General features: G+C 39.9%; 4 protein-coding genes and 3 long non-coding RNA genes across 9 annotated transcripts in view; 2 read left to right on the top strand and 5 right to left on the bottom strand.

Moving 5' to 3' along the window:
• Nucleotides 1-3424: 3424 nt before the first annotated feature.
• LOC119786928 lies at nucleotides 3425-5880 on the bottom strand. The gene is made up of 2 exons (XR_005281255.1): nucleotides 5750-5880; nucleotides 3425-3517 (listed from the first exon to the last, which is right to left on the bottom strand). It is a non-coding gene; the product is annotated as an uncharacterized LOC119786928 (long non-coding RNA).
• A 165-nt stretch (nucleotides 5881-6045) lies between these two features.
• LOC119786915 (putative C-type lectin domain family 20 member A) lies at nucleotides 6046-9848 on the bottom strand. The gene is made up of 3 exons (XM_038290492.1): nucleotides 9782-9848; nucleotides 6876-7256; nucleotides 6046-6452 (listed from the first exon to the last, which is right to left on the bottom strand). The coding sequence occupies exons 1-3, from the start codon at nucleotides 9816-9818 to the stop codon at nucleotides 6046-6048; spliced, it is 825 nt and encodes a 274-aa protein (XP_038146420.1). The 5' UTR covers nucleotides 9819-9848.
• Nucleotides 9849-20416: 10568 nt separating this feature from the next.
• LOC119786926 (snaclec purpureotin subunit beta-like) lies at nucleotides 20417-23937 on the bottom strand. The gene is made up of 3 exons (XM_038290513.1): nucleotides 23586-23937; nucleotides 23196-23287; nucleotides 20417-20900 (listed from the first exon to the last, which is right to left on the bottom strand). The coding sequence occupies exons 1-3, from the start codon at nucleotides 23875-23877 to the stop codon at nucleotides 20796-20798; spliced, it is 489 nt and encodes a 162-aa protein (XP_038146441.1). The 5' UTR covers nucleotides 23878-23937; the 3' UTR covers nucleotides 20417-20795.
• A 1676-nt stretch (nucleotides 23938-25613) lies between these two features.
• On the bottom strand, nucleotides 25614-36937 carry LOC119786923. The gene is made up of 3 exons (XR_005281253.1): nucleotides 36845-36937; nucleotides 36429-36492; nucleotides 25614-25989 (listed from the first exon to the last, which is right to left on the bottom strand). It is a non-coding gene; the product is annotated as an uncharacterized LOC119786923 (long non-coding RNA).
• On the bottom strand, nucleotides 28922-29229 carry LOC119786924. The gene is made up of 2 exons (XR_005281254.1): nucleotides 29189-29229; nucleotides 28922-29031 (listed from the first exon to the last, which is right to left on the bottom strand). It is a non-coding gene; the product is annotated as an uncharacterized LOC119786924 (long non-coding RNA).
• An 874-nt stretch (nucleotides 36938-37811) lies between the features above and the next one.
• LOC119786912 (von Willebrand factor A domain-containing protein 5A-like) lies at nucleotides 37812-67329 on the top strand. Of its 3 annotated transcripts, none has more exons than XM_038290486.1 (19): nucleotides 37812-37889; nucleotides 38103-38305; nucleotides 38686-38908; nucleotides 42621-42787; nucleotides 42869-42983; nucleotides 46572-46744; nucleotides 46828-46916; nucleotides 48402-48546; nucleotides 50368-50447; nucleotides 50539-50653; nucleotides 61458-61616; nucleotides 61701-61849; nucleotides 62057-62268; nucleotides 62388-62450; nucleotides 62619-62672; nucleotides 62896-62925; nucleotides 66110-66279; nucleotides 66444-66567; nucleotides 66655-67329. In XM_038290486.1, the coding sequence occupies exons 1-19, from the start codon at nucleotides 37853-37855 to the stop codon at nucleotides 66732-66734; spliced, it is 2388 nt and encodes a 795-aa protein (XP_038146414.1). In that variant the 5' UTR covers nucleotides 37812-37852; the 3' UTR covers nucleotides 66735-67329. The 3 variants fall into 3 exon arrangements, with proteins under 3 accessions (XP_038146414.1, XP_038146415.1, XP_038146417.1); XM_038290487.1 differs by having other exon boundaries at nucleotides 66131-66279; XM_038290489.1 differs by having other exon boundaries at nucleotides 66134-66279.
• A 45022-nt stretch (nucleotides 67330-112351) lies between these two features.
• rap1gap2a (RAP1 GTPase activating protein 2a) overlaps nucleotides 112352-144179 on the top strand; it is a 176958-nt gene continuing 145130 nt past the window's right edge. The window contains exons 1-2 of the mRNA XM_038290503.1: nucleotides 112352-112562; nucleotides 123347-123382. Coding sequence (XP_038146431.1) covers nucleotides 112516-112562; nucleotides 123347-123382 — 83 coding nt within the window. The 5' untranslated portion in view covers nucleotides 112352-112515. The remainder of the gene's footprint in view (nucleotides 112563-123346; nucleotides 123383-144179) is intronic.

Below are 144179 nucleotides of genomic sequence, written 5' to 3' on the forward strand. Positions count from 1 at the left end.
CAGGTGCAGACGGGCAGGCTCAGTGGAAGAGGGTAGCCGATACAGGACGTGGAACCAGAACTTGATGCAGGACCTTTAAACTGGTCTCCTCCCTGGAGCCAGGCTTACTTTGATAAAAACTGAACCTCCACACATATAGAGCCAAAAACCCAGAGGACTCCGCGGGGGAGGAACAGTGGATGATCAGGAGACGAGACAGACACAAAAACCCTCTTTCCACTGGCCGCCAGGATCCATGATAAGAACCATGAAATAAAAATAACAGACAGGCTAACAGAAAGACAAATAATGATCTGGCCCTGAATGCTCAGGCTGAACTGAATATAACCAAGAGGAAACAGGTGGGAGGAATAAATCATAATTGAGGCAGGGAGGGAAAACGACAGGTGAAAGGAATGACTAATTAAGTGAGAGCAATCAGGCCAGATCATGACATTCGCAATGAATCATGGGATACCCAAAGCTACGAAGCATACACTAGACCTGTCCTTTGAAACTGGTAAAAAGAAGGCCGCACATGAAGGAGTCTTCCAATCTGAACGGCGCCATCATCAAGTAGCCCCCCCCCCCCCCATTTCTGTTTAGCAGCTTGATCCAGAGGCCAAATGTCCTTCCTGAGGAAAGACTTAATTGATCCGCATGACCTTGTTAACCTCATACGCCCTCCATCGGGCTAATTAGACTGTCACATAGATTTTGGTTCCTTGCCGTGGCCTCATGTTCCCTGTGAGCCCAGCATGACAATAAACATGCGACCTTCACCACTTCCAACAAAATGAATGCTACAGAGTTTTGAGATTATTAAAGATAGGCTCTCCGTGCGTCTACATCTTGGAGCTTTCTCTCTCCGGTTCTTTTTCCTGAAGAAAGAGATGACTCGGGACAAACGCTTTAAGTACAGAATGAAAATTATAATGATTAATCCGGACAGAGGAACTGCTTAATTAGATAAACTATTATGGAAAACATCAGTTCTGACACCCAACAGGCAGCTAATATTAGGGTGTAATAAACTCACACATCATCGGTGTTAATTATCCCAACAATATGAACTTTTTTTATCGACCAAATAGTTATTTTCTACTATAATGTACAAAAAAATCAATTTGGTCTCTCTTAGTTGAAAAGTAGCTATGATAAAAGTACAGGCCAAGTTAATGCTTTAGGCCATTGAGATGATCCACACAGCAGCAAAGTTGAAGAATAGTTCCGGCAGTGAGTAAGTGGTGGTGCCACAGGGTAAAAAAAATACTGAACCAACCACTGTTGGTACAAGTTCTCCCACTGATAAAGATGAGGAGAGTCTGTAATGTAGAAGCAGATCGTTAATGAAATTTTGGAGATGTTAGGGTTGTTCAGTTGTGCAATGGGTAGCACTACTGCCTTGCAGCAAGAACGCTCTGCGTTTGATCCCTGGCCTGGGGTCTTTCTACATGGAGATTGCATGTTCTCCCTGACCATGCGTGGGTTCTCTCTGGGTACTCTGGCTTCCTCCCACAGTCCAAAAACATGACTGTTAGGTTAATTGGCTCCTCTACATTCTCCTTAGATGTGAATGTGTGTGTGAATGCCTGTTTGTCCTGTTTGTGTCTGTGGACCCTGCACCTGCACGCCTCGTGACCCCAACAGGGATAAGCATGAGCAAGGGGTATTAGGTCACATGGGTAATCAGTGACAAAAATTGAAGTAACCTTTCTTTTCGAAGCAGGCGTTGAACCTGGAAGTGCTAAAAACTGTTTTTGACTGCTGAGGTAAGATGCTGTCAACAGGTGTAATGTACAGCTGTGCAAATATTATTTTCTTTGAGTGGAAACTGATGAGATTTGGACAAAATAAATGGATGACCTGCACATTAAGCATTGGTGGCTCCAACTTTAAGATAACAATCAATGCATCAATACTGTACACTGTGGGTATATTCTTGACTGGTCAAATTTCTGACCAGTGAGGTCAGAATTGGTGTCAAAGATCTGAATTTATTAGGTCAAAAACATTCAACATTGTAAATGTGCAATATTAAAATTTAAATGCTTGTTTGATGATTAGATTTAGCATTTAAGCAGCTAATGGAGCCTTTGTGCTTAATAAACCTGTTCAGAACACCCTTTTCCGTTCCAGACTAAAAAATATTTTGGACAGCCATTCATTTTGTCTCTGTTCCAGTAATCACTTCTCCCAGTATTGCATTTAACTTATTTTCAGCTCTTCATTGTCAGATTCTCCTGTTATGAATTGTGTCCTCAGTCTCAATGCCATTTCCTGTCTGTTTTTACCTCCCTCTCTCCAAGGGATTTTTGCTGTCTTAGTTGATAGCAGCTACAAGTTTTTTTTTTGTTTTTTTTTTTTTATTTTGAATCTTTTTTCTCTTTTCTTATATAGCATAATTCATACACATGTTGATTCAGCAAACTTTAATTTTAATTCAACTCAGTTTATTTCTATAGCACCAATTCACAACACACATTATCTCAAGGCACTTTACAGATACAATTAAACAAGATCATCCAGTTAAATTGATTCAAAGTTTTCTATCTAAGGAAAACCAGTTGATTGCATCGACTCATTAACTTAAAGGCAATCCCTCACGCTAAGCATGCTTGTAGCGACAGTGGAGAGGATAAACTTGCTTTTAACAGGAAGAAACCTCCAACAGAACCAGGCTCAGTGTGAGCGGCCATCTGCTGAGGGACGACTGGGGTTCAAGGAGACAGAAGCAGAGATACAAAAAGCAGCTGTAAAAGGCGGCCCCGTCCAGGAAACACACAGCCAGGCAGACGAGCTCCGAGCCAGCTCCCAGGCTTTACAGAACAGATTATCCCCATAAGTACTGTGAAATCTGTAGAAATTTATTGAACAGATCTTACAAAATAACAAATCTAAGAAGCAAAAAACTTCAGGTTTTCCTCTTTTTTTCACTAGAGGTGGGAAATGAATGAGCTTTCCTCTGATGAACAAAGGAGTCTGGCAACTAATTTATATCTGAAACCTCTCAGAGCAACAACAACTTGAATCCAATTATTTTACATAAAGTGGAACGTCAGGCTATGGCTTAATGTCTGGTTTAATATCCTGTTGCCATGCAACCAAATATTCCTGCTAGTTTCCGTCTTTCCTCAGTTAAAGGTAAATGCCAAATAAATCATACGACCATGAAGTGCCTCTTAAATCAAATTATACTTTAAATATGGTTGTTCTAATAATCAGAACATTATCAAAAGTTTATTTAAGTGAATTAGTTCATTAACTGAAACACATTGATTATAGCATTGTTACAGTGAAATTAGAGCACTACATCAGACCATTAAAAAGTAAAGGTCACTAGCATTATTTGTAATCAAATCAAATATCCTAAAACACTAACTGCCTTTCTATTTTTCTAATCTAAACTTTTTCCTGACAGAATCCCATATTTTTATTTTTTGTCTTTTTTCTTCAAGTGGAACGTCTTTCCGTCAGACTGCTTTATCCACCTCAGCTTTAAATCCCCGAGTCCGTTCTCCGGCAGTTTGCTGCGAAGCTGGTTGAAAAACAAGAACAAAAAAAAATAAGATATAAACTTCAGTCTGCAGAACAGACAACAACCTGACACACTTTGAAGTCATTTTATACATTTTAATTTCCCCCAGAATGATAAACCTGGTCATTAATGTATGGAAGACCGTTTCCGCCACTCTAAAAAAAAAAAAAAATGTATCTCATTATGAGATATTATCTCATTATATTGAGTTACTATCTCATTATAATGAGTTAGTATCTAATTATATTGAGATACTATCTCATTATATCCATCCATCCATCCATCCATCCATCCATCCATCCATCCATCCATCCATCCATCCATCCATCCATCCATCCATCCATCCATCCATCCATCCATCCATCCATCTTCCTCCGCTTATCCGGGGTCAGGTCGCGGGGGCAGCAGCTTAAGAAGGGAGGCCCAGACTTCCTAGCCTGGGTGCCATTCCGAACTTAGTCCCGCCCACAACGTTTGAGGTCGGGAAGTTCGGTCTGGCATTGCTTAATAGTAGCGCGAGTACGCTCGCACAATATCTGGCGGGCCAATCAAATTGTCAGGGCGGGCTTTATACGATGATGGACAGATGATCAACAGTAACGTAATCAACCACGTCACCAAAGCGCGCTTGGGTGACAACAACAATGGCTGCCGCTGGAGAGTTGAAGTGTGTAGATTCTGCTATTAGGTCTGTTCTAGAAGATATCGACAGCAAATTAATTTTAAAAGAGGAACAGAGAAACGCGATCAAGGCTCATCTTCTTATTCTAGACGTCCAACTGCACGCTTTGATTTTTGTTGACAACAACTATGCGTCGCTTAACATACGTCACGCACTCCGTTGCTCTTATTGGTTGTAGGTCTATCCAATTGAGTGCAGAGGCATTTTTTTTCCTGGTTCGTTCAAAACACGCCCCATAATCACAGCTCTATGGAGCAGCATCAGACTCATATTCTGATTAGAATTGAGTAGGACTACGTCAGGCTACAGACTTCCCTCTCCCCAGCCACTTGTTCCAGCTCTTCAGGAGGAACCCCAAGGCGTTCCCAGGCCAGCCGAAAAAACATAGTCTCTCCAGCGTGTCCTGGGTCTTCCCCAGGGCCTCCTCCCGGTGGGACGTGCCCGGAACACCTCACCAGGGAGGCATCCAGGAGGCATCCTAACCAGATGCCCGAGCCACCTCAACTGGCTCCTCTCGACGTGGAGGTGCAGCGGCTCTACTCCGAGTCCCTCCCGGATGACCGAGCTTCTCACCCTATCTCTAAGGGAGAGCCCAGCCACCCTATGGAGGAAACCCATTTCGGCCGCTTGTATCCGCGATCTCGTTCTTTCGGTCATGACCCAGAGTTCATGACCATAGATGAGGGTAGGAACGTAGATCGACCGGTAAATCGAGAGCTTCGCTTTTTGACTCAGCTCTCTCTTCACCACGATGGACCGGTACAGCGCCCGCTTCACAGCAGACGCTGCGCGAATCCACCTGTCGATCTCCCGCTCCCTTCTTCCCTCATTCGTGAACAATTATATTGAGTTACTGTCTCATTATATTGAGTTAGCATCTTTTTATATTGAGTTACTATCTCATTATAATGAGATACTATCTCATTATATTGAGTTACTTTGTCATTAAATTAAGATACTATCTCATTATATTGAGTTAGTATCTCATTATAATGAGACAATTTTTTTTCTTTTTTACAGAATGGCGGAAACCGGCTTCCATATTAATGGCAATACTGCAGAGAGCTGTAAATATAAGCCTAACATATAGTAGAAACTACCCATTGTTTATTACATGAAGAACAACATGGTGGAATCTGATTTTGCATTCCTTCTTTATCTCCTGATTCTGTAACACATACAGTCAGGGTAAGATTTTACTGCTGGACTATCTGGCTTTGCTTTCGTATCCCATAACACATCAATGTTGGCAAGGATTTAAGTTGGTTTGAAATTGCCCTAAATTATAAAACAGAAAAGAGCTTCTAAAATCTGATTAGTTCCTCGTTTGACCGGGAAAATCTTTTTAAATTACTCTATGGAAGTGGACCACAAGCAAAACCACACACTTTCAGCTGAAACAATTATCTAATGGAAACTGCATTGGTTTGTTCTTGAAATATTATATGGTACAAATTTGCTGCAATATAAAACATGAATATTTTCTACTGCCACGTAGTTATTAATTACTTTACAAACAACATAACAAATCTGCACTATTTCTTACATACCTGCTGCAAGATGGCATCCTGTGATTCTTCCAGGTTCAGTGAGGAAGCTGATGTGGACAAAGTGATTTTCACCAGCTTCCTCTCTATTGGCTGCACGTTAGATAAGCCTAAAGGGAAAAGAAATATGGAATTATTAGGAAATCACAGTTGAGATATAGAATTGATAGTCTGTAAATCAAATATATATCTCAGCACGTGATACAGTACAATATATTTTACATTCCTGTATTTATTTCTGCCAACCACCTGTAAGTTTACTTCTCTCTGTGTAGCACCTCATCATCAAAAAGTATTAATCATAGATGTAAAATACTAAAAATGAAGCATTTCCTGATTCTAAGACCTTCCATGTCGTTTTCCGACATGTTTAACTCACCACTACAGATAAAAGGATACGTGTTGGAGCAGGGTCTCATATTCCACACGCCGCTTCTTGTAGTCACACATGTGTTTTCCACATCTACTGTTTGACTTTGATTCCATTTGCTGAATGAAGTCATCTTCAGGCGCTGACCGTCTGACCACCTCCAGGACTCTCTGTACAAGCCGATCCATGCATATTTGTCCATCAGGAGCTGTTCGATGGCGTCATTCTCAGACTGATTTCTCACACTGGCCAGATCTGTGTGGTTAGCCCTGCAGTACTTTTGAGCATCGGTCCAATTCATGTATTTATTCACATAGACATATTTTGAACCCGAATCTTAAAAAAAATACAAAATGAAAGAAATGAACAAGCAAAGAGTTGATCTTTCCCTAAAATACCCCGAATATAAATTAGATTGAATGTTAAAATATGAGCTACAACTGTGTGTATGATAAATAACCTCAAGCAAGACTTATGTAAATATCTCAATAAAACTAATATTACAAGCTGTTTCTTTAAATTAATCACAGAATTAACCTTCTCAATTACTTGTAGAGCACTCTTTGCCCTTATAACCTGCTGTAATTGTGATCATAGCCATGTACCAGCTTCAGGTTGCTTTCCGGTCAAACAGTGCACTCCTAAAGAGCAACAGGCTTACTGAGTTTTTAAGCTGTACAATCTTTTCGATAAAAAGACTGTGATTTTCAGACAGAGTGGGAAAAACACATTGTAGTAGTGCTGTTTTTGCTCTCTTACCATTGTAACAGACAAAGGGTTGCTCTACATAGCAATCGTACATGTCCCATCCCCACGTTGAATATATCTCAGCGCAGTGAAAGTGATCATAAGGACTTCCTTGTTCACCATTCCACAATCTAAAGTCAGCCTGTCCGTCTCCATAAAATCCTTCCTTTTCCAGAGACCATAACCATTCACTGGAACTGCTGTGCAAACCTATCCAGAACTCCTCTGCTCTGTTGTTGAGGAGATTATTCACCAGGGCCATGTCTTCAGTGCTGTTGATGGTGACCAGGTCTGTGTACATTTCTCTGCAGTACATCTGGGCTTCAGCCCAGGTCTTGTTTGTATTCACAAGGTGATAAACGTGTGAAGAACATGAATAGAGAGCGCACAGCCCTGCAACAAATAAACAAAACAAATTTTTTCTCTCTAAATCGTCATGAGGCTGGTGCCTGTCGCAAGTGCTAAAAGTCAAGGACAATTTGGAGAGACCAGTCAACCAAACTGGAGTATTGGGAGAGGACCGCCACATGATGCATGAGAAGATCAAGCAGAACAACTCAGGGATGGAATTCTAAACAAGAACCTTCTTGGTGACGGTAACATTGCTAGTCTAAGTGATTTCATGTATTGATGAAACCGAATCAATGAAGGACACAGTGAGACAAAAATATGATTAATATTATAGTGTTAGAGTATAAGTTTTTCTTCGTCATGCAGAAATATATAAAAAAAAACATATTGGCGACTGATTTGATCTTTCTGTAAAGAGCTCAGCTCAGCTTTCTGCAGAGCTGCTTTTTTCACTACTGCTGTTGCTTTTAGTGTCAACATAGCATTTGCCAGTTCCAAAGTTGACGTTTTCCAAAGTCAGATATACTCTGGAACTTTGTTGGCTCCATGCCGGTCAAACTGGCCCTGGACCCGCACTACACTTCTTGTAGAAAAAAGAAAACTCATTAACCTGTGGCTCCTTTATTGTGCAGTTTGTTCTCCTTGAAAACTGCAGCTTACTCCAATTTGAAGCGACAATTACAAGCGACCGGGAAATGAGAACAAGATAAACCACTTTATTATACCTAACACCTCCACTATAACCTGACAGAGAGTCAAAAGAATATGAAAACTCAAAAACATATTTGGGCCCACGATCCAATGAATTGGCAGAACTACGCACTGAGGCAGAGACAGACTGGCAGCCCAGGACCGTCAGCCAACCTAATAACCAAAACAGATGAAAACAGGTGACATGGCTCATTTCAAAGCACCCAGGGAGCCATACTCTGAGAAAAGCTTTCGGGTGCATGTGTACACACAGGAAAATTTTTGGAAATCAGGCTGGAGATATCGGTAAAACATTCATGCAAAATCATCCCTCCCTGTCCTGGGAAAATGAGCGGTTGAAGAGTAACTACATAAGAATTCTCCATCCAGGCAGCATTTAACTCATTCATACTATCTTCTCCTTTCTAAATTATTTTTTTCTTTGGTTTGTTTCAGCTTAGTTTATTACTTCTTGTTTGATATTTGAATGATAATAGAAATAATGTAAATAATATGATGAATATTGTCGGGTTCATAAATGTAGATTTGCAAAAGAACTGAAATATAAGGTAATGGATACAATTTCTGCAGAAGGAGAGACAGTTGAACCCCACGCTGCAAAATATCTAAATCTAGATAAGCCATTTTTTTCTTAAAATAAGTGCATTTGTTCTTGAATTGAGGAGGTAAAAGAGACATTTTGCCAATGGAACAAGACAATTTACACTTAAAATAAGAAAACACAATTGCATTGTCTTATTTCAAGTGCATATTATCTAATTATCTTATTTTAAGAGTAAATGAATCATTCCATATGCAAACTATCTCATTTACCTGCTCAAATTAAGGGTGAATACACTTAATTTAAGAAATTTTTACTTATTTTTATATCGTTTTTGCAGTGCAGACTCAAACACACTGTCTCCCACTGGACCTCCTCCGCAGAGCGTTTTATTAACAGAACATGACGCATGGTTACAAACAGAGTATTGTTCTGACAGAAAAATTGATCAGTTCATAAAGACAGAATGCTCCATCAGAATGACAAGGCAGGATGGTCTCCTGACTGAATCATGAGACAGGAGTGGAGCATCCCCTCGCACAAATGTTTCATAAACACACATTAATTTTATAATCATCATTGAATAAACCTAACAAATATCTACCATAAGTATTTTGCAACATGCATTTCACAATATTACTGTTATTTGTTTTGTTAAATTGTATTGGACACCCTATCATAATTTCACAGTGACCTATTTATTGTACACAACCCTTTGCTATGTCTCCTTATGGTTATCTAAGGATTTCCAGCCTTACATCAAATAAGACCTCCCAATTATGTATTACTACTGTAATTCTTTATTATCAGGAATTCCATAAAGTGTAGTTAGAAGCATTCAGCTGATCATTATCCAACCACATCTGTTTTGATAATAGAAAACAAACAAACCAAAATATTTTAACAAACCAAATATTTTAACAAACCAAACATTTTACATTCTTGACCACATCTACACTGCAAAAAAAATAAAATCTAAATAAGTAATTTTTTCTTAAAATCAGTGCATTTTTTCTTGAATTAAGGATTGAAGTGAGACACTTTGCCAATGGAACAAGACAATTTACACTTTAAACAAAAAAAAACAATCGTATTATCTTATTTCAAGTGCATAATATCTAGATAGCTTATTTTAAGAGTAAAAATACTCATTCCATTGGCAAATCATCTTATTTACCTGCTCAAATTAAGGGTAAATACACTTAATTTAAGACATTTTTACTCATTTTGAGATCGTTTTTGCAGTGTAAATACGACACTATAAATGTAGATTTCATCTGTTTGATAAAATGCAAAATCTACAAATGTTACTTACCAATTAGGAGCATGCATTTTATAGACTTCCCATCCATTTTGAGTATAGAGGTTTATCTTAAGGATCTAAAAATAAAAGACATAGAGAGGTCACCAGATTAACAAAACTAATAGTTTTCTACCCTTTTTTAATCCCTCCAAAAATTGTTAATTAATAGTAAACTGCATTGGTAAGTAAATAATCATTGATAATTGACTTTATGGAAACGTTCTTCACCAAGAACACATTTATTTAAACATTACCAAAGGCAAATCAAATAATACAGACCAAATAAACAATATAAATTTGTTTTTTCCCCCAAGAAAAAGTATGTTTGAATAAGAGTTATTGGCATGTTTGCACTATTCTAACCTGACTCAGTAATGCAGATAATTGTGCTTCAAAGAAATAATGTCTTACCTGCGCTTAGCTGGAGTCCTTCTGTTCATATTTCAGCTCAGCTTCAGGGTTGGTGCATAAATATATTCTGTTCAGCAGAAACTCCTCTGCCATAGTTTGACTATCAAACCCTTGTACAATACCTGAAAACTATAGGGTTTGCGTGATAGAGAACTTTTGCACAGTCAGTTTGTCAGTCCTATGCAAACCACATAGTTTACACTGCAGCATCTAAAGTACACAAATGCATGACTTGTAAATCTGTTGATGGGAAAAACACCCAAATGAAAAAGGAATGGTACAGAGTAGCATGCATGGCTATGCAAAATTTCTCAGAAAAACCAGTGGAAGTGTCCTCAACCTGCGACCTCAAGCTTCAATGGATATTTTCAGAATTAATTCAATTCAATCCAGTTTATTTCTATAGCGCCAATTCACGACACGTCATCTCAAGGCACTTTACAGTTCACCAGATCATAAAGTCAAATTGATTCAAAGTTTTCTATCCAAGGTAAACCAGTTGATTGCATTTACTCATCAACTTGAATGCAATCCCTCTCACTAAGCATGTTTGTAGCGACAGTGGAGAGAAAAAACTCCCTTTTAATGGGAAGGAATTTCCAGCAGAGACAGGCTCAGAGTGAGCGGCCATCTGCCAAGGCCGACTGGGGTTCAAGGAGACAGAAGCAGAGATACCAAAAGCAACTGTAAAAGGCGGCCCCGTCCAGGAAACACGCAGCCAGTCAGACGAGCTCTGAGCCATCTCCCACGTCTCAGGATGAAGACAGCACATCAATTAAAGCAGGCTTAGGTTATTAAATAATGTCACAATATTTTAACTTCAAACAAAGCACTGTTTGATCAATCTTTTGAAAGTAAAAGGGTTAATGCAAGCTTGCCAATGTATGGCTGTCCGTCCAAACTGACAGGCTGGGAAAAGAGAGCATTAAAAGGGCATAGACTTATTTGCTATTAGGTCACTATAGTTACATACAAATTTTTTCTGAAAAACCAACATATTGTTTTTTTTTTTTTTTTTTTTTAATGCTTTGCTTATTCTCAGTTTTTTAGTAAATAATGCCATTCATGTATACATAAAATAGCAACACAAAGTTACTGGAGGTACAGTAATGTACGTGCACAGGGAGTAAACGAGGAAGCAATAGGCTAAGCAAGTTAGCAACTATTCTTGGATTCCCCCTCTGTACCTCGTCGGCTTTCTGATCTTCTGGTCTGTGAACTTGGTTCTGCTACGACTTCGGCTTTGGACATTCCCTTCAGGACTCTGTTGCCCCTCGGCTGGCTTCAGCTCCACTCAGAAACAGGTCAGTGACTGTTTTCTCTTAATTGTTATCAGCCCTTATGTCGGGTTCATAAAATTTAGGCTTTTTGAAAAAGGAAGAACTGAAATACACAATTTATGGATACAATTTCCGCAGAAAGGAGAGACAGTTGAACCCCAGACTCAAACGCACTGTCTCCCACTGGACCTCCTCCGCAGAGCGTTTATTAACAGAACATGACGCATGGTTACAAACAGACTATTGTTCTGACAGAACAATTGATCAGTTCATGAAGACAGAATGCTCCATCAGAATGACAAGGCAGGATGGTCTCCTCACTGAATCATGACACAGGAGTGGAGCATCCCCTTACAAAAATGTTTTATAAGCACACATTAATTTTATAATCATCACTGAATAAACCTTATTAGTCACTGACTTGAGTCTGTGTTCCCACACAGGATCCGGTTTATCCGCCCCAGCTGATGAGCAGCCAGTGTTCAATAAAGGCTAGTTTTGAACTATCCACATCTGTCTGTTTTTCAATATTGGGTCCAAGGTTTGGAACTCGTTACAGATTCGGAATAAAGTTAGAGGTTAAACTAACAAATACTACAGAATAGGAGAATATAGAATGAAGAATATTGATAAACAGGGGTCCCTATGTCCTCCAGCAGTCTAAGCCTATAGCAGCATAACTATAGAGATAAGCAAACGTCTGCTGCCGCTACATGTTCATCCAGGAGGAGGTTGTGCAAAACATACAACTGGATGCAGTCTGTTGGGTTTCCGTATGTAAAGCACCAGTCTGTCTTCAGACTTGATTTAACTAGGTGGCCAAAGTAAACCAGAATGCCTGTCAAATTTGTCTATATAAAAAAAAGCCATGTGTGGCAGTGAGATTGTTGGGAGCTGGAGAAGTTCCACCTTTCTCCAGCAGAGTCCACCGTGGATCCTTCTGAGTGAGCCTCCTGCACAGCTGCAGCCCATCAAGATCATCAGGGGATCCACTATATAAGCTGTCTTCAGACCTTGCCTCAACGCCGCAGTGTTGATCCAGTTGGTCAGCGCCTAAGCCTAGACTCTCAGTGTATCTTCATGACTTTGAATCCAGCCAGGATTCTAACCGTTGTCTCTATCTTCCAGGAAACCAGTGTCTCCTCTGTGAAGCTCTGGAAGAGCTAACCTGCCGAGCCGACCCTCAGAGCCAAACCCGAAGAACCATAGAGAACTTCCATGCAGCTCAGGACTAAGAGCTGGAAAACCCAAAGCCAAGGTCTGTTCATTTGTAGACGTGAGACGCTGAAGCAGCAAGCGGACTCTGCTGATCAACTCCTCTCCAGATCCAACAGTGACTCTCCCAAAGCTAACCTCAAGAACCCTCAAGGTACAATCAGTTGTTATCAAGAAATCAAGCTCCAACGTGCAACGCTAACTGAACTGTCTCTCACGCAGATTCCGGTGAACCAGTATCCAGGCCCGAGCCAGAACCAGTACATTCTGTGTGCTTGTGTCAAAATAAACTTGTTGAACTTTTATTCCTGTGTCAGTCAGTGGTGTTCTGCATAATTGGGTCACTTTTAGAGTACCCATCATGACAGAACACTGCGGCCAAACTCAAGGCCCAGCGGAACACTACATCCGTCGATTGGAGGAACAAGCGGCCCAGATCCATGGACACGGCCTGGCGCTACGTGAGTTAAACACCCACATTGAAAGGCAAAATCAAGCTATCCAGAGCTATGCTAACTACATGAATAGCGCTAATGCTGCACCGGTACCTCAACCATTTCCGGGTCCAGTTCCTCCTCCGAGGTCACCAGCAGTGACGTCATCCGAGTTCCGCCCAAGTCTCCCAGAGAGATTTTCTGGTAACATGAAAGATTGCAAAGGATTTTTATTTCAGTGCCGTTTGATTTTCCAGAACTCTCCAGGCAGCTTTTCCACGGATTACAAAAAGATAACCTTCATCCTTTCTCAGCTAACAGGAAGAGCCTTGGAGTGGGCTCAGGCAAGATTTGCCACCGACGATAGCCTTAATTGCTATTACTCTGATTTCATCTCCGAATTTACTCAAGTTTTCAACCAAGAAACTGATCAAACAATTGACTCTCGAGCTCTTTTCAATTTAAAGCAGGGAAATTCTTCTGTGGCAGAATTTTCCATCAACTTCCGGGTTAAAGCGGCAGCTTCCGGATGGAACCAAAGCGCTCTGAAGGGAGCCTATTTCATGGCTTTAAATGAGCATATTAAGGATGAGCTCGCAACTCTTGACGAACCAGCTACCCTCGAAGACTTAATTCGTCTTACGATCAGATTGGATAATAGAATCCGTGCCAGAAACAGTTCTAAAAAGCAGGGGACACTTTCTTCTGCCTCACATAACGTGACTGTTTGTTCTTCCCCCACAGAGCAGCTGCTCATACAGAGACCTAAGGCTCAGCCTCTCCCTCTGCCTATTCAGGCCTCTCATTCGGGTGAAAGAGATGTCGAACCCATGCAGGTGGGACATTCCAGGCTCACCCCTGAGGAGAGACAAAGACGTTTTCTAAGCAAATTATGCATTTACTGTGGTGAGAGTGGACATTTCATCGCTTCCTGCCTGGCTAAATCAAAAGCCTGGGCCCGCCAGAGGATCTGAGGAGTCTGGCGGGCCAAATTAACACTAAGAAATCTCCTCGATTGTTGCTTCCTGCCACGTTGTTTTGTTCAAACCAAAGCCTCTCCTTTTCTGCATTCATCGATTCAGGCTGTGAACGGAACTTAATCGATTCGAACCTCGTCCAACAACTCCAAATTGAAACCATTCCTCTGACTCAACCTCTTAGTGTCTCTGCTATTGACGGAAAAAGACTTCACCAAGTTACCCATCAAACTCAACCCCTCGAGCTACTTCTGTCAGGTTACCACCGAGAGACAATAACGTTTTTTGTTTTTCCTTCTGCATGTTCCCCCCTGGTGCTTGGTTTTGAATGGTTGGAGAAGCATAATCCTCACATAAATTGGACCGAACGTCACCTGGAATCGTGGTCCACTTCATGCCATGAAACATGCCTCCATTTGGCTGCTCCCTTGGTGGGGTCTCCTAGAGGTGGGGGGGAGATGGACTCTCCTGACCTTTCTTCCGTTCCTTCCGAGTACCATGACCTAGCTCCTGTCTTCAGTAAGGTCAGTGCGATGTCCCTACCTCCACACAGACCATATGACTGCGCCATTGAACTTTTACCTGGAGCACCACTACCTAGCAGCAGGTTGTATAACATTTCTAAGCCTGAAAGAGAGACCATGGAAAAATACATTAATGAATCATTAGCTGCAGGAATAATCCGCCCATCTTCCTCTCCTTTGGGCGCCGGGTTCTTCTTCGTTGGAAAGAAAGACGGCTCCCTGAGACCATGTATGGTTACCAAGGTTTGAACCAAATCACTATAAAGAACAAATACCGACTTCCTCTACTCGCCTCAGCATTCGAACCTGTACAAGGAGCTACAGTTTTCACTAAACTGGATTTAAGGAATGCATATCATCTTCTTAGGATCGGAGAAGGTGATGAATGGAAAACAGCCTTCAAGACTCCCTTGGGCCAGTTTGAGTATTTGGTGATGCCTTTTGGTCTAACTAACGCTCCAGCCTGCTTCCAAGCCCTCGTGAACGATGTTCTCAGAGACTTTTTAAATGTGTTCGTCTTCGTCTATATTGATGACATACTCATTTACTCTAGGAACCTCGCTGAACATAAGAAACATGTCCGCCTTGTTTTACAGAGACTGCTGGAGAACAAGCTGTTCGTTAAGGCCGAGAAGTGCGAATTTCATCAGTCTTCAGTCACCTTTTTGGGGTTTGTGCTCGAGGGCGGCCAGGTAAAACCATCTGAGGACAAAATCAAGGCCGTGTTAGATTGGCCAGTTCCAGAGAACCGCAAACAACTACAGAGATTCCTGGGCTTTGCAAACTTTTATCGTCGGTTCATCAGGAACTATAGCCAGACCGCCCTGCCATTAACTTCTCTGACTTCTGTCAAACGCATTTTTCAGTGGACTCCTGAGGCGCAAGCTGCGTTTGATAAATTGAAATCCTTATTTTCCAGAGCACCAGTGTTAATGCAGCCTGACCCTGCTAAACAGTTTATTCTCGAGGTGGACGCCTCTTATTCTGGAGTTGGAGCGGTCCTATCCCAGAGACTTGACACGGATCAAAAGATCCATCCTTGTGCATTCTTCTCCCGTAGACTTTCTTCCGCAGAGCAGAACTACGATGTGGGAGACCGTGAGCTGTTGGCCATCAAACTGGCGCTGGAGGAATGGAGACATTGGCTGGAGGGAGCTGAGCATCCGGTTCTAGTATGGACTGACCACAAGAACCTGGCTTACATCCAGTCAACCAAGCAAGCCAATCCTCGTCAATCCATCTTTTTCTCACGGTTTAATCTCATCATTTCCTACAGACCCGTATCCAAGAATGTCAAACCCGATTCTCTCTCTCGTCTTTACTCCATCGATCATCCAGAGACACCTGAACCAGTCCTTCCGCCTTCCTGCACTGTTGGAGTGGTTAACTGGGAAATCACTGACCTAATCAACTCCGCCCTGGCTACAGAACCTGACCCAGGTAACGGTCCCACTAACCGAACCTATGTGCCATCTTCTGTCAGGTCCCGTCTCATCCAATGGATGAATGCCGCCAAGTTTTCTGCTCATCCGGGAGTCAGTAGAACCATCGCTTTGATCTCTAGACGCTTCTGGTGGCCAACCCTCCATCGAGATGTTAAGGAGTATGTCTTGGCTTGCTCCACATGTGCCCGTAATAAAGCCTCACATCAACCTCCTTCAGGCCTGCTTCAGCCACTTCCGGTTCCCTCGCGCCCTTGGTCTCATATTGCCATTGACTTTGTCACCGGCCTCCCCGTTTCTCGAGGTATGTCCACCATTTTCACCATTGTTGACCGTTTTTCGAAGACCTGCCATCTCATTCCCCTTAGGAAACTCCCCTCGGCCTTCCAGACAGCCCAGCTCCTCGTTAAACACGTCTTCCGCTTACACGGCATCCCCCAGGAGATCCTCTCGGACCGGGGTCCTCAGTTCATATCCCAGGTCTGGAAGGCATTCTGTTCTGCACTCGGCTGTAAACCCTCTCTGACCTCTGGTTACCATCCACAATCCAACGGACAAACAGAGAGGATGAATCAACAGCTTGAATCAACCCTTCGTTGCCTCACCTCCAACAACCCCGTTGACTGGAGCCAATAACTTACATGGATCGAATACGCACACAACTCCCTCAAATCTGCTTCCACTGGACAATCTCCCTTTCAGGTTAGTCTCGGTTATCAACCTCCACTTTTTCCCGCAGACGAGAGAGAGATTTCGGTCCAGTCAGTGAACCAACACATCCGACGTTGTCAGAAGATCTGGAGAGAAACCATCACCACCCTCAACCGATCTTCTGAATCCAACAAACGCCTCGCTGACTCCAGGAGACGTCCCGCCCCCGAGTACACTGAAGGCCAAGAGGTATGGCTGTCCACTCGAGACATTCCCCTTAAGGGGATGTGTCGAAAACTCTCGCCCAGATTCATAGGTCCCTACAAGATCTCCCGAGTCATCAGTCCGTCAGCCGTCCGTCTCCAACTGCCTCAGTCTCTCCGGATCCACCCAACCTTCCACGTGTCCCAAGTTAAACCTGTCATCTCGAGTTCTCTGTGCCCACCTTCCGGCTCCCCACCACCCGCCCTGGAGGTCGATGGTCATCCTGCCTTCACCGTTCGACGCATCGTGGACTCCCGTCGACGAGGTCGCGGCTGGCAGTACCTCGTCGACTGGGAGGGCTACGGACCGGAGGATCGCCAGTGGGTTCCGGGCTCGTACATCCTCGACCATGCCCTGATCGAGGAGTACGAGCGTTCCTGCCCTTCGACCTCTTCCGGACCGCCAAGGGGCGGTCGTTGAGGGGGGGGGTACTGTTGGGAGCTGGAGAAGTTCCACCTTTCTCCAGCAGAGTCCGCCGTGGACTTTTAGAGTACCCTTTTAGAGGACACTTTTAGAGTACCCATCATGACAGAGATGATCACAAATCATGAATAGATACATACAAAATAACATTTAAATGTGGTAGTGATAGTGGAAGCCCTGTGCCATGGTTGTGCTTTTCTGCAACAAAGACTGGGAAGCAGGTTATAGTGGATAAATAAATGAATGTAACTAAACAGAGAAAAACCTGTTAAAGGCTGCTAAAGATTTGGAACTTGGAATATAATGTAATATTTTGAATTAATAGACCTTCATACGTCACCAAAGCAAATTTAATCAAAGACTCGACAGAGTTTTTGTATGTAAATCTGTTGATGGTTAAAACACCCAAATCAGGAAAGGAATAGAACTAAGTAGCATGTAGTGCCTTGCAAAATACTTCAAACCCAGGTTATACAGTAAACAGACAAAAAAGAAAACCGACTTTGGCTTCAGATATGAATCCCAACTTCATATACAATCGTCCTTTTAAAATAACAAAGAGACTCAAATATCTGGACCCTAAATTAATTTTTAATTAAACTTTCTGGTAAAATTAGAAATAACTGAGGGAGGACAGAGATAAACACTCTCCTTTTCTATATAAAGCTTTTATAAATACCATTACACATTTTTGAGGAATTTTCAGATTTTTTTTCAATAAGTTCCCTTTTCAGCATTTTAAATTCTATTGTTGTACCATTTATTTGGAGCTTCAAGTCCAGGAAATGTCTAAGATTAATTTGTATAAGGTTGGATTAGGCCCTCCCTGCTTTTTGCATTAATACTTTGCAGCAGAGTTGGGAGATTTGGTTTATTGGCAGGAGGTTTATGCAAAAGAGATACTGAAGAACACTCCAGCCTAGGTTGCTGTAGAAAAAAACTGTTAAAGACGGATCACTCCTCCTGTTTGCGTCATTTAGATCTACTACAAAAACACAAAAGATATATTTGTAAAGTCTATGAATTTGGCAGCAAATCTTAGATTTAGAATCTTTTACTTTATTGAAATCATATTGTGTTGTTTACATTTTACCTTTATTATTTTGACAGTGTATATTACAGAATCCATGTTTGTATACCCTCCACTCTCCAGCTGTGTTTCTGTTCTGTGCAGGTTGTTCTCTTTGTCCAGCCTCTCTAAGTGAAAGGCCGATGATTGATACCATGAGGATTTATGCTCATCTCTAACGTTCTGCTCTTTGTGCTTTTTCTATATATCTATATAAATAAACTGATTTGAATTGAATTAAAAATAATATTGCGATCGACTGTGTCAAATGCAGCACTGGCATCTAAAATTACAAGTACAGACACAAATCCATTATCTGAGACCATGAGAAAATCATTAGTGACTTTCGCCAAAGCTGTTTCAGTGCTATGATGAGCTCTATAACTGATGGTGACTCATTTAGGAACTATTTTGTTTAGCTACCTTAAAGGCCTTGAGGTACATATCCCTGTAACAGAGATAGATTAATCACATCTAAAATGGAGGAGGAGATAAGAGGGTAAACTTCCTTTAAAAAATTGGTTGGAACTGGATCTAGCATACAAGTTGAAGGCAAACACTAAAACCTAAACTGGATCAAAACAGGCTAAACCCAGTTCAGAATATCATTACCTCAGATGCTGCCTTACCTTCCAGAGATAACCCCATCCTATTTAGAGGGGTGCCAATGGTCTTATTTTTAATAGAATAAATTAATAAAGAATCCCATAAAATCAATTACTGCTAAGAATAGGTGGGAGGGATGGTTCCACAGAGCTATGGCTCTGGGTAAGTTTTGCAACTGTATTGAAAAGAAATCTAGGATAATTCTTATTGTCCTATTGTCTTTATGGAGTGTCATCTTATCCAGTAATAAACTGTTTTTCCAGACTAGGTTAGATTCCCATAGGCATGTAGAGCATCGTTTTCTCTCCAGTTCCCCTGTATTTTGCTCCGCAGGGCCAATGTTTATCGCATACAGATTAGCATAATACATCAGACCAATAAATCTATGTTTCTCCAAAAATGCAGGCTTAAACTAAGTGCTTCATACCTGCTTTAGGGTAATTTTTGAAAAGTGCCTTGAATCTGAAAAAGCAGCTCCTTGGAAATGATATTCTAGTTTTCTGAATACTGCTCCATATGAAGGGAGGCGTTAATGAGGTTTAAACAGATACTCAGTAGAAGGAAGAAAAGTAATTTAATCGACTGTGACATTTGTGAAGCAATGTGTATCGTGGGAAAATTTTAGGTTTATTCAATGTTAATTATTAAAGTAATGTGTGTTCATATGAAACATTGTAGAAATGAGATGCTCCACTCCTGTCTCATGATTCAGTCAGGAGACCATCCTTTCTTGTCAGTCTGATGGAGCATCCTGTCTTTATGAACTGATCAATTGTTCTGTCAGAACAATACTCTGTTTGTAACCATGTGTCATGTTCTGTTAATAAAATGCTCTGCGGAGGAGGTCCAGGGTGAGACAGTGTGTTTGAGTCTGGGGTTCAACTGTCTCTCCTTCTGCAGAAGCCGTATGAAAAATCCATTACTGTGTATTTCAGTTCTTCTTTTGCAAACCTACATTTATGAACCCAACAGAAACATGTATTCCACCATGCAGTCTAGTTAAATAAACAGAGATCGACTGATTTCACTTAGTCAGCATTTTATTTTATTTTGCAAAGTAAAAAGAGAAGAAGTCAATCATAACAGCCCTCACAATATGATGTTCGGATCTAGACAGCGTTTTTCTCTCACTAATTAAAACCCTGCAGAAACTCTATGAAGGTCTTAACATATTGTCACCCAAACAATATTTAATAACGCATAATGTTATGGAATAATCCCTAAGAAACAGTCTAGCGTATCCTACACACTCTCACCTAGACGCCAGACCAACTCTGAGGTCTGAATGAATGAATCTCAGCACTCATAAATCGATATATGTAAAAGATAAAAAGATAAATGTAAAAGATTTTTTCCCACCACACTGGTCATGCATAATTTTCCAATCAGGTTTACAGAGAATGTTATGAATAGATGAATATATGGTGAACACAGCTATATGGACAGAAACAACTTGTTTATCTCATAGATCAGAGAAAACAGGGGCAGAGGATACATTCCAGAAAAATTATTAAAAATCACACAAAGAGATCAGTTTGAACATAACACCCTTTTACCTCAAGTCAACCACAGCATTATCTAACAACAGCTGCAATAAATCAACAGCTGCAAATGTTAAATGTTACTAGTATTATTGGTAATCATCTTCAGAGATTATTTGTAAAGCTAAATATTATGAAGCAATAATTAAGTTAAACTAAAGTTTAAGGCAAAAGTTGAACTCATAAATTTTATTTTTTGTCTTTTTTCTTCAAGTGGAACGTCTTTCCATCAGACTGCTTTATCCACCTCAGTTTGACTTCTCCAAGTCCATAGCCCTGCAGTTTGTTGTGAAGCTGGTAGAGAAAAATAAAAGAACAAGATTTAAGCTTCAGAATACAGAATAGAAAACCACCCACACACTTTTACGTCATTTTATAGTTAAATTTTTTCCAAAGACCGTTAAACTTGGTCAGCAAAGACAACCGAGAGAACTGTAAACATAACATACAAAGCAATAAAAGCATAAAGCAATGAAAAATTCTGAGCATGAACATTTTTGGTGAAAAATCCGACAGAAAATCGTGTTGGATGAGGTTGTGGTGTTTAGAGCTCATTGAAAGTCAATGGGGATGATCACACCCAACACGATTTTACACAGGGGGCAGCATAGCTCCAACGAAGATAGAGCCCAGGTCTATTTTAGTCTGACTACACAACCGTTCAGCAGCAATTTAATGGGTCTGACAGGAAGAGGGACACGGTTACATAGTAAAACAAATCCACTTTGGGGGAAATACTAAATAAAATCTGTTTATTGCACGAGGAAAGAGTCAGTTTGGAGTCATACACCCTGTATACAGCAAGCGGGACTGACGATGTATGAAACATTATAAAAGAAAACTGTAAACATGATAGAAATTCAGGAGGAAAGATAAAGTAGTGATCCTCTTTGAGCCTCACAAAAACAAAGAGGGAAAGAAAGCACAGAATATCACCCTCCTTGAAAGAAGAAAATAACGTAAGGAGGAGAAAAAACTGAAAAAGTAAAATAATGGTCCTCTTTGAGGCTCACAAAAAACAAAATGGGGGGCAGACAGAGCAGGTAAGCGTAGTGTATCTCTCTCACCTCTGTGAAAAAAAGAGAGAAAAACTTGGATAAACTTCCCCGATCTCTCTCTGAAAATCACCTCTCTGCCTCAGTCTGTACAGAAACCATTCTACGGCGTTTATTGCTGTGTTTTGCTTTTCTTTAGATGTAGATGTCATTATGTTTTTTAATATAGGCTGTTAGGTTTATTCAATAATGATTATAAAATTAATGTGTGTGTGCTTATAAACATTGAAGAAAGGGTATGCTTCACTCTGCCTTGTGATTCAGTCAAGAGGAGAGCATCCTGTCCTATGACCTGATCAACTGTCCTGTCAGAACAATACTCTCTTTTGTAACCATGTGTTATGTTCTGTTAATAAAAGACGACTGCAGGAGGGGGGTCGGTGAAAGAGTTAAAAGTTGGGTTGGGCTCTTTCCACTCCTGCAGGAGCTATTGTTGAAAATCCCTCTCTGTGTATTCAGTCCTTCTTTTCCGAACCTACATTTTTGAACCCAACATAGGCATATGCACATTTTCTATGTGTTCTGGTTTTAGATGCTGCACACTCGTTAAAGTTATAATGGTGGATTTTCAGGAAGTTTTGAAGAGACCTGGTCTCTCCTCTTTAAAAAAAAATGCACATGCTCAACCCTGTACCCGCTCCCGAGAGGAAACCCCGATTAAACGCATGTAAGAGCATAAACAAGCCCTTTACTCCTCGTTCATTATTTCTCTCTTGGACAAAGATGTTGAAGGATTTAATGCTCAAGATTACTTTTTATGACTTAACTTAGTAGCTTGGAAACGGTTGCCTTTACCTTAGTGTAAAATTCTTCTGTTAACCTGAGCAGCTTATACTGAGCAGAGTCCTGCCAGAGATTTCTCACAGTTAAAAGGGAATCTTTTCCTCCCACTATGACCACAAACTTGCTCGAAGGGCGACTATCTGCCATCTACACTGAATAACCATGAGCTTCCAAGTGAAACAGTTATCTAGTGAAAACATTGCACTGGCTTGTGAACAAATATATAAGACTATTTAAGGGTGCATATTGGTTGTGGTTATTATGGAATTCATAAAACATGAAAAATGATTCCGTAAAAATTCAAAAAATATCCACTGGACTTGGTTTTCAAGATTTGAAGACGTTTCGCCACCTCTCCAGGAAGCTTTCTCAATTCAAATGTCTGGATCCGCAGTGAGTTTGAGTCTTATATAGACAACGCCTTGTATCGCTTGGAAACATGCAATAGATTGCTATTGCATGTTGCTATTGCATGTCTATTGCATGTTTCCAAGCGATACAAGGCGTTGTCTATATAAGACTCAAACTCACTGCGGATCCAGACATTTGAATTGAGAAAGCTTCCTGGAGAGGTGGCGAAACGTCTTCAAATCTTGAAAACCAAGTCCAGTGGATATTTTTTGAATTTTTACGGAATGACTATGACCTGGATGACTGAGAACCTTCATCAGCATGAAAAATGATCTTCCTGTGAGTTATTAATTATGTAACATGACAGATGTTACGGAAAACTTTATTATTCCTTAAATACCTGCTGTAAAATGGCATCCTGTGCTTTTTCCAGGTCCAACGAGGAGGATGATTTGGACAAGATGATTTTCACCACCTTCTTGTGCAGGGCTCCTAAAGGGATCGTAAATATATTTATATGACACTGTCCGTTTCAGGAGGTTACAGTTAAGATAAAAGACTTGAGAGTTTAGTTTTACAGACCAGAAATTCTGTTCCAGAGAAAATTCAAAAGTTATATTATTATAAAACTCTCTTGAACCATATTTTGCAGTGATTTCAAGATTTAAATACATATATCTATATGGTTGAAGTTAAATTCAGGACATGGAAGGTTATGGCTTACTTTATATTTAAAGGACAGAGCTGTCACTAAAATGACCTCTATCCCAGTCGAACTTGTTTAACTCACCCCTACAGATGAAGGGATATGTGCTGGAACAGGGTCTTATATTCCATACGCTGCTTGTTGTAGTCACACATGAGTTTTCCACTGTTACTGATTGACTGGGATTCCATTTGCTGAATGAAGTCATCTTTAGGCGCTGACCGTCTGACCACCTCCAAGACTCTTTGTACAAGCCGATCCATGCATAGTAATCTGTCACGAGCTGTGAAATGACCTCATTCTCAGATTCACTTCTCACACTGGCCAGATCTATGTAGTTTGCCCTGCAGTACTTTTGAGCATCGGTCCAGTTCATCTGTTTTTCTACATAAACATAGTGTGGAGATACATCTAAAAAAAAAAAGATTAATCAAGAAGCAATTAACAAGCTGTTCTTAACATACCCAAAATAAATAAAACACTCTGTGAAATACAAGCTAGAGGTGTGAAGGACAAATAAAATCAAGCAAGAACTATGTGAATACTTCAATACAACAAATGTTACAAATAGGTTCTTTAGATAAATTACAGAATGAAACATTTTTATCATTTAGTAGAGCACACTTTGCCCTTATAGCCCTGCAGTTATTGTGATTTGAGCCAGGCATCAGCTCTCATTAAAGAGAAACTATAGTCCACGCTTCAAAAATAAAGGTCTTACTGAGATTTTTTACAAGTCCAGGGTTTTTTAAATCTATCCATTAATTTATAAAATCAATGCATAGACTGTGATGGCCAGTTTAGTATTTGTCTGGATTATTTTTGCCATAAAGCATTCCTGGACTTTGTTTCAGCTTCTTTATAAACAGGATTTTGAAAACGGACCAAATCGAGACTTAAAATCTATGTGACATTTCTGTCAAAACAATCAAAATTTCCTATAGGATGTTATAGGAGCAAAGGTTTGAAGTATTTTGGTTTAGATTATTAATAATTCATAAAACAATGAAAATCTTCTTTGATCTCTTATACTTGTGAGTATTTCAGAGCAAACTTTTACTCTTCAGTTTACTTTTAGATCAGTAGTGTAATTGTTAAGTTTGACTCCTTCAGCATTATACCTGACCTGCATTTAAACCCAGTGGCTGCTGCCACCAAGTGTTGCTGTGAGGTTTTGCAGTCAGAAAGTTTATGACCTCCTGCCATCAGGAGTCTGATTGCAGCCACAGGCATCTAAGTTTCAGTTTATTTGTAAAGAACAGTTTTAGTAGTAAGACATTTTAACTGTACACGGACAGAATGTATGGCAATACATTTGTACATAGAAAATAATACTCCTATGTGATGTAAAAGGAAGGGAGGTATTAGAGTTGGAAAACAAATCTTAAACTACCGGTAATAACATTTCAGAATTTGATCCTCTCCTTGATGCACTCAGTGCTTTTAAGCCCATATTTTCCTAATGTCAAAAAACTGTAGAACCTAAACCTGGAAGAACAGTTTTTAAAATCTTAAGCTCATTTCGCAAGTTTTAGAGTTATCTAAAACTCTCCTAGAAAGAGACATCTATAGAGTTATTGTACGATTACTTTACTACTAATATATATGTAAAGTATTCACTCCTATATCAGTGGTTCTAAGTTCTTCTCTCCAACTTTTGCAAAGTTAACAACAGTGTGCAAGCAACTGCCCACTACATAAAGTGCCTTGAGGCTATGTGTTCTGAATTGCAGAATTTTAAATAAATTAATTGTACCAATCAGAGTCTCAGCTATCCTTTTACTAAAAGTTGTCTTGCTTTTGCATTAATCACTTTTTGAAGCGTTTTGAACGATGAAGCCCTTTACTGTGGGTTAGATCACACCAGTTATTTATTTATTATTCATTTGTTGAATATGTGCAGTTATACAGATTTCAATTCAAGGCATTAAATTATGATCCCAGCAGTTATCACATGTTAATTTGAAATTAAAATGAAAAAATCTTAGTTCAATTTAACATTTTTATTCTCAAATATTCCTTTGATTTAAAAAAAAATATAATTTGTTTGTCATAAAGTTAAATTCCATAAGTAGTGCATTAAAGCAGCACTGAATCCATCTCTTACCACTGTAGCAGACTGCCTGGCGTAGACCATGGCAATAATAGTCCGCCCATGTCTTCTGTATGTCACCACAGACAAAGTGATTGTTAGGAGCGTTTGGTTCCCCTTCGGTCCAGAGTCTGAGGTCTTTCTGCCCTTCTTCATAAAATCCCTCCTGTTCCAGAGACCACTTCCAGTTGTTTACATCGCCATACAAACCTATCCAGAACTCATCCTGATTTTCAGCATTGATGATGTTTTCTATCACAGCCATGTCTTCAGTGCTATTGATGGTAACCAGGTCTATGTACTTTTCCCTGCAGTACGCCTGGGCTTCAGCCCAGGTCTTTCTTTCATTTACAACATGATATACATCAGAAAAATACTGGGGCAGAGAGCATAGACCTGTAAGAAGGAAAAAAAGTTTCAACAATAGGTTACACTTGGTTACTCTTGGTCATAAAGTTGGTACTAAAACGCCATCCATCATACAATGGGAGAGAGTCTGGGTTCACCCTTAACCAGTCACCAGTCAATTACAGGGCAACCGCACTTGGACAAATAGATATTAACAGTCATGGTTGACTCTGGGAGGAAGCTAGAGTACCTGGAGAGAACCCAGGCGTTCACAGGGAGAACAAGCAGAGAGACTAAATGACTGAATAGTAACACAGGACTGCTAAAGATTCTCAGTCATCCAGGTCATAGTAATTCCAAGAAAAGTAAAAAACAAAACAAAACTACTGGGCTTTGTTTTGCCTGCATTTAGTATCGGGTTTTGCAGGGCAACGAGAACCTCGACGACTCCCCATTACTAAGGGGTGGACCTGTTTTTTTTTGTCCAATTTGCATGTTTTCTAAGCCATTACAAGTCTTTTCTTTGGGCCACTCTATAAGCCTGGAACTCAACGCTACTCCAGACATTTTGAATTGAGAAAGATTTCTGGATGGGAATGGATCTTGATTGGATTGGAGTGTAATCTGGGCCCTTTTGCAACAGAGCAGGTCATCAGGCCAGCTAACAGCTATGCTACGGCCCAGGACAACAGTCTTTTTGGCCCTGCCCTCTACACCTACGTACAACCCAACTTTTTACTTTTTATGATGTCTTTAAAGTTTAATTTCTTGGCAAGCTGATGCTGTATAGACAGATTATTGTATCTTTCCTGGGACATCCTAGATCCAAGGTAGTTTTTTAAATTTCTTTATTTTACTGAAGAAAAAAAATCCTTTTGTCTAACTCTTATGGCTTAATTTCCTCCAGCTCACAAGAGGCGATGCAAAACCTTTTTTAATTTCTATCAAAAGGAATCCCTGAATATATCTAAAGCATATAATTACTTGCATACTGTTTGTTTTGGATAAAGACCCAGACAAAAAGCTACATAGATCTTTGAATATTTCTCTCTCATAATTCTTGTTTCAAGCTATGTGAATATTTCAACATTTTAGCTAACATATTGTTGAAATTTAGAAGCGGTTAAATATGGCTTTATAAGGCAATTATGTAGGTTATCTGTGTAAATTATTTTTTTTTATATCAGGCCCAAATTAATTTATATTTACTTTGACCCCTGAGCAGCAGAAACCAAGGGGAAATAAAGCCAAAATAGCAAAAGATTTTATTCATCTGTGTGTAATTTATAATTCATAGTAGATCAGGAAGTATTTACTTTTGGATGGAAACCTTGTATGTCAAAAACCTTTCCTTTATTGTACACGTTGTTAACTTGTCTGTCTGCTATTCTAACCAATACATTGTGTTGAACTTAGGGTGACCAAACGTCCGTATTTCCCGGGACATATCCGTATTTCACGTCCTGTCCCGGGCGTCCCGGGTTTTTTTTAGAAAGTGAGGAAATGTCCTGATTTCACTGCGCACGACGCTCCGTGTGACGTAATCCCTGAGCCGCGTCAGTGCAGGCAGCCCCATAGATATCCATAATAAAGGCTAGATGTCTCGTCCGCGCTGCTGGCCAATGGGGGTCGACGTCCGCACGTGGCGGCTATCTTACCACAGGCAGCTCGCTCATTCGTAGCATTGTGTTTCAATGGCGCATGTACTGAAATAACCATAACTTCCTCAATTATCTAACTATTCTCAAACTGTTTGGTTTGTTAAACAAAAGTCAGACATGTAGTTGTGATACTGCGCACTTAGGAATAATTATAACCATGGAATTTCATATGAAAAGAACATTGAATAGAACATACAGGTGCAATAAATATACACATGCACAAGGTATTTATGTTAAATCAATATATGCTATTAAAACTCAGTGTACAGAATGGCAACCATATATATATGGTCCCAGAAATATATATTTATATATATATATATATATATATATATATATATATATATATATATATATATATATATATATATATATATAAATTGTATATATAATGTATATATATAATATATATATATAATATATATATACAATATATATATGTGTATATAATATATATATATATATATATTGTATATAAAATATATATATATAATATATATATATTATAATACATATATATATATATATATATATATATATATATATATATATAAACACTTTTATTTGAGTGTGATTAATTATTTCACAGTCCTAATTTATTTATATTTACATAAATACTTTTATAATATAAATATTACTGTTATAATAAATTTGAAATACTGACAAAAAAGGCTTATTGTGTGGCAACCTCTTGGTGTAGAATCATAATCCAGGTTTCAAATTAAAGGTTACACTGTGAAGTTTCATGTAGACTATTCGGATTATATATCAGGGGTAATTACACAAAAGTTCCTATTTTTAAACCATTATAAAAGTGACATTTATTTGCTATTAAAATTGGTACAATAGTCCCCTTCACAAGTATATATAGATGTAGCATGTTGAAATCCCCACCTACACTACTGTGATGGTATACACATGGAAGACAGAGATGAAAAAATGACCCAAAAAACATAGCTTGGTTAATGCCCTTTGAAAAGGACGGTTTTATTGTGTTTCTGTCGCATGTTGTTGCTCTGTAAGCCAAGGTTGGTTATTTTGGCAATGTGGTGCAGCCTTAACTTAAAAAACAAGGACACAACCAATGTTAACAGCGTATGGTGGTGGCTGTCTATGCCATACTGCGTTTCTCCGATGTGCTCTCCAAGCACAAACACATCCTCTGACCCTATCCTCTTCCGTACAATGTACACGACCTCTAGCACTTTGATGGGCTGTGATCGTCTGGTACATGAGGTCTGACGAAGAACCCACTCTGCTGCCCTGACTACCATCACAGTGCCTTCTGATGGAATCACCAGACCTCCATTGTTTTTTAACTTCAGCAGGTGGTAGCTCTGGTCCTTGATGGCAGATGCAGCATCTGTTACCAAGCTGGCACGGCAGACATCACAGGACAGCTTTTTCAGAGCCCGTCGCACAACAAATCCTGAAACAAGAGTTGGTATATTAAAATAATTTATAATAACCATGGGGAAATTAAGGGAACATTTATCTTTTTGGGCCATTGGGATATTGATTTCACTCAGGTTTTGACTATTTGCACCATTGGTTTTAGGCAAAATCAACTTTTAGTCAGCCTTTACCTGAAATGTACACGAGAGCGTTGTCCACAAGACCATCAAAGCAGACAGGAAGGTAGCTGTGGACATGAGCTGTAAGATCAGTAAGTTTAACCATTCATGATATTATTGTCTGTAGTGCTTAATGTAATTCAATATAAAATTAGACATCATGAAGAATACCTTTGCAATGAACTGGGGTGTGGCAGGTGAATATGCAGGGTATCTCTCAGGTAGTGATATGCCTTTGGACCATGCAGATGGAGCGTGAGGGCAAAATCTTTCTGGTCCTTGGTGTACTCTACACCCTGCCTAGACAAGAGATGAACTGGAAGATCTGTAATTGAATTAGCAAAGTGATTCAGTAAGTATCTTTTTAATAGTAACTAGGGACTCAACAAAGAACATAAAATACACAAAATATTCAATGTAATATTTTTATTTCACCTGAATAGCATTCAAGGTTGTCTCTTAGCTCTTCATTGATTAGATTTTTCTCCTTCAATTCCTCCAGCAGAGCCCGCATGTTCATCTTGGTCCTCTTTTCTCTCCTCAAGGCATTACTCTTCTCCCGCTGCAGTTTCCTCACAGTTGCTGAGGCCTTTTCAAGTTTGGCTTTTATAGCCTTAGGGCAAGCAGGCAATGCATACAAGTGGTCAGTGGCCTGCCGCTTGCAGCTCAAACCCCTCTCTCCAGTGGCTCCCTGTTGTTTTGCAGAAATATAAAAAAATATATATAAATAATAGTGGTATAGAAATTACTTATTTTTTTAAGAAATTAAATGTTAACTTTTCAATTCCGTGAGCCTAAATACAAGATACTCCAATTATCCGACAGAAAACACAACAGCATACATTTAAGTAATTGTATAGGCTTGTCCACTTATAAGGCAAAAATATGTTTTGTGGCTCTGAAAAAAAAATTTCTCTTTTGATTGTAAAGGCTGCCTACCCTTGGGTTTAGTTTCAATGTTCACACATGTTTATAAATTCAAGTTTATGAGCGACAGAGTCAAACTTTTTATAAGATAAAGGATTTAATATAACAAACTGTTTTTAACAAGCCACATGAAAACACTCACAACATCAGGTTGAGGTACATCCTGGGACACGTCCATTGGCAGGTTGTCTTCCACTCTTCTAGAGGTGGTTGTGTTTCTTGTGGCTACTAGCTAAAATTAAGTAAAGAGGTTTTGAGTGTCTAAAAGGTGCTACTAAACAACACATTATATATCTTCCAGAAACAAAAGTGACCAGCAACAATTCACGGTGTATAAGAATGTTATATCAATATGTGATTAAATTGCAATGATACACATACCCTTTCAAGATGAGCTGGAAAATTGAAAATTTTGGGCACAACACCATCTTTAATTCGGACTGTCTGCCCTGTTCAGTCAAAATCCTCACTCCTGAAGTGTTCACTGCAAAGCAGAGTCCTGTCAGTCGCAACAAAACTGTCCCTTCTTAGGGCAAGTTCCCACAGCCTCCTCATCTTTCCATTTTTGGGAAACCTTAAAAACGTGAGAAATGTTCCAAGAAGTATAAATTATTGTCAGCATTTCCAAAGCTTTTTCCTTCTGTCAACATTAAGGGTTAGCACATAAATACACACCTAAATGAAATATGTTTGGGGTAATTGTATGTATGTATGCACTTGAGAATAACACAACCACACTAAACTACTTAGAAAAAGTTGTCCAAACGAAGCTAATACAAACTTATAAAAGCTTTGAGTCAACAGCAATCTTGTTATACTATTAAGTCATAGCCCCGCTGTTCCTGTGTACCAGAGCCTGTATTGTACATATATCCACTAATTAACTAACGATTATCCCAAAAACCAATCATAATTTAATATCTTACATGTGAAAGGTGATCCCACTGGCTCTCATTTTGACACTACGGCGATTGGAGCATACGTAGGCTGCACAAAAGTCTGGCATCTTCCTATTAATAGACCCAGCAAATTCCTGTAACATAATGTAAGATGTTTTGACAAACCAAATCGATTGGAAATCATGCATTAATCATGTATAAATTCTGCCTCTTCCACTGATGCAAAGTTGCTGGTTAACGTTAGCAGCTAGCTAAACTGTAACATTAGCTGCTAACTTACTAACTTTAGGTCTCACTTCGCAGCTTCTTGTTATTAGCCAGCTAACGTTAGGCTAATAATGAAAATACAACAACACTCAGATTATCGTTATTAGCCAACTAATAACTACAACCACATCCACAAAGATTGTAATTTACACCAAAGATTAATTGTCATACAATCGTTATTGATAACTTGCGCAAGTAACCGTGATGCACAACTATGCTGCACGATCAAGTCATTTTTTGACAAGAAAATCTGCAATTTCGACATGTTCAAGCATCAAGAATTATAGCCACGTTCATAACGTTTGTAAGAAACCAAACTGTTTGTAAATCCGTCAAGAATTCAATGAGATAAGAGTATTTGTGTTCGTGCTGATCACTCACCTTACATTAAGTACCACAGAGCACAACAGAAAGCCTGCCTGTGGTAAGATGGCCGCCCGGTGATGACGTTTGAGACTCCGCCGTAAGACGTCTAGCCTTTATTATGGATATCTATGGGCAGCCCTGCTCTTAATCAGAGGCTCTGTTCAAAAACCTGGGCTGCATCCTCCAAGGACGCGGTCTACCTAGACTGGATCCTTCGAAGTCCTTGAAAATAAGGAGGCCGGAAGAGTTTAAGCTGTGAATTCGAACAGGTCTACCCATCGGCGGGTTTTACCGGCGTATGCTCTGTTGCTTAGCAACCGTGAAAGTTAACACACAAAGCAGGAAAAGAATGAATACCGAGGTTTTCAAAACTGTTTGTTTATTTATTTATTTTTTTTAAAGTTAAAGTGAACAAAGACTACACTCACAAGAATCCAGAGTGGAATAAAGGTTCCAACCACCGGGAGCAGGAACAAATCAAATCAAATGTAATGATAGAAACCTTAGTCAGTTAAATAACATGCTGCTGTTATTCTGCACATCTCTGAAGTTGCTGCTATTTTCAAATATCCATTATTGTAGAAATGCCCATAGCTGCATATTGGTTATTTATTCTCCAGTTTTATATTGTTAAAACACTTTACAGAATTTTATTTTTTATATTTTAACTCTTATGTTATTCTTATACATTTCTCTAAGGTCCTCATTTGTGTGACCATTTTCAATAATCTTTTTGCTGCTGTAAATTTGCCCATTGTGGAACAATAAAGGGATTTTCTATTCTATTCTATAAAAGGGTTAGAAATATATAAGTAAATCTAAACAATGTATCTACAAAATATATCTGCAAAATCTCTAATATTCAACAACAAAAAATACTTAGTTAAGCATATTGTGCAAAACAACAATAAATTTTTTTAAATCCTATCAGATTTATAGTCAATATCCCCCCCCCCCCCCCCCCCCCCTCCAAGGTGTCCTGGTTTTCACCAATGAAAATATGGTCACCCTAGTTGAACTAGACCTTTCCATATTCACAACTTTTGTGAGACACTTTTGTATACAGTATGGCATTAATTCATGGAAAAGATTTTTTGATTTCTATAAGTCAAATATTTCTGCCCACCAGCAATGATGAACTCCACAGCAGCATTGTATCTGGTTGTTGTTCAAAATTGTAAAGGTTAGCTGTTTAATGAACTGCAACATAAAACTGTCTAAAAACTAGTCTTAAACCTTTTTGAATTTTAGTCGACTGTCATAATCTGGCCTGTTTGCTCACCTTAATTGTTCATTTCGTCACCTGCCCAACTCTGCCCAGTTTTCTAATTATCACTCATCTCATCCACCTGCGTCTGTTGCTTTATTTTTAGTTCAGCCCAGCTATCGAGGCCAGATCATTATTTGTTTTCTGTTTGGTTTTTAGTTTATTATTTCATGTCCTGGTTCCTGGCAGACGGTAGGTTGAGAGGTTTCGTGTTTGTCTCGTCTTCAGATCCTGTTCTGGTCCTTCTCCGCGGAGCCCACAGGGTTTTGGCTCGGAACTCGAAAGGAGGGTCGGTTTTATTCACGTCAGCCTGGCTTCATCTGTGCGTGTCTGTGTGGGAACACTTGTGGACCCATCGGATTTTGGACTCTGAACCTGCCTGAGCGCTCTGTGGATTCCTGGAAGTCTGGATCCTTCTGTTCCTGTTGTGGGTGGAAAACCTTTGACCAAGCGGACAACTGCTGGATCCCTGAACTATTCCTGCCCGCTCTGACTTCCACTGAACTGGATCAGCTTCCTGCTACTTCTCCAGGGCTGCAGCATCATGGACGCTCTGGGTGACGCACGCCGTGTCTGGTTGTTCAGCCAATCGGCTGGATCGCACCCCTTTCTAGGGAGACGGACTGAACTGTGAAACCAGGTAAGTGACTCACTGAGATTATCACCTTCTGTCAGATGATCGTGATCACTTATCTGTGTTTCTTTCCCCAGAGTGTTTGTGAATGGGTGGTGGCCCACCCTCGTACTACAGCAACCACAGCGGCGCGCTTCTGTTCTGTCTTTATTTCAATAAATGTTTTGAAAGTTCATGACATAGACTAAAACCATATAACTGAGATATATACCGTAAATCCTCTAACATTGGCCTGTATTCCATTAGCGGCCGGGTCTCTAACAATGGCCGGTCTCGCTGTCGACCGAGGTAAATAATGGCTGGACTGGTATACAGGCCGGGGCTATTGTTAGAACCAACAATGTTTCTGGGCAGTACTCAGCAACTTGTGATAGTAACATACAAGTACCACAGGGGGGCAATGTTTGCTAACGAATCCAAGCCATTAGCATGGGAAGTCCCAACCTTACACAGGAATCGTAGTGGCCTTACACAATCATTCTGATCTGAAAGACAAATGTGATTACCGGTAGGTCTGGTGGTAACCAGGCAGCGTTAAAATGACTGACATCAAGATGAGAAAGCTCCTCACAATGCATGGAGGGTTTCACCCCAAATCCAGTACCCTGAGACTGTATACCAAGCGTAGCAAGGGAGGCCGAGGGCTAGTAAGTGTCAAGACCACTGTCCAAGATGAAACAACTAATATCCAGGAGTACATCAGGAAGATGGCGCCAAAGAAAAATGGCTTGGCGAATACCTCAGGCAGGAGAAAACCGAAAGTGAGGACAAGAAAGATGAAGGAGAACCATCATGGAGGGACAAGCCGCTGCACGGCGTGTACCACAGACAAATAGAAGAAGTGGCTGAAAAAATCCTACTAGTGGCTGGAAAAGGCTGGACTGAAGGACAGCACAGAGGCACTAATCATGGCAGCACAAGATCAGGCGCTCAGTACAAGATCAATAGAGGCCAGGGTCTACCACACCAGGCAGGACCCCCGATGCAGACTGTGCAAAGATGCCTCTGAAACAATACAGCACATACCAGCAGGGTGTAAAATGCAGGCAGGAAGTGCATACATGGAACGCCATAACCAGGTAGCTGTCATAGTGTACAGGAACATCTGCCATGAGTATGGGCTGGAAGTCCCAAGGTCAAAATGGAAGACACGTCCTCAGGTGGTTGAGAATGAGCGAGCTAAGATCCTATGGGACTTCAAGATCCAGACTGACAAACAGGTGATGGCTAACCAACCAGACATCATGTTGATCGACAAACAGCAGAAGAAGGCAGTAGTGATAGATGTGGCAATCCCAAGTGACAGCAACATCAAGAAGAAAGAACACGAGAAGCTTGAGAAATACCAAGGACTGAAGGAGGAGCTAGAAAAGATGTGGAAAGTAAGAGCAGCAGTGGTGCCAGTGGTAATTGGAGCACTGGGGGCTGTGACCTCCAAACTGAGAGAGTGGCCTTTGGTAGAAGACCCGAGCTTGAGGATGACACATATCACCCTACAAGGGGTGAGAAAATAGTGTTCCTCCTTTTATCACTCCCACAGACTGCCACTCTGTGTCACACTCTGGGCCCTGGGTTGCAGGCCAGGTTTTCTCTCTCTCTCTCCTCAGCAGAGATGGATGGGCAGGTTGCTCTACATCTGAGCTGATTACCACCCTTCTTAAGGAGCTGGAACCAGGAGGAGGGCATACGTTTATTAAAGCTTCAGCATTGGTAGAGACCTAACCTTGTCCTGTTCCTGCGACCCAAACCTTTGTCTAACTCCGCTCTTGCTCCTTCCTTGCAGAACCCTGAACCTAGAAACCAAGCCTGGAACCACAGACCTTGGATCCCCATCAAAACATAACCTGGAACCCGAGAGGGATCTCGGACCAATCCGCTGCTCAGCCCTCCTGCCTGCGCTCACCTGCCTGTCCACCCTCGAACCATCAACCAGGGAGAGAGTACTGGACCAGCACTTGGACCACTGCTTTGTGGTGAACAGTGTTAAAATGAGAGAATTAAGTTGGCCTTCATTGTTCTGAATTCCCCTTGAGATATATGATACCTGTAGCCTACTTCCACTTAGCGTAAAACAAATTAAGTGTCGCTCTGGTGGTAGAACAGTTTTTGTCCTATTTTTTAAAAGCTTTGTTTCACAAATCGGTTTGGCAAAGACTCCATTCTGTGTAGGGTTTTTTTATTTTTATTTAATACATAATAGAAATGTACACATTCAGTGATAAAATGTCACAGGGGATGGTATTTAACCCATTTAACCCATGCCCCCTCAACTCGAGTAACGTATGTATATATATATATATATATATATTTATATATATATATATATATATATATATATATATATATATATATATATATATATATATATATATATATATATATATATATATATATATATATATATATATATATATATGCATTTTCAAAATCAATGTCTTGATCTCCTTTTTTTTTTGTTAGTACTTTTGTCAATTTAAATTTATATTCCGAACAGCTTTTGTTCTGCCTTTAATGGAAGCAGTACATTCAAGCAGTACATTTATCATGCTGTGATCCTTTTGTTTTTAATCATCTGCCTTTTGAATTCATCTAAAAGCAAGAAAAAAAAATCCCTAATCCACCAATGTGAAGGGGCTCCTGATCAGAGGTGGGTATGTATAGGAAACCTGATGCATGGACAATTTCACCACAAATATAACTTTTTTCTTTCCTTTTTTTAAGCTTAACAAACAAAAAAGACTGGTCATCCAGTTACATCTGTTTTAATACTATAGCACACATACACAAACAACATATTTGTACATACAGTACTTGCTCACATCACTATAGGACATTTTGAACGAAGAATACATCCAATGTTAGATTGTAAAATCCAGAACAATGTACACTTACCAAAGATTAGCATGTATTTAACAGCGTTCCCATCCATAACACTTACAGAAGTTTGTCTGAGGATCTGAGGATAACATTTATAGAGAAAACACCAGGTCAACAAAACTAAACAGGTTATATTTTATTTTTGTTTTATTTAGGAAATATATAGGGAGATCCATCAGATGTCACCCGTTATTAAATTAGAATGATAAATGTTTCAGCAATTGAACCCTATTCATATATATTGTCAGGTTTACAAATCAGAAATTAAATAAGACAAATAATTTAAACCAAATAAGCTATTATAAAAAAGAATGTAAAGAAAAGTGTGCTTGAATAAGAGTCACTAATACATTTTAACCTACGATGAAAAAACACAGTTAATCCTTAGTCCTAGAGTTGTGGTAGGTTATTTCAGAGGAATTCTGCCTTACCTGTTCTCTCCTGGAGTCTTTTTTGGTATCTAGCACCACAGATGGTTAAAAACAACTGCACAGACTGTACAGCAGACACAGCTTGATGATGAGTTGATTTGGTTTCAGCTCAGATAACTACAAAGGTTTGTGTGATAGATGAAACACTACATGCATGGTACAGGAATAGTCAGTGATGCAAATAATCCACAGGCCACATAATTTACATTAAGCTTATGAAGTAGATTTTCTCTGATAAGGTTTTCAACTGTACAGTCCAGTGAAATACACTGAGATCGGTGATCAGTCAGCCCTTTATTTTACTTTGCAAAGTAAAAAGAGAACAAGAGACAACAGCCGTCACAGTATGATGTTCTGCCCTGTTTTTATCTAGACAGTGTTTTTCTCACTTGCTTACAATAGTGGAAAAGCTGTGAAAGCTGTAAGAAAGAAAACAAATTACAGACGCATTTTAATGCCATGAACGTCCATATCAATGTGTTTTTTTTGCACCATGTTTTTCTTCCACACTGTTTACATTTGATCATTGCTGCACTTTAAGGAATGAGAATGTCATGAAAGCTGTACTAAACGAAATTTGGTTTTGTATTGACTCTGTGTATACAAAATGACAATAAAAGTTGTCCAAGTTTAATGTAAACAGGATCGATAGCACCCCGCCCCCCTTTGCAGTGCCATGTTGTAAAACAAGCGCTCCCGGTGCTATGACAACATAACAAAGTGTATAACTGTGAGAAGCAGGAGGAGAAAGAGGGAAACTTTCACTAGAAGAACTGAGTGGATCCAGGCTTTGATCACAGGTACTTTCTGCTAAAGATAGATGTTGTTATGGCGCTTAATTAGGCTGCAATTGTAGCTTCAGCTGTTCAGCAAACTAAACATATTTATAGTATCAAATCCTGACCACTGATTGTCATGTAATTCACAGGTCTACACTGTTGTTGTTTACATTTTGTATTGATTCTTCATGTTCTGAAGGACTGTTCTCCTTCTCTTAAGCTCAATCCAATGATGTTTGGTTTGCTGACTTTTGAAAAAGATTCAGGTAAAGTATTAAGCTAAATTATTATGAAAACTTGTTTTTTCAGGTGGTTTCTGACTACTTACCAATAAATGACTTTAAACTTAGATAATAAATGTAATTTCTTCTCTGTAGTATATGAAATCTAAATATCAAGCATCAAATTATTTAAAGTTATATTAAAATGTTGCAGCCAGAAATAAGCAATGATAAGCAGTCAGCTCCTTCTTTTCTCAGTTCCTCTGAAGAGCATTGAAGTGCAGCTGGAGGTGAAGGATCATGTCGCTACAGTGGCCTCCACTCTGAACTATGAGAACAAGGAGGATAAATCAGTGGAGGCTGTGTTTGTCTTCCCTATGCCTGGAGACGCTGCTGTGTGTCATTTCAGTGCTCAGGTTGGACAGACACACGTTGTAGCTGAAGTGAAGGACAAACAGCAGGTGAGTTTTATGCTGGTGAAGATTCTCAGCCATGCAAGTCAGAGTCATTCCAAAAAAAAGTTAAAAGCAATCCAGTGGACCTGTTTCCAAGTTTGAAGACGTTTCTCTTCCCATCCAGAAACTTTTTCAAATCAAAATGTCAGTAATAGCGTAGAGTTGCATGGGACCAAGTAGCACCAATGGGGGTCGTTTCAGTTCTTTTGTCAGCCTGCAATGCCTCATACATGTCTCTGAAAGAGGGGTTCGTTAAAGGGAATTGTTCGCCTAGCTTCTGTTCCTCTATAAGGGATTGAAGTTGCGATGATAGCGGGAAGCAGGTGACATTAATATACCCCTCTAAAGGAGCTGAAATGCAGGTATGTTTATTTTCTGGACTGCAGGCTCGGGAGGAGTACGATAATGGTCTGAGCTCCGGTCAGCAGGTATTCATATTGGAGGAGAGTGATGAGACCCCCGATATCTTCGCTCTGAGTGTCGGCAATCTGCATCCAGGAGAGAGCGCCTCCATCAGGCTGGAGTACATCACTGAGTTGGCTGTTGAGGCCGATGACGGACTGAGGTTCTGTCTGCCTGTTGTGCTCAACCCTCGATACCAACCTCAGGGTATGTATGGAGACAGTCAGAACTGCTGAATAACAGTTAATGGGATATAGAGAGAAAGCCAACGTTAACGGAGTGGCTTCCAATGTAAACAAAGAGAAAGATGTTTTTTTTTGTAGGAATGATTACAGATTCTAAGAGCACTTACAGAATATGAGCTGGGAATTTCTGTAGTTGGCTAAGACTGGGGGCCTCAGAGTGCTGGGAGTTGCCTCAACATGAAGTGCTCGGCTATATTACGCAACATTTTAAAGTAATTTCCTGTTACAGCTGCGTGCCTTTAAACAGATGTTGCAAGTGAGGAATATTTATAGGACTCAGTGTGAAGAAAAACAGCATAAATAAAGACCCATTTTTCAACACGACTTCTTCCAGAGGATGCAGGAAATTGTTATCTGACTGTTTTCAGTTTTACAGGCCATGTGTTGCCAGCGTCCCTCAGCAGCCATATATCTTTAGTTATTTTGGAGAAATGCCTATATGTTTAGTATTATAACATTTCTCTCAAATTTTCTCAATTTAAGAATGACTTGTTTTTTTTATTCTATCTTTTATAAATAATGCTAATGAACTAAACAAATCCTTTATATAAATTCCTATCTATATCATTATATCCTTTTCCTGACACACTAACCTTTGCACAGTAAGATTCTCTTCACTCTTTGGCCAATAGTTGTAATTTTTAAGCTGTTAACTATCATAACGTTATGCTTCCTTATCAACATGCCCAAAGTGGCGTTGGATGTAGGAGTTTGCCCTGAAATCGAAGGATTGACGGCTCATTGTCGCTGTGTCCTTGGGCAAGACACTTCACCTGCATTGTCTACTGATGGTGGGCCCGATGGCGCCAGTGTATGGCAGCCCAGCTTCTGTCAGTGAGCCCCAGGGCAGATGTGGCTACAATGTAGCTTGCCACCATCAGTGTGTGAGTGTGTGCGTGAATGAATGTAGTGTAGTGAAAAAAGGCGCTATATAAGTACATGCCATTTACCATTTACCAAAGTGGTATTTCCCTTGCTTCATACATTTGGTGTATTGCTCATGTGTTTTGCTCTGAGCAGCAACCGCCTTTCTTGTCCTAAAAAAACCCAGAAGGCCACCCTACGTAGTACCATTGCTGAGTTCAAAATCAGGGGCTGCATCCTCCGACGACCAGATTCGTAGGCCGATTTCGTCATAGCGTGGCACCGCGGCCTGTTCGGATTGCAGGACTTGTTATGCGGCCGACAAATGCTTCCTTTTTTAGCCCGTTTTGAAGGACAGGTCCGATGGTCCTTGTAGGACTTTGCCTTGCACCTGCTCAGTAAATAACTTCCCGAATTTCTCAGATTATTTCAATTCAGATTATTTATGTAGCACCAATTCACATCACACATAATCTAATACAATTTACAGTGAAAGTTCATCCAGATCGTAAAGTCAGGTTGATTTAATGCTTTCAATCTAAGTAAAACCAGCAGATTGCATCCGGTCATTGACCTTCCAGGTTTTGCTCCAACTGGATCAGCAAGTGGCAACAGTTGACACTGACTTGACTTTTGTCATTGACTCTGCAGCAATTCCTCAGCAATCAATCTGATCAGCAAGCAGTGATGCGATGCTGGGTGCAATAATTTCTGCTACTACTAGTAGACCTACTAGTAGTAGTTTATTTCTTCAGTCATTATAAACATTTAGAACACAGCAGTCACAAATGTATGGAAGGTCTTATACATTATACAATAAAAAAGCTTAATGATACCTGACCGAAAAGGTTTAGGCTGAAGTCGAGACTTATAAAGCCTAACCCCACTTACAAATGTAGCACTATGCCCGAAGATGAAACATCAGTAGCTCTACCAATGACGGAAACATTTATGCATGAAACCTAAACATACACAATCAAAATGATGCTATGTTATCATAATAACAGTTATAATAACGGTTATTTTAAAAACCTTCATTCAATTGTACTATATTTTTCCATATTTGACTTGTAGATTTTTTTTTTTTTAATGCATGGATAGTTTTGGAGTACTGAAGTTGATGAGGTGAACCATTCCATAGTTAATCTCTTTTAACTGATTAACACCTCCTCTTTGTATTAGTCCTTGCCTTATGCTATGATCACACGGGGCACGCCTTTGGCGGCAAAAACGTAGCCTCGTGAGACCATCCTGATCTCGCGAGCTTTCAAGATTTCTCTCGCTAATCAGTCTGGAGACTCTGGAGTCTGGACTTTGGAGCTGTTCACCAAACGAACGTCCAATCAGCGTTGGCTTTGAGGTGGGTTGAGGTGTGACGCAACGAGAAGCGCGACAGTACAGTCTAAAGAACATGGCGGCTTCAGCCGATGAAACTAGCGCTAGCGTGGCTATCGAGCAAGATTTATCGGAATTACACTGTATTTCTTCACTGAAAGAAGAGCAAAACACTGCTCTGGAGGCTTTTCTCAGAGAAAAAGATGTTTTTGCTCTTCTCCCGACTGGTTTCGGCAAGAGTTTGATCTATCAATTGGCTCATCTCCGTCGTCGCTCTGTTACGTCATATGCTTCGTTGATCTGATTGGTTTATTTGGCCCGTCTATCACCAACATAGGCCAATCAGCTAACCAGTATTTTCGCCCCTTCCCAAAATTACTTCTACGGAAGGTTTCCAGATGGATATGCGGAGCAAATCCATCTGGCGGAGTCAGGTTAGCAAAAACGCACCTGATGCTTAATTTTTAAAGCTTGCACACATTAAGGTCAGACGCGCCTCAAGAGCATCATGTTCCTGAAGCGTGTCCAGTAAAGTGCGTCCTAAAAATAAATTAAGAATATTATTTTTATTCCTTTCAAACTCTTTAAAATTGTTTGGTTGCAGCATTTCATTGGCCAAGTTTCCTCGATTAAAAGCATTTTGCAATTTCCTGTCTTCATTTATAATTGAGTTATTCACTATTAAATGATCTGGGTATTTATTATTTTTCCTCCCATTCCTAATAATGCCATTCAATACCTTCCAGGTACCTTGCGCATCACTCTTGTTCTACTCCAGTAAATTATGATAATATGCTTTTTTATTCAATTCTATCATTTGTGTTAACTTATTTTTAGACCTTTTATACTTTTCTTCAGTTTATTTAGTGCTTTTCTTTAAATGTAATCTATAAAGTTGTTGTTTTCTTTTAGAGGCGTTGGATATAACCTTGGTAATCCATGGCTTATCTTGACTATTATTATCTTTTATCAAATATTTCTTGCATGGGCAGTGCTGATCCTGCAATTGGATTAGAGTAAGTAGGAAGGCACTGTATGCCACATCAGGGTCAGAAGTTGCATACACTTCTACCTAAGTTTGGGCACATAGTTCAGCCTTGAATGCAACGCTAGCTTCAGGTGATCAATGTCTTACAAATTTGTCTTAAAACTGTGGCAAATTTTTGCAACACTAAGAGAAACTGTTCTTTTTTTAAACTAACCTCTATGTCATTGAAATGTGTGTTTCCGCTGCAAGACGTCTCAGGCTAAACCAACTCTCAGAAGGGTTTTTAAAAAGCAATTAGATGACAAATTACCCAAATTATCACAAAATAAGCCACACATGGCTGAAACGAGCCTTACTTACAAAGTAGGGTTTTTTTGCAGTTAAATTGTTTATGCTAGGAATCCAATGATCACTTGTAACATTTTATAAAGGTTTTAACAGTTTTAATCGATTGTATGTCTGTAATTGTTTCTCATGATGCTTCCAGGTAGTGAAGGTCCAAGCGTCCAGGTGACTTCAGTTCCAGCCTTTATGGTTCCCTACAGTCTGTCCTTCTCTGCCCGAGTCTCCTCTCCTCGCCCAGTCTCTAAAGTAGAGTCCAACTCTTCTCTGGAGCCACTTCAGTATCTCAGCGCTGATCAAACTCAGGCCACGGTGGGAAAAAAGCTAATGTTCCTGCTGGGTGTGGTTTTTACAAACAGGATAAATCTTATAACCATTATTTTTGATCTGTAGTTTAAGTTGGCCGAAGAATACAAGTTTGACAGAGATGTTGAACTGCTGATTTATTACAAAGACGCCCAGCAGCCCACTGCTGTGTTGGAGGCAGGAGAGGCCTCTGCCGAACCTGGTGAGTAGAGAAGAATAATGTTAGATGTTTGATTTCTTGTCTGCGTGTGTCTTAGGAGTGCCACTGCCTCTATTCATTGCTAATTTTGTCACCATTACAGCTTAATTGTATAGAGGACGTTCTTTTACTTCTGGGTGGATCACCTGAATGAGTGGTCCTCCTAATTGTCAATCATTCTGGTGATATGTTTACGTAAGGGGTTCCTAAGCGCTAGTCTCGTTAGCGCACTTTCAGACAGTCATTGAAGCTCACCTTTCTCACCGCGGTTCTTTGAAAATGGCCGAAGGTTGTTAAGAAAAAGTGTCTAGAAGTGTACGAGAAGAAAAGAAAGGCCTCAGAAGAGGCACATATATCCCAGAATGCTTTGCATGGAGAACTCTCCTCACACACACGTTTTTTAAAAAAAATTCACGAAAATCTTCCACAACACCTTTTTTTGCTCAGATAAGGAATAACTGGAATGGAATTCCAGTTATAAATCATAAAATCCACCAAGGAAAACAATTAGGGACTTAGCTAAAACCAGTTCAGATGTTAGGATAAGATTCAATAAAAGAAAATGCTTAGTAAAAAAAAGATGAAAGATTAAACAGTAAATTACAAGCAGCCAAGAAGTTAGCTCCGGTGCCTTGTCGTGAAGCATGTACCGATAATAACTAGCATAGAAACGAAGAGTGACAATCTGATCATCCTGCCGCAGTTCAGGTATCTGGTTGAGTGATTAGGTACAGAAAAATTTAATTCTGTTTATCTAGCCATGCAAATAAGTTACAGTTATGTCCTCCATGCGTTTTGTACCAAGCTCCTGCTAAAAGCTCCAGTCGCCTGCTGGTATGACTTCTATGAAGAATAACAGCAGCTGATGACTGTTTCAATGGAGCTCACGTTTTTCAAACGGCACTAAAAGATGCTCCTACATGAATGATTCATGGATTGATTCATGATCATGATTCATGAGTCCGGGCTCATAGATGCCACTTTATTGAGAATTGTTTAGTTTTTTTTAGCTTAAATACAAAACCTGTATGTGTTTCTGCAGTTTTGGCGTCATTATGACTCTAAGGGGGAGTGGTGGGCTAGTGGTTAGGACATTGCACTTGGGTTCCAGAAGTTCTGAGTTCAAGCCCCACTCCAAAGGACTGCCACTCTGAGCAAAGACCCTTAAAGTATTTAATATCATATTAAATTTTAAATAATTTTTGCTTAAAAATGTATATAAATGTACTCGATATAAGACATATTGTCCAAAAAGTTAGAACATTTCTATAAAAAAAGAATCCTGTCTTAAAATCTGTTTTTTTTTTTTCCTGGTTATCTTCTGCAGGCCAGTTAGTTCTACGTCAGCCTGAACACCTAAATTCGGCCAATCATATACACTATATTGCCAAAAGTATTTGCTCACCCATCCAAATGATTGGAATCAGGTGTTCCAATCACTTCCATGGCCACAGGTGTATAAATTCAAGCACCTAGGCATGCAGACTGTTTTTACAAACATTTGTGAAAGAATGGGTCGCTCTCAGGAGCTCAGTGAATTCCAGCGTGGAACTGTGATAGGATGCCACCTGTGCAACAAATCCAGTCGTGAAATTTCCTCGCTCCTAAATATTCCACAGTCAACTGTCAGCTGTATTATAAGAAAATGGAAGTGTTTGGGAACGACAGCAACTCAGCCACGAAGTGGTAGGCCACGTAAACTGACGGAGCGGGGTCAGCGGATGCTGACGCGCATAGTGCGAAGAGGTCGCCAACTTTCTGCAGAGTCAATCACTACAGACCTCCAAACTTAATGTGGCCTTCAGATTAGCTCAAGAACAGTGCGCAGAGAGCTTCATGGAATGGGTTTCCATGGGCGAGCAGCTGCATCCAAGCCATACATCACCAAGTGCAATGCAAAGCGTCGGATGCGGTGGTGTAAAGCACGCCGCCACTGGACTCTAGAGCAGTGGAGACGCGTTCTCTGGAGTGACGAATCGCGCTTCTCCATCTGGCAATCTGATGGACGGGTCTGGGTTTGGCGGTTGCCAGGAGAACGGTACTTGTCTGACTGCATTGTGCCAAGTGTAAAGTTTGGTGGAGGGGGGATTATGGTGTGAGGTTGTTTTTCAGGAGCTGGGCTTGGCCCCTTAGTTCCAGTGAAAGGAACTCTGAATGCTTCAGCATACCAAGACATTTTGGACAATTCCATGCTCCCAACTTTGTGGGAACAGTTTGGAGCTGGCCCCTTCCTCTTCCAACATGACTGTGCACCAGTGCACAAAGCAAGGTCCATAAAGACATGGATGACAGAGTCTGGTGTGGATGAACTTGACTGGCCTGCACAGAGTCCTGACCTCAACCCGATAGAACACCTTTGGGATGAATTAGAGCGGAGACTGAGAGCCAGGCCTTCTCGTCCAACATCAGTGTGCAACCTCACAAATGCGCTTCTGGAAGAATGGTCAAAAATTCCCATAAACACACTCCTAAACCTTGTGGACAGCCTTCCCAGAAGAGTTGAAGCTGTTCTAGCTGCAAAGGGTGGACCGATGTCATATTGAACCCTATGGATTAGGAACGGGATGTCACTTAAGCTCATATGTGAGTCAAGGCAGGTGAGCAAATACTTTTGGCAATATAGTGTATCAACGGTCATCTGTCAATCAAATTTTTTCAGTCATAGCATCTTGATTCATATGTCGCAGCTAATATACGCAACGGTTGAAATCAGAATCACTTCCTTTCCCATTGAGTTAAGTCCCAGTGTTCACGGGGATGGACGTCTGTGTCTTCGGCAGGCGTAGAGCTAACAGAACTGGCAGCGTTGCGAGGCAAGGGCTCAAACATGTACGGCTGGAAGGCTTCTACACCAAACCAAGCTTCTGCCGCCCTGGCGTCCTCTTCCACAACATCTTCGTCCCCGCTTTCCTCCTCTAAATAAAAAATGGATGACGGAGGAGACTCCTCCACGACCTCCGACACTAAACTCTCCTCCTCGAGCATGTTTCCGCTGTCCATAGCGTTCCTTGACAGCGTCGTTTCTAAGTCACCAATTTAGTGCTACTTGGTCCCAATGGAATTTCCCATTGGGAACCTGCTAGCACTAAGTTGCTAACTGGTTAGCAAGATGTTTCCGACAAACCGGCCACAATCAAACTTGCTTGCGAACCTTCAGCCACAACAATCCCTCCCCCTTGATAAATAACCAATCACATTCACTTTATTCACTCGTATAAAGTCGGGCACCAGTCGGGAGAATTCGGATCTGAAACCGTTGGAACAGCAGTTTCCCTACAACTTTAATTTCACACTGCTTCCCAGGGGCCACACAATGGCAGCCCACTCTTCTCCAAGAGGATCGGTTAAATGCAGATGATGAAGTTCTTTGCTTTGTACTTGTGACATTGTGATGACAATAAAGTTGAATTCTATTCTACTCTAATTGTTGGTTGTTTTTTCAGCAAATCTCATGTTTGAAGGTCTATATATTCCCTTTAATAGCTATTTGACTACTAAATTAGTTTACTATTTTACTAATAGATGAATTATTTCATCTCTATGTGAAATAGCACAAATCTGAGTTGACCTGGCATCCATGGTTTGTTTCAGGCTCTGTGATGGGTGATCCGGTGGTAATGGTGAGCTTGTATCCTGAATATTCAGAATCTTTGATGTCCAAATGTAACTCCAGTGGAGAGTTTGTGTTCTTGTTGGATCGATCGGCCAGCATGGACTTCCCCTTATACTGTGGAAGTCATGAGAGTCGTATTGCAAGTGCCAGGGTAATATTTTAGATGGAACGTTTCAATACTTACAGCACCGCTGTCATACTGTTTTATTCACTTTCTTTCCTATTTCCTTTTAGGATACTCTGCTGCTCCTGTTGAAGAGTTTACCAAATGGCTGTTATTTCAACATTTACAGCTTTGGAGACAGTTACGAACACGTCTTCCCGTAAGTTTAAATAGTTTTAAAAAACCAAACCTTGATTTGAAAAGGTAAAATATAGAATAAAGAAATGGTTTTAGTAACATTTCTTTTAAATTCATTTGATTATAGTTTTGGAAAAATGGTTCCTGCACATACTTGCCATTCCATTTTTGTTTTGTATTTAGAAATCCAAAATCATAAAACAGTTTCCTGATTTCCAGATGAAATAAAAAAATGTATTACACTTTTTTTCCTCCTGATTCAGCTCCCAAAATCCTGGTCCCCATATGATAAAGTTCTGTTCTTTGAGTTAGGGTTAGGGCGCTGTGTTAGGCCATAGATAATGAATGTGAGTCAATGAAAGGTCCCCACAAGTCATGAAAACACAGCTGTGTGTGTAGGTGTGTGTGATTAACGTCTTGACCAGGGGTACTAATAAATGCGGAGAGTTTTTTAAATATTAATTTTCTGATTAAGGGACTTTTAATTCAATTCAGTTTATTTATATGGTGCCAAATTTACAAAATGTCATCTCAAGGCTCTTACTCCATCCAGATCATCCAGTCAAATTGATTCAAAGTTTTCTATCCAAGGAAAACCATTTGATTGAATCAACTCATTGACTTGAAGACAATCCCTTACACTAAGCCTGCTTGTAGCGACAGTGGAGAGGAAAAACTCCCTTTTAACAGGAAGAAACCTCCAGCAGCCGACTGGGGTTCAAGGAGACAGAAGCAGACATAGAAAAGGAAGCATAGATACAAAAGGTGACTGTAAACCAGCTCCACAGGTGACCTTTCCAGGAAACACACAGCCAGGCAGACGAGCTCGGAGCCAGCTCCCATGTCAGAGGATGAAGAGAGCACATCCAGCTAATCAGTCAGAGAAACAGGACTACAATAAATAAACAGGCCGATCTTCAACATCTATAAACAAACTTGTTGATGGCAGCAGCACAGCTGATAATTCTCTCCAGGATGGAGTTACAGCCAAACAGGCAAAAAACCAGATGAAGCTACTATGAGAAAAAGTAGAGAGAGCAGAACGTTAGAGATTGAATTAATAGATTCTGCAGAGTGGGAGAATAGAGATAGAATGAAGCAGAATGATGAAAAAGGGGTCCCTATGTCCTCCAGCAGTCTAAGCCTATAGCAGCATAACTATAGAGATAGCTCAGGATAACCTGAGCCACTCTAACTAGAAGCTTTATCAAAAAGGAAAGTTTTAAGCCTAGCCTTAAAAGTAGACAGGGTGTCTGCCTCACGGACTAAAACTGGTAGTTGGTTCCACAGGAGAGGAGCCTGAGAACTAAAAGATCTGCCTCCCATTCTACTTTTAGAAATTCTAGGAACCACTAGTAAACCTGCAGATTGAGAGCGAAGTGCTCTGTTAGGAACATAAGGAACAATCAGATCTCTGATATAAGATGGAGCTTGGCCATTTAAGGCTTTATATGTGAGAAGGAGATATTTATGTATTTGCAGTAAGTGTGCACCGTTTCTCCAACAGTAAGAGTGTAAAGTACAGCCAGAAGAACCTAAAACGGGCTTTGAAGAAAGTAGAGGAGATGAACTGTAACCTTGGAGGAACACAGATCCTGGAGCCTCTGCAACACATTTATGGACAGCCCTGTATTCCTGATAAACCCAGACAGGTAATGCACATAAAAACACAAACCCACACACTAAGTATCAAGAGGCCAATAGGAGAAGTTAAGCATAGCTCAGTTTTCACTTTGATTAGGGATTATTTAAACAAGAACTCTTTGGGCTTCTTTTTTTTCTTTATTCCCTCTTGTACCTTATTGTTCAGAAAAATATTTCAAAATAGCTTAACATGCCTATATTACTTCTATTTTATTTACACACTTAGATCTGTGTACAAATTCAGTGTTTTCACACAATTTTCCTTGTTTTCTGTTTAACCAATCAATTTGTGATGTTTTGGCTTCTGTTGGGGACTATTAACTTATTACTCACACTTCAGTGGAAAATATGTGCTTATAGATATAGCCCACCCAGATATAAATATAGTTTAGATCTGAATTCTGAGATTTCCAAATCGAGGTTGGCCACCACCACCATTTACCCCCTCTAATACAGATGGTGGCAACAGTAATACTCTCAAGTGGAATATTCATTTTAATTTTTCATATATTACTTACTATTCTTTCATATATTTATAATTTCTTCACAACAAAAACTCTGTGGTTAATTATACACATCAATATACAAACATTAAAGATGATAAGTACAGAACTCATGGTCTTTTCAGAACTAGATTTTGTGTTATATGGGCTAAGGAGAAAATTATGAGTCTCTGCAAGTCATCTAGGAGTCTTCAGTGAAATCATATATTAATAATCATTTTGATAAAAATAATAAGCAATCAATTTATGTAGATATTTGTACTTGTAAATATCATTTTTATGCAGAATGATTATCGATAAAAGTAGGTAAGTAATGACAATGGAAAAGATGTTTGCCACACAGGCGTAACTTTCTAAAGGACTGGTGTGGACATGTCCCCACCAATAATTTCAATACATAGACTTTGGCAATATGTGGGACAAGTTTCTAAATTTGATTTTGCTATTTTTAGAGGAGGATAATCACTAATGTAGCTGAAAGGAAAAATATCCATCAATAAATCCAAATTTTTCAGGATGGATGAAGGAAAAAAACACTGTACACTCTAGGAAGCCATGATATATTGCTGTTTGCATCGGAATCGACTGTTATTCATCCTTGTTTTTATATACATTAATGTCTATCTATAAATATAAATGTCAGCGTATTTTCGGTCTTTTGTGTTCTCAGCCTTATTCTGGCTTTAACGTTGCACTTCCACAGAGTCACAGCATCAAGGTGAGATTCCTCCTGCAGTCTGTCTCTGCGGGACAGGTAAACGGCCATCTTTGTTTCACTGATTTAAAAAAATATAAAGGTCGGCCATCGGCTTGTTTTTTTTTTCTGTTCTGTCTAAATTACCCTAAAAGGCTAAAATTATCTTTAATTTTGTGCATTCAACAAAAACGTGGAACACGTTCTCAGATAGACCGCAGAAACGACGCTCGTTTAACACACCCCGATTAATAACGGGTAAAGACGAGTTTGTGGCGAGTTTGTGGCGCTGTGTAAAATCCTCCATTGGAGATCACCAGTTTGTTTTTTAATAGGAGGTTTGTATAAAATCCAACACTGGAGAGGTTTTTTCTTAGGTTTTTCTCTCCAGCTGGTTCTGAAGGTGTCTTTGGTTGATCACTTTTGTTTTGTAGCTGTGGTAAAGGGCTTTCTGGTCCATATTCAATAAAACCATTCCTCTGTGGGTTCAGTCTTTAGAGCAGAGATCCGCTTTGTTCAGGGTCCATAACAGTCTTTGATTTGCCTGCGTCACTGATACAGAAATCACTAAGATTAAGTCTTTATGTCACTAAAAATACATTCCTCTTTACTGTATGTTTCATCTTCTTCAGCTGTTCATCTTCACCGATGGTGAGGTGTGTTGCACAAAATCTGTCGTGGATGAGGTGAAGAAAAACTCTGAATTTCACAGGTAAGATAACTGAAACCAGGCCAGACCTTTGGATTATTTTGAGCACCAAGTGAATCAGCAAGTTTCCAAAGTGCATCTGTCTTTATTCTAGGTGTTTCTCTTTTGGGATTGGAGAAGGTGCCAGCTCTGAGCTTATCTATGGGATGGCCAGAGAGGGAGGAGGTCATGCTCAGTTCATCATAGGCAAGGAGAGGATGCAACCAAAAGTAAGCTTTAACATGTGAGACATAGAGCCTCTTGTTTTAGGAATTTTAATTATTTGCATTAAAACTAATTAAAGTTCTACTTCTGTCATTTCTTTTTATATTTATCCATAAAGTACCTGTGGAATCAAGGTTTTTCCTTGGCCTGCTTTGTGTGATAAAATGTTTGAACAGAAGTAATGATAGAGAAATTCTGTACCATTCACTATGCTATACAGTTTAGGGGGACAGAAAGCAGGTGCCTCCCCTCCCTACTCTAGATAAGGTTGAGGGGAAGGTCATTAGAAATAATGAGTTCACAAAGACTCCTTCATGCTATGGTTAAAACTTATGCTCTTATCGTTCTCCCGTCCTGTTTCTGGCGTGAACGGAAAACAGTTTATCTGAACAAATTTACGTCCTTTGATGAGGCGTTTCTGTTGGGAAGACTCAATGTTCGTGTGTAAGAAGTCTTTATAATGCAAGGGTGGGCAGGACCTAATCAGAGCTACACTGGGAGCTTTACGCAGCTGTCTCGTGTAGTTCTCCTCTGCAGAGTCAAATAAAACGTTTTCTTCCTTGCATATCAACTCTCAGTGCTCATTTTTTACTCCACATACTGTCATGATGGGTTTCTAAGAGAGTAAGCCCAAGATGCAGAACACACACGGAGACACTGGGTAAAAAGTCCAAAAGAGTTTATTGTGGCACAAACATGAATCATGAAAAGGGAACAGTTCAGGCAGGGGGCTGGTTCACTGGGGTTTGTGCAGGGAAAGGGAGATGGATGGTAGCTGAGTTCAAGTGAGGCTAAGCATCAAGCTAGGCTTAGCCTGGCAGTCCTGAGTTTGAGCTTCCAGCTCACTGCAGGGAACAACAGGGGAAAACATGAAGGATTTCTCAGGCTGAGCTTCCAGCTCACCGCAGGGAACTACAGGGGAAAATCCACATGGGAACCTCTAGGGAAACTCCTCAGAGAAGTCGTCAGGTTTCTACCACGTAGGAATCTTCGGGTTGGCTCACCAGGGCAGATTAGCAGGTTAGGCTTTCCAAGAGCTTCAGGCTTGAGACTGGTTTCCTGTGGTGCAGCTCCTCCAGAGCTGCAGACCAGAGACTGATTTCCAGTGAGGGTGCTCTTCCTGAGCTTCACGAGGAGACAGGAGGTTAAGCTCGTCCAGAGCTTCACGAGGAGACAGGATTCCTGTGAGGCACAGATAGGAGAGATTAGAATCTGATCTCAACCTAGGAACAACCAAGACTCAGTCTATAGCAGAAGGTTCAGGAAGCTAACCAACTAAGATCAACACTGCGGCGTGGAATTAAGGTCTGAAGGCAGCTTAAATACTTTGGTCCTCCTGATGAGTAGATCAGCCACAGGTGTGTGGGAGGCTCAGCTAAGGAGGACCCACGGCGCACTCTGCTGGAGGCAGAGGGTAATCTCCAGAACCTAACAAAAGACAAAGAGAGCAGAAGAGGATCCTCGGCGCCCTCTGGTGGGCAAGCCTGAGGATCCCAACAGAGCCCCCCCCTCAAGGGCGGATTCCAGACGCCCCCTGAAAAAAAAAAAAAAAGTCCAAAAAACAAAAAACAACCCACCCAGGGCGGGCGGAGGGGGCACTAGGGTGAGGAGGGCCAGAAACAACAAAAAACAGAGTCCAGAAAACAAAAACAACCCACCCAGGGTGGGCGAAGGGGAAAACAGGCCAGGAGGGCCGAAAACTAAACCAGAGTCCAGAACAAAAAACAATCCACTTATGGTGGACGAAAACAAAAGAAAACCCAAAAAATTTTCGGGCAAAGTCTCTGGTGGCCGGCCGAGGGACCGGCAGCAGGACACAGTCACAGGTGGCCTGCCGTGGGGCCGGCAGCAGGACACAGTCTCAGGTGGCCTGCCGTGGGGCCGGCAGCAGGACACAGTCTCAGGTGGCCTGCCGTGGGGCCGGCAGCAGGACACAGTCTCAGGTGGCCTGCCGTGGGGCCGGCAGCAGGACACAGTCTCAGGTGGCCTGCCGTGGGGCCGGCAGCAGGACACAGTCTCAGGTGGCCTACCATGGGGCCGACGGCGGAGGCGTAATTGCTGCTCAGGAGGTCGACCGTTGAGATGAAGGCGAAGCAGCGTCTTAGGGGGACCACCGCCGGGCCGGAGGCACGGTTGAGGTTCAGGAGGCCGGCCAAGGATCCGACAGCGGAGCAGAGTCTTAGGTGGCCGGCTGCGGGGTCGAAGGCGACGCTGACACTCTGGGGGTCTGCCACGGGGTCGGCGGTGAAGATGATGCTCCGGGGATCTGCCGCGGGACTGGAGGCGAAGCTGAGCCTCTGGGGGTCCGCCACGGGGCCGGAGGTGAAGCCGACGCTCTGGAGGTCTGCCACGAGGCCGGAGGCGAAGCTGACGCTCATGAGGTCTGCCGCGGGGCCGGAGGCGAAGCACCTTTTTAGGAGGAAGACGCCCAAACTTCAGCAGATACCACCACGGGGTACCCCGTCCCCTCCTCGGCAGCTCAGGCTCAGTAGCGACCGCCAACTGCGGCTCAGGAGGAGGCTCTGAGGAGACCGCCGACTGCGGCTCTGGAGGAGGCTCTGAAGAAACCGCCGGCTGCGGCTCTGGAGGAGGCTCTGAGGAGACCGCCGGCTGCGGCTCTGGAGGAGGCTCTGAGGAGACCGCCGGCTGCGGCTCTGGAGGAGGCTCTGAGGAGACCGCCGACTGCGGCTCGGGAGCAGGGGAGCCCGCCGATTGCGGCTCGGGAGCAGGGGAGCCCGCCGATTGCGGCTCGGGAGCAGGGGAGCCCGCCGATTGCGGCTCTGGAGCAGGGGAGCCCGCCGATCGCGGCTCCGGGTCAGGAACAGGGGAGCCCGCCGATCGCGGCTCCGGGTCAGGAACAGGGGAGCCCGCCGATTGCGGCTCCGGGTCTGGAACAGGGGAGCCCGCCGATTGGGGCTCCGGGTCTGGAACAGGGGAGCCCGCCGATTGCGGCTCCCGATCAGGAACAGGGGAGCCCGCCGATTGCGGCTCCCGATCAGGAACAGGAGAGCCCGCCGATTGCGGCTCCCGATCAGGAACAGGGGACACCACCGGTTGTGGTTCCACCTCTGGAACTGGAGGGGCGACCCATGGAGGCTCAAGTTCAGTCTTTGAGGTGGCTTGAAGCGTCTGTGGAGGACTCTTGGTGGTTTGTGGCCTTTGCTGAGGGGCTCTTGGAGGCATTCTTTCACCAACTCCACTTTCTGAAGCCCTCTTAAGAGTATGCTTAGGGGTCTCTGGACGGTGCAGGGCAGGCTCAGGGGTCTCTGGACGGCACAGAGCAGGCTCAGGGGTCTCTGGACGGCACAGAGCAGGCTCAGGGGTTTCTAGACGGCACGGAGTTGACTTAGGGCGACGCCGTTTCTTACGCCGAGGAGTCTTTGGAGCTTGGCTAACTGGTTTATTGATTGAATCAGACACTAAATTAACCGGTTGAGAAATAATAATTCCAGAATGGATTACAGGATCAGAGGCTAAAAAATCAGGCAAGGGGTCAGGTTTAAAATTAACTGGGTTATTTACTGGTTCAGGATCTGGATCTGGCTGGCGTGTAACTGAAAGTGGTGGCTCGAAAGGGAAGATATCATCTCTATCACCATAGAAAAAGTTCCATAGATCAGCCTCATGGATGTGGGGAGCTTGATCAACAGGTGAGGGAACTGGTCTAGTTTTTACGGTGACGGGTGCAGGTGTCTGAACAGGATGGCGGGGATCTCTAGCTGTTTGACGTGTAACTGGTGGGACTATTTTGAGTCTTAACAGACGGAGCTAACTGACGATCAAGTAAATTGGAGCTGAGACTGACCTGGTGTAGATGGGAACTGGAATCCTGAGACTGAAGGTGGACGGCTCTGGGTCTAGTTTGCAGTTCGATGTCTAATCCGATGGCTAGCTCTATGAGGTCTTCAAGGTTAGCTGGCTCATCGTGAAATGTTAGCTCATTTCTGACTGGTTCGTTTAGAGCTAGGAGAAAAGTGGTTTGGAGCGCAGGCTCGTTCCACCCGGAAACGGCTGCTTTTACCAGGAAATCAGAGGAAAACTCGGCAACGGACCTATTACCCTGTTTAATACTTAGAAGGTTGCCGGAAACGGAGAACTTAGTGACCTGACTAAAAGTTCTTTCAAACTCCTGGGTGAAATTCTCAAATGTACAGCTTTCTCTAATATTTGGCGGAAATTTGGTCTCTGCCCATTCAAGGGCTTCACCAGAAAGAAAAGTAATAACAAAAGCTATCCTATCTTTATCAAAACGAAAGTTAGCAGCGTGAAAACTAAAAAATAGCTGACACTGAAATTGAAATCCCTTGAGCTTTCTTGGGTTGCCAGAAAATCTCTCAGGCAAAGGAGGACCGGGAGACGAAAACGATGGGATGAGTTCTGACGAGAAGGGAGGGTTATTATCTTGACTGGGAAATGACGGACGGAATTCCGGAAGTGACGAAACCGGAACCGGAAGCTGAACTGGCGCCATCTTGTGATTCCCACGAAGCCTGTGGGATCTTAAAACGTGTGTCTTCTTTAAATCACACTGGGGATCTGAGAGAGAAAGCAGTTGCAGCGTCGCTGTGGAGTTAGCGCCTGATGTTGAGAGCTGGAGTTTGATTTTTTAGCTAGTCGCCGAAGAAAACAGATGCCAAGTCCTGTAGCCTACTCAAACGGCGAAATAATTTGGGGGTCCTCGTCGGAAGAAGGAGACGATGACAATGACACTGATCCGAGTCAAAAGCCAGTTTGTGGGATCAAGACGGCGGCTCAAGTTGTAGAGGATGAGGAAGAGCTAGAAAGTGATTCGGATATGGATAGTTGGATGCCAGTTGGTAGTTTCCGGAGAAATGGAAAATCCAAAAGTAGTGAAGCGGGCAGAACTTGTGAGAATTCAGGAATCAAAAGAAACCTTGAAGACGAAAGCACAGATGATGGAAGCAAGGGTGTACGTAAAAAAATCATGAAAGAAGAGGTGAAGATAATATTAAAATTCAGAAAGGAAGATGAAAATATTATTCTGAGCCCAGTAACAGTCTCTAAGGAGCTAAAAAAGAAAGTGGGGGAAGTTGAAATGGCTAAAACTCTGAGAGATGGAAACTTGCTAATTGTCTGTAAATCAGAAGAGCATAAAAGGAAAGCAATGAGTGTTGAAAGCATTGGAAAGAAAAGAGTGGAGAGTAAAAGAGTGTTGGGTGAAAAGAAAGATTCCCGAGGAGTTATTTACGGAATTCCGGTTAATGAAGATCTGGAGAGATTAAAGCATAACATCCATAATGTTGAAGTCATTGATATAAAGAGATTGCAGAAAACAGTGAACAATGAGAGAGTTGACAGCTTATCTGTGCTTCTGAAATTTTCTACTCCAGAAGTCCCAGAGAGAGTTAAAGTGGGTTTCATGTGCTATCCAGTCAGGCCTTATGTTCTTCCTCCACTTCGGTGTTACAAGTGTCAGAGATATGGTCACATTGCTGCAGTGTGCAGGGGCAAACAGAGATGTTTTAAATGTGGAGGGGAGCACAAAATACAAGAATGTGGTGAAAATACTCAGGTTAAATGCTGTAATTGTGGTGGAGAGCACAGGGCAACATATGGAGGGTGTGAAGTTAGGAAGAAAGCAGTTGAGGTTCAAAAAGTGAAATCAACAAACAATCTAAGTTATGCTGAGGCGTTAAAGAAGGTTCAGGAAAAGCAAAAGGAAACTGTGAGTAACATTCAAGAACTAAGGCGAGAACCAGAGCAGCATGCCAGGGTTTATAACCCTGTTGACTTTGACAAACTTATTTTGTTTGTGGCTTATGTTATTAACTGCACGGACCAGGTTAAACATAAAAATGAGAAAATCAAAATCATTGTTAAAGGAGCTGAAAAATTCTTGGGGATGAGGAATATGTCGTTGGATCAAGTTATACAAAAACTTGAGGCAGATGGCAATAAACCAAAGTAAGAGTATTATAAAAATTGATATGAGTAAAATAGAAGTTAAAAGTTTTTAAAAGAAAGATCCGAGAAGATTGGCAAAAACAGTGGGAAGAAGATTTAAAGGAAGATTACTTTTTCGTTATTTATTGGCTACAGGTTTAGTGAAAAGAATTTAGGTTTTTTCCCCTTTTTTTTTTTTTTTTTTGAGCATGTCTGTCTTGATCCACACTCATTACTGGTTGGTGGCGGTAATGCACCTCTTAATTGTTTGCCAACCGCCATAAAACAAGAAGAAGAAGAAGAAGAAGAATCACACTGGGATTTTAACTCACGGAGGGTTTGTGTGTGTTCAGGAATCTGAGCGTCCTGTTTCTCAGTCCAACGACAGAGGTGATCTGCTGGGATTTGTGTATGGCCGCAGTGTTCTGTCATGATGGGTTTCTAAGAGAGTAAGCCCAAGATGCAGAACACACACGGAGACACTGGGTAAAAAGTCCAAAAGAGTTTATTGTGGCACAAACATGAATCATGAAAAGGGAACAGTTCAGGCAGGGGGCTGGTTCACTGGGGTTTGTGCAGGGAAAGGGAGATGGATGGTAGCTGAGTTCAAGTGAGGCTAAGCATCAAGCTAGGCTTAGCCTGGCAGTCCTGAGTTTGAGCTTCCAGCTCACTGCAGGGAACAACAGGGGAAAACACGAAGGATTTCTCAGGCTGAGCTTCCAGCTCACCGCAGGGAACTACAGGGGAAAATCCACATGGGAACCTCTAGGGAAACTCCTCAGAGAAGTCGTCAGGTTTCTACCACGTAGGAATCTTCGGGTTGGCTCACCAGGGCAGATTAGCAGGTTAGGCTTTCCAAGAGCTTCAGGCTTGAGACTGGTTTCCTGTGGTGCAGCTCCTCCAGAGCTGCAGACCAGAGACTGATTTCCAGTGAGGGTGCTCTTCCTGAGCTTCACGAGGAGACAGGAGGTTGAGCTCATCCAGAGCTTCACGAGGAGACAGGAGGTTAAGCTCATCCAGAGCTTCACGAGGAGACAGGATTCCTGTGAGGCACAGATAGGAGAGATTAGAATCTGATCTCAACCTAGGAACAACCAAGACTCAGTCTATAGCAGAAGGTTCAGGAAGCTAACCAACTAAGATCAACACTGCGGCGTGGAATCAAGGTCTGAAGGCAGCTTAAATACTTTGGTCCTCCTGATGAGTAGATCAGCCACAGGTGTGTGGGAGGCTCAGCTCAGGAGGACCCACGGCGCACTCTGCTGGAGGCAGAGGGTAATCTCCAGAACCTAACAAAAGACAAAGAGAGCAGAAGAGGATCCTCAGCGCCCTCTGGTGGCCAAGCCTGAGGATCCCAACACATACCAATCACTAAAAGGTTAACAGCTTGAGTTAAAGTGAATGCCTGTATCCAGGAAAGCTTTTGGTTACATAGAAACCAAATGATATGTAAAATACAAAACAGAATGAAGACAGCAGTCATAAGCACCCAACAATACAACAAAGATTTGAATAAAGGATTGGATGCAATTAGTGTTGCACATATACCAGTATCGGGCGGGGCCCAGATCCAGCACTAAAATGGTGGTATCGGTGAGTACCAACAAATAGGGCACAATACCATTTTGAGAGTCAAAAGTTTATTCAGCTTTTGTCACCGATTCCAGGTAGGCAATAAAAAGTTCTACTGGATTCACTTTGTATTAGTCATTTTCCTGCTTCACAAAGGTAGGCAGCAGATTGACAAAGAGATGATGGTAATTATTCTACATCCAAGTAGTATGCAGTTCTTCATATATATACACACACACACATCAGTTTCAAACACATGGTATCAGTATAGTATCGGTATCAGCAGATACTGCACAGCCAGGTATCGGGTATCGATATCGGGGTCAAAAAAAATGGCATCGGCACAACATTAGAGGCAATGATCAAAATCTAACAAGAAATCTTAGGAGGAATTGTATTCAATATGAAAAACATAGAGATGAGATAAAATAATCTAGAGATAATCTGGAATAAACAACACAAGTTAATTGGAATATTAAGAGAAAAGTATATATAAAGTATATTTCTAAGTTTTAGCAGAGTGGACAACTGTAGGGTGACCATATTTACATTTCGGAAAACCAGGACTCCTTGGAGGGGGTGGGGGGGGGGGGGGTGGGGGTGGGGGTTCTGTTCCCATGCATAGCGATGTCTGTGGCATGCACTCACTAAACATAGGCCTACGTAATCCTACAATCAGCAATAACTCCAATAACAAACGATAATTTCATTCTAAATGTATTAAAAATAGATAATAAATAATAATAATAAATAATAATAAAAATGCTTAACAATTCCTGTAATGAATGAATAGCACAATAAAAGAAATAATGTATCATCTAAACATCCCTCACTTAACAATAAAAGTTAACAATAACTCTCAACTCCCAATAACAGATGATACTCAGCCTCAGTAATGAACGAAATAATGTCTGTTCTGTAGGCTATTGGAAAAACCTCTTGTGTAGCAAAAATTATTCAAAATGTACCAAAAACGAACAAACAAATCAATAGACTATCTTTACTTTCGGTGTCCAGGTGGCTTTTCAGATCCCTTTCACCTCCATTGGACACCGAGACATATGTGCCTGCTTTGCACACTGTGCACAAGGCCTCCCGTTTGTCTCGCCCGGTCTGAAAGCGGGGAAACTCTTTTGTAAATCGTCGGTAAACATACATTTGCACTTTTGCTTGTTGTTGGCGTACTGACAGCCACGCTATCTATATTCTGATTAAGACCTTTTTTTTTGGAAAATGCGGGTGAAGATTCTCAGTAATCCAGGTCATAGTCATTCCAAAAGAAAAAAAAACAATCCACTGGACTTTTTTTTCCAAGTTTGAAGACGTTTCGCTGTCTTCGCTCAGAAAAGATGCAAATTGAACTAGAAGAACGGGTCTGCCCCTTTTGAATGGGCAGTCGTTTGGGTTCTTTGTTACCCTATAATAGCTGATACTGGTCTATGCCTCTGACAAGGGGTCGTTAGGGGGAATTGTTGGCCTGGCTGAACAGGTGAGATCTTCTGTTCCCCTGTAAGCGGGTGGGGGTTGCAATGTTAGAGGGAAGGAATCAACTTTATTGCTGCATTGTTGGTTTTTTAAAGCTGAAATCTGAGTCCACCCCCTCTGTTTAAGGTTGTTTTTTCTTTCTGAAGATAGATGGCTTCCTTCACACCCCTCTAAATTCACCTGTCGTCTTTGCAATAGTTTTTTTTGTTGCTTTTTTTGGAAAGTTTTTGGAAAATAATTTTAAAACTAAACCGCTCTGTGTTTAGTTTTAATGCCAGAGGTGGGGAGCCTAACATGGCAGCCCCTCATACAGAGCACATTTTCCTATGTCTGGGTTACTTAATGAAGACGTCGGTTGGAGGTCTAAGAAATGTCAAAAGTTCATGGAGTTCAGCTTCCTTAGAACAACGAGGTACTGATAAGTAAAAGGCAGTAATTTAAATGGAGGAAAAATCTTTAGTAGATAATGAATTGGTCTAAATGTATTCGAGTTAGGTTCTACAGCTGTACTTGTCTATATGTAAATAAAAATCCAGGATGAAACTGAGATATGTTATTGCAGAGACATGTTTAAATATTTGACCATTGATACTTAGAATGAAATCATTAGTGCTAATCAAAGATTGAAGGTAGACCGAAAACAAATGGACACTTCTTTGTTTCTCCAAATCCTTCATCCGTTTAAAGCAGTGTCATCCATCAGTAACCCAGCAACAGGAAGCAAATAGTGCTTCTGGTAACTAGAATAGATTTTTCTTAACGATCATCTCCCACCGCTTATGACTAAGTGTTGTCCAAAATGTACACAACGTGATTGAAACCAGTTCTTTCTGGTATTTTAAAGGGGTGATAGAATGATTCTATAGGGTATCTGGTGCTGGTCCTTAAGGTCTCTGACAGGGGGGGGGATTTACCATTGGGCAATACTAGGCAGCTGCCTAAGGCCCCAAGTTCCTGGGGGCCCCATAAAACTCTGTTTCCATCTATGGTTAATACAACTATTCCTTATTTCTGCACATTAATTATGTTTTTGATAAAAATCCTTTTGCTAAAATGCATCAGAACGCTGATAATACTAAGTGTGTCTCAGCCCCCCCCCCCTTCAGTGTCCACCATATTGGATCAGTCCATTTGCTGCACATGTTCAGAACGGTCGAAACAGACAGCAGCAAACCATTTGAAAACAAACGTTGCAAAGAGCAGTGTTGCCAACTTAGCGCTTTAGTCGCTATATTTAGCCACTTTTCAGACCCCTCTAGAGCTTTGATTTCTAAAAAGCTCCTAGCGCCAAATCTAGCGACTTCTTTCCAAATGAAAAATGGAGAACAGATAATCAGATCATGGCTTGTCTACAGTGAAAAGAAGGACTGGGTTATTTACTTTGGCCTTTTTGGAAACACAGGAAGGAGCAGTGAGCTTAGTGCTTGGAAAAAATCTTTCATTCCTTTAGAGACGGCATGAAAATTCAGCTGAGTACAAAACATAGAGAGGAAAACAAGAAGAAAAGGGACAAGAAGAGAGGGACACAACCTAGAACAAAGAATGGCAGTCTATTCTATTAACATTTCTATATCTGTAGAATGGGTCTGTTTTATGTCTTCCCCATTCAGAGGGCCCCCTGCCTGTCTTTGCCTAGGGCCCCACATTTCCTAAATCCGCCCCTGGTCTCTGAATAGGGTGCGTAACATGGTTGGGCGAAAAATGACATATTTGCTGTTCTATTAGCCCTAATGCAGGCCTGGCTAAAAGCCCTAGAATGAAACAACAGGTTCTCTTCCATTTATGGTATGATCATGAATATTTAGATGAAACTATGACCCCTTTAATAACTTGACTGTTTTTCCTCAGGTGATGCAGTCTCTTAGGTTCGCACTGCAGCCGCGGGTTGCTGACGTCTCTTTGTCGTGGGATTTACCAGAGGGAGTGTCCGCCACTCTTCTTTCTCCACCTATCAGAACCCTTCTACAGGGTCAGAGGTCACTGATTTATGCTCAGCTCACTGGAGAGGTAAGGAGCAGCACATACAAGCACAGGTTAGCCAGATATATTACCTGTCTATCAAAAGTGTTTTTGTCTGTTGCTCTGTCTCAGTGTTCTGAAGCCACAGATGGATGTCTGACCGTGAACTTTACTGCAGCTGGTCATCAATGCCAGAACCAGCTGCACTTCTCTCTCCGACCTGCAGAGGGCATTACGCATGAAGCAGGTTTTGATCAGAAAGGAGATAGACCACTGACTTGGTAGTGAAACCATTTCTTTTTTATGTTTGTCTATATTTGCTTCATTTAAAAATAAGGCCACCCACTCATTTAAAAATAAGGCCACCAGAATTGAGTTTTCGCTCTCAATTTCCACATTGTGGGACAATAAAGCAATTATGTGTTCTATTCTATAAGGGAAAATGTTTAAATATTTTATAATTGTGCATTTCTTTTGCTTCTGTGCAGCTTACCAATCCACAGGTTGGCTGCACGTACTCTAATCCGCTCCCTGGAGTGGGAGCACAGGCAGAATGGACAGGAAGCTGAAGTAAAGAAGATTTTGGAGCTTAGCATCCAGTCTTGCATCAGCAGTGTCTTCACTGCCTTCCTCGCTGTCAACAGATGCAATGGCAAAGCTGTTGAAGGTCCCCTGATCTACAGGGAGAATCCAACCTACAGTGGGTGCTTTGCTTGTGTCTCATTCTGAGTAACTCATTCTTCAGTTGTCTCATGTTTTCTGACAACAAAGTAATACTTTCTCTTTAACTATCTCCCCCTTTACTGTTTTCTCTCACAGTGCCGATACTTCGCGGAGGTTTGGAGTTTCTGATGTTTGATTATTTGTGCAGAGAGAGAAACGGTACATAATAAAACCCTTTTTTTCTTGCCTAAATATTCATCTTAAAAAAATCACCAAAACAACAAAATACCAAACCATGACCTTTGGTAGAGAATGGTAGAAATAATGTTCATTGTTTTAAGGTAAAACCTCAGTGAAACACTTGCAAATAATTTCTTCTCTCTTCAGTTTTTAGACGAATTTATTCGTCTTTGAGGAAAAGAGCATCTGCCAGTAAACTTGGTAAGCTACTAAACACTTGCAGGAAATCCTAGCATCTCTACCTTTACATGGGCGAATAGAAGCACTTTTGTAGTGTTGGCCTGCAGAGGGAGCTGTTGGATAAGTGTTTGATCCTAGCAATTTCAGTTTACAGGTTGCTTCACTGAATCATTGTTTGCTTAAAACAGATTTTCTTTTATTATAAAAAAGATTAAATTTTTTTGTTGTCTGTTTCCATCTTTAGGAAAATCTTTCAAAAAGAAACTAGTTTCAGGTAAGTTATGTCTTTTTTTGACTCAAGAAATAAAAATGAGACTACTGATGTAGTTTCATCCAATAACATAACAGCCGTTTTCCTGGTAAAGGCTTCAACAGCAGGAAAAATATGTTTTGGCAACACGATTCACACAACTTTAGACTTTCCTAAATGCCTTTTTTTCCTCTGTTTCACTGTTTGGGGTTAACACATTTTGTGGCTTTAATTAGTAGATTAATGCTAATAAATACAATACAGGCTAGTTGCTGCCTTTCAGAACCATAAGTTTATTAAAAGCCTTTCAAAGTAAAAGCAAAGTTCATTCAAAGTCTTTCTAAAATTAAAGCTTGTATACAGAAAAATAATTTACATTCCAGTGTTTAGTTCCTGGATCTTCATAATAGAATTATGTTTGTCTATTTATGTGTTTAATTATTTTTAGATATAATCTCTATCTATTTCAACTGATAAGGTTAAAAATGCAGAATGTCAAAATTACGAGCATTAAAGTAACCTCATAAGTACAAGTGTTATATATTCTAATAATCTGCTTTTAGTATTGTTTGTGCTTACCTTTGCTGTTGGACCACATAGATTTGCCAATGGAGGGTATGTGATTTCAAATTAACTAAACTTTGTGTTCTAACAGTGAATTACTGAATAGATACATAAAGAAAACAACCAATAACTTCAGTTTTTCTTCTACTGGACACCAGAGAAAAGAGTAGAAACAAAACAATCTTTCAAATGTCTATCTATTCTTTATTTGTTTAACTTTTGGCAAAGTGACAACAGGTAAGTGACACATAAAGTAATAAGTAAAATAAGAATAAAAAAAAAAAAATTGTATGATAAAACAGTTTTATTGGTCTTTAAGTGGGGAAAAGTAGGTAAAAGGCCCATATTAGTGTGCACTCACCTCGCAAAAAAATCTATCTTTTTCTTCAAATAAAATCTGGCAGCACATACGTGCTTAGCGCTATGTCTGAAGGATTCGAATAAAATGTCCGGGATAAACTTCGGGTTTTGATAGAGCAGGAGACCTCACAGTGCAGGTACAATACATACCTTCTAAATACGGGTTTATAAATAGAATGATCTAATTACTCTCATTATTTTATTCTTTTTCCTTTTCTTTTTAGCTAGCTTTAGCTAAGTTGTGTTTCTCTAACCAACTGGAACCCTTTTAAAGGGGTTCCCTGACCTTATTTGGTGTAGGTCACAGTTTGTAGCTCACCTGGTAATCTGTAAAAAGCCATAAAATACAGGTTTCATTTTCACTAAACAACCTTTAGAAATATGTTTCTGTGTTTGGTATTATTATATGTATATATGTATATATAGCTATTTTTAATTCGGTAAGTTGCAGGATATATATATATATGTATATGTGTATATATATACTTATGTATATATATATACTGATGTGTATATATATGTATATATATGTGTATATATGTGTATATATATATGTATATGTGTATATATATATATGTGTATATATATATATGTATATGTGTATATATATATATATATGTGTATATATATATATATATGTATATATACACATATACATATATATATACACATACACTCACCGGCCACTTTATTAGGTACCCCATGCTAGTAACGGGTTGAACCCCCTTTTGCCTTCAGAACTGCCTCAACTCTTTGTGGCATAGATTCAACAAGGTGCTGGAAGTATTCCTCAGGGAGTTTGGTCCATATTGACATGATGGCATCACACAGTTGCTGCAGATTTGTCAGCTGCACATCCATGATGCGAATCTCCCGTTTCACCACATCCCAAAGATGCTCTATTGGATTGAGATCTGGTGACTGTGGAGGCCATTTGAGTACAGTGAACTCATTGTCATGATCAAGAAACCAGTCTGAGATGATTCCAGCTTTATGACATGGCGCATTATCCTGCTGAAAGTAGCCATCAGAAGTTGGGTATATTGTGGTCATAAAGGGATGGACATGGTCAGCAACAATACTCAGGTAGGCTGTGGCGTTGCAACGATGCTCAATTGGTACCAAGGGGCCCAAAGAGTGCCAAGAAAATATTCCCCACACCATGACACCACCACCACCAGCCTGAACCGTTGATACAAGGCAGGATGGATCCATGCTTTCATGTTGTAGACGCCAAATTCTGACCCTACCATCAGAATGTCGCAGCAGAAATCGAGACTCATCAGACCAGGCAACGTTTTTCCAATCTTCTATTGTCCAATTTCGATGAGCTTGTGCAAATTGTAGCCTCAGTTTCCTGTTCTTAGCTGAAAGGAGTGGCACCCGGTGTGGTCTTCTGCTGCTGTAGCCCATCTGCCTCAAAGTTCGACGTACTGTGCGTTCAGAGATGCTTTTCTGCCCACCTTGGTTGTAACGGGTGGTTATTTGAGTCACTGTTGCCCTTCTATCAGCTTGAACCAGTCTGGCCATTCTCCTCTGACCTCTGGCATCAACAAGGCATTTCCGCCCACAGAACTGCCGCTCACTGGATGTTTTTTCTTTTTCGGACCATTCTCTGTAAACCCTAAAGATGGTTGTGCGTGAAAATCCCAGTAGATCAGCAGTTTCTGAAATACTCAGACCAGCCCTTCTGGCAGCAACAATCATGCCACGTTCAAAGTCACTCAAATCACCTTTCTTCCTCATACTGATGCTCGGTTTGAACTGCAGGAGATTGTCTTGACCATGTCTGCGTGCCTAAATGCACTGAGTTGCCGCCATGTGATTGGCTGCTAAGAAATTAAGTGTTAACGAGCAGTTGGACAGGTGTTCCTAATAAAGTGGCCGGTGAGTGTATATATATATATATATATATATATACACATATACATATATATATACACATATATACACATATATATACATATATATACACATATATATATATATATACACATATATACACATATATATACATATATATATGTGTATATATATGTATATATATATATATATATATATATATATATATATATATATATATATATATATATATATATATATATATATATATATATATATATATATATATATATATATATATATATATATATGTATGCAACTACATTACAGCCTCAGCTGGGTTAATCGGTAAATCTGTTATTCTGTTCCGTCCTTACTTTTACATTCATAGAGATATGTTTTAGGTTTTTAGTTTTTTTAAGGGCTTTGATTCTCTTTTCAACAATGTCTTGTTTTGGTAAAGGAGATTCTGAGACCAGAAAGCCAGCCAGAGATCCACTGCTGGAGCTCGTCTCACTGCAGAATGCTTCTGGCTGCTGGCTGCTTGATCCATGTCTGGCTGCGGCTCTGCAAAAAAACACGCAGGAGCTGGAAGAAACAAAGCCCAAATCGGTGGGTTGGCATCACATAAAAGAGGAGCTATATTTGAGCAGCTGGATAAGAAATGAAAATTTACTGTAGATGCAAGAGAAAAAGAACATCCAATGCACAGTTATTTAGGTGAACTCGCTTTCATCTTCCCAATATTTCTTTTTTGCTCTCTTCTGGGGACCTAGGTGAAAAAGGAAGTGTGGGCCACCATTTTGGCTTTAATCTGGCTTCACGGCTTCAAAGTGGAGGAAAAAGATGAATGGGATCTTCTTGCAGCGAAGGCTGCATCGTGGCTCAGAGCTAAGAAAGGTAACATGCATCGTCCCGGTAAGTGGACGCCACTTTTAAGGCTCCATTCAAAGATGTTTAACTCAATTATTTGTTTTCTTTCCTCAGCTGTTTGCCTGAGAGCCTGTGTTGAAGCTGGGAATGTCCTGTTAGGCTGTAATGTGCAGACTGATGCTCTGGGACTCTGACATCTCTTCTTCTGCAACCATTATCTTTCCGAAGCATTATATATTTTTTCAAACTGCACTTTTTTTTTATTAGAATGTAATCAGAAATGTTTGTTTTTTATTTTTATATCGTGACAGAAATGCTGTGTTTGTGTTTCAGGTCAATATTGACTGAGCTGGGTTTAAATTTTTTAACCAAATACTGATCAATGGTGATTTGTTTCTGCCTTATTTGCTTAGTTTGTCGGCTTCTGTGTATCCATCTGCTTTTTAAGAATCTACCATAAGTTTCCTTAATGTGCATCAGAACAGTAGCATTGTTGATGTACTGCAGTGGTTCTCTTGCAGGTAACATTTTAAGAGGAGGGCCCTTTTTTAAAGCTGTTTTTTGTTGAAGTCGTTTAAGGCGGACTTATGATCTTGGCTACATGAAATGAAGAAGGTTTATTATCATTACACTGATGACAAAATTAGCATTGGTTTTAGTAGCAGCAAAATATTCTATTTGATATTTAAACCGTATTTTTCACGGTCTTGGTTCTGTTAAGTTTTCAGTTTCACATTGATCCATGTTTTTCTTTGTTTTCTAGTTTTATTGATTTAATTCCTATTTTGTTGCGTTTTCTGGCTATATTTGAGTTCTTAAGTTTTTCTTGGTTGCACTTCTTCTTCTTCTTCTTCTTCTATTTTTTTAATGGCGGTTGACAAACAACTTCTAGTTGCATTACCGCCACCTCCCAGAATGGAGTATGAATCAGACAAACTATTATATTCTCCCTAAAATACCCGTTCTTCTTAGAAAATTAAAAATAATCCCAAAAACTACATCCCCAGATGACCTTTGAAACAGTTCCCTTATATCTAGTTTATTTTTATTCCTGCCTAACTCTCTACGCAACATCTCTCTTTCCTGAGTATATTTATTACATTCTAAAAATATGTGTTGGACAGTTTCTAATTTCCCACAAATACAACACCCTGCATTATGCTTATTCATTATTTTAAGAGTACTATTTAATCTTGTATGTCCAAACCTTATTCAAGATATAACATCTTCTTCTTTTTTAATTCTATTAAATTTTCTTAATTCTCCAACCTTTTTTTAATACTATAATAAAATCTAGCATTCCCTCCTTTATCCCACTGTTCTTGCCATTTCTTCTTGAAATACATTTTTATAATATTCTTTAACACATTTTTACTAATGTTAATGTTTAAATCAACATCTTTTTTACAGCACTCTTAGCAAAACTGTCAGCTAACTCATTACCTATAACACCAATGTGAGCAGGTATTCAGACTAATTTAACAACAGAACCACCATTTCTAATCCTAAAAATTCAGTGAAAACTATCCAATATAATATCTTGCCTTGATTCTGAATTACATTCTAGAATATTTATTAATGCACTACTTGAATCTGAACAAATTTCTTGGTTGCCCTTCTTCTTCTTTTTTTTTTTTAATGGCGGTTGGCAAACAACTTATAGGTGCATTACCGCCACCTTCCAGAATGGAGTATGGATCAGACAAACTATTATATTCTCCCTAAAATACCCGTTCTTCTTAGAAAATTAAAAATACTCCCAAAAACTACATCCCCAGATGACCTTTGAAACAATTCCCTTATATCTAGTTTATTTTTATTCCTGCCTAACTCTCTACGCAACATCTCTCTTTCCTGAGTATATTTATTACATTCTAAAAATATGTGTTGGACAGTTTCTAATTTCCCACAAATACAACACCCTGCATTATGCTTATTCATTATTTTAAGAGTACTATTTAATCTTGTATGTCCAAACCTTATTCAAGATATAACATCTTCTTCTTTTTTAATTCTATTAAATTTTCTTAATTCTCCAACCTTTTTTTAATACTATAATAAAATCTAGCATTCCCTCCTTTATCCCACTGTTCTTGCCATTTCTTCTTGAAATACATTTTTATAATATTCTTTAACACATTTTTACTAATGTTAATGTTTAAATCAACATCTTTTTTACAGCACTCTTAGCAAAACTGTCAGCTAACTCATTACCTATAACACCAATGTGAGCAGGTATTCAGACTAATTTAACAACAGAACCACCATTTCTAATCCTAAAAATTCAGTGAAAACTATCCAATATAATATCTTGCCTTGATTCTGAATTACATTCTAGAATATTTATTAATGCACTACTTGAATCTGAACAAATTTCTTGGTTGCCCTTCTTCTTCTTTTTTTTTTTTAATGGCGGTTGGCAAACAACTTATAGGTGCATTACCGCCACCTTCCAGAATGGAGTATGGATCAGACAAACTATTATATTCTCCCTAAAATACCCGTTCTTCTTAGAAAATTAAAAATACTCCCAAAAACTACATCCCCAGATGACCTTTGAAACAATTCCCTTATATCTAGTTTATTTTTATTCCTGCCTAACTCTCTACGCAACATCTCTCTTTCCTGAGTATATTTATTACATTCTAAAAATATGTGTTGGACAGTTTCTAATTTCCCACAAATACAACACCCTGCATTATGCTTATTCATTATTTTAAGAGTACTATTTAATCTTGTATGTCCAAACCTTATTCAAGATATAACATCTTCTTCTTTTTTAATTCTATTAAATTTTCTTAATTCTCCAACCTTTTTTTAATACTATAATAAAATCTAGCATTCCCTCCTTTATCCCACTGTTCTTGCCATTTCTTCTTGAAATACATTTTTATAATATTCTTTAACACATTTTTACTAATGTTAATGTTTAAATCAACATCTTTTTTACAGCACTCTTAGCAAAACTGTCAGCTAACTCATTACCTATAACACCAATGTGAGCAGGTATTCAGACTAATTTAACAACAGAACCACCATTTCTAATCCTAAAAATTCAGTGAAAACTATCCAATATAATATCTTGCCTTGATTCTGAATTACATTCTAGAATATTTATTAATGCACTACTTGAATCTGAACAAATTTCTTGGTTGCCCTTCTTCTTCTTTTTTTTTTTTAATGGCGGTTGGCAAACAACTTATAGGTGCATTACCGCCACCTTCCAGAATGGAGTATGGATCAGACAAACTATTATATTCTCCCTAAAATACCCGTTCTTCTTAGAAAATTAAAAATACTCCCAAAAACTACATCCCCAGATGACCTTTGAAACAATTCCCTTATATCTAGTTTACTTTTATTCCTGTCTAACTCTCTACACAACATTTCTCTTTCCTGAGTATATTTATTACATTCTAAAAATATGTGTTGGACAGTTTCTAATTTCCCACAAATACAACACCCTGTATTATGCTTATTCATTATTTTAAGAGTACTATTTAATCTTGTATGTCCAAACCTTATTCAAGATATAACATCTTCTTCTTTTTTAATTCTATTACGTTTTCTTAATTCTCCAACCTTTTTTTAATACTATAATAAAATCTAGCATTCCCTCCTTTATCCCACTGTTCTTGCCATTTCTTCTTGAAATACATTTTTATAATATTCTTTAACTCATTTTTACTAATGTTAATGTTTAAATCAATATCCTTTTTAACAGCACTCTTAGCAAAACTGTCAGCTAACTCATTACCGATAACACCAATATGAGCAGGAATCCAGACAAATTTAACAACAGAACCACCATTTTTAATCCTAAAAATTGAGTGAAGAATATCCAATATAATATCTTGTCTCGACTCTGAATTAAATTCTAGAATACTTATTAATGCACTACTTGAATCTGAACAAATTAAAACCTCCCTGTCTTTTGTTTCCTTAATCCATTCTAAAGCCATTAAGATAGCCATTAATTCACCTGTATACACTTCTTGGTTGCCCTCTTGTGTTAGTCTCCTTTTACACAGCTCCTTTCTAGAAGCCTCTGTTCACACCTGCTCCTAATCAGCTCGTTAGTCCTGTCTCTGTTCAGTCTCCCATATAAACTCTTCCTGTTCAGCTCCTCAGTGCTGGTTCCTCGTCTTTTCCTGCTCCTCATGCATGCATGTTTTCCCTGATGTCTCCAAGGTTATTATTTTTTTTCTGTATTGTTGGATTTTTGGATTCCTACCTCAGTTGCATGTGAGTACTAAATCTAAAAACTACAAAACACACCTCTGCCTCCTCACCTCTGCATTTGGGTCCTCAAAACCTCAACCAAACCCCAACAGTATTAAACCCAGACAGTGCTGTTGTCCATTTATTAGTGATGGTGAGATGAAGCCTCATGAGGCATTGAACCGTTTGGCCAAATTGCTTCAACGATCCCCACTGTTCATGAGGCTTCATTTGAACATGTCACCACCTACTGGTGGACAGCAGAACTACAGTTTGTAATAAAATCTGATTTTTTTTGCAACTGTTTTTCTTTTTTTCCCCTTTTAAGTTCCCTTGAAATTGTTAATGGCTGGTGTGTATAATAACATTTTTATAATTTTTTTTTAAGTGTAAAATTTCTTAGAACAATAATTTAAGGTGCATAGTTTTTCTGCCATTTTATTGAAATAAACTCAAGCAGACAGTGAAAGTGTTTGTGCAAATTTGGCAATGATGAACAAAATGAAAGGTGTTAAGTCATTTTTATTCAAACATGATAGTTTCTCCGTTTTTTGGTTTTAATCAGGTTGGAAGTTGTGTTCAACCAATCTTTTTACTAAACCGACCTAATTTTCCCAATCTATATTTTTACTCGGGCAAAACAATGCAAATTAGTCTCCTCAGCCAAAATAATTAAGTTTAATCGCAACTTTCTAAAGGGAGAGACAGGTCTTGAACCATCAACCTCTAGCGTGAGAGTCTGTCCGTTACAGAGGACACCACTCATGTAGATGGACTGTTGTGGGAGAAAATACTTCTCAACACTGACGTATTAACACTGGCTTTGTCTGGTGGTTTGCTCAGATTTTGATCACTACATTGTTTATTCAAACCAAATTAGCTTTAAGCAACTAGATTGGTTGGAAAAATGACCAATTTATTCTTAGAATCTATCCAAACTTTATCCAGCTGAGAGCAGCTCTCCTCCAATCTCCCACATCTTGACTGAACACTGAGGCTGTTTAGATGCCTGTCAAAATTCTTGCGCTTCCCGAACCACTTGCCGAACCGGTCACGTGGTATCACGGTAGCGAGGCCTCGGGAGGTCATCCATTTTGGCACCTCCTCTAAATGAATCGTGCCTCGACACGCGCTTTGAGGAAACTCCCCCTCCATTACTCGACACACGCCTCGAAGCCTCGGCTCATCTCATAACATCACTACCATTTATGTTGTCCATTTATTTAGGTGGTAGATATTAGGGTGTGTGTTTCTATTTCAACTTGCAGCTGATTGAGATCCTTGTGAGGACTAAGAATTAAGGCAAGGACCTTTATTTTGTCATCATTTCTAGGGGCTCAGTTTAAGACTATGGAGTCAAATAGGTTTAGGTAAGGGTGAGGAATGCAGTAGTGATGGTTAGGTTTAGGGTTAAATTTGCATGTTATGAGAATTTCACTTTAGAAACATTTTGTAACAGTCATGTGTCCTGAAGCCTCTGCATGAAGTTCACAGATTAAAAAAAAACAACAAAACATTCACCTCTATCACTGCCTTTCTCCACATCTTACCTAATGTGTGCTCCAAATGCTCAGCTTAAAGGAATAGTACACCCAAAACATGATTAGCCTTCATTTTCTACTCACCCCCATGCTGAACAACACTCTGGAGTACTTTTTTGATATCTCAAATGCATCTGGAGATCTGGGAGGCTTCTTGCTGTCTGCTGACATTCAAATAATGGAGGTCTATGGCGCCCGAGGCAGAAAGGTCCATAAAAGTCCACAAAAAACGTGTCAATATTCCTCCATGCTGCTCGTCCAATGTATTCCAAGTGTCCTGAGTGGGTAGCGTCCATAATTTACTCGAAACTAAGTCATTTAGAATGTTTTTAGAGCATAAACAGTAGTGTATAGGATTTCCTGAAAGCGCGCGCCTGAGAGTTCACGAGTCTACTGAAACCGCGGCAGACCAAACCAGGTGAAAGTGCGCATTCAGCTCGGCAAAGAACTCATGCTCTTCCTCAACACTGAAGTCCTCAGACATTTTTCTTTCATTGTTTCTTTCTTTGCACAGGTAAACAGCACATTTCTTCTTCTACGCTTGCATTATCGGCAGAGCAGACGCTGAATGCGCACTTTCAACTGGTTTGGTCTGCCGCAGTTTCCGTAGCGTCGTGAACATGCAGGCGTGCGCTTTTAGGAATATTGACACGTTTTTTGTGGACTTTTATGGACCTTTCTGTCTCGGTCACCATAGACCTCCATTATTTGAATGTCAGCAGACAGCAAGAAGCCTCCCAGATCTCCAGATGCATTTGAGATATCAAAAAAGTACTCCAGAGTGTTGTTCAGCATGGGGGTGAGTAGAAAATGAAGGCTAATCATGTTTTGGGTGTACTATTCCTTTAAACAGCATTCCCCTTATGATGTCATTATATGCTGTAGTACCTAAAAAGCCAGTATTACAGCTTGGTGCATGTTGTTGGCCTACTGTAGAAATGGTTGTGTACATTCTCCCAGATTGTCCTGAAGCACGAGCAGTACCTTTGAATAGCAAACATAAATGGTAAATGGCCTGCACTTATATAGCACTTTTTCAAGTCAGGAGACTTGGCCAAAGCTAAAGAGTGTGTGAATGATTGAATCTAGTCATTCACCCACATTGTAGCCACAGCTGCCCTGGGGCTCACTGACAGAAGCGAAGCTGCCGGTAGATAATGCAGGTGAAGTGTCTTGCCCAAGGACACAATGACAGTGAAAGCCAGGGCTTGAACCGCCAACCCTTCGATTTCAGGGCAAACTTCTACGTCCGACACCACTGTAGCCCCAATATGCCAACAGTGATCTCTGGACATCATACACACGCCACTTTGTTTTTAAAAGAGATAAAAATTATAACTTTGGGTGTCTGGGGGACAGTGATTCACCTATGAATGCTGGCGTACCATAAAGAATAAATTACGAACAGTTTAGTTTGTGCCTTCAAGTCGTTGCCCATAGGAAGACGTTACTTGGATATAACCTAACGGAATATCTTCAGAACGGCTCCAAATGACACAAAACTCATATGGGTGAGTAGAACATGATGTAATAACATAATATCAATGGGCCAATGTAAAAAAAAAACAAAAAAAAAACGGCGTTCCCCTTTAATATGTTTTTGTTCAGTTTTACTGATGACTGTTTTAAATGCTCAAACCTGCACCAGTGAAGCAATAACCATTCATTGTATTTGCGGTGATTGTTTCACAGCGGTGGGCTGTCAGCTTCATGCAGCTGAAGCTCCTTCTTCTTGATGACCTGGTCCAGGGTGAAATGCAGAGCGCTGAATTCCTCATGTACAGAGAGACCACCGTGGAAAACTGTGTTCAGTCTGAACAAACCAAAAGGAACAAAAATTACTGCAATGCTCTCTCCTCTGGCCTTCCACAGTTATCACTTCAACTGTTAGTGCAGAATGCAGCAGCTCATCTCCCCTCCGCTTCATCCAGATACAGCCACATCATTCCCATCCTCTCTTCCCTTCACAGGGACCGTTTTCGGGTTGATTTAAAAATTTGAATACTTGTTTTTAAAGCCCTTCATACTCTTTCTCTTTTATACTTAACTGAAATGTTGACCAGCAGAGCTCTGCCGATCAAATGGTTCTGGACGTCCCTAGGTCCCGGTATAAATGTGGTTACCTCCAAACTGGCTCTTAATAGTTAGGACACATTTTTTTTTATACTTAGGATTTTTGTTTTATTTACAATGTTTTTATCTTTCTGTGAAGCACTTTAGTGTTCCTGGTGTTTTTGTAAAGTGCTATATAAATAAACTTTGATCAATGAACCTGAAAATTGAAGGACATGCTGGTGGATTAAATAATTCAACACAGCGAGGAGCCCATGAGTGAAATATTATAAAAGTAAAGTAAAATCAAAGAAAAAGGTTGTCACAGTTCTGTCTGCTTTGACTGAATGACTAAAGTGGGTTTGTTGAAGCAGGTGTATGATGTCATCTCCAACTCTAACTCCAGAGTGAAAGCAAAGTACAGGGAGTCCTGATTGCTGCGTGTTTCCTTATTCATTGTGGGGAATATGTTCTTGGGGGGGAGTGGCGTCCTAGTAATAAAGGCATAGAGCTTATAATCCTGAGGTTGTGAGTTTAAACCCTAATCCCACAGGCTGCCTCTATGGGTCCCTGAGCAAAGACTCTTAGCCCCACACTGCTCCCCGGGTGCCGCACAATGGCAGCCCACTGCTCCCCAAGGGGATGGGTTAATTTCAGAGATTGAATTTCGTTGCTCTGTACTTGTGACGGTGTAATGAGGATAAAAGCTGGAAATGAAAATACATACTTTTGGCCAATTACTGCTAACTGATCATTACTTAAATGCAAAACACCATGTCCATCCCTTTATTAGAACAGTGAATATATTATTTGATAACCTCCTTTAGGATCAGGATGGTGGGAGTTTTATTTATTTTTTTATTAATATATGTCATGGTTTTGGTTCTGTTGTGCTTTACTTTGCTTCTTGTTTTCTAGTTTTATTGGTTTAATTCCTATTTTGTTGTAGTTTCTAGATTTATGTTAGTTCTCTGGTTTTTCTGTTGCCCTCTTGTGTGTTCCTTTCCCATTGGTTCCCTCGTTGTCTCCTCTCACCTGCTCCTTGTCAGCTCGTTAGCCCTACCTTTGTCTATCAGCTACATATACTCTTCCTCTGCAGTCACTCCTTGTTGGTTCCTTGTTGTTGCTGGTCCTGTCGTCGCCGTTGTCCTCTCACTTCGTCTCTCCCTGATTCCTCGTGATTATTTTCCCCTGATGTCTCCATGGTTCTGGTTTGTGTTAAATATTAAGTTGAATTTTGGACTCGTGCCTTAGTTAAACTGTTTCCTCTCATTAAAACTAAAAGAACTCACATCTGCCTCTGCATTTGGGTTCTCAAACACCAACCCAAACGTGACAAGATAGTCTATTAACCTAAAAGCACCTCACAGTAGAACTGCAGTCAGTCCCTGGATGGGCATGGCTATCATTGCCCCTACATAGTTGGGGACTAATTTCCAGAGGTGGAAAAAGTACTAAAATATCATACTCAAGTAAAAGTACCAATACTTGGATGAAATATTACTCAAGTACAAGTAAAATTACCCATCAGAAAAATTACTCATGTAAAAGTAATTATTTAAAATGTATTTCAAGTAAAAGTTACTTAGTTACAGAGATGGGAAGTAACGAAGTACAAATACTTCGTTACTGTACTCAGTAGATTTTTCTGATATTTTTACTTTACTACTTATTTTTATGGTGACTTTTTACTTCTACTCCTTACATTTTTAAACAAATATCTGTACTTTTTACTCCTTACATTTAAAAAAATTGGCTCGTTACTTTAGTTTTGAATCATTTCAATGGAGTTACCGTTATTATTTTTCACGTCATCAATACCAAATTCAATCTAATTGGATGGGAATCTACGTTGCATTTGACGCACCACTACAAGATGAATCGACAGATTCGGCGGTATTCATTGGCGGCAAATCATTACAGCTTGGTGGCGGTGGCGTTAGCATAGTAGTATGGACGACGAGATGATTGAAAATGAACACAACGGAGATCTAGTCCTATTGGCAGACATCCATTTAAAATGTAGGCAACGGCATGAAAAAAATGGTTTTTACTTTTATACCCTAAGTAAATTTACAACCCTGTATTTTGTTACTTTTACGTGAGTAAATAAGTTTAATCAGTACTTCCACTTTTACCAGAGTCTTTTTTTTAAAACAAGTATCTGTACTTTAACTCAAGTACGGAAAGTGAGTACTTTTGCCATCTCTGCTTAGTTACATAAAAAAAAAACTGAACGGGGCAGGGGATCTCTCCCATGTAGTGAAAATAGGACAAGGAGTCATAAATCCAAAACTATTTAGTTTTTAATTAAAGAAAAATGTATATGCACTAAATACTTACCAAAACATGCTTCCGCAGATTAGATGTGGAGTTATTGAATGCTGCCAGTTCAGTCACCTTTGGCAGACACATCTGGCATTGCATGATGATACTGTCGGCCTTCTTGAATTTAAATGAAAAGCAGTCTTTCAAATGTGGCCAAGGATTTTCGTCGTTTTGGGCAGCAGAATTCGATGTTTCAGCTAGCATTTCTAGTGAAACGTTCTCTGAACCGTCGTCGCTCTCCTGATCCACCTCCATCTCGTTCCCAATCTCCTACAGAAAGACTTGGCGCCTGGTAGCCTAGATCTACATGCTGATCACGTCACTCACTGTAGTGCTTCCGGGCCCATTTTTTATTTTTTTACTCTGTAACGGATGGGATTTGTAATGTAACGAAATACAATACTTCACTCAAAACGTAATCAAGTAAAATTTAAATTACCAGTTTTAAAAACGACTTGAAAAATACAAAATACACAAAAAAACTACTCAATACAGTAACTAGAGTAAATGTATTTCGTTACTTTCCACCTCTGCTAATTTCCCACTTGGATCAGCTTCATTGTCATGGTAGGACACTTCTCTGATTTTATTTATTTTACTCAGGCTACTTGTAAGCTCACAGCTCACAGAATGTTGAAAGGGCAATATTATTACCATGACTGTTAATATATAGTAGAAATTTTACACATTCCTTAATAAAATGGCACAGGGGATGGTATGGAGGGAGGGTCATTTAAGAAGGGGGATTACTTTTAAGATTTTTTTTAAATGAGAGGGATGCCGTCCCCCCTCATTCCCCCTTTAACTCAAGTACTGATTAGGAGAACATCCATAGTCTCAATGCTCGCATCCTCATCTTCAGCCGATTTCATAAATATACGAAGAAAGTCTCTGTTATGCGATGACTTTCACAGATACGTCTCAACCCAATAAAGGTATTTTGGGATGTAGCGGGAGAAAAGCCAGCTGAATCTATTCAATGAAGCATTTCTAAAGGTGGGGAAAAAAATGTCCAAGACAATACATGTAGGATGTACCTAATTAGGTGTCTATACGTTTTCATTATGTCAAGAAAAACTAACGGTGTGAAAAAAGGACCTATAAATAACAGGATGGGGCTTTGGCAGGCGCCATCAGCTTGCCCTGACTCACACTGACACATCACTTGTTAGTGAGACAGATTTAGGCCTATAGGGAAGACTTATTATATCAGACAGCTACCCGCTGTCACAACCCAAGACCTGCCAATATACTGCAGCTTAGATTATATAAATATTTCTGTAATCCGATCAACAGATGCATGGTTTGAGTTTCCTCCTTTCATGGTGAAGCCTTAGATCTTTATTCAGAGAAGTTTAATTTCAGTCCAGGAGATATTGACTAAAACAAAACAATATCTGCTCTCTGTGTGCAGAAATGGGTCCATGCTGCTTCCAAAGGGTCGTCGCTGCTAATTTTATCTGAACCTTTGACAGACCTCAAGCCGGCACTTTTAAAACTGGTTTCCAAGACAACACCAACCGGCTGGACCAATTAAAACACACAAAGGAAACTATATGGAAATCAGTGGCAGAAATGCATCCTAATTTATCCGACAAATAAAAAACGCACGTTTTGGACAAAAAAAATGAGCAGCTGTGCGAGAGTATTCACCTGCGGGTCTGTTTTCCTCTATTCATTAAACGGGAACAATTTGATTAAACCTGTTAGCCGCCCTTGCTTTTCTCTCTCAGTCAGACATATGTGTCCATGTGTGTCGGCAGAGCTGCGGGCAACAAAAAGAATCAATAAAAAACAGTTTAAAGGGGGCGTGATGTTTCTTTTTTTTTTCTGTTTAGAACCATTAATGGAAAGCTGTGGCCTCTAAGCCGCGCGCCGGTCACATGTCAAACGCCATGTGTATTCACCCAGCTGAATTGATAGCTTTTGTATTGGAGTAGGAAATCCACTTTATTGAATAAAACACAACCATTATCCCACAGTATTAGCTGCTGAGTGTGTGTGTGTCAGTGACCCTTTGAGTTGAGTGTTATAAGAACCACTGACCTTAAGTCTGAATCATTTTCATCTCCTAGAATTCCTTACCCTATTAAAAAAAAAGCCTATATCTAGTTTCTACTTGGATAACTTTTATTGTCATTTTGTATACAGTGTATACAAAACAAAAATTGCTTTTGTGCAGCTTTCAGGCAGTGGGCCGGATTTATCAAGATCCAATTTTGCGTGCAGTAATTTGCGCTCGCAGACTGGAATTTTGCGCGAGGGGCTGAACCATGGTTTGCGGGTGATTTAACAAGAGCGAGTGTGTAACTGGTGGCAGGTGCAAAACTGTTGGAGACGCCCTATTTAAATGATGGTTTTGCGCGTTTTGTGGTTTGTGGCAAAGTAGTTTGTTGTTTGTGCAAACTAGTGCATTAAGAAATTTTTATCTTACAGTGACACCCCCAACCCCCTCCAAAAAAAAAAAATATATATATATATATATATATATATATATATATATATATATATATATATATATATACACACTTTGGCAACCTTTATTCCCTAAGGTGGTATGTGGCTGAATTTCTACTTCACTGCAGTAAAAAAAAAAATAAATAAAAAATATTGGTGTTTTGTATTGGCCTGTAGAAAAATGCACATACCAAATGGCTCACGAGAAGTGACTGTGGATAAGATGACTGCGCGTACGCATCCCCGCAGCATTGGCATGTTGCTCCACAGGCGCAGGGGGAGAACCCCGACCCCGTCGGACAGCACTTCTGAAAAAACGAGATTGGGAGATCCCAGCTCTCGCTGCAACCGTACGCTGGAATGACCCAGATGCAAAAAAAGTTCAATGTAGCAAGGAGTTTTGTGATATCTGGTATTGCGTGGGTCCTCCTTGTGGCTGGCTCCAAATCCATTCGGAGTTCCCCCAACGGCTCCAAAATGGCAATGCTGGATAAACGATATGTTTTGATGATCGTTTCCTCGTTCATTCCAAAGATATTCACACGGAGTGAAAAAATGCGTTCTCTGCGTCTCCTTGCTTCATTTCGATGTCTCCTTCTTGCGACGATAACCGCTGCCATGTGTGCGCAATTACGCATACAGACCATTTGCACCTTCTTTTGAAACGTGTTAAATATAGAGTCAGATACCGTTAGCAAAATTGCTTTCAGGTTTGATAAATCACTTTGTGAGTGCTAAATTAATATATTTACATGTTCTCCCCCCACAAGACGCACTTTTGCGTGTAAACGCCCCATATTGCATATTCATTGCAGAAAAAGTACTAAATGGATAAGAGGCGCTATTTAGCACGTTTTAAAGACCAAATCCTTTTAGCACGCTGTTGATAGATCAGTTTGTACATTTTTTAGCGTGCGCAGTGAAATAGCTCACGTTTTTATACACGCAAACCTTTGATAGATCGGCCCAGTGAATGAGCAGCAGCCTAGCAGTGAAATGAACATTTCTATTTCATAAAGTGCAGTAGTGATCAAATGTAAACTGTGGGAGAAAAAAATGGTGCAAACAGGGATTTATATGGAAGCATCTATGGTGCAAAATTGAGCCGAGTTCTATTTGGTTTGGTGTTATACAGTCTTGATTTGTGACTTGATTTAGAGTTGTCTGATGGTAGCGGGGAAAAAGCTGTTACAGATCCTGCTGGACCTGCAGCAGATGCTGCGAAGCCTCTTCCAAGAGGGAAGCAGGGGGAACAGCCCATGGTGGGGGTGTGAGGGGTCATTGGTGATGTTACATGCATTGTTTTTCTATCTAATCAAAAATATTTAATTTAACAAAAATAGTTTCATGTATGCAGGGTAGATATATATATATATATATATATATATATATATATATATATATATATAGAGATATAGATAGATATAGATTTTTTTTTTTTTTTTCTGTTTTTATTTTTAGTCCAAAAATCTGAAAGGTAGAATAGTTGAGTGAGAATACTTAATAAAAACTGCGGTTTCAGGCTAAAAACCTTTAGGGGTTTACAGGTATAGTTGAGGACTTTTATGAATTTCTGAAAAGACCTGCTCTCTCCACTTAGGAAAAAAAAAAGCCCATGCACAAACCTATACCCACCCCCAAGAGCGAACACCTTTTAAACTCGTGCGAGAGCCCATTTCTCCATGTCCACGTTTTAATCACTTATACAAGCGTACTTCCTAAAAGAATATTCATAATTTTTTAAGAGAAAATGGGGACGAGAACGTAGGAGGGCCTTATCTAAACATACACTATATTGCCAAAAGTATTTGCTCACCCATCCAAATTATTGGAATCAGGTGTTCCAATCACTTCCATGGCCACAGGTGTATAAATTCAAGCACCTAGGCATGCAGACTGTTTTTACAAACATTTGTGAAAGAATGGGTCGCTCTCAGGAGCTCAGTGAATTCCAGCGTGGAACTGTGATAGGATGCCACCTGTGCAACAAATCCAGTCGTGAAATTTCCTCGCTCCTAAATATTCCACAGTCAACTGTCAGCTGTATTATAAGAAAATGGAAGTGTTTGGGAACGACAGCAACTCAGCCACGAAGTGGTAGGCCACGTAAACTGACGGAGCGGGGTCAGCGGATGCTGACGCGCATAGTGCGAAGAGGTCGCCAACTTTCTGCAGAGTCAATCACTACAGACCTCCAAACTTCATGTGGCCTTCAGATTAGCTCAAGAACAGTGCGCAGAGAGCTTCATGGAATGGGTTTCCATGGTCGAGCAGCTGCATCCAAGCCATACATCACCAAGTGCAATGCAAAGCGTCGGATGCGGTGGTGTAAAGCACGCCGCCACTGGACTCTAGAGCAGTGGAGACGCGTTCTCTGGAGTGACGAATCGCGCTTCTCCATCTGGCAATCTGATGGACGGGTCTGGGTTTGGCGGTTGCCAGGAGAACGGTACTTGTCTGACTGCATTGTGCCAAGTGTAAAATTTGGTGGAGGGGGGATTATGGTGTGGGGTTGTTTTTCAGGAGCTGGGCTTGGCCCCTTAGTTCCAGTGAAAGGAACTCTGAATGCTTCAGCATACCAAGACATTTTGGACAATTCCATGCTCCCAACTTTGTGGGAACAGTTTGGAGCTGGCCCCTTCCTCTTCCAACATGACTGTGCACCAGTGCACAAAGCAAGGTCCATAAAGACATGGATGACAGAGTCTGGTGTGGATGAACTTGACTGGCCTGCACAGAGTCCTGACCTCAACCCGATAGAACACCTTTGGGATGAATTAGAGCGGAGACTGAGAGCCAGGCCTTCTCGTCCAACATCAGTGTGCGACCTCACAAATGCGCTTCTGGAAGAATGGTCAAAAATTCCCATAAACACACTCCTAAACCTTGTGGACAGCCTTCCCAGAAGAGTTGAAGCTGTTCTAGCTGCAAAGGGTGGACCGACGTCATATTGAACCCTATGGATTAGGAACGGGATGTCACTTAAGCTCATATGTGAGTCAAGGCAGGTGAGCAAATACTTTTGGCAATATAGTGTATCACCAGAATGATTGACATTTCGGAGGACCACTTATTGAGATGATCCACCCGAAAAAAGAACATCCTCCACTATACCTTTAAGGTATAATAGACACTAAACTCCAGCTTAGTTAATTGCATATTAAAAAGTCAAGTAAAATCTTTTTTTGTAAGCTTGTAAATTTGAGGTTGCATTATGACCTTAAAACCCGGTTAAGATACCCACACTAAATCCCTGGAACTAATGATTGCTAGTTTCCACGTCTGTATAAAGTCTGATGCTGCGTTTCTGTCAACTAAAGATGCATCCTCCACAGGTTATATTTTAACTTTTCAGAGCCCTTATCTCTTCCTTCATCTCTTCCACACCGACTGTTTTACTCATTTATTCTGCCCTTTCCTGCCTTAGCATTAAAACACAACCTTCCCTTTTCTTTTCTCTCAGCATCACTTTCTTTTGCTTTGTTTTTCCATCATTTGGCCTTAAAAGGCTTGAGAGGAGTTGGGCGTAGCCCTCTCCATGGTAACGCCGTCTCCCATTCTTTCACACACACACATTTTCTCACTGTCTCTCATCTCATGATGCTGCCCTACCCTGGGCTTCATTGCTGTACCCTCCCCCGATACGTACTCCGTTCACCCTCCCTCTCTCTTCTTGTTTCTCGCAGATATACACACTCACCATCTCCTCCTGTTTGCTGCTCTTCTGCTAATGCTGCATCGTCCACTGCCTGCGAGATGTTTAACCCATCTTCTAAAGGAAACGCAGGGGAGTCAAGGTAAAGCTTTCACCCTTGTTTTCCCTGGAATAGAGAGACGGCAAACATGTTAATCCAGATTTTGTTGTTGTTGGCAAGTGACCACAGCTTACAGGAAGCCAAGTGACTGGATGTGTGTGATAGAGTGAGAACTCTCCAGCTGGAGGGGTTGGCTTTTGTTGGAGTAGTTGCAGGTTTTCTCTCACACGTGCTCCCTAGGTTTTCACACCATCAGGTGAATGAAACATCAAGTTCCAGTTCATCTTAACTTAAGTGGAAAAATAACCTACCTGTGGATTTTGAGTGTGCATTTTGTTTGTTTGCAAATGGTGAAAAAGAAAAAGAGGCACCGGTGTGCAGATGATCTTGCTTGTTGTGGTGCAACAGTGCTGCAATGTCTTATCACGGTTCTCTGGTGGTTTGTGACACGGTGTGGGGATGGCGAGGAGGGGGCATGAAGTTATGGCTTCTTGTCTCTGCGAGTGGGTGGATGAAAGCAGCGATTCCTAACGCTTCTGCAAGTCAGCCCTAAAATGCAACACCCAGGTTATGAAGCTAATTACAATCAAATGCATGTAAGACAAAAAGGATCAGATACTGAAATAAATGACGTGTATCTGCTTTGTCTTGGTTTCATTTTCCTTCATTCATGTTAATATGCACATAGAGCCCAATGCAAGCTTTACCATATGCTGATTCTTGGGACAAAAACACCAACGATGCTGCTTGTAAAACATGACACTCCGTATCCCAGTGATACGATGAGAGCCTCATAAAATCAGTGGTTAAACATCCTTCAAGGCATCTGCTGAGAGCTGACGTCCTTGCAGTTAATTATTCTCATCATTAAAGCTGATGGTTTAGTTTTAGGGCTTCAACATAGTTTTTTACCAACGCTGCAATTGTCTTTACTTCATTTAGCATCCTCCATTCCCATATAAGCGTCTTAGAGAAAATGCCAGAAAGTCATTACTGTGAATAGCTTTTTCTCTTTTTTTTTTTCCGCAGAGAAAATGTGGGATAATGCTTAAACAATTGCAGCAGAAAAAAAAGGTTATTAAGATGTTGTTCACTTGATGTGAAAACACACTGGAAAAGTAGAAAATGAGAGAGTGATGGCTCTAATCTGTGCTGCAACTGTATGCATAAACAGCTAAATTAAACCTTATTTTATGAAAGCGTTCAATAAATATTTCCACTCACTAAAATGAAACATGTAATGTTTATATTATGAAAGTTCAATTTCCCATTTCCCTCCCCATTTATTTACACACAATCTCTCACTTTTGCCGTTTCTGTAAGATAGAAGTATCTTACACAAAGGGAAATGAGAAAAAAAATCCCAAAATAGAGGTTAAAGATTTTTCTTAAGAATAACTTATTTATATATTTTGTGCACTCTCACGAATAACTACAGGAACTAAGAGAATAACTTCCATACAGAAAGCCCATATTCTGATCTTCAGCAACCACAATATGTCAGATTAAATAAAACTACTTATACTTTGGTGATAGTATCAAGGCGTTACTTTATTGTATCTCTTATACTATATCCGTTGGTTGTTCTCTTTACATCTCTTTGCAGGTGATGAAGCAGACTGAAGACGTTTTATCATCTCCCTTTTATCTCCTCTTTCATCTTTTCTCCTTTTCTTTTCTTTTCCTGTTCTACTTACATTGCAGTGTCCATATAATCTGTAATACTCCCTGCATGAATTATAATAAAGATATTTATATGCATAAATCAAGCGGAACACTATGGTGGTACATTGCCAAACAGGACACTGTTTAAAAAAAAAACTGTCCGACATTAAAGGGCCCAGTCATGCTCTATGACCTGTACTCTAGTAGCTCTTGGTTAGAATACAAAAGCTTTTTAATTAAACTATAGTATAAAGTTAGCTTAATATATTCAATTTCTGCGTTGTACACTTTGATCCAGTTCTTAGTGAAGTTAAGCTCTCCTGTATTTGCCATAAAAAATATTTAATGTTGTACCTCCATTCACACAATATAAAACATTTAAACTTTTCCTATTTTAAAGGAAAAGTCCACTCCTATTCAGAATTCAAACTTCTGAAAGTACTTTAAATATGAAATTATTACATCCTGTTCAATAAATGATAATTGTTTTTAGGTAAAAAATAATTTTCATGTGAATGTGATTTTCTGGAGGCATCCATGTTTGTCAAAGAACACTACTGCCACCTACTGGTTTGTGACGTCACGGTGCGGTATCGGCTGTTGATCAAGTCCCAGTGCTGTATCTGGTGTTTGTCACAACGCGCTATTATCCAAGTCATCTTGAAAACATTCTTCTTCCAAATGTTGGCTACATATTACGGGTTTTTTCTCTGGCCAGAAGTTCGATGGCAAATCCTCCCTCTTCAAGTTGGCGATCCAACGACCAACCCGTCCGTGGAGGATCAGGAATCAGAAAGGTGGAATAACTCTTTTTTTTTTTTTTTTTTTCACTTTTACCCGATGTATTCCAGCTGCCATGCACATGGGCATTGTCGGTTTCACTATAGCTCTGGTGAATTTCAATGGTGAAGTCCTCTGGAAATCTTCAATAATTGTTGTTGTTTGCAGATGTGTCTAGTAGTTCCCATTGATTTAGCTTGTAAAGCGGGGAGAATGGCGCTAGGCTTACCGCACTGTGACGTCACTGCTGGAATATGGCAGGAGGGAGGGGTTACTATATTATGGCAAAAATGGCCGCTCCCAGACTTGGCAATCGCCAATAAAAAAAAATATTTTTATTTTTTCACTGTTAAACACTAAATTCCTTAAATCACCACAAAGGTATTAGTTTTAGGTATAAATGATGATCAATTGATTATTCCTTGCTGACCGGACTTCTCCTTTAAAACGGATCAATGTAACAGATGCCAAAGGATTGAAAGGAGATATTTTTTTTCTGCTTTTATATATATATATATATATATATATATATATATATATATTTTTTTTTTTTTTTGCATTATATCACCATAACACTGTGTTCAATGACAGTGACATCACTTAAAAAAAACTTCCATTTATCCTACAGCATTTGACAATGATTGACATTTGTTTAGTTTTTCGGGGCAAAATGTTATAATGGAGGAATCTTTTAAACTTGCCAAAATATTTGACATAAGTGTCTGTAGGGTTGTCCATTTCTTTGGCAGTCATAAGCTTCTTTTTTTTTTGTTTATATCAATATAAATTTGAAAATATATTGTGATTTAAGTTTTACCATATCATCCAGCCCTACAAGTTTAAACTGTCTATATCATGCAAAATTTACTTTTGAGCTTTTCTCTGTGTTAATTTTGCCATTTTGGGACAAAAGGATTTTCTATTCCTTCATCGTTTCCATCCAGAAATGTATATTTTGCTAGATGCGTGCAAGGCAGAGCTCAAATCCTTTCTGAAACGATACATGGGCTGGCCCATCCTTTTGGTCGAGATTTGTTTTCTTTTTGTTTTGTCTTGTATGGATATCAGCGAAATAAATGCATGCATTGGTATTCATTAGTGCAGAGGTTACCTGTTGGGTCCGCCCCCTAAGGGTGGCTCAGTGTATTTGAAGGGGCACAATAGAAATTAACTGAATAAATTACCCAATTAGACTGTTGTTGTAGGTTTTTTATCTTTATTTACCGGTAGCATTTTTAAATTCTGTTAGAGTAGAATAAACAGCTAAACTTAGAATAAATGCACTTTTGAGGTTGTAGTTTTAGTAATTTAAAATTTTTATATCAACTGTTGAAGCGGGCCGGTGGGGGGGGGGCAAAGCAGGGTTACATATTAAGGTGTTGCATACAATTGTAAAAAAAACTGGTGGCACAGCAAGAAAAGTTTGGTTGCATTTAGTCTGCATGACTTGAGGTTACATAAATTAGATGTACTGCTATTTCCTCCATTTGCTTTCTATTGTAAATTATTAGTTTTATTTAATTTTTTTTTACTAAATGCTTTTTTTTCTGTTTAAATTAACACCGGTCTAACGTTTGAGATTATCTCTTGGTTTCTTTTTCTTCCTCTGTGGTTTTTAGCTCCAGCAGTTCTTCTCTGAATAATCTAAACATTTGCATAGAGTAGAAGACTAGGAACACAAATTAATTACCATTTTCTTTTAGGGCAATTATTAAAGGTCAGTTCAGAGAGCCTGCCTGCATCCTGAAAAAAAGAGAACAAAAAAAAAGTCTAATTCACTTCAGACAAATGTCTCTGCTTGTATAACATATAAGGTAGCAGACAAATAGATAATTATACATTTTATAATATATATTTTTTAAAAGAAATCAAGTGTAAATAAATCTCCTGCCGGAAAAAATAAGGGTTTAGTTTTTGCTCCCCTGAATTTATGTAAACTCTGCCTTAGGCTTCCTATCATTACACCTGAAATGAAGCACAGCTCCTAGTTTGAAACACAAACTGATCAGACTCCACCGCTCCAAACTCAGCTTAAACTTTTTAAAGAAGAAGATTCTCTTATAACTTATTAATAGTTTTAGATTGCATGCCCTGAAATAAATACATTGGTTGAATACACACTGTTAACAATACTATATAATTTAAAGGGATAAATTAATTTTAGAGAATCTACTTATGGGGGAGTGTTGGCCTGGTTAGAGCATGTATCTGGTTTGATTCCCAAAGCCTGCACTCTGGGTCCCTGAGCAAGACCCTTCACCCCACACTGCTCCACGGGTGCCACACAATGGCAGCCCACTGCTCCCCAAGAGAAGGGGTTAAATGCAGAGGTAAATTTCTCCAATGTGAGATCAATAAAGTTCAATTAGTATTATTATTAGTAGTAGTACTTGGTCGTATTCTGATAGGTTTTTTTCTAAGTAATTAATTACTTTATGACCAGGTTCAAAATAAAAGCGGACTGGATTTTATTAAGATTACGTCCTGAGAAAACGTCACGTTTGCTCTGATTTCTCTAAAATTGGTGAGAAAAACATAAATGCTTTATTGCTAAGTGCTGTTTTTACACACAAGGAATTTGTTTTGGTGATGAGATATTGCAAATTAAAAAAAGTTTTACAAATAAATAAATATGGGAATGTAAAGATTAAACAAGATAATATTAGTAATTAAAGCTTTGTATGAAAAACATGGTGGCAGTTTTTAACAAAAGTATAAAGTTGTATTAGAAATACACACACAAACATGCCGAAATGTTTGTTTTTAGTTTTCTTTTGTTTAGCAATAGGAAAGCTGTCAGTAGATGACCCAGGTCTTATACAGTATCAGCCATTAAAAATGTCAAACGCCAGCCGAATGGCTGCAGACTCCCCTGCAACTCCCAGCAATTTCCCCTCAAACCTCCAGCCACTGAAGTGACCCCCCTCCTTCTTCTCCTGGGCGTGCATATTTTTTACTCTGACTCCTGCCTTTCCCTGCATTAGAGGGTCTGACCAGAACATAACGCCTCTCTTTAAATCTTAATGTCCACAAATCATGACAGAAAGTTGGGGGGAAGTTTGGTCCTGTTAGGCTGCGGCCTCCAGTCAGAGGGAAGAATGTGAAGCAGTTTGTGTCCAAGCTGGAATTGGTCAGATGAAATCCTACCTGCTCCGCTCTAAGTTCTGGATGTACAGGTCCTGTAGAGAAGGAATAATGCAGCCAATCAGACTCTCTGTTGTGCGAGTAAAACGCTGCATCCTGCTCTTGTTCCTGGTGGTGGCAGCATCCTTCACCCACCAAAGGGTGAAGGATGAGGAGAAGGTTGACTCAGTGATGGGAGAGTAGAAGTGCAACACCATTGTCTTTGGCAGGCTGAACTTATTTAGCTGCCACAGCAAATGCATCCTTTGCTCTGCCCTCTGTGAGGGAGGTGATGTTTAGCTTCCAACTGAGGTCCTGATTGTTGATGACACCCAGGAAGTGGAAATGGATTTGGTGGCGACTGGAGAGGCGCACGAGACGAGGAAGGATAGAGGAGGGTGCTGTTTGTTGAATGCTCTGGCTGCACAATGACACTAGATCATCAACCTCCCACCTGTTTGCAGACTCAACACCCTCACTGGGGCTTATCTCTAAGGGTGGTGTCATCTGCAAACGGTGGGAGTTTCAGAGGAGCAATCCTTTGTGTGCAGGGAGAAAAGGAGTGGAGAGAAAACCTACCTCTGGACGTCACTGTTGCCAGAATTGAAATGCAGCTTCTGGCCTGCATTCACAAACTAAAGCCTCCACATCATCCTAACAAAAGTGAAAGTTAGTGCTATTCATATTTGTACAGAGTTGTTTTAAGGCAATGCAATTTTATTTGTATAGCTTAATGCAGTACATGGGCAATTCAAAGTGCTTTACATGAATTAGATAACAAAATAGAAGAAAAATAAAAGCAGAAAAAAAGGAAAACATTTGTAAAACAAATGAAACAACTGGACCTCAACAAAATCAAAGTAAAAGCAAGTAGATAGCAAGAGATTTGTTATAAACATTTGGATTTCCAGCTCAGCAGCGTTATGACGTTTTATTAGGGCCAAGGCTAGAGATTTTTTTTTCTTTTCTTTATTTCGATAATAAAGTTGTAATATTAGGAGAATAATGTGGAAAAATTAAAAGAATTAAGTCATCATTCAACAACCCGTTTGAGAAAGCAAGCTTCGAGCTCTGACCAGCAGATGATGGCCGACCAGCTCCACCAATCAGCAACCTGAGTCCAATTTGACATCCTGCCCAGTTTGATGCTGCTGCTAAAAGATTTCCTTGTTTCTAAAACCACAGCTGAAGTATAACTTCACATGATGCTTGACATTCCTCATTTTAGGGAAGACAGTGCCTCTTATAAGAGTTGTCATAAAATACCACTTTATTCTTGTATTAGGACATTATTCTCCTAATATTACAACTTTGTTCTTGTAATGTTACGACTTTTTTCTCGTAATGTTACGACTTTAAACTTGTAATGTTACGATTTTATTCTCGTAATGTTACGACTTTATTTCGTAATGTTGCAACTTTAATCTTATAATATTACGACTTTATTCTCCTTAATTTGTAACTTTTTTCTTGTTATTTTGCAACTTTATTCTCGTAATTTTCCGACTTTTTTTTCGTAATTTTCCGACTCTATTCTCATGATTTTACAACTTTACTCTCGTAATTTTATGACTTTATTCTAGTAATTTTATGACCTTATTCTTGTAATGTTAGGACTTTAATCTCGTAATGTTACGACTTTGGTTTAATAATTTTACAACTTTATTGTCTTCATTTGTATACTTCTAATTTTATGACTAATCTCATAATTTTACGACTTTATTCTCGTAATTTTACGACTTTATTTTTTTATAATTTTACGACTTTATTCTCATAATTTTACGACTTTATTTTTGCAATTTTACGACTTTATTTTCGCAATTTTACGACTTTATTCTTGTAATTTTACAAATTTAATCTCGTATTGTTACGACTTTATTCTTGTAATTTTATGACTTTATTCTTGTAATTTAAGACTAATCTCCTAATTTTACGACTTTATTCTCGTTATTTTACAACTTTAATCTCCTAAAGTTACCGCTTCATTCTTGAAATGGGAAAAAAAAAAAAAAATCCCTATCCTTTCCCTAATAATCCATCGTAGCAGCACAGACTAATCACCTGAAGTGGAAGAAAGAAAACCAGGCATGGTTTCTACTTTCTGGACCTGGATTATCTACCTCTGGTTTTCTCCCTTGTAAGAAAATGAGCAGAAACCTTAAAACAGACTCAGCCATATCATAACATAATGTATTAAACAGATTTAATCTTCTTTAGGTATTTTTGCCCAACTCAATAAATGTATTGAAATTAAGGAAGCTTGATAACAAGCTAGTGTGAGGAATAATCTATGTACAGAGGGGGGATCGTTGACTGATTCAATCTTTCTAAATCAGATCCAGTCTCTCCGTTTTCTCAAAAAGTTTCGGGATGTTTTTATTGCCTCTCTTCTCATTTTGCTCAAGTCAGTTTTCCAGAGACCACCTTTATATCACATTAAACTTATTCTTCAGAGAAAAAGAAAATCCTGGATCATTACAGACAGCATATAAGCGGTTATATCACAGCTCGTTTTGTAAGACAAGTGGTGACTAGATTTTCTCATTGCAAGAACAGAAATATTTTCTGTAATCAAATCACCTGTTTTAGTTTATTTCAATTAAAAGGTAATTTAGTTGAGGCAGGATGCAGTGGGAACTATAGAGCCTGTCACTGATTTCCTTCAGCGTAGGACAGCTTGTCAATATGCCTAATCTGCTGTTATAAAGAATGTCCTAAGCTCAGGCTGGCAGCCTTGAAGTGCAAACCGCTGACTTTGGAGTTCTAATATAGACTTCAAAGCTCCCTAAACATCACGTCGACCAAAAGGGGCAAAAAAAAAGAGACACTTGACACAGCAGGCCTGGTATAAAAGGCATGACAAATCATCCGTCTGCACAGCCAAGTGGACCGGTTCTGTCCTCTTTGGTTATTCGTTGCTGTTCCTGAGAGATAGAGACTAATCTGCAGCGTTCAGGCTGAATGAACCAGGATTTGTCACATTTACTTAATTGCATGTTCACAGATGTTGAAATTCAACTAATGCTAAGATATGGGCTACATTTTCTCTTCTCTGCACCTTGTTATTATTCACTTTCCTGTTTTTTCCTTCTACCTGCAGTGGCCGGATTTCTCATTCACCCTCCTTCCTTACTTATCATGATTTGCGAGCTTCCTTTGACTCTAATTTACAATCTAATAAGCTCAATTCTTATTCCTGCAGCAACTTTTGCTAGGAAATAAATTCAAACTCTGATACAGTGACAAAGGAGTCCCCCACCGCAGAGAGGCAGTCACTTGGAGCCACCGCAGCGTGTTTGGATTTGTGTGTTTTCCATTACGTTGAAAATGAAATGCTGCGGAGGAAATTGCTATGTTCTCAGGGTGAACCTGATTAAGCTATTTTTCTCCGGACCGAGTGCCCGCATCTCCCTGCAACTGGGTGTTTCTCATACTGTTTGTGTCACCTTGTTGTGTGTGTGTGTGTGTTTTGGCCTCCAAAGGGAGCGGGTAAATTAACCAGACGTTTGACTTTGATCAATGTAGCCAGAGAGAAACTAGTGCAAACTAGTGGAGAGGGAGGATGAAGGCAGCTGTGGGAAACTGTGGGTGGAGCAGGGTCGGTTGCGTGCATGCACCAGTCAGAGCATGTTAATTTTAGAGTGCAAATCTGAGCGTGATTATTTGAGCGTATGAAATCGCGCACGGTGCACGTCGGCGTGTTTCGTGTGCACAAGGATTTGCAGAACTGAGGTTGTCTAACCTTGCTTTTATGGACATGCTGACATTTGTGTGTGTGAGTGAGAGAAATCTAGAAGAGTGGGCGTTGGGTGGGTTCCCTGTCACTGTCATTACAATCCACCAACAGAGTAAAACTACAGGCGGAAATGTAGGAAAATAGAGATTGAAAGGAAGTGGAAGGTTTAGACCACACAGACAACATGACAAAAGGAGAAAATGAGATTATAACACTGGATGTAAATCAGCGTGCTGCTGTACGCTCTTCTTTGGCTTAGATTAATAGGCTTCCAGCTGAGGGACTTTCTGATAATGAAACAAAGGTTCATTAGATACTCATAGCTTGTCGGCTTAATAAAGTGATTCATCAACAGTTCCAAATTGATCTCCTGGTTTATTAAAAGGTGGATTCATCTGCTCTGGTTCAGGTCTCCAAAGATGCAGGCTACATTATTTTTTGTTAATTAATTTTAACCCTGCAACTTCTAAAAAAAAAAAATTTAATTCATCAGAGTTTTATTATGCTGAGATATGCTAATTGAAAGTTTTATTAAAAGCATTGCCTCTTAAATATAATCAGTTATTTATTTAAATCCTAGTAATATTTTTTCCACAGCGCTTTAGGGCTGTTAATAGAAAGCAAACCGTGGCTGTAAGGTTCACTATGGAACACATGTCAAATTCATTTATCCATGGCTCCCTGGACGAGATTTGATTACCATTAGAACCGGCCAACACGCCACAGCCGCTTCTGTGCGCTGCTGTGACTTTGCGGGTTACCGTTGCATTGTGGGGAATGTAGCATTGGTGCGGTTGTGTTGCACGCTCCAAAACTACATTCCCATAGGAAAACATAATTTTAATTTTTTTGTTGTGCTTCGCATGTTTGCATTGGTTTGGATTTAGCTTTTCCCTCTTTGATAATCCAAGCTGGGCTTAAGTCGCTCCGCAACTGCTGCAGTGAAGGTCTGAACACAGAGAGCGACCTCCTCAGGACAAGACTTGGGAAAAGACAATGCAGGGTAACAGAAGACCTCATCTGTTTAGCCAGAGCAACAACTCCCTTTAACGACCCCCCTTTCAGAGACATGGGGCATTGCAGGCTAACAAAGAACCCAAACGACCCCCATTCCAAAGGGGTGGACCTGTTCATCCGTTTCTATTTGCATGTTTTCTAAGCCAAAACAAGGCTTTGTTTTTGGTCCACTCTATAAAGGCTCAAACTCAACTGTTGTTCTGACATTTTGAATTGAAAAATCTTCCTGGATGGGAAGCGAAACGTCTTCAAACTTGGAAACAAAGTCCAGTGGATTGTTTAAAAAAAAAAAAAAAACTTTTTTGGTATGACTATGACCTGGATGACTCAGAATCTTCACCAGCATGTTTCAGAGGAGGGAAATAATATCAGTGTAACTTTTAAACTTATGAACAGTGATGGGAGTAACGGCGTTGAAAGTAACGACGTTACTCACGCCGTTACCTTTTTTAGTAACGTGGTAATCTAACTAATTACTTTAGGTGTTTCCGCTGGTGGGTGTTAACGTACAGCACACACAGAGAGCCGAAGAGTGAGGAGGACTCCAGCAGCAAAACAGCGTTTTTCACATGGAAATACTGGTGTTACGTCGAGCTGCGTTTCCCCATCAGATACGGTTTCTCCTGGATCTCTGCAGAGCGACAGGAAACGCATGCTCGCTAAAGGCGCATAACAGCCGCCCTGTGCTCGCGCCACAGGGGAACTACGGAGAGCGTGAACGATCAGATGTTAGCCTAAATGGAGAAAGGGAGATAGATACTCTGCCTTTTCAACCTACTGTATTCTTAATTTTAAACATTATTTGATGGGCTTTGTGGCAGGGATGGAGATCCATATTTTATGTCACACACAGAGTATTCATCTATATAGATCTGTATAGATAGATAGATGGATGTTGCAGTATCTATAACAACCCAAACACACAGGATTTCAGAATTAGACATCCCCAGTTATTAATTTCATACACTCACCAGATCTGAGCGCCCTGTTAAAAAACTTTACACCCATGAGTAGAGGTAATGCAGCCTGATGATATTTGCACCGCATCAGATGGTGTTCCCTCCATGTTAAGAAGAGAACGCTATCTGACGGTTTATAGGCCCGTCAGATAGCGTTCCCCCCATGTTAAGAAGAGGGGAACGCTATCTGACGGGGTTTATAGGCCCGTCAGATAGCGTTCCCCCCATGTTAAGAAGAGGGGAACGCTATCTGACGGGGTTTATAGGCCCGTCAGATAGCGTTCCCCCCATGTTAAGAAGAGGGGAACGCTATCTGACGGGGTTTATAGGCCCGTCAGATAGCCTTCCCCCCCCTGACGTCATTTATGTTGAGTTGCAATAAATGCAAAACTCTCTGCAGGTTCTTGTCTTTGTCGTCCGCTCTATTCAACTTTTGAAACGCACTCAGTTACTTTTTGGGAGAAGTAACTAGTAACTATAACTAATTACTTTTTCAAAGTAACGTGCCCAACACTGCTTATGAAATAACTGCTGCTTACATAGCAGTAAAAAACATAAAAATAACTCGACACAAACACACCGATGAAAGGACAAGGGAAGGTTTTTTCAAAGGAACATCATTTTCTGGTGGTTCAGCAGCTGAGGGAAAAGAAGCTGTTTAAGAGTCTGGGGCTGTTCCAGCATTGAATTCACAGATGTTGCACAACCCTTTTTTTTCTTTTTTTTATCCAGAGGGCAGCAGGTAGAAAAATCAATGATTGTGGTGAGTAAGACTCGCTTTGAGATTTGGCCAGGCAGTGTTTCCCAAAACCATCCTGGATGGAGGAGAATATCTTCCCATTGATCTTATTGTAAAAAGGCAATAAGTCCAATGATGATAATTAGATCTTAATAATCTGATGCCTCTAAGTCTAGTGCGGTTTATCAGATTTTAATCCATTTTTGGTTATATTAAAGAATTCAGTATAACTGAAATGTAATAATAGAAACTACAGGTTACACTTTGCTCTCTTGTTATTGAAAGAAGCTGCAACACCTTTTCCACAGGGGCTTTTGAATAAACCCCTTGGGTTCATCTCTAAGGTTTCTCACACTGTGCAAGAAAAAAATGAATAAATACAAACAAAACTCCTGCAGGGCTTTTTATACGCATTTCTATTTCAGTTCCTGTAGTGTTGACATTCTTTCTTACACACTAACTGTGTTCTTCCTCTGATATATAATCATAAAATACACTTAGGGAGAAAAGATGAACACAAAGCTTTATTTTTACATTTTTAATGTAATGTCACTTTTTTTATTTCACACATGGTGTCTCCTCTAATTGTGTTTTTTACTCCTCTAAATATAAGGAAAATGATTTCAGACAGTTCAAAAAGCAAAGGTAGTTATACTCTTTAACATTATTGAGAGAGATGCTGTTACTTATTGGTTGAAGTTGAGTTCTTTCAAACGGTGAAAGTTCTGCTAACGTTTGTGTTTTTGTTGGGAAATAAAATAGCTGCTAGAGATATTCTGCCAAATAAAATACCACTGCAGTTTATTTACAAGGACAATAAAGCCTTGTATTGTTTTTTCATGGTAAAGTCAAGGGATTATAATTGTCATGGAGAGGCATGATGGTTAGAAATCAGAACATTTGCTTCTTGAAGAGGCTGCAAAAGTCCCTGAAACAGAGGAGGGTTAGGAAAACAAATGTAAATGACAAACTCCAGAAGTACTAAATAAAAATAATATACCCTTTTTTTTAAGGAAGGAAATTCATATTTTCAAATTGATCACTACTTTTAACATTAAGTAGAAAAACTCAGGTTTCCAAGTTTTAATAAGAGGAAATTCAAAGGAGAGCAAACTCAAAAGCCACACTGGAATAACGATCTAGAAACAAGTAAAAGAAAATGTCTTAAATTAAGTGCATTTAGCCTTAATTTGAGTAGGTAAATGAGAGAGTTTGCCAATGGAATGAGTATTTTTACTCTTAAAATAAGATAATTAGATAATATGCACTTAAAATAAGAAAACACAATTGCATTGTCTTATTTCAAGTGTAAAATTGTCTTGTTCCATTGGCAAAATGTCTCTTTTACCTCCTCAATCCAAGAACAAATGCATTTATTTTAAGAAAAAATTACTTTTCTAGATTTTGATTTCTTCCAGTGCAAACTTTAGGACCTAATCTTCAGAAGGTCTACACTTCTTGAAATGGGTACAAACAATCTTCAAAGGTGCAAAGTGATTTTTGCAGCAGTTTGAATTTGCAGCTTGGTCAGCTGGGAAAAAAAAACACCTGTCAAGCGCAAATAAATTTTACAAATCTGGAACTAAAATTCAGGCACATTTTTACATCTTTTTTTCTTTAACATTTGCCCCATTGATACTACACTCTGAGAACCGATTCGTGCCGAGCTTGGATCAGTAAACCGTGCCGTTCTTGGTTCCTTACGACCGTTTAAACACCGAGCTAGCACAGTTCCGCGCCTCCTAGTGATACCACTACTACTTTCTAGAGCAGTGTTTTTCAACTCTGGTCCTCAAGGCACCCTGTTCTGCATGTTTTGGATGTTTCTGGGGTTTAGCACACCTGATTCAGATGATTGCAGTTCAGCAAAGTTTGATAATCTGCTATCAATTGATAACAGGTGTGTGAAAGCTGGGAAACATCTAAAACATGCAGGGCAGGGTGCCTTGAGGACCAGGATTGAAAAACACTGTTCTAGAGTTAAACAAGCAAACTGAACCACAACCAGCCCTACTGAAGAACTAGTACCAGTTTAGCGAGGTTCAGTTATGTCTGACGTCATGTGGTTCAGTTATGCGATCCACTTACACTCAACAGTTTTCTTTGTTACCGTGCTCGAACTGATCTCGAAAAAGGTTTTAAAAGGTTAGTGTGGGGCTATTGTTGCCACAAATAAGGCAGTGGTACACTGACAGAGGATGGAGAGGGATCCCATTATTCAGTATTTTTTCATTATTCCATCAATCTCCATGGCTTTGAACCTCATCTTTCTTTTACGGCCTCCCTCAAACAGCCTGTAGGATCTGCTCATTTAATGGCTGTAAACAAACTGGTTTGCATGTCTTTGACCAGCAATCTCTGTAAATAACCCCCAACACGGCCACTTATTGCACATACATAATAAGTTGCATGCAATATTCATCCACTTATCTTTGAAGTTTGAATGTTTTTTTTACAGTGCATTCTGCAACTTATTTACCAATTTTTTTAATGCTTGTTTCCTAATTTTGGATCTTTACTAGATGTTTCTGTCACTGCTAGAGACACATGTCAACAAAGGAACGATTTTCATCGGGAATGTCAGCAATTGCTTCTAAATAAGAAAAAAGCAATGGGATTTCAACTTTATTTACTTTTTTTTCTGTAAACTTTACATTTTTTAAACAAAAAGGAAACTGAAATGCACAAAACATAGTTTTATAACCTGTTTACTTTTAATTGAACCGGACCTTGTTTCATATAAACCTGTTAAAATAGATTTTTTTTTTTTTTTGTCTGTTTTTGCATTTTAAAGATCGGCTGTTTGGGCGATAAGGTATGCCAAGACACTTCTGGGTATAATGTGGGTGTTCGTTTGGTTGTCAGCTCCCCCTTTGATGTTTATCTCTGTTTCCCTGCTGGTGCGGTGATCGATGGTGATGGATGTAGATGAGGCAGCAGCCATTAAAGCAGAGAGCATCAGCTTTGTCTTTATTTCAGCAGCCATCCTGGAAAACCTCATATAACTGAGTAACCTATTAGAGACACAGAAGGGAGGGGGGAAGGAGGGAGAGGGACCGATAAATGAAGGCAGAAAAAAAAACCTTTCTCATCTATCCAGGCTTATGTCACCCTGCGGGACTCAGTATAGTGCTTAAATACATTATTATGTGGTAAATGGAGGAAAGAAGACTTGGGGAGACATTGAGGAGAGGGAAAAGTAATAAAGATGGCAACATCACGTCTCATGTGGAGTCTCTGGGCCACCGGTGAGAGAAAGTTATTAAGGAAGTGGAAAAGGAATGAAAGCAAAATAAGATAAATGGGAGACAGACAAAGCTGAGACAGAATTAGAATTTATGAAGACATTAAATCTATAGATCAGGGAGCCTCCAGTGGATCCATTTTACATACATTATAAAGCTGTGTTGACTTAGTAAAGGTCACAAAGTATTTGTTAGACCATAAATATCCAGTTAAACAGTCGTTACTTTAACTATTTTTTTTCTTATGCGTCAGACTTGGAATAAGAATATTAATCTAGGAAATAAAATAAAAAGTCCCAGCTCTTCATCAAAGCTATTGTGGAGGTTTTTGGTGATTTAAAAAAAAAGACTTTTAAAAGACGCTCTCCACTTTAGAAGAAATGCACATGTACAACTATTGTTGAACCGATACCAGTATCGGGCGGGACCAGATCCAGCACTAAAATGCTGGTATCGGTATCAGCGAGTACCAACAAATAGGACACTGATCCCATTTTGAGAGCCAACAGTTTGTTCAACTCTTATCACTCATTGCAGGTAGACAATAAAAAGTTCTTCTGGATTCACTTTGTATTAGTCTTTTTCCTGCTTCACAAATGTAGGCAGCAGCTTGACAAAGCCATGATGGCAATTATTTTACATCCAAGTAGTATGCAGTTCTTCATATATACACACACACATCAATTTCAAACAGATGGTATTGGTATGTAACCTGACTCCGCCAGATGGATTTGCTCCGCATATCCATCTGGAAACCTTCCGTTGAAGTAATTTTGGGAAGGGGCGAAAATACTTGTTAGCTGATTGGCCTATGTTGGTGATAGACGGGCCAAATAAACCAATCAGATCAACGAAGCATATGACGTACTAACAGAGCGACGAGGAAAACGCAACCACAAGCCAGGCTACTCTTGCCGAAACCAGTCGGGAGAAGAGCAAAAACATCTTTTCCTCTGAGAAAAGCCTCCAGAGCAGTGTTTTGCTCTTCTTTCAGTGAAGAAATACTCTGTAATTCCGATAAAACTTGCTCGATAGCCACGCTAACGCTAGTTTCATCGGCTGAAGCCGCCATGTTCTTTAGACTGAACTGTCGCGCTTCTCGTTGTGTCACACCTCAACCTGCCTCAAAGCCAACGCTGATTGGACGTTCGTTTGGTGAACGGCTCCACATTTTCTTTAACGGAGAGTCTCCAGACTGATTAGCGAGTGAAACCTTGAAAGTTTGCGAGATCAGGATGGTCTCATGAGGCTAATCGGTATGGGCCAGTACTGCACACCCAGGTATCGGTAACGGGGCGAATAAATGGCATCGGCGCAACACTATGTACAACCCTCTACCCGCTCCTGAGAGGAAAACGTCTATTAAATGTGTGCTCATTTCTTCTCTGTATAGAAGTTGCTGTACTCATAGCTCATACAAGCTTACTGTGCCCGAAACGTCCGCCCTAACCCCTAAATCCTCAATCACTATATAGAGCGAGGACTATATAGTGGACTTTATAGCGAACTTGGTTAACTAACTGTTCGGACAGATGATCACTAATCACAATGACTGTCTAAAACCATAGTCCACCTCGGATATGTCTGAAAGTGCGCATGCGCAGAAAAAGATAGCTAACGGGACGAGCATATAGGACGGCCTCATGTAAACTTCTCACCGACATGATTGACAATTAGGATAATCACTTATTAAGATGATCCACCCCAAAATAAAACATCGTCCTCTGTACCCTTAAGACCCTGTTTACACTAATGGAAAACACAGATATTTCCCTGCAGCTTGGCCTTTAATTTACTCATTTACCGTTTTTATTACAGAAAACGATTATTTCAAAAACTGCTTTTGTTGAGATTTCTGATAACACCGGAAATGTGCTGCAGTTTCAACAGCGACAAACAGCATTTTAGCTTCTTAAACGTCACATTATGCACCAGAAAATCCTTGTTTCCACTGTCCATAGCGTTCCTTGACAGTGTCGTTTCTAAGTCACCAATTTAGTGCTACTTGGTCCCAATGGAATTTCCCAATGGGAACCTACTAGCACTGAGTTGCTAACTGGTTAGGCACCACTCAGATCTCCTTTCAGTCCTTTGGTATCTGTTACATTGATACGTTTTAAAGGAAAAGTCCGTTCAGCAAGAAATGATCAATGGATCATTATTTATACCTAAAGCTAAAATGTTGGCGGTGATTTAATGAATTTAGCATTAATGAGTAAAAAATAAAAATAAAAAAAATATTTCTGTCGCAATCACAGAATCTGGGAGCGGCCATTTTTACCCAAATATAGTAGCCCCTCCCTCCTGCCATCTTCCAGCAGTGACGTCACGGTGCGGTAAGCCTAGCGCCATTCTCCCTGCTTTACAAGCAAAATCAATGGGAACTACTAGACACATCTGCAATCAACAACAATTATTGAAGATTTCCAGAGGACTTCACCATTGAAATTCACCAGAGCTATAGTGAAACTGACAATGCCCACGTGCATGGCAGCTGGATGCTGGAATACATCTGGCAAAAGTGGGGGAAAAAAGTAGCTATTTCACCTTTCTGATTCCTGATCCTCCACGGACGGGTTGGTCGTTGGATCGCCAACTTGAAGAGGGAGGATTTGCCATCGAATTTCTGGCCAGAGAAAAAACCCGTAATCTGTAGCCAACATTTGGAAGAAGAATGTTTTCAAGATGACTTGGATAATAGCGCGTTGTGACTAGGGGTGGGTATTGCCAAAGAAGTCATGATTCGATTCGGATCACGATTCACAGGCCACGATGCGATTCTATCACGATGCATCACGATACTTGAATTATTGCGATGAATTGCCATATTTTATCCTCCATGTTTTGTTTTTGAATGACTCGGCACAGTATCCTGTGGCTGGAAATGCTTGTGACACAAGGCAGCGTGCGTCAACACATTTGCAGCGACATCTACTGGACTGGAAGTTGTATTAAACTTGTTTTTGGCTGATGTTAGCCAACCATTCATGCAATTTTATTTATTCATTTTTTTAAATTAATAATCGATACTTGGCATCAAGAATCGATGCAGTAGATCACGGAAATTAGAATCACGATGCATCATCATGACGATTATTTTGCACACCCCTAGTTGTGACAAACACCAGATACAGCACTGGGACTTGATCAACAGCCGATACCGCACCGTGACGTAACAAACCAGTAGGTGGCAGTAGTGTTCTTTGAACATGGATGCCTCCAGTAAAGCACATTCAAATGAAAATTACTCTGAATAAAAAAAAACTGATCATTTATTGAACAGGATGGAATAATTTCATATTCAAAGTACTTTCAGAAGTTTGAATTCTGTATATGACCAGACTTTTCCTTTAACATTTTGGTAATTGAGAAAAAGATGCAGATGCAGTTTGTTAGAATATAAAGAAACATGTTTTTTCCATCTTAGAATGTTTAAAAAGTTAGAAGTTATGGATTTAATTAGGTAGGTATTAAGGATGAAATAATTGCAGATATCAGTTCTGTTTGCCTCTGATATGCTGTGTTAAACCCTACCATAATTTTTTCTTTGAACAGTTTATTTCTCACTTTTCTCCGACACCTACGCTAAAACCTGTTCTACAGCAGCTACACACAAAGTACAACAAAAACATTTGTATAGGAATTCTTTGGAGACATCTTCCTCTGATCACATCTATTCCTGAAGTTGCAAACAACACGACATCCCATTACACCCACCTCTAGCTGTGCATCATTAAAGCTCAAACAAAATGAAGCGTGACGCCAGTCCATTATGGCGTCTGAATGTGGTCAAGATCAAACCTCATTTGCTTCTTGTGAAGACGCTGATCGCACAGAGCGGTGCTGGCATCAGTGTGTCCTAACAAGCGGAGCAGCAGCCTGCATGATGACCTGAGGACATTGCCCAACTGTTCGATGCGACGTCACCCGGCCCACTTACCAACACCCATGGTCACAAGTAATGTGACGGCTGTTATGGTGCGATTCATGTTTCCTATTTTAGGATGGACTCAGGGGAGATGACAAATATTCTTATTTTAGGTCTAAAAACTTTCATATAATATAACAGGCAGATTTGACTGAAGTACATGCGCGTGGTGAGACTTTTTTTTTTTTTTTAACACCAACGCAATCATTCAGTTTCATCCTAGGTTAAAAAATCTGATTCCACTTTTAATTCCTTATGGAAAAACCTTTATATAGTAGCAGCCATTCAATATTTCCCCACTTTCCTTGATGGGCCCTTGGCCGGTCCCCTACCATTCATTTTTCAATTTCAATCTTTGTACTAAAATATTTTTTCTTTAATGATTTTGGGACATTAAAGGAATAGTACACCCAAAACATGATTAGCCTTCATTGTTTACTCACCCCCATGCTGAACAACACTCTGGAGTACTTTTTTGATATCTCAAATGCATCTGGAGATCTGGGAGGCTTCTTGCTGTCTGCTGACATTCAAATAATGGAGGTCTATTGTGCCCGAGACAGAAAGGTCCATAAAAGTCCACAAAAAACGTGTCAATATTCCTCCATACTGCTCGTCCAATGTATTCCAAGTGTCCTGAGTGGGTAGCGTCCATAATTTACTCGAAACGAAGTCATTTAGAATGTTTTTAGAGCATAAACAGTAGTGTATAGGATTTCCTGAAAGCGCGTTCACGACTCTACGGAAACCGCGGCAGACCAAACCAGGTGAAAGTGCGCATTCAGCTCGGCAAATAACTCATGCTCTTCCTCAACACTGAAGTCCTCAGACATTTTTCTTTCGTTGTTTCTTTCTTTGCACAGGTAAACAGCACATTTCTTCTTCTACGCTTGCATTATCGGCAGAGCAGACGCTGAATGCGCACTTTCATCATTTGGTCTGCCGGCTTCCGTAGCGTCAGGAAATCCTATACACTACTGTTTATGCTCTAAAAACATTCTAAATTACTTCGTTTCGAGTAAATTCTGGATGCTACCCACTCAGGACACTTGGAATACATTGGACGAGCAGTATGGAGGAATATTGACACGTTTTTTGTGGACTTTTATGGACCTTTCTGTCTCGGTCACCATAGACCTCCATTATTTGAATGTCAGCAGACAGCAAGAAGCCTCCCAGATCTCCAGATGCATTTGAGATATCAAAAAAGTACTCCAGAGTGTTGTTCAGCATGGGGGGGGGAGTAGAAAATGAAGGCTAATCATGTTTTGGGTGTACTATTCCTTTAAGATCTAAAGAGAAGCATCATCTCCTGGTCTCCAACCTCCAGCCAGTGGCAAGGGAGTAGACTACCATTTGGCTGGCGTTTGACATTTTCTATGCTAAAATGTTTAATCACCTATGAGATGAAATGATACGGTCATGGCTGAAGTGTATGTCTATAAGAGAAAATCTTCAAAAAATGTATAAAGGCATTTATAATCGCAAATCTAAGGAATAAGATGTGGTTTTATTACTCTTTTTTTGTTTTTATCCTTGAACCGTTCTCCAAACTCTCCTCTGTATACTGATTATCACAGATGCTGAAGCCAAACTCCAATTTCGAATGTGTCTAAAATTACCTTCTGAAAGACTGCAGGGACTATTAATGGCTGGTTGGAGCGTTGCACAAGTGTAACAATTAAACACGCCTTATCTTAAGACCATTTATGGAGACCATCCAATCAAATCGTACAGCCAGATTCAGAGCTGTGGGAAGTAATTTTTTTAACAGGAGGTGCTGTGAAAATATTTTGGGTTTGTTTTGGACAAAAGACTTTCTGAGCTTATAGAGCTATTTAAAATATATAAAAAAATAAATAAGTAAATAGATTGAGATTTACAATTTTCAGCTGCCATGAACCTACGTTACTGTTTATGTCACACATGACTCAATTAGCTCCAAAATCCTTTTATGCAAACCGCAAGGAAATATATTATTCTATTTAAAGTCTGATCATATTCAGATTTCAAACTTCTGAAAGTATTTTAAATATAAAATTATTACACACTGTTCAATAAATGTGTGTTTTTAATTAATAGTAATTTTCATGTGAATGTGCTTTACTGGAGGCATCCATGTTTGTCAAAGAACACTACTGCCACCTACTGGTTGGTGACGTCACGGTGCGGTATCGGCTGTTGATCAAGTCCCAGTGCTGTATCTGGTGTTTGTCACAACGCGCTATTATCCAAGTCATCTTGAAAACATTCTTCTTCCAAATGTTGGCTACATATTACGGGTTTTTTCTCTGGCCAGAAGTTCGATGGCAAATCCTCCCTCTTCAAGTTGGCGGTCCAACGACCAACCCGTCCGTGGAGGATCAGGAATCGGAAAGGTGGAATAGCTACTTTTTTTTCCCACTTTTACCCGATGTATTCCAACATCCAGCTGCCATGCACGTGGGCATTGTCAGTTTCACTATAGGTCTGGTGAATTTCAATGGTGAAGTCCTCTGGAAATCTTCAATAATTGTTGTTGATTGCAGATGTGTCTAGTAGTTCCCATTGATTTTGCTTGCAAAGCGGGGAGAATGGCGCTAGGCTAACCGCACCGTGACGTCACTGCTGGAAGATGGCAGGGACGTCAGTTCACTCTGTGATCTTGACAGAATTATTTTTATTTTTTTACTGATTAAACACTGAATTCATTAAATCTGCGCACACATTTTAGTTATAGGTATAGATAATGATCCATTGATCATTCCTTGCTGACTGGACCTCTTGTGGAGAGAAATCCCCCCCTGGTCAAAGGAATCGGCAAGGACTAATTTACGTGATACCACCTAGCAACATTAATGCATCGCTCCAGTCATGAGGCACTGGATTTCCTGATTTCAGTCACATTGGTGACATTATCAATGGCATGCAGCAATGAAGGCACAGAGGCTATGCAGAGGTTCAGACCACACTTATTTTGCCAATGGGAAGGGACCCAAATTCTGATTTATAGCGTTAATTCGCCTGGGAAAGAGGCATATGTTAGAAAAAGTAACAGTAACCTAGCTCTACAGGTGGTTAGGTGGAAAGAAAGAGTTGATCAGATCATGTGTGAACCAGCGTATTCTTTTCAACAGCGATGAAAGGAAGAACATACAGATATTCACAATAAACGCTGAATCCATAGCTTTGTCCAGGAGAAACACAGGACTAAACACTGAAGATTTTTTTCCCAATAGATGCTCTCAAGGTTGCCAGACATGTAAAACGAGTTTTCCTCTGTTAACCACAGTTTCATTTAGAGGATCACTAAGTTAGTTCATTAAAGAGTCATTTTTATCAGTTTTGTGGGTCACAGAAAAAAACTGAGTTGTTTTTTTTTCCTCTTCTTTGCAAAGCAAGGCAAGTTTTTTCCCTAGCAAGACTAATCAAATTCAAAATCAAAGTAAATAGTAGTGGCATAGTGGGATAGAATGTAAAAAAAACAAACAAAAACAAAACAAAAAACTAAGTATTAAAGGCAATAAAAAGGATCAATTAAAGGGATTAAATTTTTATAAAAAAATTATAAAGTTAATAAGTAAAGTTAATAATAAGTAAAGTTAATAATAATAAGTTATCATATCATTGTTAATGCTAACTCTAAACTCTTTCTTTTATGCCTAGAAAATGTTTAAATGTTTTTTTTTCCTAGGGTGGAAAAAGTTTTCTGAAAATCTGCGTTCATCACATTATCTGCAATTACCCTGTAGCCCATAGGGCAAGGAGTGGCGGCCTGGTGGTTGGTGCATAACGCCTGGAATCCTGAGGTTCTGAGTTTGAGCCCTGCTGCCACTCTGAGGACCTGAGCAAAGACCCTTAACCCCACACTGCTCCCCAGGCGCCCCAAGATGGCAGCCCACTGCTCCCAAAGGGCATTGGTTGCAAAGTTAACTTCTTCAATATGAGTTTGATTTAATTATTATTTCTGCACACAGTAGAACTTTGTACTCACTAATGTAATTGCAACCTGTCACCAGAGGGGGGCAAACTTTTACAAAACAGCTGCTCCTTTAAATGCAGCTAAAACAAACTGAATTAGTTAATAGATGTGTACAGCTGCAATAAAAAAAATATATTTCCAACACCTTTAAAGATTACCCATACATCTCGACCAGCTTTGCAGGCTCAGTTGAAACATGTTCCTAATTCTTTGCAAAGATGTTGCCCTTTCAAGCTGCTGGTGTGTTGCAGAAAATTTCAGTCTGTGGCTGTTCAGCGTGGAATGTTGAGGAAATGTTTCTGATTTGTTTTTGTAGGTTCTATTATGAAAGGGAATTAAAACAAGATTTGAAAGGATTTAAATGTAAATAGGCAGCTTAAGATTTAAGGTTTTCATTGCCTCTGATTTTCTTTCACTCTTGGACTCTAATGACGTTATCACCTGTAAACCACTAGAGGGAGAGTAATGTCTGTGTTCAGATGGTTCATTCACTTCACAGATAGGGACTGTTGTCTGGCTTCCACTTCCTCTTTTATTCCTGCTGCTCACAATAATAATCAGTAGTTCATTTCATTGCTTTCTTGAAAGCAATGAAATGAAGATGAGATGAGATGTTATGGTATCATGGTAGCAGCATCATGCTGTTGGGGCGCTTTAGCTTAACAGGAGAAGAGAAGCTGCTCACAGTTTATGTGGGACATGATTGTTTAATACGTTAAAAGCTGCAAATACCTCTGGACTAAAGCAGAAAGTTCAACCCAGAGCCTGCAGACATACCACTGAATGGTCCAGAACCAACACTGAAATTCCTTAGAAAGGTACAATAAAAAAAAAATAGTTTTGTTTTGTTTTTCTGTGTGAAATATGCTGAAAATGTCAGTTTATTTCCATTTAATTATCTATCATGGTCTACTTTGTGCTGGTTTGACACCTTATCACCTTAATGCACTGATCTTAAAATATTCCTAATAAGGAGGTGTGTGTATGTGTGTGTGTGTGTGTGTGTATATGTGTGGGTGTGGCCATGTCTTTAATACCTGGTGGGGACAATTTCCTAGGAATATGTTACATTTTGGGGACTCATAGGTACTTGTGGGGACCAACAACTTGTCCCCATAAGGAAAGTTTCTCTTCTTGGGGTGGGGGTTAGGTTTAGGACTAATGCTACGTTCAGACCGGACTCAGCAAAAGCAGCAAAATCGCGTCTGCTGCTTCCTTTTTGCTGCTTGTACCAGTTAGTTCTGACGCGCCGCTGAAGCAGCTTTGCTGCTCTGGCTGCGCGGTGCAAAAGTGGGTCTGACGCGCGTTGGGCGGAGCTACTCTAACCTTTCTCTGCCTTGCAGCTATATTTGCTGTGATCAGTGGGAATAAAGTAGTTTTAATGTTTTTAAGTGAGAAAATACACCTGAAAACTTAATCAGTGCAGTCAGTTCATCCAGATTACCATCCTGCCTCCCAATGTTATTTCTGTCAGAGCCGTTCAGACCCCCACATACCAGCGGTGCGCTGACGGAAGGAATCCCTTCAACAGCAGCCTCTGGCCGAGTCGCCTCCTCGCGGTTCACCGCGGCGGCTGGTAGGTGTTTTTCATCTAAATAATCCGATCTGCAGGCACCAGAATAATAAAAGCGAACATATTCTGCTGGCAGATTTCTGCATTTTAAGTTAATTATGCGTTAATAAACTGTTTAAGAGGAGGGTATCAGAGCGGTCTGTGTCATCAGCGCTGTGTCTCTCTCCCAGCCAGCTCCCAGATCAGCTTCTCTGATTGGTTGACGCGGCGCGTCGAGCAGCAAAAATTAAATTTTTCCATCTCGAGCAGCAACGCGTTTGCGGCGCGTCACGCGCGTCAGATGCTTAAACGTATGGCAAGCCAAGAAGGTCACATTTCGCATTGAATTGTCGCCGGGTTAATTTCAATCTTAACGCGACAATTCAATGCGAAATGTGACCTTCTTGGCTTGCCATACTTCAGCTGCTCAGACGCGCTGCGCCTGCTGCTCAAAACGCGCCGCGGGACCTTTTGCTGCGCCTTGACGCGCGTCAACCAATGACTTTGCAGGTAAACTTGCTGCTTCTGTTGCACCAGCTGCGTCCGGTGTGAACGCAGCATAAGGTGTGAATTGAGTTTAGGTTAGGTTTAGGGATAGGTATGTGTCGGTAATGGTTAGGGTTAGGGCAAGGGTCACGGTTAGGTCATATAAATTAGTGGGAAATGAATGGAAGTCAATGGAAGGTCCCCACAAGGACATTGTGACACAACATGTGTGTCTGTGTGTGTGCAATAAGTGCAGGTGTTACAGGTGATTGAAAAAGATGGCTATGCAAATGTTAAGACATGCAAAACCAGTCTTGTTAATCCCTATTAAAATAAGGAGATTGCGCGTTATAAGGAAAGTTTGAGAGAGGCCATTAATAAAAAAAATAAAGATGTTGTAAGCAATGGAGATGAACTTATAAATTAATTGAAAACAATTTACAAGTAATAAAAAAAAAGAATAATACTAAATATTATCCACAATGCTCTTGCCATAGTTAACTAGTCTGAGTGCTACTAACAAAAGTAAAAAAAAAAAACTATAAAATAATGAAAAAACACAACAAAGTAACCAAGTTTAATAGCTCAGTTATTGCTCAATAAATGTGGATAACTGTGGAATTACAAATACAACTGGATGTTAAATTATGATTATTATTGTTGTTATTATTATTAAAGAATCATTAATGGAATGGAAACAAACTGCATAGATCCAAACATGTGTGGTGGCACCAGAGAGCCACAGACAGTAATGCGATATATTTATGTCCATGTGATTATTATTAATGTTGATAAAAAGAATAATAAAGCCAACTTGGTATTTTTGCACTTTAGAGGCTGACAGAAAAAGAAACCTGGCATTAGAGAATAAGAAGGCATCTAAAACTCTTTCTATCTCAAATAAATCCAAGTATATTCTAGATTGTAAAGCATCATAATGCACATTTTGAATTACAATCTTGTTGGCAAAGGAACACATGCAAATTTAAGTCTAAGCCAAAACAAGGCTTTGTCCACTCTATAAAGCCTCAAACTTAACGCTATTTCTGTAATTTTGAATTGAAAAAGTTTCCTGGACGGGAAGCGAAACATCTTCAACTTGGAAACAAAGTCCAGTGGATTGTTTTTTTTAACTTTTTTGGAATGATTCTGACCTGGCTGGCTGAGAATCTTCACCAGCACAGTTAACGCTCCCCATGTGACCTCCTTGGCCAATCCAGGGCGAGGGATCACAGCAACCTTTCCCCCCCCCTAATTCTTTGTTCCACCTACAGTATATTAATCTAAATGCTCCTCACCACTAGTTAGAACTGAAGAAGCCTCTGGATGAGAGGAGAAACGTCTTCTAGAAACCTTCACATCCAGTTGCCTAAACGTAACTTTTTCAAGCTTGACTAGAATTTAGTTAAACTGTGATTTAAAAATAGCGTGTTGCTATATTAGGATTATATTGCAAATGCAATAAATTACCCAGCCTTAAGCCAAACAATGCTCATCCATTTAGCATTTAGCACGCCTTTAACTGTGCTTCTATGTTGTTGTTTTTTTTTTCCGGGGTGGCGGGGGTCTATAAGTGGGCTGGTCTAGCTAAAAATCGTTCTCTTTCCGAGCCTGGCCTGACTCCATCTTTTCAATGAATTACAGGGTCTGAGCAGGAGGTGGCGCTTCTCTTTAGATTTTAATGTCCACAAATCATGACAGAATATTTTAGTACAAGGATTGATGTTTAAAATGGAATTGTAGGCAAAGGCGGTTCTAGAGAGGGGCCAAAAGGGACCATTGCCCCTGTAGATCATGTCATGGCCCCTGTACTGAAGACAGTATAATTAAAGAATCAAAGAAATGATATGTAATGGAACAGACATGGTTACTGATAGGTCCTTTGGATCTATTTCATTTTTTATCATTACAAGTTCTGTTTTACTACGTTTTTAAAAATAGATAGGATGAGATAGTATCCCAGTTTTCATTTGCTACAGTAAATGTTTTTTTGAAAAAAAAATAAAAAAAATTTACAGCTGAATTTATCAGTTTTTCTTGAGTTGTAATATTTTTAATGTATAGAAAATGGTATTTTTAACTTAAATTAAGTCAAAAATATGTAAAGTTCATAAATTATAAATATATTTTGACCTAATAAGACATAGAATTTTAATTAAACCTAATTTAATAGAAATTGCACTTCATGTAGCCAACAACATATTTGAATCCGTTGCCCTGTTTTTTATTTCATACTTTTGTGTGGCCCCCATGAAAACAAGCTGGCCCCCTCCTGGCCCCCTGGTATATTTGGTCTAGAACCGCCACTGATTGTAGGAGACCAGCCAAGGGTCAATAAAGGAAAGTGGGGAAACTTTGAAAGGCTACTACTGTAGTGATGACAATGAATGTGCATTTTTCAATGACTTCTGTTGTTAAATTTATAAAGTTCTGATGCTTTTCATCCTCCTGGTATTCAGTCATTAGCCATAGTATCACCTTGCAGGTACTTTAAAATATCTGTTACCTGTGGACCTTCTGGTCCCTAAACATGCTTGATATTTACAAATGAAAGTTTTTTCCCCCCCTCTCTTGTTATTTGTTTCTTTGTTTTTCTATTTTTGTATCTCTGACAGGACGGAACAGAAAAGCTTTTGTTTTGTTTATAAAAACATGTTTAAGGGGGTGGGGCTTAATATGTTTTACTTCTCACTACTCCTTTTCAGACATTTCTACATGTGTTCAGTGATACCGAAAAGGGTATCAGTGAATTGTGGCTTTTGTTTTGTTGCTCCTCTTTGACACCTGAGTGTTACACAGGATCAGTCTGGGTTTCCAGATTACTGGAAAAATATACTTAGAGAAAGAAATAGAGTATAAGGATACTTTCATGAAGCCAAACAATGCACAGGAAATGTTCGTTTTTTTTTTTTTTTTTTTTTTTTTTTTTTTTTTTTTTTTTTTTTTTTTTTACAGTGTCCTGTCTGGCAATGTGGCAATAAGAATAATTGTCTTGATGCCAAAAAGAGCCCAAACAGATTTTACTTTCACAAGTGTAGCAGTATGGCAATTGCCATATTGTTCCACTTGTTTCATGCATATAAATTGCATTATTATAATTATGCAGGGAGTTTTACAGTTTATATGGACACTGTAATGTAAATAGAGCAGAAAAACAGAAGAAGAAAAAGGAAAAAAGAAAAAAAGAGAAAAGATGAAAGAAAGAGGAGATAGAAATGAGACAATGTCAAAACATTTTCAGTCTGCTTCATCACCTGTAACGAGATAAAAAAAAGAACAGCACAACCGAAAGACATGGTACGAGATATACAATAAATCAACACCTTGAAACTATCGCTAAAGTAGTATTAAGTCTGACATGTACTCTGTGTTACCTGAAGATATGAATGTGGGGTTTCTGTATGAGAAAATGTTCTTATATTTATAGATGATTGACAGAGATCCTAATTGGATGATGACTTATTTAGAAAAAAGCAAAAACAAAATGTTCTTAGTCATCCTCAGTTACTTTCTGGCAGTTTGCTGACTGCATCCGTTAACAGTGAAAATGAGATCTCTGGGGAGAAGAGGAAGGGTGTGAAGGACACTCCCTTTGGTCAGAGGGTGTTTCAGGTTTCTGTGTGCATTCAGCTCTTAGTCCACTTTTTAAAAAGACCACAATATTTCATTCTTTGAAACAAACTATGCAGCACAGACTCCTGCAACATGCAAGCAATTCATTGCAAACTAATCCAGATTCAGTTATAGTGTTTGTTTCCACAGAATCGCCATTAATTGGATGATAGAGTTTTCCTCTTATACATGAAGGGAGCATCGATTCAGATGTGAGCAGTCTGTGTGATTGCATTTTCTTCCTTTAGAATAAGTACATCTCTGCCATCCTGATTCAGCCAGGAAGGCATGCTTCCAGGTGCATTGAAGGTGAACACAGCATAAACACGTTGCACTGTTGATGATGACGTTAAGAGTCCCCAAGCCACGCTGCCTGCACAGGTCTTTGTGTGACTGGGTGTGTGGGAAACAAACCCACAGAGTCAGATGTAGGCCACGGCCCCTCCTCACCTGACTCCTCCTCTCTGCTGACATATGTATACCTGTATGTGTCAGTGTGTCACACTTTGTGTACAAGTTTAACAGGCTGTGGAAGCCAAAGAGCAAGCAGTTAGCTGGTCCAGTGGGGAAGTGGAAAAAGACTGGCCCTGAAGAGGCAGGTGGGAGAAAAGAGGAAAGAGAGAGAGAGAGAGAGAGGGAGGGGGAAAAGAAAGCAAATAGAGTCAAGAGCAGAGAAGGAGGGAGGTAAAAAGACGGGGTCAGATAGAGACAAAGTGCAAGTGAACAGAGTATAGAGGAGGAGAGACTGACAGCAGAGGATTTCCCAAAGGAAAGAGGCTGAGAGCAAGAGAGGCTGCTGAGAAGGTCAGACTGACAAAATGCTGAGGAGGAGGAGGAGAAGTGCCACATTTAGTGGATTTGGATGGTAGGTTTTCCGCCTTTCTGCTCTAATGTGCATTGCTTAAACCTGTTGGGATTTTTGCTCTAAAACTTAATGTCAAAGATGCATATTATTCAAATCTGTTCCAACCTGCAGTGGCTGATGTTTATAGCACAGATGTAAACTTATCTCATGAAGAGGAAGGATGGGTGGAGGGCTGTGTCACTTTGTGCCTCTAAGTCACACCTCTGACACTGTTGTTTGTCAGCCTGCATGTGTTTGTGTGAGAATGTACTGTTTGACTCTGCGCCGTCTCTGCTTAGGGACGGATTACAGCAGTCAACAGGCTGCTTTGTCTGTTGTTGCTGCTGCAGCTCCTAATGTTCTCCTCCTGTTTTCCCTGAGAGGAGCTCCCATAATGCTTTATGGGCTCAAACATTGGATGGAGTGGGTTGCAGTGGCGCCTCCCTTGGTGGTAGTCATTCTAACTGTAATGCCTCCCCACTCACACACACACACAACCCAATCTAGAGCCACATATCCTGCATGACCGGCTGCAACACCCTGGGTCAGACAGCACTGAGGGTCGCGTTACATGTCGCAGACGTAATTACGGACTATTGTGTTGGAGATATCAACACCAACTGGTCAAATACTGCAAAGATAAACATGCGTAAACAGACTTTCTGCACTAATGTATGAGTGTCAACCCTGAACGATTTAAAAAGCTCAGAATTTAAAACCAAAGGGAGTGGAAAAATAAAACTTACATGATACTGTAACTTACAGGATACATTTTTTTATTAAATCTCCCAGAGCCTGAGCAGTTGAAGCAGTAACTGCTTTGCGATAACTTCTGTTAGGATATTGGCAACAATAACAGCCCTAATTGACTATGGAGGATAAAAAGTGCCAAAATTAAATAAGTAAATACAGCATTAAATAAATAATTAAATGTGTCAATAATTAATTAAATGTGGAATTAAATGAATAAATGTGTCATTAATTTAATAAAATACGTCTTAATTTTATTAACAAAATATATATAATTATTTCAGTGTGCATTTAATTATTTCATGGTCCTGTGTCGCAGTGCATTGAAACCATTAAAAGAATCTGTCAAACTCACCCATCAAAGTTAGGGGGCGGTTATCTAACACCTGATTGGTCACCCTGCACATTAAGGCGAAGCAAATCGATTACAGAGACTCGATTCGCGTTAACCCCGCCCCCTAACTTTGATGGGGGAGTTTGACAGATTCTTTTAATGGTTTCGATGCACTGCTATGAAGGACCAACTCTGCCATATTTAAAAATAAATACAGAAATAAATAAATGCTCAATAAATGTATAAGCATACAATTAATTGCCAACAAAAAAGTGAGACATAAATGTATATAACTCTTAATTAGCTTCTTTATTTATTTGCCTTTGTAATATTTACCTTATTTATTTTTCTGTCCTTTATAATCTTCAACTTTATTTTTTAATTACTTATATTTTTAAGTATTTATTTATGTGCATGTTATTATATTTTTGTCTGTTTTATTCTTCCTTTGTATTTTTTTACCTTAGTTATTTCTTCGCCGCTGTTTATTTCTCTCTGCCCTTTTTACATTTCTCTATGCATTTCTGTCTCATTATGCAAATGAGGAGGGGGTGTGTCCTAGAGAGTCAACTTCTGCTCATTGGTTGGCTTGGCGGCCCATCTTCTTAACTCACAGAGCTCAGAGTACTAAGTTAAATGTTCTCTTTTCTGTTGCTGTTGTTCAATAAAAGTACGTTTTAAGATCATTTGAGGCGAGAACCTTATACTTTTAAGCATCACCATATGGCCAATTCACAGATTTAACGCGTAATTTAAAAGAAAATGTGACGAACTTGAGAGGACCGCGGCACCAGCGGAGCTCCGAAGCTGACGGCAGCCAGGTCTATAGCCAGGCTATGATGGCGATTTTTTTTTTTTGTATTTGGCAAAGTTTGGCAAAGTCCCTACTCAAGTTCTAATGACTTCAGACTCGACATCAGACTCTCCTCCTGTAGATTCGACCGATGTAGTAAAATGCTAACCAACACGCTTCACACACGGCTATGCCGAGAGAGGGCCGCTGCAGACGGGCTGTGGTCGGACCTGGCTGCCGTCAGCTTCGGAGCTCCGCTGGTGCCGCGGTCCTCTCAAGTTCGTCACATTTTCTTTTAAATTACGCATTAAATCTGTGAATGGGCCATATGGTGATGCTTAAAAGTATAAGGTTCTCGCCTCAAATGATCTTAAAACGTACTTTTATTGAACAACAGCAACAGAAAAGAGAACATTTAACTTAGTACTCTGAGCTCTGTGAGTTAAGAAGATGGACAGCCAAGCCAACCAATGAGCAGAAGTTGACTCTCTAGGACACACCCCCTCCTCATTTGCATAATGAGATAGAAATGCATAGAGAAATGTAAAAAGGGCAGAGAGAAATAAACAGCGGCGAAGAAATAACTAAGGTAAAAAAATACAAAGGAAGAATAAAACAGACAAAAATATAATAACATGCACATAAATGAATAAATACTTAAAAATATAAGTAATTAAAAAATAAAGTTGAAGATTATAAAGGACAGAATAATAAATAAGGTAAATATTACAAAGGTAAATAAATAAAGAAGCTAATTAAGAGTTATATACATTTATGTCTCACTTTTTTGTTGGCAATTAATTGTATGCTTATACATTTATTGAGCATTTATTTATTTCTGTATTTATTTTTAAATATGGCAGAGTTGGTCCTTCATACACTGCGACACAGGACCATGAAATAATTAAATGCACACTGAAATAATTATATATATTTTTTAATAAAATGAAGACGTTAATGAATTCCACATTTAATTGTTTATCGCTGTATTTATTTATTTAATTGTGGCACTTTATATTAGTGACGTGGTTTTAATTAATGAATGACACATTTATTTATTTAATTCCACATTTAATTAATTATTGACACATTTAATTATGTATTTAATGCTGTATTTATTTATTTAATTTTGGCACTTTTTATCCTCCATACATTGACCTCATCCTAAATTGGGTCTGATAATGAAACTACTCGTTAGTAAACTGCAGTAACACTTAAAGTCCTGGATACCTGCTATAACAGATAAACCTCATCCAGTAACATGCAGTAAATGACAGTTACACTGACGTTATGTGGGGGCATTCTTTGTAGGACCCAGCTTTTATGAAAAAACAAAAACAAACTATGTTTGTTACATCCTAGCTTGGTCTGGGTGGTCAGGTCTCTTTATTTTCTTCCATATTTTGAATTATTTTCAGTACAAACTGATAAAGCTTAAAGGAGATGCCATGCCAACATAACAAACAAAATAACCCTGAAAGAAAGATTAAATTCAAGCATATCTAGTTTAATAAAAAAGAAAATATATAATCCTACAAAAACACCAACCCAACAAACACACAAACAGGTTCACATCTATAGAAATACAGAGAGACGTTCAGATCTGTATAACAAACAGTTGTTTGTCAAGCAAGTGGCCAGGATGCACTGAATTATAACTTCGTAGCAAATAAATAGGGTCCAGAAATTGAACCTGGAGAGACTCACAAAGAGAAAAGCTGCAATTAGAAAATACCTAATTTATTTATAAAGGTAACACAATTATTTTGTTTGGAATCTTTCTATCTATGGAAAACCAGCTGATTGCGAGATCTCATTGACTCTCTGCAATCTCTCATATACATGTAGCGACAGTGGAGAGGAAAACTCTCCAGAGACCTCCAGCAGAACCAGAACCAGGCTTCGTGTGAATGCCTATCTGCATTGTTCAAGACAATGTACAGTATTCCTTTTTTGCACCGAGTATTGTGTGTTTATGCTTCACTTTTAGTCAAATCTGACTTGATCATATTTTTCCAGAAGTTTACTGTGTTCCCTACAGAGTACAGAAACATTTCTTGCACCCTTTTATCAAAGATATTCTTGTTGCTACACTTTTCATAAAATACTTTTTCCTAAAAAACCCTTTCTAAGAATCTTCTTCAAAGTTAGCACAACTCTGTGGATAGCAAAACCTTAGGAGTGAATTTGTGACATACTCTTTTCAGTTTAAAAGTGTTTTTAGCCTTACTTAGAAATTTTTTTATTTCATTTAGTATAGACGGGGTGTAAAAATGAAAGTTTGTTTGTTCAGCTTTCCGACAGTAAATGAGCAGCAGCTTAGCAGTGAAAAGTGAACTTTGTCATTTATAAAGTACTGCAATGATCAAAACGTAAACAGTGTTGGAGAGTGGTGCAAAAGGCACTGATGTGGAAGGTTCAGAGCAATATATAAATAAATATATATATGGTCAAAAATACAGTAGAAACATAATGAAGATTCACAATGTAGTGCAAGAGTGATGTTATTTTGATTGAGTCTTGATTGGCGATTTATTGGAGTTTTCAACAGTTTAAGCGGGGGAAAAGCTGTTACAGAACCTGATGGTCCTGCATCGGATGCTGCGAAGCCTCTTCCCAGAGGGCAGCAGGGAGAACAGTCCATGGTGGGGGTTTGAGGGCTGAGATGAAATGTCTTCTCACCTTCTTCCAGTCTGAGGCGCTGCAGCCTCCACACCACGCAGTGAGACAGCTGGTCAGAACGCTCTCTATGTGGTGAGGATGGGTGGGGGCAGGTGGGCTCCCCGCATCCTCCGCAGGAAGTCCAAGCACTTCTCTGCTCTTTTGACCAATCAGGTGGTGTTTCTAGTCCAGGTGAGGGCGTCTGTGATGTGCACCCTCAGGAATTTCATACTGCTGACCATCTCTACAGCTGAGCGGTTGATTAGCAGTGGCGGGTGGTTAGCTCTGTTCCTCCTGAAGTCCAAGATGATTTCCTTCATCTTCTCCACGTTCAGGATCAGGCTGTTATCTTTGCACCACCAGCTGCTCCACCTCCTCTCTGTAGTCCTGGTCATTGTCGTCTCTGATGAGGCCCACCACTTTGGTGTCGTCTGCAAACTTCACCATGTGATTGGTCCTAGGGACGCAGTCATGTGTCATCAGGGTGAACAGCAGGGGGCTCAGGACGCAGCCCTGAGTGGAACCTGTGCTTAGGATGATGACATCAGAGGTGTTCTGTCCAACCCGGACTAACAGAAGTCTGGTTGTGAGGAAGTCTAGCAGCCAGTATCAGAGGAGTGGGATGATGGTGTTAAAACTGAGCTGAAGTCCAGGAACAGCATCCACACAGCATCCTCCAAAATCTGTTTTAAACATAAAGATGATGATTTGCTTTCACTTCTGATTCATAAACAATTGGACCTTTGCCTTAGGCACCTTAGTGCCGGGTGTTTTCTGAGCAGCCCTGTGTTACACCTGTAACAGGTATAAGATACATTAGCCCCCTAAATGAGTCCAGATTAAAGATTTTCATTAAAAAACAGATTTGTTTCTACTGTATTCCATGCACACTAGAATCTCTTAAATTAAGTGTATTTACCCTTAATTTGAGAAGGTAAATTAGATAGTTTGCCAATGCAATGAGTGTTTAAAGAAGACAATGCAATTGTGTTTTCTTATTTTTGTGTAAAATGTCTTGTTCCATAAATGTCTCTTTTACCTTCTCAATTCAAGAACAAATGCACTTATTTTAAGGAAAAATGACTTATCCATATGTTGATGAGTGAATGAAAAATGAGTGAAAAGGAAAAGGAAACCAAAACAAACTGATTTGCGGTGCCACGAATGAACAACTACCGGCACTGGAGGCATGGATGGACTGGGAATCCAGGGCTGTTGACCAGCCTCATTCATTACTCATACAGGTTAATCATCTCGTTATCTCAAGAAATCAATAAGTTTTTTGTCGTGATAACGAGATAATTATCTTGAGAAAACAATGAATGGTTTAACCGTGATAACAAGATATTTATGTCGTTATCTCGAGAAGGCAAAGAAAAAAAATAAAAGTCCGGTACGACCACTTTCAGCTTCCGTAGGGAACACCTGAGCTCCGCCTCATGACTTAAACCTGATATTCCTAGGATGTAAAGTAACAACTTACAAATACTTTGTTACCTTACTTAAGTGGAAATTTTGGCTATCTGTACTTTACTGGAGTAATTATGTTTGATGCAACTTTTTAATTCTACTCTTTACATTTTCTTTCTATTGTCTCTTTCTATTCCTTACATTTTTTAAAATAGACTTGTTAGTTTTTTTTTTTCATTTAAGCTCATGTTTGTAATTGCCTGTTGGTTTTCTTTAAAAGAAAAAAAAATCTAAATATTTTCTTCATCCAGACAATTCAATTTCCTCTGTCCTTAAAATTTTTTCCTGCATTACTTTTACTTTTATACCTTAAGTAGTTTTAAAAATGGTGCTTTTAAGCTGTTACTTGTGTAGAAAACATAGGTTAAAATCCTCTAACTTCTACAAAAGTGTTTTCAAACAGTAGGATTTATACTTCTATTGGAGTGATAAACATTGATACTTTTCACACCTCTGTTCAGAATCTTATCATGTTGAGGATGATCATTACAGCGAGAAGGAAATATTTATATATTTTGGACTTATTTTATAAAATGATTCTGTATAGAATTTTATATTTTCAGTCAAATTAACTCCAGAAGTTTTGTGAATGCAGTATTTCTGAAAGAAAGAAATCATCCTTTTAAAGAACAACCTCAGACTTCACCTACAACACGGACAGCTGCCATCTCCAGAAGTTCTCCGATGATTCGGCCATTGTAGGCTGTGTTTCTGAGGGGAACGAGCTGCAGTACCGGTCAGTCATCATGAACTTTGTAGACTGGTGTGAGAACAACAACCTATGTTATAACACCATTAAGACAAAAGAGTTGGTGATCGACTTCAGGAGAAGACCCCCACCTCAGTCCCCTGTGAACATCCAGGGGCGGGACATAGAAACTGTGGAGAGTTTTAAATCCCTGGGTGTTCACGTCAATAACAAACTGGACTGGCTCTCATAACATCAACACCCTCTATAAGAAGGGCCTCCTGAGGAGGCTGAGGTCCTTTGGAGTGAGCAGGCCCCAGCTTCAAACCTTTTATGACTCTGTGGTGGCCTCATCCCTCCTCTATGCTGTCGTCTGCTGGGCCCCTGGCAGCTCAGAGCGGGACAGAAAGAGACTGAACAAACTGGTGAGAAAGGCTGTTTCTGTCCTAGGCTGCACTCTGGACTCGGTGGAGGAAGTGGCTGAGAGGAGGGAGCTGTCCAAGCTACCATCCATCATGGACAACACCTTCCACCCTCTGCAGCAGACTGTAGAGGAGCTGAGCAGCTCCTTTAGTCAGACTTTTACACAGTTTGTAAAAAGGAGCGCTACCGCAGGTCATTCATCCCTGCTGCAACCAGACTACAATGCGACACTACAACGGCAATAAAGTGTGCAATAACTAATGTGCAATTACTATTTAATACAGTGCAATACCTATACATATAAATATCCATCTACAATAATACCTATGTAAACACCCTGTGCAACAACCTTGTATAATCCTACTTCATAAAAAAAAGGTATCAGATGTGGACGCACCTTTTCCGTCATTTAGCACATTCTTCTTCTTTGACTATTTGAGCTGATTTAACGAGCAAATTTCTCCAATGTAGGATCAATAAAGTCAATCAAAGTTTTTAAGCATTAAAGCATTGTTAGTAGATAACACGTCTAATTTATGAAACATATTCAAACAGAAAGTCACAGATATGGCTGGCAAAGCTTAATAAAGAAACAATGTAATTTAAAGCTTGAAAAGATGTGATAAAACAGGAAAATTCAAACACCTGAGCTCATTAAAGCAGCAGGAGTCACAGGTGATGTTAACTGTCCCTCTTTTTGTTGCTAAGAGTGATTTTATTTGCTTTAGATTTGAATAAACAGTCAAAATGAGGTGTAATACGTGGCCTAACTAACCTTGCTCATTGTACAGGGGCTCCATATTTGTCTCTGTTGATGTCATAGTGATGTGTCCCTGTCTGTGATATCCAGTAATGCTGTGAAACATTCAAATTATATTCAAAACTTCAAAGCTAGCCGCTGCAGCTGTAAACATAGCATGCCTTGTGTGCTTGCAGTTTGTGCCATACCAGTCATTTACATGAGCTACTCTATAAAAGAGCATCTATTCCCATAAAGTTCGATACGCGGAACAGTTCGGTCTCCAGATTGATGAGATTAACAATAAAGGGGAAAATAAAAAGGGATCAAAAAACACAAGAGCGACTACATCGTCCCTCATGCATTTTTTTTACCCGAAAGCTTCAACTGAAATGTGAAAATAACATGTCCTGATTTTCCATGTTTATAGAACGAACAGTGTGCACTGAAATGAGCAGGCCCCTATAAACACAGAGCCTCCTCCAAACCGGTCTGAGAAGACTGGAGAGAAATTACCTTATGTGAAGCTGACTCTGCGTTCTGACTCTGCTTTGCACGAACTCTCCTCTGACCTGTGCAGTATAAGATTCAGGCTTGGCTGCACCTTGGTAATTTGTGCATTCATTTTCGCCCTTAATGACCTGCTTTGTGTGGCTGTTGATCATGCAAATATATTCAGCCTGAAAAGAGCCACATCATTTAAAATGAGATATGCAACAGTTAAAAAGACCCCATGGAAATGAAGTTCTAAATCTAGGCCCTCATGTTTTAATCTGAGTGCACTTCCTTCTATTCATGCTTTTACATGGAAGCTGGTTCTGAGCTCGTCTGCCTGGCTGTGTGTTTCCTGGACGGGGCTGCCTCTTGCAGTTGCTTTTTGTATCTATGCTTCTTTTTCTATGTCTGCTTCTGTCTCCTCGCACCTCAGTCGGGCCTCAGCAGATGGCCGCTCACACTGAGCCTGGTTCTGCTGGAGGTTTCTTCCTGTTCAAAGGGAGTTTTTCCTCTCCACTGTCGCTTCAAGCATGCTTAGTGTGAGGGATTGCCTATGTGTCAATAAGTCAATGCAATCAACTGGTTTTCCTTAGATGGAAAACTTTGAATCAATTTGATTTTATGATCTGGTTGGATTGTTTCTGTAAAGTGGCTTGAGAATTGGCGCTATATAAATAAACTGAATTCCATTGAATGGAATACTGTAATTACAATAAAGCAGATGCTCATATTTTACCAATGTGTAACGATCTTGGTTCTGTTGGTTTTTCTCTAAGTTTTCAGCTTCAAGTTCATCCAGGTTTTTCCTTGTTTTCTAGCTTTATTGGTGTATTCTAGATTCATTTAGGTTTCTTAGGTTTTTCTTTGTCTGTCCTCTGCTGCCCCCTTGTGTTTTCTTTTCCCTTAGCTTCATCCTCAGCTCTACTCACACCTGCTCCTTATCAGCTCGTTAGTCCTTCCTTCGTTCAGTCAGCCATAAATACACTCCCTCTGCAGTCCCTCTTTGCTGGTTCCTTCTGTCACGATTTGTTTGGAGGTTTTTGTGTGGACCCAAATGCAGAGGCTGACAGGCAGGGGTGAGTTCTTTAAATATTTAATGAAAGAACAGGCAGCAAAAATAGGAATCCAAAAATTCAACATAAAAATAAAGCACAAACCAGAACCATGGAAACATCAGGGGGAAACCATCACAAGGAGCCAGGGTGAGACAATGTAATGCTGCGTTCCAGACATGGGCAATGTGGAGTCAACAAGTCATCTCCATGTCATGTATTTGTTCTACCCAGCCAATTAACCAGGTGAATCCAATCTGCACAGGTTAATTCGTGGTGAAGATTGGACTCACCTGCTTCAGTGGCTGGGTAGAACAAATACATGACATGGAGATGACTTGTTGACTCCACATTGCCCATGTCTGCTGCGTTCACACCGGACGCAGCCGGCGCGACAGAAGCAGCGCGTTTACATGCAAAGTCAATGGTTGACGTGCGTCAAGGCGCAGCAAAAGGTCCCGCGGTGCGTTTTGAGCAGCTGAAGCAGCGCCGCATCAACCACACATCGCTGATGAGACAGAGCGCTGTGATCACTCCTCTTAAACAGTTTATTGACGCATAAATTAACTTAAAATGCAGAAATCTGCCGGCAGAATATGTTAGCTTTTATTATCCTGCTGCCTGCAGTTTGGATTATTTAGATTAAAAACACCTACCAGCCGCCGTGGTGAACCGCGAGGAGGCCACCCGGCCAGAGGCTGCTGTTGAAGGGATCCCTACTGTCGGCTCGCCGCTGGTATGTGGGGGTCTGAGCGGCTCCGACAGAAATAGTATTAGAAGGCAGGATGATAATCTGAATGAACTGACTGCACTGATTAAGTTTTCAGGTGGACTTTCTCACTTAAAAACATATTAAAACTACTTTATTCCCACTGATCACAGCAAATATAGCTGCAAGGCAGAGAAAGGATAGAGTAGCTTCGCCCAACGCGCGTCAGACACACTTTTGCACCGTGCAGCTAGAGCAGCAAAGCTGCTTCAGCCGCGCGTCAGAACTAACTGGTACAAGCAGCAAAAATGAAGCAGCAGACGCGATTTTGCTGCTTTTGCTGCTTCCGGTGTGAACATAGCATAAGACGAGGAAAAGAGGGACTGTAGAGGGAGTGTATTTATGGCTGACTGAACAAAGGAAGGACTAACGAGCTGATAAGGAGCAAGTGTGAGAAAAGAAAAGAAAACACAAGGGGGCAACAGAGGACAGACAAAGAAAAACCTAAGAAACTTAAATGAATCTAGAATACACCAATAAAGCTAGAAAACAAGAAAAAAACCTGGATGAACTTGAAACTGAAAACTTAGAGAAAAACCAACAGAACCAAGATCATTAAACAATGATTCCTTGAAAAATCAGTAATATTTTGTTTGTCTGTTTTTTTCCTTTTCTCCCAATTTCTCTCCAGGATCGACAAGTCCACGCTGTCTGCGCTGAAAGGCCGGTAAGTTCCCCCACTCTTGTTCTGATTGCAGGAATTTCTCATGCTTAAGATTACCTCAGTGGATGTTTGCTATTCAAATCCCCATCAGTCATTTAAAGGAATAGTACACCCAAAACATGATTAGCCTTCATTTTCTACTCACCCCCATGCTGAACAACACTCTGGAGTACTTTTTTGATGCAAATGCATCTGGAGATCTGGGAGGCTTCTTGCTGTCTGCTGACATTCAAATAATGGAGGTCTATGGCGCCCGAGGCAGAAAGGTCCATAAAAGTCCACAAAAAACGTGTCAATATTCCTCCATGCTGCTCGTCCAATGTATTCCAAGTGTCCTGAGTGGGTAGCGTCCAGAATTTACTCGAAACGAAGTCATTTAGAATGTTTTTAGAGCATAAACAGTAGTGTATAGGATTTCCTGAAAGCTCGTTCACGAGTCTACGGAAACCGCGGCAGACCAAACCAGATGAAAGTGCGCATTCAGCGTCTGCTCTGCCGATAATGCAAGCGTAGAAGAAGAAATGTGCTGTTTACCTGTGCAAAGAAAGAAACAACGAAAGAAAAATGTCTGAGGACTTCAGTGTTGAGGAAGAGCATGAGTTCTTTGCCGAGCTGAATGCGCACTTTCGTCTGGTTTGGTCTGCCGCAGTTTCCGTAGACTCGTGAACTCGCAGGAGCGCGCTTTCAGGAAATCCTATACACTACTGTTTATGCTCTAAAACATTCTAAATGACTTAGTTTCGAGTAAATTCTGGACGCTACCAACTCAGGACACTTGGAATACATTGGACGAGCAGTATGGAGGAATATTGACACGTTTTTTGTGGACTTTTTGGACCTTTCTGTCTCGGACACCATAGACCTCCATTATTTGAATGTCAGCAGACAGCAAGAAGCCTCCCAGATCTCCAGATGCATTTGAGATATCAAAAAAGTACTCCAGAGTGTTGTTTAGCATGGGGGTGAGTAGAAAATGAAGGCTAATCATGTCTTGGGTGTACTATTCCTTTAAGGATGCATTATTAATGTAATGCGCTTGTGGGGAGGATTCCTGCAAAGCACTGATATAAAACGGCTCACGAACTTTCTGACCAAACTGCACCATGAGAAAGCTTTTCCATCTTTCACTCGAACTTCACACGTTCAGCATTGTGACAAAATTCTACTCAATCTGTTCGATGTGGATGACTTTCAACTCAAGCAACCCACAAGAAAACGACATCTTGAAATCAATAAACACGTCCTACTCGCAAGATTGTGCTCAATCTTTTGAGTGGGACGTATCTTCAGTCTCACTTCAGTGAAGAATTAACCGGGTGTTTCCCTTTAGCGTTAGAGGACGGAGTAAAAGTCATGCCTATTTTGCCCTTATCAGACATGCAGAGAACACCTCGCTTATGACATTATGCCCTGAACATTTCTAATAATAGGAAAGATGGAGTTGTTATTTCCTGACCACCTCTGTCACAGCAAGACAATCTTTCTCAGCTCGAACTCCACAGAGGTCAACCGAAGATGCTGTCGGATTTCTTCTAGCTGTTGCGGTTTCCTCCCACATTCATGCTGCATGGGTGTAGTCGTGTTGTGTCATCCCACTGCTACTGAAATAGAAATTCACCCACATGGTTTGAAAAAAAAAATAAAAAATTTAAAAAATGGAGCTGCAGAAAGTTGTATGTAAATGGTTTCTGGTGTTTGCTGCTATGAGGTCAGGAATATGTGCTTGGTGCGGAAGTTTGTTCCTGTGAAACCTCTCACACCATAAACCGATGACCTTTGTGTTAAATTATGGCTGACCTGAGTTTGCGGCATCGTTTCATTGACGGTTGTTTGTATGTGAAGGGCTGGGTGACGGTTAGCTCTTATACAGCTGTTTGATTCTTTGCATGGCGTTCAGAAGGGCCGCCGCCGTGTGCAAGCAGCGCACCGTTGTTAAAACAAACCTCTCAAAAGCCTCGCTGAAGGAGGTTGCCGTAGCGATGGGATGCAGGTGGCTTTTGTGTGGAAAAACTGCGTGCTCGGTTAACCCTGTTAGTGCCCATATAAAAACAGGGTCTAAGGAAAAACACAAGCTGAACCATTCCTGTTTTTTAATTTAACTTCCTTTGCTTTAGATGTCAGCTGCAGTGATAAATGGGAGGGAGTAAAATAGGATGGAACACTGGAAAAAATAGAAATCTAGATAAGTCATTTTTTCTTAAAATAAGTGCATTTGTTCTTGGATTGAGGAGGTAAAAGAGACATCTTGCCAATGGAACAAGACAATTTACACTTAAAATAAGAAAACTCAATTGCATTGTCTTATTTAAAGTGCATATTATCTAATTATCTTATTTTAAGAGTAAAAATACTCATTATATTGGCAAACCATCTCAATTACTAACTCAAATTGATGGTAAATACACTTATTTTAAGACATTTTTTGTTATTTCTAGATCGTTTTTCCAGTGAACTCCTCACATGAAATGTGAAGGGAATTCACCTGGCTTGGATAAAGAAACTCTTTCTTGAACCAAAATTAAATTAACATGTTATTTTTTAGCTTTTAATACAGCTCAAATGTTTTCTGAAAGATATTTTTTATACAGCACCACAGTGTTGTATTTGTTGCAGGACCCAGGGGTCTAAGCAGATTAAACATCTTTGCTTTCAGTGTTTCAATATGAATTAAAGGTCATAGCCGCAGGGTTTTCAACAAAGGAATAATTTTTTTCAGAAATAAAACATCCATACAACATCTCAAGCTGTGCAGAATATTAGTTGAATTTTACTGGATCTCAACTATATAGATAATTGTTTTATGATTTTTGATGAGTCCTAAATCCATCCATTTTCCGCCACCCTTATCCAAGCTGGGGTCATGAGGGGTGCTGGTGTCTATGTCCAGCTGTCTACGGGCGAGAGGCGGGGTCCACCCTGGACAGGTCGCCAGGGCAACACAGAGACAAACGGGAAAAACAACCATTCACTCACACATAAGAAGATTTAGAAAAGCCAATTAACCTAACAGTCATGTTTTTGGATTGTGAGAGGAAGCCGGAGTACCCGGAGAGAACCCACACATGCTCAGGGAGAACATGCAAACTCCATGCAGAAATCAAACCCGGATCCTTCTTGCTGCACTGAGCAGCCCACTGGGTCCTAAATATATATTTATATTTACTAAAGATTGACTAGTTAAGTTTTTTTTTTAAGTCTGATGCTAAAATAGATTATCTTAACATCAGTCTAGCTGATCTGATGCATGTTGCTGATAATTTTTGAGCAGATATTGTTTTTGTATTCCTATACTTGCATAATAATGGCACAAAAATAAAAACCATTACACAAGTCTCTATTTAAACAAAACACAAACATTTATTTACAAATCAAACTAAACATGAACAATAGCAAAAATAGAGGGAACTGCAATGCAACTGCTTCATGTGATCTAAAGGCATGGCTGCTTAATACTCTATTGTTAGTGGTTCCCAAACTTTTTTTAAGCTGCTCTCCCCTTTTGTTTACAAGAATGTTTTTGCTCCTGTTCAATCTCTAAGTTGACTCCGATCTCTTCAACAGTAGAACAAACAAAAGTCAACAGCAATGAATTAAATAATGAAGTAAAATAGACTACCAACCCCTAAAACTACCACCTTTTAAAGTGTAACGTTTTCAAACTTGGAAAACAAAGTCCAGTGGATTGTTTTTCAACTTTTTTTGGGAATTTAAACACTGAAATAAAATTAGATTTTTATGCATCCATGTTATACATTACATTTTTTGAATAGAAAACTAAAAAAAAAGAGAGTTTTTTCATTTTAAAATGTAAAGTGTTTTTTGAAGTAGAGAACAAAAAATGTTCAGTTTGGTATATAGATAATTTCCTGATTAACATATTTTATGAAACACCTGAACTGAGCGTTTGTTATTGTCTTTATTTTTATTGGCTAAATGTTGGCAGTGGGCTTTAGGCTGCCCTGCAAGGCTTTAAACCTGGGTTTAAATGGAGACTAAGCCATTCTCAAGCACAGATCAAGGTGCTCATTTTGAGCCTGGATCCAGATTTATTGTTGATTCTGTTCATGGTGGAGAATCCTGCTTCACAGCAGCAGGTTGAGCCAAACATCCTCTAAATGTGCAGGGTCATCTTTGAGCACGCCATTTCACTTTTCTTTCACCTGTTCACCGCAGTTCTTCCAGCAGTCCACACTTTCTCTGCTCTCTTTTTCTCATCGTCTTCTCCTTCTTTCCCATCGCCCGGCTTGCCACAGGTTTGCCTGCTGTGTCTAAAAGTAGCAGCAGCAGCAACCCAGACTGACAGCTCATTGGCTACTGGAGCCGGACGCTCTGGAGGGCTTTACCACATTAACAAGAGAAGCGGCGCAAGGGATGTTTGGACACTGTCGTTGAACATCATGTAGTAATTTATTAAGGTTTTAAATCAGGGTGCGTCCAGATTCGGACCCTGGTCCACTAATCCGTGACCTCTGGTTTGGTGCTTGTGAATGAGCTCAGGTGTTGCTAAAGTAAAGTCCAAGTAGCTCCCTGATAGAGCTTAGAAATGGCTGCCTCCCTGTGTTATATTTCTCTCCTTCAAGCAAAAACAACAAAATAATAAAGGAAGCAAAAACAGGAAGAACATCTGTCAAAGTTTTGAGCAATGATGTTGATTTAAGGAAGTAAAGGAGCTCAGAAAACCCGCTAACCTTAAGATTTAGCAACCCTGCCCATTGGGGGGTGAGTGCGCCCCTTACTGGCCAGGAGTTCAACTTGTGGCTATCACCCTTTAAAATGGTTGAAAATGATGGGATTTAGAGCATCCACACTCTTATTCTTACTCTGCAGGACAAGACCTTATTACCTTTGTAACATTCAAAAAATATGGATATTTTTATGGCAGAAATTAATGTCAATGTAACAAGAAAAGACAACTTGCCCGAATATATTAAGAAAAATTTCAAAAAATTCATGAAAAACACTCGGAGTGAAAGAAACATTTTTTTTTTGGTCCAACATAACCTTAGAGGCATTAATGCTGATACTGGCACTGACTTTTTTTAGTTTATAAACCTAAATTTAATTGTTAACTAGGCTTATTAACTTTTCTGTTTATTTTTTTTTACTTTTTTTTTTCTTTACTTAATTTACAGTAGGTAATATATCACTCAAGGGCTCATCAAATTGGTCAAATGCCAAAATAAGATGTACAGCCATGTAGCAGCATCTTTGCTGAATGGCTGGATCTAGATCTTGTGCTTCTAGAGCTCACTGAGGGACGGAGGGGGGGACCCCACTTGTAACGGGTATGCAGGTGATAAAAACACTAACTTGCTCTTTAAAGGGTTAATAATGTACGGTAGAACATGCCTGTGAGACGCCATTAAAATGATTCACTGAGCTTCCAAATCCTTTAAGTGCGGCAGGGTTTTGGTTTAAATAAAACCTAAGAATAGAAAAAGGTTTTTGTTTTTAGTTTGGAATCTGGAGGAGAACTGGTTTTTTATCCTTGTCCACTGAAAGGGACCCACGGCGTCTCCGTACCCGGCCCAGCCGACTGATCTGGAGTGGTTCTGAATATGAATGAGTGAGTCGTGACTCCTGCTCGAGCCGCCGCTGTGTGTGTGCGGGTCTAGATGTTTGATCCCGGTGAAAAATAAAAGGATGCAAAGGAGAGAACTGTGGTGAAAGAAAGGGGATGAGAAAGAGACTTAGATGGACAGAAGGGACTTTTCTGTGTTTTGGACAGTAGAGGGAAATCTGCAATCTGCTAAATTATCTCCCTAAAGGATTTTACACCCATAACAAAAGTAAAATCAGTTTTAAAACCACATTTGCTCTTTTATCCTGCAGTTTTTCACCTAAAGTAAAATGTGCTTCAGTCTGCTTCAGTTGCCTTAACTCTAAATGGAAAAATGTACCGGGATGAATCCTATGGGGAGTAAAGCCACAATGAAAGAGAAGAAAACTTTAAAGGTGAGAAAAAGGGGACATCGGAAGGCCAAGGGAATAAAAATAAAAAAACAGATGGATTTTTAACTTAAAGGTCTAAAGGTTTTATCTTGTTCTTTTCTGTCTTGCTTTGTCCTTTCTATCCTCGTTCCTGTGTGCCTTCTCCTCCTCCTCTTTTTTTCCCCCACTCTCTCCTCCCTCGGTTCTCCAGCTGTCTGCCATTAATCCCTCTGCTCTCCCCGCCTTCGCTGGACACACAACACCTCATTAATACCTGTATAATCAGACCGGTGGGTCCTTGCGGTCTGACCGTGTTTGTATTTGCAAACACATGCATCTGATTTGTCTTAGAGTGGCAGGGATGAATATTAAAAGTAGATAAACAGGAGAGGAGAGTAAAGGGGGTCAGCAGCACAGGGTCAGCTTCCTAATATCTAGAGACGATGCCGCGCAAACTGTGGTGAGTAGAACTGTCGGCTGCTTCATCTAGGTAGATTTTTACCAGAAACTACTTCTCAGTAATATTACTATCATCTATAAGGAAATGTAGTTAATGTGATTTAAATTGTAGGTGTGTCATTATATGTTCTGCAACCACAATTTTAATTTTAGTATTGAACAAGTTTTTTTGTGTGTGCTTTAAAGGAGAATATTTGATCTTACTGGTGGGTCTTTGTAGCCTGCTTTATGCACCGCGGGACGGGAGATCTGATACGTTTTCTCTGGCTTATTACTGTTATCTGATGCTTTGATTTGGGTTTTCTGTTGTAAATAGAGCAAACTTTGTTATTAGGAACCACACGGCAGTAAACACCAGTATCTCTCTAAATCTACAGTGATTTAGATGGAAAGAGTAAATATTGATAGAGGGATAAAACAAAATCTATCTTGCTTTGGCTATAAAGGGAACTAAACTGGTAAGCTTTGTGAGGAAAACATGGAAATGTCTGTTTTTTTGTTATTATTTCTGCAGTTTTTCATGCTCTGACATGGCAATAGCAGTTTAAGAGTTATAATATGAAAAGACAATCTTCTGGTTATCCTGCCATCCCTTTTAGGCTAGAGGTGATGTAACTTCAAGGGTGTTTATACTGTGTTTTACATCTTTCTATTTCAGCTAGTGTGGTCAAACTGAACTTAAACAGATTCTCCATGTTTATGCACTAAATCCGGATAAGTCCGGATTCAGACCCACCTGCTGGCTAATCCGGACCCAACCTCATTTAAAACATTTATAAATTACTGCATGTTGTCTGACGACAGTGTCTAACTTCACTTGCACCGCTTTTCCTGTTAATACGGTAAAGCCCTTTAGAGCGTCCGGCTCCAGGCTGCACGTGATCCAAATTAGCCAATGAGCTGTCAGTCTGGGTTGCTGCTACTTTTAGACACAGCAGGCAAACCTTTTTTTTTTCTTATTGCCACATCTGGTGATGTGGCAATCAGAATAATTTTCTTGATGCCAAAAGAGACCACCAGATTTTACTTTCACAAGTGGAGCAGTACGGCTATCACCATAGTGTTCCACTTGATTTATGCACATAAATGGCTTTATTATAATCATGCAGGGAGTTTTATAGATTATATGGACACTGCAATGTAAATAGAACAGAAGAGGAAAAACAGAAAAAAGGAGAAAAGATGAAATAAATTGTAGATAAAAGGGAGACAATGATAAAACATCTTCACCTGCAAAGAGATGTAAAAAGAACAGCACAACCAACTGACACGGTATAAGACATACAATAAAGTAACACTATCTCTGGCTATCTCTGCCCTAGAGAATGTAGATTCTTACCTTTGTAAAGCTGTAAACCATCCACTTTGATATATGAAACTCAAAGCTATAAATGTTTTTTTTTTTTTTTTTTTTTAAAGCAGATTTGCTGTAACTTGTTTAGCCTTCCTGTTATGGAGTTAAAGTCTCGCTCTCTCTTTCTCTCACCCTACAAACATTTTTCAACTTGTCATACATCACGGTAGATTTTTCAGAAACCGATAGGTTTCTGAAAAATCTATAATCTTCCAACATTTTTTTTTTCCCCCAGATTTTCTGACATCATTAAAGCACGGATATGCACATAAATGATTCTAGAACTACAGCCGTTCAGAAAATATCTACACACAAATTATACACATATGTAGTAAATTAGTAAAACTGTTCGATATAAAACCTAAAGTTATGAATTTGTGTACATTAGCATTTGTTACACTCAGGAGCAGATTTAGGAAATGTGGGGCCCTAGGCAAAGACAGGCAGGGGGCCCTCTGAATTGAGAAGGCAACACATAAAACAGACCCATTATACAGATATAGACATTTTAATAGAATAGACATACATTGCTTGTTCTACCATTTCCCCCCTGTCTTCTTTTCCCTTTTCTTGCTGTTTTCCTCTCTGTTTTCATTTGTCCCTTTTTCTTTTCATATTGGCGATGTACTCAGCTGACATTTTTTTGCTGTCTCAAAATTAATTCATTAAGATTTTTTCCAATCACTACGCTGATTGCTCCTTCCTGTGTTTCCAAAAAGGCCAAAGTAAATAACCCAGTCCTTCTTTTCACTGTAGACAAGCCATGATCTGCTTATCTGTTCTCCATTTTTCATTTGGATGAAATAATAGCTGCATGAATCATGACAGCAGACAAGATAGAGGAGAGCAGGAGGCGGGGTTACCAATCTACTCGCTCTGGAGAGCAGAGTTCGCTGCTTTTAGATGTTGTCTCCAAAGTCTCCAGTAGCAGAAAAAAAGTGGCTAGATTTGGCGCTAGGCGCTTCTTAAAAATCAAAGTGCCAGAGGGGTCTGAAAAGTGGCTAAATATAGCGACTAAAGTGCTAAATTGGCAACATTTCTCTTTGTATAGTTTGTTTTCAAATGGTTTGCTGCTGTCTGTTTGGACCTTTCTGAACATGTGCAGCAAATGGACTGATCCAATATGGTGGACACTGAGGGGGGGCTGAGACACACTTAATATTAGAAGCGTTCTGATGGCATATTAGAGAAAGGATTTTTAATCGAAAACATAATTAATTTGCACAAATAAAAAATAGTTGAATTAACTATACATGTAAACAGAGTTTTATGGGGCCCCCAGGAACTTGGGACCCTAGGGAACTGCCTAATTTTTCCTAATGGTAAATCCGCCCCTGGTCACACTGCATATACGTCAAGAAATGACACATTTTTGTGTCTGAAGGTCTGAAGGTCGTGTCGTGCAAAGAATTGAGGGAAACCGTATAATTTCCAGTGGCAGATAAGAACGTCAGGAGCTAATCTGCTTCCTCTTCCGACCTCCTTCCTTACTGCCAGCATTATTCAGACAGCACTTATCATGGCGACCAGCGACACCCTTTTGCTTTGGCTTAAGTATCCTTACTGATTTGCAATATTTGAATGAAGGCGTTATTTTGGAGTTTCTGCCTGATAGGCCACTGCTTACTAACCTGACAACAGCCAGATGCATGTCTCGCTCCGCCTAGCTCCACTCACATACATCTGGGAACCCGCCATAGGAATTGCCTTTACTGAAGGCTGGGCCTTATCAAAACTCCTTGCATATGATTGGATAAGCCACTTGTCTGTCATCTTTATCGACGTGCTATTTCAACCACTCACACCGAAGCTAACCCGTGACGCTGTGAGAGGAGGAGCCATTTGGTAGATCAAGCTCTTGCCAAATCCGGTCGGGAGAAGGGCGAAAACATCGTTTCCACCAACAAAAGCCTTCAAAGCCGTTCTCTGATGTTCTTTTAATGAAACAATATCAGATAGATTGGACAACACAGAAGAAATAGCAGCATCAATGCTAACGCTTGCTTCCTCAATGCGAGCCGCCATTGTTGTTGGAATCTCACGGTCGCTTCTCCACTCCAGGACACACCCGCCCTGCGTCCTGATTGGACAGACCATAAATTCGGCTGGGGAAATCACTTTCAATGAGCGGGTTCCCAGATGTATGTGAGTGGAGCTAGGCGGAGCGAGACATGCATCTGGCTGTTGTCAGGTTAACTGCTTACAGCCAGGTAAACTTAAAATGATCTAATTCTGGTTAAAAAACGGATTTCTTTGTGGATCTCTTTGATACACTGATTAAAGCTGCTATAGAAATAATTTGTCTTCAATCGTATATCTTTTTACTCACCGGAGTTTGTTCAATCTGCTTTGTGTTTTTTTTTTTTTTTTTTGACTCACATCAATGCTGATAACAGTCTGCAGCCAGCTGCTGCTAATGAAACACTAATACTAGCCAATTACTCTTTTGCAGCCCTCCTCCAGTCCCATCTCTGTCCTCTTCCCCACCTCCATCCTGAGTTCAGACAAAGCAGCTGTTCACATCTGAGGGTCTCACTACTGCAGACTTTTGTTGCCTTGTTCAAATACAGGAGAGTTTAAACTGCTTTACATAGATGTGTGGTTGAAAACAAAGCATTAAATCAGGTCAGTAGGCTGATTTAAAACACAGCTGTCTTCAGAGCAGAGCTTCGTTCTTTATTTTTTTTGTCCAGCCAAGTTTTTTGGGGGCAGGTGTAACTGTTATCTGTCAGTCGCCATCACTGGAAAGAGCAAATGGGCTATTTCTGGCGCCTGGCATTTACTCTATCTCCTCGTGCGGCCTCTATATTGCGGGAGGCTACGGCGAGTTGTGACCAACGAACAAACATGAGGCCTGAACGTCTGGCTGGTATCATATTTACTTTAGGTGGGTGCTTATTAAAGCTTGAGGCTTTGCTCTGCAGCAAAAAGGGGAAGGAAGCAGTGATTAGTCACATGGAGGCTGTTTGCAGGCTTAATGAGCTGTCGGCTATTGTCCTCCGCTTATTGGATGCGATTGTTAATTTCGTGTACAGAGTTACATCCAGCTGCCTAACTTAATATAAACCCTGCAGTCAGAGGCAGAGATAAAGGCGAGGAGCAGTAATGAAGGACAGAAGATCACTTTGGTTTTTATCTAATATACACTCGCCCGGGGATGAGTATCACTCTGGGCTGGGGTTAATTACAGGAGCACTGGGTTTAATGTAGCCATGATGCACACGCACAGAGCATCTGCTGGATCACAATCCACTTGTTGAAACAGTGCAGACTGAGTTCTCTCTGCTCTGTGTGTCTCTATGCTTGTGTGGGACAATGAGACACTGACCGCAAGGTTTCGGACCCGTTTGAAGTATGAAGTGGGAAGTGGTAGAACTCCACCCATCCTTCAGAGCTCAGGGGAGGACGTTGCACTTCCTGTTGTCAAGTACCTTCACTTCCAGTTTGGGTACATTACTCAGAATTATGTCAAATCTCCTTTTAAGCTCTAGCTTTTCAGCTTTTGAGGGGAAATTGTTTACATTTTCACACTCTGACACATGAATCACCTTTCTATAAATCTGTATGTTGATATTCTGGTTTAATGGGAAATTATATCTAAATCTTATGCTTCATTTTTTCTGTGGTTTAACCACAAGAGGGAGCAAAGTCAACGTCTGTTTGTAAGCTTGGCTCTGACTGGCTGAGGGACAAGAAAAAAGAATCAGTGCTCCTCAATGAAAGCAGCTGCAATGGAGGAAAAATATCACTAGAGGGCACAAGTTCTCCACAGTCTGACATAACCTGCAGGATCAGTTCCTCCTAACATTTTCTGTGTGTTTCTCACACTAATAAGAGATTGTATTTTTTTTTTATCTAATGGAAATTATGCAGATTAATATATAAAGAAACAAACCAATAGAACAAATTGACTGCTTTACTTTTTTTATTGAAAGAAAATGTTTCATTTTTTGGTATTTATGCTTATGTATATATTTATATAAAATGTTGGATGCCACAAAGAGAAAATTCAATAACTTGTTGATGCACATTTAGCCCAGCTAGTTCATAGACAGGTAAGTTACCCCTGAGAAACAATATATCCGTGTTTTCCCAACCAGACCTGGAAGCCTACAGGGAGCCACCGCTGTTGCCATGGTAGCAGGAACCGATGATCACCTGAGGGACGGTCCAGCATGGTTCATTACCATGGTGACTGCCCTGGTTGTCTCACCTCCTGGAGCATTTCACTGCCAGAGCAGCCAAACACAACAAGTGGAAGGAGAGTGTGACTTGCAGGGCGGAGAGTGTGGGTCCGAGTGGGGCTGGAAAAAAGCAGCAGAATGGAAAAAAAAGCTTCTTCTCTTTTTTTAATCTATGCATTTAGAGAAAATAAGGCAGATAATTCAAGGTTTTCCAGGTATGGACAGCTTTAGTTAAGTAGGGTCACGTGACTCATCAAAATACCTAAACCAATAATCTGATTTAATGGATTCTCAAATCAGAGACTGCTGCATTATTTTCAGCTTTTATCTTGACTTTTTTTTGCTATGCAGCGGTTTAACACGGCGGCTATTTACGCTCTTTACGACAAACTTCTGTCTCCACTGCATCATGTTTGCCTGATGTTTAAAAGCAACATGAGATACTATCAGCAGTGTCTCTTGTAAACAGAAGAGCACTTATCAAGGCACCAACACAAGCCCCAGGAAGTTTTAGCTACATCACTGTCTAAACTGGCTGCAACAGGCTGGATGGGAAAATCAAATTATGAAAGCAGTGAGAGTAAAGCAACACAATCATGTGGGTCTGATCCCGGTGAGGATTGGCCGGAGCTGAGGTCGATGGTTTCGCCTTTATTGGAATTTGATTATAAGGTCATTTAAAGGCAGAGGAAGTTTAAAAATAATAGAAATATAAGTATACTTATTTAACTTTATTTAGTGTTCTGCCTTTGACCCATGAAAGAGTTCCTCCTGTTTCAGAAGTGTGAATAAAAAAGCAGTGGACCTGGAGTTAGAGTATTTAATAAAACACTTTAGGAACCAACTTTAATGTTTCTACAGTTCTAATTATGTTATAGATTAGATTAGCTTTTAAAAGTATTAAGAGTTTAATAAAAGGGAAAGAAAAGAACAATGAACAATGTATAAATTCCGTCCATCTCTAGGATTAAGCATATGTGAAGAAAATAGGACAATTCTAGCTTTATTATACGTACAAGGAAAGTGAATTCTTTATTTACTTCAATCTTTGTGAAATTTGACACAGTATTCTTGGCTTATAAGTGATGAAATGAGAGATTCAGCACATCCACCAACTATATTAGTCAAAACACATGCACAACACCCAATTTCAACACTCTTCAGCTAAATAAAAAAACATTTTTTTTATCCTTACAGTGTCCTGTCTGGCAATGTGGCAATAAGAATAACTGTCTTGATGCCAAAAAAGGGACAAACAGATTTTGGTTTCACAAGTGGAGCAGTACGGCTATCGCCATAATCTTCCGCTTAATTTATGCATATAGCTTTATAATAATTCTTGCAGGGAGTATTACAGATTATATGGACACTGAAATGTAAGCAGAACAGGAAAAGAAAAACAGGAAAAGGGAGAAAAGATGAAAAAAAGAGGAGGTAAAAGGGAGACGATGATAAACGGTCTTCAATCTGATTCATCACCTGCAAAGAGATGTAAAAAGAACAGCAACAGAACAACCAACTGATAGTAGTGGTTTCAAGTTAATTTGCAGGACAACAACGACCTGAACGACTCCCCATTACAAATGGATGGACCTGTTTTCGGTTACATTTCCATGTTTTCGAAGCCATAACAAGGCTTTTGTTGGGCTAATCTATAAAGCCTGGAACTCAACACTACTCCAGACATTTTCACTGCAAAAACGATCTAGAAATAAGTAAAAATTTCCTAAATTAAGTGTATTCACTCTTAATTTGAGTAGGTAAATGAGATAGTTTGCCAATGGAATGAGTAATTTTACTCATTTAAGATAATTAAAATAAGAGAAGGCAATTGTGTTTTCTTATTTTAAGTGTAAATTTTCTTGTTCCATTGGCAGAAAGTCTCTTTTACCTCCTCAATTCAAGAACAAATGCACTTATTTTAAGAAAATAACATAATCTTATCTAGATTTAGATTTAATGCAGTGTTGAATTGAGAAAGCTTTTTGGATGGGAAGCGAAACGTCTTCACACTTTGAAAACAAAGTCCAGTGGTTTTTAACTGATTTTGGACTGACTATGACCTGGATGACTGAGAATCTTCACCAGCTTTTTACACAGTGTTGCTTTAAGGAGCAAATAGACTGAAGCATCAACCAAAAAGCCAGAAAAGCCGACAGAATATCTGATCCTTCAGATCCAGCATCTGAATTCAGTGACTCAAGCAAAACATCCACATCCTGCTCTCTCTGACTCTCTAAAATTGTTGCCTAACTTTGAGAATCCAGCTTGATTAAAGCAGCAGGCCTGTTACTTTAAAGTCTGCTAGAAAACACCTCTTGACTTCTGACAAATATTTACGTCTTGCTATTTCCCTGAGGTTATATACAAACAGACACTTAGAGACACAGAGAAGCTGATAAGCCCACAGTCTGGCTGTTGAGGGCTCATAAAACCAATCCTCACCCGTTTAGAGGGAGAAGTCTCCATAAGAGGGAAGATGGGTAAACGGAGAGTACAACCCCCTTCCTGATGCACTCATGCACAATCCCTCCAACGCCCACGTTCTCTGTTTGATGGGGGGTGTACCTGTCCCAGCTCTGAGAGTTTCTCCATCACTAGCTACGTTTACATGGACACAAATAATCGGATTGAAGGCCTGATCAGATCAAAAATGTTTCATGTAAACATGTCAGACTGAAGATTCTAATCCGATTCGGTCCGATCGGAAATAAATTTAATTCCGAAAGAGAGAGGTGGTTTTTGCCGATCGCCATTCCGATTGGCGTCCATGTAAACACCCATTCGGATCTTAAGAGTAAAATAATCTTCACTGCGCATGTGTGCAACGTCAGCGTGACGTTTTTCCGCCTTGTCAACAACAGGAAACCACCGGTCGCTCTCGCTGTGAACAACATGGCGGGAGGAGTCTAGGAACGCCGACTTATACACTCAAGTTCATTTAAAGCTGCAGGAAGCAGGAATTTATCCTCCTCCTCTTCCTCTTCTTTCTCTCCACAGCCCACTCGCTCTCCCACGCCGGTTCAATCGCTCATTCTCTACATTTTCTCTCGGACATTTCGCTGCCAAGCGCTTTTTTCCTCCTCTCTCCGTTTTTCTTTCCGCTCGCTCCGAGCGCATCGTTTGTCAGGCCTCCCAAAAACCAGAAGCAGACAGAACTGCCAAGTTTGGCAGGAAGTTCTGCGCATGCTTAAAAGATGTAATCTGATCCAACGCTTGGTACATGTATACACACGTCATGATCGGATCATTTCATTTAGTGTCCATGTAAACGGAGATTTTGAATTTCCGATCAACCAAGGTTTGGATCGGATCGGGGAAATTTTGCCCATGTAAACGTAGCTACTGCTGCCTTCTTTGAGGCTAAAGACTCGTAGAGATCGATCCCGCTGACTCACAAGATCACCTCAGGGTTACTTCTCTCGCACATGTGCAGCTTTGTGCCAAAAATCAGTTTTTGATCTAAACATGTTTTTGTTCATCAAAACAGAGGAGTTCACTCCTTTACCACATTTTCATTTAAAACAGCAATAAGTTCTCTCTTTCCTCACATCTCCATGTTGTCCGTCTCTGGTTGTCTTTTTGCCAATACTAACAGGCAGTGTTTAAGTGGGAAACCATCTGAGGAGGAGGCTTTAAGTCGAGCTTTCTGATTGCTTCTGTAGCAAATTTGTTCTCAAACACTTGAAAATAACTTGCAGCAAATTACAGCCCATCTAAAAGGCATGTGAAACCAACGTGACGGTTGATGGAAAATTTAAAAGGGTGAAGCAAAGAGGCCGTTGGATGCATAGAGTGGTTTGATAGAAGGCAGCGGGGGACAATAGAGAAACATCTACAGCTGATACTACGCAAACAGAGAGTTAAAAGGGCTTTTTTTCCTATTGTGTGTCTTTGGAGCTGCTATCTGCCAAACCGTGCAATGAGGGTCTTTATGTATGAAACGAAACAAAGAAGCTTCACTGAAAGAAAAAAAAAATGCAGAGATAGCTAGATGGCACCTCTCCTGGGATTAATGAGAAAGAGGTCAGAGTAACAAAATGTGAAAAGGCAGAAGAGGGCTTGGAGATTGTTTTCCTTTCTGTTGCCTCTCTGTGGATAGTAATGGGCATATCAGGAGCCACACGTGTGTCAGTGTCATCCCCGTGACCCCGTGGGGTCGTCGTCAAACCTCCACAGCTCGGGACAGATGGTCAGCAGCTGATGGTCACACCCATCCTTTCATAATCCTATCCTTTATATCCTGGTTCTTAAATCCCCTTCCCCATAAAGAAAACTGCATCCTGTGATCCTGTTTAGTCCCGTGTTTCATGTGCTCACACACTTTCCTTCTCAGTGATGCATCCGTTTAGCGCGTCCATCAGAGTGGAGCAACAAAGCTCCCCTCCTCGCTCCGACAGAGCTCAGCTCAAACCCAATTTTCTCTCAGAGGAAATAATTCATCTCCATTTGTGCGACCTGCAGATCTGGTCCAGAGCTCGCCCTTCGCTTTTTGGCCCCTTTGCATTATGGCTTGGGTTGATAGATCTTTGCAATTTACCCCCAGATGCTGTGAAATCAAATCACACACTGTAACAGATGAAAGTATAGATAGATCTATTTACTTATTTATAAAATGTTTCTATGGAAAAATGTATAGTAAATACACGTTAGACTTAGTGCAACATTTTCATATTCCTGTATTTTTTTTCCTACTATGGGCTCCTACAAGTGCAGCACATCAGATTCAACAAACATTCCTAACTTCAGTAAACATTCGTAAATAATCCTCGTAAACATGATCCAGTCTACCTGTGCCTACGTCAGCACATGTTCACAAAAAAGATACATCTAACCAATTACTCCCCTGATAATTACCCCAACAAGGAGGTCACGTTTGCTTGTCTGTGTATAGCAGGGGTCTTCAACGTTTTCCAGGCCAAGGACCCCCAAACTAATGGCGAGATGGAGCGGGGACCCCCTACTTATGCATATATATTGTATGAAAATGTGTTATATCAAAGTGGTCCTATAGTCACTCTATTACATATAGAGTAATGTAACTAAAGTAATCCCTCCCTGGGATTATTAAAGTATTTCTGATTCCTGGTTGATGGGACAGGTGTTGTGAATGAAACGGTGCCCAGCTTGAAAGAGCTCCTGTGTGTCACTGAATGTGTGCATTGATGACTGAAAGACATCTTCTGCCTCCATTTATCTGTTTACTACAGTGTGTTGAAATCATGTTAATGTGTATTTAAAGACATTTCAGTTAGCGGGAAAAAATTGCAGGGAGCAATATAAAAAAAAAAAGTCTAATCAACCAAATCTTTCGCGACCCCCATGCAAGACCTCTGTGGACCCCCGAGGGGTCGCGGACCCCCTGTTGAAGACCTCTGGTGAATAGGATAACTTAAAAAGTTATGACCGGATTTTAAACAAATTTCGTCCAAAGGTGCAACTCATACCAAGACCAACCCTCATAATCCAAATGCAGGAATTCTTAAAGGAAACGTACAGTTAAAGTCAGAATACAAACCCTTGAAAGTTCTTTAAATATTAAAGTACTATATACTCTTTAATAACTGATCAGTGTTTTTAATTAAGAGTAATCTCATTTGAATGTGCTTTACTGGAGGCATCCATGTTTGTCAAAGAACACTACTGCCACCTACTGGTTTGTGACGTCACGGTGCGGTATCGGCTGTTGATCAAGTCCCAGTGCTGTATCTGGTGTTTGTCACAACGCACTATTATCCAAGTCATCTTGAAAACATTCTTCTTCCAAATGTTGGCTACATATTACGGGTTTTTTCTCTGGTCAGAAGTTCGATGGCAAATCCTCCCTCTTCAAGTTGGCGATCCAACGACCAACCCGTCCGTGGAGGATCAGGAATCAGAAAGGTGGAATAGCTACTTTTTTTCCCCACTTTTGCCAGATGTATTCCAACATCCAGCTGCCATGCACGTGGGCATTGTCAGTTTCACTATAGCTCTGGTGAATTTCAATGGTGAAGTCCTCTGGAAATCTTCAATAATTGTTGTTTATTGCAGATGTGTCTAGTTGTTCCCATTGATTTTGCTTGTAAAGCGGGGAGAATGGCGCTAGGCTTAAGGGCTGGTTATACGCAGTGTGTCGCAGTGAGCTTCACACAGACTATTTTGATTTATGCCTAATTCGGTGTGGGTCTATATACAGGCCGAGGCTATGAGGAAGTGGGGGCAAGTTACTCTGACAACGGAGGGACATGTTGAAAAGAAGATATAAAATATTAAAAAAAGACACTATACAAGCAAAATAATGTTTAAAATACGAAATATGAGAGGATTTGGTCTGCCAGAGAGAGAGATTCCTCTATTGTTCCACAATGGGGAAATTCTGGTGTTTACAGCAGAAAAAACTGACCTTAAGAACATTTATAAGAATAACATAACAGTGAAGAGTTAAAAGTTAAGATAGACAAAAAAAAAATATTGTTCTGTAAAGTGTTTTCAACAATCTTAAAAACTGTGCACCTGGAGAATAAATAACCAATATACAGCTATAGACATTTTTACAGTAATGGATATTTGAAAATAGCAGCAACATCAGAGATGTGCAAAATGACAGCAGCATTTAACTGACCAAGGTAGAAACTGTGCAAAATCCGCATGAATGTAACAACTTATTGAGATTGTTGGGAACAGTGGTGGTTCTAGAGTTTTCCAGCTGCTGGGAGGAAGGATCTGTGATAACGCTCCCTAGAGCATTTAAGGTGCAGCAGTCTGTCACTGAAAGAGATCTCCAGTTCAGCACCAGCTTCATGCATGGGGTGGGAGATATTATCCAACAGATATGTTAAGAGCAGCCCTGCAGGCACGTGCAGATTATAAAAGAGAGAGAGATATTGTATATTTAATTAAGATTATCTAATCCCATTTACTTTATGCTAAATTAGTCAATTGTATGTTTCTTGTTTTTAAGTTCAATTTCGTTTGATCTCCTTGTCAGTTGTCGGCTTTTGCTTAAAACCTATTAGAATAGATTTAGAATAAGATGCTAAAGGCTACAGTTCGCTCTTGCTTTGTAAAAAAAAAAAAAACAGACCTCTTTTTCTCCTCTTTTCCTTTCGGCTACTTTCTAGAGTTTTAAAAATTATATATTTTGCGTGTCAGGATATGTATCCAAGCAGCTGTTGAAAGGGTATATCTCTGTGATTTTTGAGTAACTGGCTGTATATGGAGACATCAGTCAGCTTAGTAAGCTGAGACAGCAGGAAATCAATTATGTCCTTTGGTTTTACTCGCGCCCAAGAAGAGAAAAGAGGGAAAAACAGGGTGAAACTGGATGCAGCTGCAACAAAAACTGAAAATGAAAATTCTGCAAAGCTTAATTTATCTGCACACGTTCTAAAATTGTCCTTAACCTGCTGTTTTAGAAATTACCTGCAAATCCTCCCTTTACATGCAAGACCAAACACTATGTAAAATGAATGAACTCATATCTGACAAATAGAGCTAGACAATTATACTGCAAATTGGCCTGAGTGTATGAAAATAATTGTCTGATGACATTTCTGCTGCAGTGAGCAGGGGGCTAGTCAAGAACCGCCCGCTTTGTGATTAGCAAAGAATCGTCTTTGATCTGACACCGTAATCAGAGCTCACAAAGGAAGAGATACATCTCCTCTTCATCCTCACAATCCACCAATCAAAGCTCATTTTCGCTCCTCCAGCTTCTTCTAATCAATTTTTTTGACTTGCTTGAAGCATTTCCTTAGAAAAATGCAAACATTAAACCTGCTTTTAAATATTTATATTTATATATTTTGTTTTGGCGATTTCTTCTTTTGGTAGTTTATGCGTTTTTATGTTTTTAGATTTTTTTTCATACTTGTTGATTGCTGTTTTGCTATTTTAATTTATGATTAGTTTCAGGGTCTGCTTACTAACCACTAAGATGAATTATCAATGATTCCTATACAAAGACTGTTCTATTTACTCCTTTTTTTGTAAAATAGCCAAAGCTCTTTCTGAAAGAAATAACGTTGAGTTTGAGGCTTTATGAAGTCGACCATTCCTACGGGGTGGACCTGTTTGTAAGGTTCAATTTGCATGTTTTCTAAGCCAAAACAAGACTTTGTGTTGGTCCACTTTATAAAGCTTCAAACTCAACGCTATTTCTGACATTTTGAATTGAAAAAGCTTCCTGGATGGGAAGTGAAACGACTTCAAAACTTCAACCACCATGTTTAACTGTGGGTAGGGTGTGTTGAGGGATGATTTAAGTATTAGTTTATCTTTAGGACTTCTTTTAAACTTAGATTATTTAAAAAAAAGACATTCCTGTCCTACTTTCTGTTCTGTCACAAAATGCTGCCAGAATATCTTTGGATTATGTTTGTTTTTAAAGGGGTCATAGAATGATTCCATAGGGTATTTGGTCTTTAAGGTCTCTAATAGGGTGTGTAACATTGGTTGGGCTGAAAATGGCATCTTAGCTGTTCTTTGAGCCCTAATGCAGCCTGGTTAAAAGCCCCAGAATGAAACGACAGGTTTTCTTCCTTTTATGGTACGATCATGAATATTTAGATGAGCTGTGCTCTGATTGGTTGGTTTACAAAGAGCGAAGCTCCTGAGCAAAGACGCATCATAGCAACAAGCATTCACTCACTGAAACCTCTAATTGTTGACATGGTAGGGTGACCAGATGTCCTCTTTTTCCTTGACCTGCCCTACTTCTCATACCTAAGGAAATGTCTGGGGGGAATTTCAAAATTGTCCGGGATTTTGGTCGACTACAGTGCGGCAGAACTGAGCCGTGGGCTGTGGGGCTGGTCCAGGAACCCCAGCGGACGGGGGCAGGAGCCAGGGGGGGAAGGAGAGACTGAACCCGAGCCGGTAATGGTAGCCT

This window comes from Cyprinodon tularosa, unplaced genomic scaffold (assembly GCF_016077235.1).
Source record: "Cyprinodon tularosa strain WSP-4 unplaced genomic scaffold, ASM1607723v1 ctg282, whole genome shotgun sequence".
Lineage (NCBI taxonomy): Eukaryota > Metazoa > Chordata > Actinopteri > Cyprinodontiformes > Cyprinodontidae > Cyprinodon > Cyprinodon tularosa.

What these genes read in the sequence shown, in the direction of transcription:
- LOC119786926 (XM_038290513.1), bottom strand. Translation starts at nt 23,877, where the DNA reads ATGAACTGGACCGATGCTCAAAAGTACTGCAGGGCAAACTACATAGAT. An exon ending in ATATCCCTTCATCTGTAGGG is followed by an intron (nt 23,288 to 23,585) that starts GTGAGTTAAACA and finishes CGATCCCTTTAG; the next exon opens with GAGCCCTGCACAAGAAGGTG. An exon ending in AGGATGCCATTTTACAGCAG is followed by an intron (nt 20,901 to 23,195) that starts GTATTTAAGGAA and finishes TTTCTCTACCAG; the next exon opens with CTTCACAACAAACTGCAGGG.
- LOC119786915 (XM_038290492.1), bottom strand. Translation starts at nt 9,818, where the DNA reads ATGGATGGGAAGTCTATAAAATGCATGCTCCTAATTG. An exon ending in AAAATGCATGCTCCTAATTG is followed by an intron (nt 7,257 to 9,781) that starts GTAAGTAACATT and finishes TATTTGTTGCAG; the next exon opens with GGCTGTGCGCTCTCTATTCA. An exon ending in ACCCTTTGTCTGTTACAATG is followed by an intron (nt 6,453 to 6,875) that starts GTAAGAGAGCAA and finishes ATTTTTTTTAAG; the next exon opens with ATTCGGGTTCAAAATATGTC.
- LOC119786912 (XM_038290486.1), top strand. Translation starts at nt 37,853, where the DNA reads ATGATGTTTGGTTTGCTGACTTTTGAAAAAGATTCAG. An exon ending in AAGTGAAGGACAAACAGCAG is followed by an intron (nt 38,306 to 38,685) that starts GTGAGTTTTATG and finishes TCTGGACTGCAG; the next exon opens with GCTCGGGAGGAGTACGATAA. An exon ending in CAAAAAGAAACTAGTTTCAG is followed by an intron (nt 62,926 to 66,109) that starts GTAAGTTATGTC and finishes TTCTCTTTTCAA; the next exon opens with CAATGTCTTGTTTTGGTAAA.